The 144,179-nt window shown below is 40.0% G+C and overlaps 1 pseudogene across 1 annotated transcript; it reads left to right on the top strand.

Moving 5' to 3' along the window:
* Positions 1–79,127: 79,127 nt before the first annotated feature.
* Positions 79,128–80,460, top strand: LOC309857788 (heterogeneous nuclear ribonucleoprotein A1 pseudogene; annotated as a pseudogene). The gene has a single exon. The product of its transcript is annotated as a heterogeneous nuclear ribonucleoprotein A1 pseudogene (transcript).
* The last annotated feature ends 63,719 nt before the right edge of the window (positions 80,461–144,179 follow it).

Genomic DNA, 144,179 nt, shown 5'->3' with positions numbered 1-144,179 from the left:
AACCAGCTTTTCCTTCAGTGGGAATGTAAATAGAACCTTATGATTAGCCTGAAATTTATTTTTAAATATTTTTAAGATAAGCGTTTTTGTTAGAAAACCAAATATTTTATATAGCTAAGATAATAACAGGCACAGTTTTATTAACTTCTAAAAAGTCTACTTATTTTTATTTATTTATTAACTCATCTCTTTATGAAGTAGAAAATGATCACACCTATTGTATCTACCCAAGTTTGTATGCTTTGGTTATTTTATGTTTGCTATTTCCTTGATTAATTTTTACAATATTTGATACATAATAGTACCTTTAAGTGCATCTACAGTTTCACAGAATTTGTTTGAACTTCATAAAAATGTACCATACTTTTTGCACTGTCCTTGTTTTACTTCTCTATTAACTTTCCAAGATTTATTGAAGTTAGAGGGTGTAGCTATCAGTTATTTTTATTCCTCCATAATGCTATGTTTACATATTTGTATTTATCTGTACTTTTAAAAATATCTTAATTATATACCATTTCTCATCTCGCGTAACACTCACCTTACTTCTACACTTATCAGATATTATGTAACTGAAAACCACAACTCAGCAACAAGATAGCTCCATTTTTCAAAATTAAATGGCTTACCAGAATTCTTTAATTCTATCCTTTATTTGTATTAGATGACCCTTTATTCTGGTATTTGGCATTGTTCATATGGAGGAAAGCTTATAAGTTGATATTCCATCAATAGAAGGATTTATTATGATTGATTAATTATTTTCATTTAGAATGCATAGAATATGGTTGATTTAATATTTCTTTCTTACTCTCTGCCTGGAACATAGCCACTAAAAAATTAAGTTAATTACCTAGACTTTAAACTGCATATTAATAGGATAACATACAGAACTCTTCTCAGATTGGAACACCTGGGTGGCTCAGTCAGTTAAACGCCTGAGCCTTTAGCTCAGGTCATGATCTTAGGGTCCTGGGACTCAGTTCTGCAACAGATTCCCTGCTTAGCCGGGAGTTTGCTTCTCCCTCACCCTGCTGCTCCCCCTGCTTGTGGTCTCTATCACTCTCTCTCTTACAAAAAAATAAAATTAAAAAAATAAATTCTTCTCAGATAGCTAATATAGAATATTGTCTTTGTATTCATCAAAGGGAAAGTGCCATATAATAATTAAATTCAGACTACTTCAAATTCATTTTTTAACCAGTAAGAAAGTACTGGAAACAAGCCAAAAATGTCTTTAATGAATTAAAGAAGTAGATTGATTTTCAATATCTTAATGTTTCTAAAATTAATTGCAAGGTTTTTATACTAGATATCAGTGTAAATATTCATTATACAAGGATATTCTAAAAATAACCCTAGAAAACTACTTAACATATATGATGACCAAAACGAGTTTGACAAAAGTCAGTTTGGGTAAAACTTACAACACCTACCACCTGAAACTCTTGTTCTATAATTTAATTATTTTAATTTACAAAAATACAAAAATAATATATCAGAGTAAGTATAATGATAGCTTTGAAGGTATGCTCTGGTTGTGCACTGTTTACTATTTAAAGGGGAATCAAATATGTGATGTTTATGGTGTGACTGTATTAAAATTCAACAAGTTCAGAAGCATACGAGGAATAGAATAAAGACAAAAGATGACCCTTACTTATCCTAAAGATAGACAATGGTATATAGGTGCTAGTTGGGGAGATAATCCAGTCCGTAGATGGAGGATGTGGTAGTGGAAAAAAAAAGACACAACGTTTTGGTTGAACGTTTAGCACTATATTTTACAAAGTGAAATTGTGTGTTAATAGCCTTCAATAAAATCCAAAAACTATTTTCAATTCATTGAAGATTATTTAGGAAAAACTTGAAAAATACAACTTGATAAGGATTCCAATAAAAGATTCATAAGCAATACAAGTTTCAGAATTTTTAGTATATTTTCCCTAAAAAGCCATTTGATTTAAATTAAAGAGAATTCTATTTACCTGCCACTTAAATAAGAGGAAATTATTTGGTTTTGTAATAAGTTAATAAAATAAATTAACATATCTTGAGAAAACAGATGTGCACACTAAGTTAAAAATAATAGTGCTTAAGCTGTTCAGCAAACATTTGTAAAATTCCTTGCCATCAGCTAGCTCTGGAGTTCTGCTAGGTGAGTAAGGCCATGTATGTTACTGCTCAGAGTACTGACGCAAAGCAATTGTCCCCTTCGCATCCATTTTTTGCCGTTGATATATCATGCTATGTTGTTTAGAGATACATAGATGGCCCTACATAAAGGCCTTTTTTTGTGTGTATATGGGTGACTGTGATTTAACTTTCAAATCAGATGGCTCCTGATTTACAATGATTCAACTTATGATATATTTGGCAATGATGTGAAAGTGAAAAGTGATTCAGTGAATCTGAACTTTGAACTTTGAATTTGGGTCTTTATAAAAAGGGCCAGTGTCATGTGGTATGGTGCTGTCTTGTGATGCTGGGCAGGGGCAGTGAGCCACAGCTCCCAGTCAGATAGAAGATTACCGGGGTGAACACCTGATATTCTTACAACCATTCTATATATAAACATTCTTCTTTTTTTTAGTGTAATATTTAATAAATTGCATGTGATATTTGATACTTTGTTATAAAATAGGCTTTGCTTAAGATGATTTTGCCCAAATGCAGGCAAATGTAAGTGTTCTGAGTATGTTTAAATAAGCTTAAGGTAAGCTATGATATTTGATAGTTTAGGGGTATTAAATGCATTTTCGGGGCGCCTGGGTGGCTCAGTGGGTTAGGCCGCTGCCTTCGGCTCAGGTCATGATCTCAGGGTCCTGGGATCGAGTCCCACGTCGGGTTCTCTGCTCAGCAGGGAGCCTGCTTCCTCCTCTCTCTCTCTGCCTGCCTCTCTGCCTACTTGTGATCTCTCTGTCAAATAAATAAATAAAATCTTAAAAAAAAAATAAATAAATGCATTTTCAATTTTTTATGGGTGTCTCTGTACATAGCCCCCTTGTAAGCTGAGGAACATCTCTATATGTATATGTAGCCTTGGTATGGCTTACATATTATTGGCATGAAACATCTAGAACAGTACGTGTGCCATATAATTGTCTACAACATCAAACAAGTTTCTTGAAAACTTGTGCCAAAGGGGTTATGTCTTTAAGGATTCTTATTTCAGAAGGGTTCTCTCTCTCAAACGTAAGATTTTTCAGAAGGTAAGTGAAAATCTGACCAAACTAAACATTTTTCCATTTTCCCTAGTGAGCAAAAATAGCTAAAATCTATCTGCCATTTTCAACACTGTACTCAACGACTGTAATTCTAATTTAAGAACAGATTATTTATATCAAAACCACATGTTGGCCTAATCTTACACAATATTCATAAATCTCACTCAGATCCTTGGACACTTTTATTTGTTGAGTCTATATGGTACTACGGACATTCATCTTTTTTGACCTCATAGCTTCATGTAAGTCTATACTTTTGAAAATACATGCATCATAGTTCCATTGTAAAATGTCTGGGTTATAAAATGTGCTATGCTATCAAAATGGTAATAAGAACATACAAATGTCCTGATGTAATGAACTGGACCAGATTGCCAGATATCACATTTCATACCAGAAAGATTCAGTGGTAAGTTTTAATATGGCCAGCTACACTTCGACTGAATTATAACTCATTTAACTTCTTTCTTTGTGTACAGTATTATACATTAGTCAGTATTAGAGTAAATAAGTACTTTGGACAGATGTAAATATGCTGTAATAAAAATGTATTTCTTCATTCTTTTAGTCCTTTTCACTTGTAAGACTAGCCACAAATACCATGCCTCCCCCAAACTAATTTGCAATCCAAATTTATCTCTAAATGAATTTATTGCACAGAAAAAATATATATATATATACACTTACAGTAGACATGTTCAAGAATAGTTACACAACAGCAGGGCCCTAAAGGTAAGCAGTATAGTTGTTTGTTTTGTTTTCTTTTTTCTTTAAAAAGAAAGAGGTTATGTGAAATATTGGAATTTTATTTCGAGGCCTAGTATTTCAAGACAGTTAAATACACTTACGGTGTCAACAGCCTCTTGTTGGCAGTATGATTTTATTGGCTCCATGGAATAACAGCAAGAATTTACTATTGCTTCTTTCTTTATGACACACACAGAAAAAAAAAATTGACACATTTGCTCAAGACCAACCAGAATCATTTTAACCTATCAAAATGGATGGGAGCCCTTCACTGCCAAAGTCACTGCTGGGTTTTCACAATTCATTGCAGACAATCTGCTACTCCCATTATGATAAAGGAGAGAAGAGTCATAATCAGGGAAGAAAGCTAGATTAATAATTGTAATTATCATTGAATTATTTAGCCTGCTATAGGATTATTATTATTAGTGTCATTTGATAATTCTCTCTCATTTTATTAAACACAACTGTGAGTAATTACCCTACCTAATATTTCTCTGTATTGGCTGACTAGCTAGCAAACATTCATGAAAATATCCATTAGCCACACGTATAAAATCCTGCATTATGATGCTGTTGAATCAGAACATACCACTACCTGATCCTGTAGCTCTTTGAGGATTTGCAAATCAATTAATTCTATGTTTATTGGATTTTTCCCCTACAAGTAGAAAATTTATAATAGAGGCCATGAACATTATTAGTTTTAGCATTTTAAACCAGCAATCACACTTTGATTTTTACAACAAATGCAGAAATATAAACACACACATTTGGATCAGTTTTCTGTTAGTCTGTCTGGACTTCAAAATCCTACTCGTCAAGACAATGCACACCAAAGTTCTGGAGTAAACAAGAAATTAGATGGCACCTGAACACTTGGTTTAATATTCTCCAAAGGACTATGCAACTTATTTCTTACATTATGACATTGTTTTACAAAGATCCACACTTTTATAATGTTAGTATTTTTAATAATCAATAAAGTCAATTAATCATGATTAAAAATCAAACTTAAAAATTTCTACTTTTTGCTTTTGCCCCTTCCATTTAGAACTTATTTATAGCCTGATAATTCAAAGGTCCCTATGTTTATGAAAATCTGGACAGAAATAGCTCTAAGATCCCATTCAGAACTTGATATTAATCTAAGTCTTTTGGCTCCATTTATCCTGAGAGCAAAGAGTAGGACAAAGGATTTGAGTACTGTTAGGTTATCTGGGAGATTATCCAAGGTAGAAAAGAATGGGAAAGTGATACAGTGAAGAAGCAACTTTGTCAAAGAGGTACATTGTTGATATAATTGCTGTGGATAGAAAATGAAGGCTTGCTTTTACTGAAAGGTCCTGAGAAACTTCTTTAAGCTGTCCTCATGAAGACCTGAAAACTGACAATTTTATCTGTGGTTCTTATTTCCACTTCACTGAGAGCTGTCCTCAGAGGACATTAACTCTCCTACAATTTTGGGTTGTGTTGGACACATTCTAAAATGAGAGATTGAGCATGAGATGCTATCAGTGTTAAGTAACTGCAATTTCCCATGGAACTATCCACCACAGGTTTGGCTATAATCAGGTGTTGGGCCTTGATATCAGCGGGATTTTGGGCAGTATCATTTTAGGTTAATCATTACATATGAAATTTCCAAAAGCTTCGACTGATGAAACTTTGATTATTAATCTATAAATATAACAATAAATCTACAGTATTCAAATTATTTTCATAGAAATACACAGACAGAGCATCAATTGATTAATATTTAAATGTTACAAAATACTGAACTGAAAGAATTTGGTCATATAACAACGTGTAACAAGTAGAACGTAGGTTTAGGTTAGAACTCAGGATGCATTTGAGACTCAGTTAAGAAATTGAATGGAGGGACGCCTGGGTGGCTCAGAGGGTTAAGCCACTGTCTTCGGCTCAGGTCATGATCCCAGGGTCCTGGGACCGAGCCCCAAATCAGGCTCTCTGCTCAGCAGGGAGCCTGCTTCCTCCTCTCTCTCTCTGCCTTCCTCTCTGCCTGCTTGTCATCTCTCTCTGTCAAATAAATAAATAAAATCTTAAAAAAAAGAAATTGAATGGATGTCTGACTATCTTATAGGTTTGCTAAAAATCAGTGACTTTGTGTTCACGTGTGGCTATGCAGGAATTTTTAACTTTCTCTAAGAAGTTATTAGATTTGATTATATAATGGCAGTAAAGGATGGGGAAAAGCAAAGTACAAACCCCATAAAGACAAAGACACTGAGTATGAGAAAAGAGTAATAGATAAGAAGAATCAATGCGTTTGAGGAAAGTGGGAATTGAAATACACAATGATTGTTGACTTTTTTAGATGGAGAAAACAAAACTAGCTTGCAAGAAGGAAATAACAGAAGACATGTTGTGATGTGAGGCAGAATCCTGGAAAAGGCAGTAACATGGAATAAAGGAGTAGGGAGAGCATATCAGGGAATTTGGATAGGAAGGAGTTAGGAGGTAATTGCTTGATAACTTTTATATGGCCCACTTAAATGCACAGATTTCTCTTCTTTAATTTATATGGAGAACAGGGTGTCCTTTCTCTTCCCTTTCAGAGCACCAGATGTGTACTCTTTCAGACTGAAAACCTGAAAAGCTCAGGACTCAGTTGCTTAAGCACAGCTGAGAGAACATATTTCAATTACGATTTACATTTTGCTGTATGTAGTAGACTGTCAAAAGTGGTTTTTTGGCCATATTTTTTCATTTAACAAAAGACTACAGAGAGTGTTTTCTGGTGTTGGTTCAGAGTGTCCATCCCTCTGAACAGATTTTTCTCTCAATGTCCGGGGCAAGAAATCAATTGTTACATATGTATTCACTAAAAAAGCAGCTGGAAGATGCTGAGCACTGTGGCCCATGAGATCAAGGCACCAGCACACACTTGTGAGTGGTGAGCTCCCAAGGCTGGAGGAAAATTCTAGAATAAAGTGCTCATTAGAGAGCCATACCTTTTCTCCTGTTTCCTTACCTCTCTGCACTACCCTCTTGTATCCACAGCATTGGAAATGCTTTTAGCAACACACCACACTGAATCACCACCAATTATGTGATTCTCTTGGTGGAAAACCAAACACTGTGTAAAAACTGTGGTTTTCTAGTTCATGCTTCTGGATGGAAAATTATTCAGAATAAGCTGATAGGCGTAGCCAAGAGAGATTTAATCTTCTGTTTGGAAAAGGGCTTCTATATAAGTGAGTAGAGGAACCTTTAAGAATTATTCATGTTTAGGGGCACCTGGGTGGCTCAGCGGGTTAAGCTTCTGCCTTTAGCTCAGGTCATGATCTCAGGGTCCAGGGATCAAGCCCCACATCAGGTTCTCTGCTCAGCGGGGAACCTTTTTCCCCCTCCCTCTTTCTGCCTGTCTCTGCCTACTTGTGATCTCTGTCAAGTAAATAAATAAAGATTTTTTAAAAAAATACTTATTCATGTTTACATATATGCACCAGAATGCTATGTCCCTTGTCAAATAGGCTTCAAATCAACAAAAATGATAATATTTTACTTAATAAGTTTTTTAATTCCTCTGTTAACATTTTGGAATACATCATTTTAATGCCCATCTGCAAATTTGTAATCACTTCATGTGAGACAAGGAATGCTTAAAAAGGCAACCAGGGGCACCGGGGTGGCTCAGTGGGTTAAGCCTCTGCCTTTGGCTCAGGGTCCTGGGTTTCGGGTCAGCGTCAGGGTTACGTTTAGGGTTAGAGTTCGGGTCAGGCTCCCATTCAGTGTCAGGGATAGTGTTAGGGTCAGGGTCCGGGTCACTGTTAGGGTCAGGGTTAGGTTTATGGTCTTTATCTGGGTCAGGTTCAGGGTGAAGTCTAGGGCCAGTGTCAGGTTTACGGTCAGGTTCAGGTATTGGTTTAAAGTCCAGATTCGGGTTAGGGACAGGCTTATATAGTGGTCATTGTTAGGGTCATGGTTAGGTTTAGGGTCAGGGCCAGGGTCAGGTTTAGGGACACGGTCTGGTATAGGCAAAGTTCAGGGCCCGGTTTAGGGTCAGCGTCTGGTATAGGCAAAGTTCAGGGTTAGGGTTATGATCATAGTCATAGTATAGGGTTAGGGTTATTGTTAAAGTTTAGGGTTAGTGTTAGGGTTAGTGTTAGGTTGACGGTTAGGGTTAGAACTTGTTAGGGTCACAGTTCGTGGTAGGGTTAGGGGTAGTGTTAGGATTAGGTTCAGCGATAGGATTCGGGGGAGGGCCCGTGTTAGTGTAGGGTTAGGGTTACATTTAGGGTTAGAGTTACGGTCAGGCTCACAGTCAGGGTCAGATTTAGTGTTCAGGTCAGGGTCGAAGTCACTGTTAGGGTCAGGGTTAGGTTTATGGTCATGGTCTGGGTCAAGGTCAGGGTGAAGTTTAGCGCCAGTGTCAGGTTTAGTGTCATGTTCAGGTATTGGTTTAAAGTCCACATTTGGGTCAGGGACACGGTTATGTAGTGGTCAGTGTTAGTGTCATGGTTAGGATTAGGGTCAGGGTCAGGGTCAGGTGAAAGTCATGGCCAGGGTCAGGTTTAGGGTCAGGCTTTGGTTTAGGGTCAATGTTCGGTTCAGTGTCACATTAGGTTTTGGCGGTAGGTTTTGTGATTGGGGTTAGGTTTGGAGTTAGAATTAGGGTTATGGTTAGGGTAGGGTTAGACAGCGTAAGGTCAGGGTTAGGGTTTGGTTTAGGGTAGGGGTTATTGTTAGGGTCAGGGTCAGCGTTAGGTTTAGGTTCAGGGTCCTTATTAGGGTCATGGTTAGAGTTACCATTAGGTTTAGGGTTAGGGTCAGGATCACAGTCACGGTCAGGGTTAGGGTTAGGGTAGGGTTAGGTCAGCGTCAGGGTTAGGATTAGGGTCAGGGTCAGGGTCTTGTTTAGGTATGAGTCATGGTTACGGTAATGTCAGAGTTAGGTTTAGGTTCAGGGTCCACATCAGCGTCAGTGTCAGGCTTAGGTTTAGGTTTAGGGTTCAGGTCAGCATCACAGCCAGTGTCAGGGTCAGGGTCAGGGTTTGGGTTGGGGCAGGCTCACAGTCAGTGTAGGATCAGGGTTAGTGGTTACTGTTAGGGTTAGCCCCTCTTCTGGTTCATTGACCCATCCCTTCAGGGTCTCAGGATAAACCCTGGGCAGAAGGGTGTAGACCCTACACCTGATCCCACTTAACCAGCCTTAAACTGGGGTGTGAACATGACTTGCCCACCAGACATCTAACCCCTCATCAGCCTGATCCTGCTTGGGGCATCTCCACCCATGATGGCATGGCCAGGTCCTCTTTACACACAGACACACAGACACCAGAGGCACACACACACACACACAAACACACACCACACACACACAGAAAGAGATATGCGGAGGAGACCTAGGGCTACACTGGTAGTTCATAAGGTGTGGGCCTCTCTGACTCTGAGCCCCCTGGTGTGACCTTTTGATTTTATTAGCCAAAGGGCCTGAGGCGTTGGGGAAACCTGATATGACCTGCCAGGGAGGGGACCTGTCTGACGGGCCAGCTCTCTTCTCCCTGCATCCTCTTGGCTTCAGTACAGCAGAAGAACATGTTGCTTCCTTTAGGATGTGCCTAGAAATGAGCTGGGCAGGGGGGTTTTCTCTGTAATGGGGTGCCTGGATACGTGGGTTCCAATTCCGTTGGGCTCTATTGTCTGGGAAGTGAGGTCACCATTGCCTGGGGGCTCCTTACCAAACTTCCTGCTGCACCAGAGCTCCCTGAGCCGCCGGTCCCCAAGCTGCTCAGGGCTCACAATCCACTCAATGCAGTGCCCCTCCAATGACACACATACAGCCTCCCACCTGCCCCTAGGAGGCCTGGTTGCAGCTGTTATCCCCGCTAGAGGGAACAGAGCTGGGATTAGAATACGTTAGTGTTAGGGTTAGGGTTAAGAAATACTTAGGGTCAGGGTTAGGGTTAGGGTTAGGGTTAAGAAATACTTAGGGTCAGGGTTAGGGTTAGACGTCGTTGGCGTCAGGGTTAGCGAATGGCTTAGGGTATGGCTCAAGGTTCATGTCAGGGTCAGGGTTTGGTTTGGGACAGGTTTAGTGTCAGGGGTAGGGTCAGGATCTTGGTTAGGTTCATGATTATGGTAAGGTCAGCTTTTGTAGGTTCTGTTTTATGAGTAGGTTCAAAATCAGGGTTAGCTTTAGGGTTATGATTCTGTTCAGGCTCACGGATTGGGTCAGAGATAGGTTTACAGTCAGGGTTAGGGTCAGTGTTAAGGTCAAGTCCAGGGTCAGGTTTAAGTTTAGGGTCTGATATAGGCAAAGTTCAGAGTTCGGGTTATGATTAGGGTCACCGAGAGGGTCAGTATTTTGTTAAGTGGGGTTAGTGTTAGGGTTAGAGGTAGGTTGAAGGTTAGGGTTAGACCGGGTTAGGGTCAGTGTCAGGGATAATGTTAGTGGTTAGTGCCCGACTAATCTTCCAAAAACACACATTTTCATGTGCTGCTTTTCAAAACTAGCTTCCTGGCTTCCTGGTGCCTGAAAAAATTGTCTCAAATGCTTTTGTCTGGCATTCAGGGCTCTCTAGGATGGGCACTCTGGCCAACACATCACTGCTCGTTTGTTCCACCACACGCCAGTGGATCTCGGGCTAGTTATTCAGAGACCCACCTCCTCTCCGACCCAGCAAAGGTCTCGTGCATCTACTAAACTCACGGCTCACTCAGTGATGTTCTCAAAGGCCATTAGTGGGTGACATGCCACTGCTAGAGTCAGGAGCCAGTGTGAAGTTGCCGCTGCCTAAGTGCATGGACTGAAAGCGGGAACGTTGATTCTCCAGGAGAAAACTGGGGCATTGTAATGAGAAGGCAGATGGCAAAACTACCCAGGTCCCCTATGACTGCTTTAACACACTCTGGACAAAATTGAAGGAGACAAGTGAACGTATTAACTCCCACTTAGGCTGTAGAAGGCAAATGCGACGGAGGAAAGGCGTTATCTTCTTCTGGAACAAACCACTTAGCTCCAGCTACTTTTATAAATAGATCAGACCCTGTCCAGGAGCCCACTTAGCTGGGTTCATTTGTATACAATGTCCATACCCTCAGGAATATTAACACTTTATCTCAGATTGCATTAATTTAAATAAAACTTAACAAAAATGGTGTGAAATGAACAAAAACACCATATTCTGTGATGAATCAAATGAAATACATTTTCAGTTGCTGTTTTCCCCATTTAAAGATAAAATTTCTGATAACTGTCATTATTTGTGAAAAGACACAAGACCAACAGTTTGTGTGCATGTGTGTTTTGGTTTTTGGTTTTTGGTTTTTTTCTTCCCCTTAAGGCTATAGCCATATTGTCACTAATAAAGATCTCAAATTTGCCTGGAAGCTTTCATGGCAAATTGTCAGTCTGAGGGAAGTCACCATCCAGCCAAATGGCTTTATACATCATCAGTGCCTTTCTTCCACACACATTCTCTTCCTGGTTTAGACATTAGTTACCCTGGTTCTACACTGACACAGTATTTGCATCTCTCTCCTGTCCATAACTCCTAAAAGTTGGGGACCTCTCACTTTGGTTTCCCCAGAGCATGACATTTTATTTGGTGCTTGGGGGGCAATGGGCAGTTCAAGAAGTATGTTAATACTATCACTCAATGTCTTGATCCATGCTATGCACCAACAGTGTAGTAAATATCGTTCATTTCTTGTAACAAAGGCAGTAGGAACTTCTCCCAAGGGACGGAATTCCAAGGACAGAATGAAGGCAGAAAGGGAGCTGGTCTATTTGGACCTACTTTGTGAGAGACACTGGTTTGGGTATTTATATGTATACATTATACCACTGAACTGTCACAATCCTGCAAATTCTTACATGCTTGGGTTTCTATGTAGCAAGTTTAGCAAGCCACCCAAATTCACAGTGACAGGCCCGTGAGTCAAATCCAGCATGCTTGACTCCATGATTGTCAAGTCCACTAGCCCCATATATCATGAATCTGAGATTCATGAGTGTGTAGGTGCTATCAGGAAATGTCAAAAATGCCCATTTCAGAGACACATGGATGGCTCAGTTGGTTAATTGTCTACCTCCAGATCAGGTCATAATCCCAGCATCCTGGGATCGAGTCCCCCATCAGGCTTCTTGCTTACCAGGAGCCTGCTTCCCACTCTGCCTGCCTCTCCCTCTGCTTGTGCTATCTCTCTGACAAATGAATAAATTAAATCTTTTGTAAAAATCTTGTTAAAAAGGCCCATTTTAAAGAATGTTTTAAATCATTGTTTGGACAGCAATAGAAGTGAAAGCAGAAAGACATAATGTAACGAAAGATAGTTTATGTGGGAGCCCTTTGGGTACTCTGGTGGATGAATGTTTTTAAAATAGTTTTTCGTGGACATGGGGAGTTAGAGAGGAGAAGGAAGGTGGGAGAAATTGGAAGGGAAGCTGAACCATGAGAGACTATGGACTCTGAAAAACAATCTGAGGGTTTTGAAGGGGCGGGGGTTTGGGAGGTTGGGGTACCAGGTGGTGGGTATTATAGAGGGCACTGCTTGCATGGAGCACTGGGTGTGGTGCAAAAAGAATGAATACGGTTATGCTGAAAATCAATAAAAAATAAATTTAAAAAAATTAGTTTTTTGTAAACTGCAAAAAAAGAAAAGCACTCCCATTTATAGCGTACACTTTATGGTTCACAAAGCACGTGCCAACAATAAAAATAATGAGGGGTTACCGTTACAATTCATAGAAAAGGAGGTACAGGGAAATTGAATGAAAGGGAATAACAAAGTAGGTTCAGAAGTCCATCTTCCTTGTAAAAAAAATGAACCTGAAAGTGCGTTTCTGCCACCTCTCTCCTGTTTGATCTGATAAAGAATGACCACGATACAGGAATTATAGTCCGGGGTTTTGAAAAGCATAATAGCTTTATACCCACACTTGAGCTTTTATTTTTTTATTTACGTATTTATGGCTAACAAGATAGCTCGATTTGATATGCGGTTCGTGACAACCAACCTCAGAAGTAATTCCATCTTCATGAGAAGTCAGAAAGAACCACAAACCAAACCTCAAAATAGATTCAAAGAGAAAATAGTCTTAAAAAAATTTCCCTTCCTAAAGCCTCTCCGTTCGGCTCAGGTCATGATCCTAGGGTCCTGGGATTGAGCCCCATGTCTGGCTCTCAGCTCAGCGGGGAGCCTGCTTCCACTTCTCTCTGTGCCTGCTCTCTGCCTACTGGTGATCTATGTCTGTCAAATAAATAAGTAAAATCTAAAAAAAAAAATTTCCCTTCCTATCAGAAGCAGACCAAACCACTAACAAATTCCCCAGAAAGCTTCATCTAAAAGGTTGTACTTTCTTCAGACACCCAGCAGGACCTTCTTCTCTGGGCCTGGTATTTCTTCAATGGCCTATTCCAGAGAATAAGACACTAAATTACTGAGCGCCATGGGCCTCAGAACCACGAAAGAGATGATGAGAGGCACAAAGCAGGCCTCTGGTCACCAAGAGGGTATGTAAATGTTTGCTGCTTTTCTGCATTTTTCAAAGCTGAGTTTTTAGCTGGGGGCCGTTCCTTTATGATAAATTGCTGATACCGTATAGTAAAAGCCATTATATGATCTTTTACAAACCATTTCCTATCTTTGCATTCTCATGTGCCAAGACAGACACGGATTATTTAAATCCCTGAAGAGAGTGCTATTGCATTTAAATTGCCTGTAACCTTCGTGCAATAGATTTATGGTTGATGATAGATTTAGTTAAGAGATAACTGTTTTAAATATTTATTCTCAGTAAAGGATTTCAACCTATGCTCATTTAAGTAAGTTGGTGCATAATCCCTTTTCTATGAAACCATAGTGCAAGGACCAATGCCGCGCTTCCGCGAGAACCCCAAGCTCTTTTTCTGGAATGGCCATATGCCTATGTACCAGGCGTCCTCTTTTCACTCGCTTTGTGGAGCACCTACCATGGAGGTCATGTAATAACCAATGACCAAAAAACAAACAAAAAACCCAAACATCCAGGTTGAAGTTATTCGCGCCTGCCATCATGCAAAGGCAGACCCTGCCTGAGGGATTCTCTGTTTTTCCGCCCCCCCTCCCCCACCCTCCACTGGCTCTTCCACTCTCCGCATTCACATGCCTTCTGGCCTCGCTTTCCTCTCCTCATTGTCACTTTTATTAAATGGTTTTTTTCTGCATGTTGTCCCGCAGAGCGATTTCATGAATGAATATACAGGAAACTGAGTCGGAGCCCTCCTGTGGAGGCCTTTCATTAGAATGGTATCTGGTTCTAGCCTCAGTTCAGAATACTGCGTGTACCTGAGGACCGAGTCCAGATGTTTCTTTCATCTCTGACTTGAATTTGAAATCCTAATGTCACTATGACCTGGGAAGCCGAGGTCCACAGCATCTTCACCTGAAATTCCACTAGAGCTCCCATTTACCTAGTCCCCAGCCTGAGTCTGTTTTCCACTACTGTCAGGGTTCTAGAAGTTCATGCACTGCCCACCACTGACAGTAGGGGCATCTCTCTGTCCAGATTTTCCCTTTACATAAGGAGGTCAAATACAGGAGATTAGGGCCCAATCTACGGACCTCACTGTAATGTGATTGCATCTGTAAGGACTCTAGTTCCAAATAAGTTCACGTTCTGTGGTACCAGAGATAAGGACAGCAGCAAGGTTTCTGGGGGAAATGCAGGTCAGCTCTTAACAGTCCACTCTAGGCTCCCCAAATTCGTGTCCTTCCCGTGTGCAAAATACTTTCACCCAATGCCCTCCAAAGCACTAATCATCCCAGAATCAACTCAAAATCTGAAATCTCATCTGTCCTCCTCCACTGAAAGACCCTGATCTCACCCAGACCATGGGACCTGAGGACTGCATCCAGAAGCCACAGTCTCCTGGTAAAGCTGCCCATCAGGTACTCATATCACCCTCATTCGTCCCAGCAGCTGAGGGCCTACAGTTCCTAGAGACAGTTTCTCAGAGGAAGTTTGAAGACCACCTCAGAGGACGTTGTTTGGGAGTGGATGAAGCGGGAAGGGGGTCAGAGCCTCCTGCCATTCCCAGGGCACCCAGAACCCAGAGAGTGAGGCCTTGGGTGCATTCTAGTGACAGATTCAAGGCAATTTTTCGACTTTGGGACTTCAGAGCTAACTTAGTTTTCATTTGTGATTATTATTTTTGTGGGGGGGCCATAGCTTTTCTTTTGACCTATGGCTGTTTTCACTCCCGGTTTTGAAGTAGCCCCTAAATCCTAACCCTGTTGAGGACTCCGAAAGCTCTCAGAGCAGCAGTACTGGGGGACAGTGTGGACACATGGTTTGGTTTCTCCTCTGGCCTGATTCTGCGGCAGCCCCGCTCTGTCCTCCTCAGACTTCAGAGCAATAGCTGAATAAGTGGAGAAAGGACCAGGGGGTCAGGAAGGTGGCCACCAAAGAGTGACTTCTCTGGAGGGTGGCTGAGCTAGTGAGTGAGCGTGTTAGTCCAGCTCTGCCTGCAGTCTGGATGGAGCTGAACAGGGGCCAGCGAAGGGGAGGAGGAGCAGAGAGCGGGGACAAAGGGACCAAAGAGGAGATTCAGACGAAGGGAAGTAATTGTGAGGAGAGAAGAAACTCTAGAAGACAGACATGTAAGAAAGGAAAAGGGATGAATTGGGCATCAGGAAAGGGCACCACCAGGGATGGAGAGAGCGGAAGGAAAGAGGGAGGGAGGGAGGAAAGGGGAAAAGAAGAAGGGAGGAGTCAGCAGGCCAGGGCTCCCTCTGAATCTGAAGAAGAGGTGGCTGGTCCAGCTTGTCAAACAGGGTGCTCACTCTTGGTCCCAGTTTCTGCTCCCAGTGCTACTGGGCTTTGCAAGGAAGTAAGGCAGTCCCCTGGGACCCACTGGAGCCCACTGGAGCCCACTGGAGCCCACAGGAGGGTGCGAGAGGTAAGATGCCACCTGGTCCTGTCCTGAGCTCCTCCCAGCTGCTAGCCTCACCACATGGTGCAAGAGGTACCCCAGAACAAAGGACACAGGCCTGCATGTCTGCCGGTGGCCCTGGGCACTTAGCTCATCGCAGTGAACCACACAGCCTCCTCAACCCAGGCTTTCAAAGCCTGCTTCTTCGTTCCTGGCTTTCATGTCTGTATGAACATGAGCCAGATCTAACTCATCTCCGACAGACAATTCTGACTCACCCCGTGTCAGATTTTTATTAGTGGCTGTGATAGAGTAAGATAGCAATGCTCCAACAAACGGACTATTTCCTCCCACGTGACCTCATCAGTCTTATACATTTTCTTAGCGAAAAAATCTTGTCTCCTTCCATTAAGCTCATAATGTGGTCTAATAGTATACATGTGCCTTCGTTAGATGCGAAGCGATACAGAGGTCCTTTTTTTTTTTTTAATTTTACAAGGTAAAGTCAGTGAACACATCTAACTTGACGAATACGTCTCTAAAATGTCAATCCAGGCAAAGCTTTTTCTGCCTACAGTTTGGAGCCTACGTGGTGACATTTTAAAAACGCTTTCAGTCCCTCAGTGAGGCTTTAGAAGCTAGCCAGGGCTTACTACGTGCCAGACACTGTGTCAGGTGTTGGAGCTAAACGGACGGAGAGCTTGGAGGCAGGCTGGGGAGGGACATCCGTGACACAACCACAGCTAGAAACGGAGGCCAGTGCTAGAAAAGAGAGAGCAGGCTGCATCGAGAGTGTGTACCATGGGGCTTGTGAGCTCACGAATAAGTGGGAGTAACTGGAGTGGGGAGACGGGGGAGAGGAAGAGGGTCTTCCCATCAATGGGAATCACCTGTGCTTGGAGGCAGGCACCATGAGGGGTCTCCACAGGAAGAGGGAGGCAGCGTGGTTGAAGGGCAGAAAGACAGGGCAGAACAGGCATCAGTCAATTGGAAGGGTAAGAAGAGACGGATGGGAGGATTATGGATGCCTTTGGAGGACTGAGAATTTGTTAGAAGATCAGTGCAGTTTTCTATGGAGACAAATGCCAGGAACTGATAGGTCTTTGAAAGGTCACTCTGGCTGCCTTTTGGCAAAGGGGTTGGTAAAAGGCACGTGCAGGTGTGAACACACCAGGTGGGAGGTGAGTGCAGGAAATCAGGTGAGGGAGCATGGGAACTTGGTCCGGGGGTATATAAGGGAAAATAGCCTTTAATGAGTTCCACAAATTGGCACCAGCTGTAGCTTCATTACAGCCCTGGAAGGAGTAGGTGGGTGTGTCCTGGAGGTTACAGAAATTACATGAGAAATGGAAGTCTTTTTAGATCTTTTTTCCAACTAGAGGAACTCTCACCTTATTGATAGAATTCCAGAGTGGGAACGGATGGACATGAGGACATCTTTGAAATGTCTGAATATGTTCTTCGACATCTTTGCAAGTGACGAGGAGACCTTGACCTTAGGAGGCCTCGGCCTTCTTTGTAGCCAAGAAGATTTCACCTACAGATTTGGGTTCTCCCTTTTAAAGTCAAGAAGACAGTCCTTTCAAAGGACACCTCCTATCATTTTGGGCTCTCATCATACCACACTTGCTGGGATCTCCAAGACCCTCTGTTCCAGGTTGTGAGTATCCACTTTGGCCACGCTGGTCTTGCCAAGAACACCACCACAGGAAATCTAGAGCCTGTAGTGCTATTAATAACATCATCTAAGACTGTCTTTGCTGCCCTCATGGCCTCTTCCCACCATGACTCACTGAAGCTTTTTACACATTGTATCCATTAAGCTATAGTTCCCAAAGCTCATCTTCTCTAGTGCCATTAATTTTTAGGGGACCAGGCAAACCTTAAACTTGTCCCCCTTAATTAGATCCCTGTGCCCCCACAATCTCTTTAAATGCCTTTCACCATGATCCTTGAATGAGCTCTGAGACCACTGCTGGTACCTAACACTTCTTGGCACCTTGTCTGTTAGTTCTTGGAAGAGGAGGTGCCTATGGAGGTGAGTGGGCATGGGAGTGGGAGGATTTCTCCCTTCAAATCCTTTTTTGTTTTTTCAAATAATGGGTTTAGAGGGGGAGGGAAAGGTTAACCAATTTATTTTCCATCTCCCATTGATAAAATGTTTACCACTCCCCATTGAAAGAATTTAGATCTTTCTTTAGAATCTCCAGGAAAATCTCCCAAACCCAGCCCACCACCATGTGGATTCAGCCATCTTCTGATTCACCTCCAGATTGTCTCCTCCTAACTGCTCAAGCCACAGGTTAAGGGCGAAATGTTCAATGCCCAAGCAATTAAGTAGGGAACACGTTTATCTAAACAATTGCATGCAGCTCTGTATCTGCATACAGGGGGTCTCTCCCAAGCCTTTCCAACCTCAGCAAAACAAGAAAAAGCCCCAGCGACCTGGGGGTATATATCGTTCATTCATTCCTGTGTTCAACACTCATGGCGGATCCCCACCGAGACAGTGGGAGAGCAAGGACAGGAGCAATCCCGGAAGCTGAAGTCTGAGGAGGATTTCAAATTCAAGTCAGAGATGAAAGAAACATCTGGACTTGGTCCTCAGGTACAGGCAGTATTCTGAACTGAGGCTAGAACCAGAGACCATTCTAATGAAAGGCCTCCACAGGTGGGCTCTGACTCAGTTTCCTGTATGTATATTCATTCATGAAATCGCTCTGCGGGTCAACATGCAGAACAAAACCATTTAATAAAAGTGACAATGAGGAGAGGAAAGGGAGGCCAGAAGGCTTGTGAATGTGGAGAGAGGAAGAGCCAGGGGAGGAGGGGGGAGGGGGGGCGGAAAAACTGAGAATCCCTCCCTGTGCTCCTTGCTGCCAGGGAGGTCTGAGGGACTAGTTTCTACCTGGGATCCCAAGTCCAGTACAAAAGTGGCGGGGCCACAGCTCGGGATGAGGGAAGGGGGTCCTCGGCACACGCGCGTGGGGGTGCCAAACGAAGGGGGCTATTGCGCTCGCTGCGGGGGGCACCTCGCCTGGCTCCATCCCCGGCCCGACCCCTTGGGGACCCGGGTGCGGCGCGTCGTCTGGGGTGGTCCCGCTGTCCCGGGGGTCGCGGGAGGCTGGATCCCGACACCCCCGCGAGCTCGCGGCCCGCGCTTTCTGCTCCAGGTGAGGGCGCAGCGCGGTGTCACTTTACCTGCTCGCAGAGGGTCGTCCTGAGAAGCCATGGGGCAGGGCGGGGCAGCGGGCCGTGGGAGCGGGACAGCACGGCCTCGGGAGCTGGGCTGGAGCGCGGGAGTGCGGGTGTCCTGCAGTGCGGACTGGGCTGCAGCAGAGCACAGCGGAGCTGCGCCCCTCCTCCGCCAGCTCCTCCACCTCCTCTCAGACTCTCCGCTGCGTCCTCCTCCGCGAGCTCACTCCCGGATTCTGCAATTAGCAAAGCCCCTTCTCCGGACCGCCCACACCCTCGCCCACCTCCCCCTCCGTCCTGAGGCGCGGGCCAGGGGCACGGGCACCGGGAAAGCCCGGGGGGCTTGCGAGGGTGGCCAGCGCCAGCGCTGAGCGGCCTCCTAGCCTGGCTCCCCGAGCGGGTGTCCACCTGCTGCCTGGCTGCAAAAAGATCATCAGCCCTAAACCCCGGCTGCACTCTCGGGTCACTTCGCTGGCTTCCTGATTGTGCCCAAAGCCGGGAACCAGCTTCCCCAGCACAGGCCTGGGCTGAGATGCTTGCCCGCGATCTGTTTAAGCAGTCTCCTCCTCTCCAGGCAGGGTCCGCCATTGCATGATGGCACCCACGAATCACTTAGACCTGGATGTTTTGGTTTTTTGTTTCTTTTTTGGTTATTGGTTATTACATGACCTCCATGGTAGGGGATCCACAAAGGGAGTGAAGAGAAGGACGCCTGATGCATACGCATATGGCCATTCTAGAAAAAGAGCTTGGGGTTCTCTGGGAAGCGCGGCATTGGTCCTTGCCCTATGGTTTTGCTGCATCAAATAGTTCCTTCTTCTTCAAATATAAATATATAAATATATTGATCAAGTCACTCGCATGTCTTAGGAGAATGTCATACCTTTAGTAGCAAACTTGAAATCTTGGACATTGGTTTTGATTTTTGTTTTGGTTTGATTTGGTTTTGTTTTTGTAATTTTAAAAATCCCTCCAGCCCTTGGCTCTGTCTGACCTGAGTGCTTTCTGCTGTTTCTGCAACAAAACTGTCAGGGCAGCGAAAACTCTCATTGTTTACAGTGGCGCCCCCTTCTGAACACTTTGTTAATAAAAAGCTTTTTTTTTTTTTTTTTTTTTTGGCTATTGTAAATGTGAAACAAGGATGAGGTATTTCAAAGAGGTGAACCACAGATAAATTTCTCTAAGTGTGGGTGAGGATTACTCAAAAAGGAACTTGACAAGGCTTTTAAAGATACCGACAATCATTATAACATAACGTGACTGATTGTTACCGTGCTCTTAACTGGGCAAAGACTTGTTGGCTTCCAAGAAAGACAAACATAGTTGAGATGGTTCTAGCTGCCTTCTAGCACAGGGTCTCATGAGGCAGGGATTCTAGCCACTGGCTGTGCAAGGCATGAGGCCTGTTAGTGATTCTATTTTTTCTTCTGCAGAATGGGTCTTTCTGCATTCCAGGTCCTTTCTACCCCAATAAATAATGCGGCGATTCTCTCAGTGAGTTGTACTTTTGGTTTAAACAGCCAACTGTCTCTTAAAAAGGACTTTTGTTTAAAGTCCTTTAAAAAAAAAAAGTCCTTTCATAAAAAATTTTTTTTTTAATTTTTCTTTTTTAATCCCATATGTTTACTCTGATCCTGGAACTTTGTCATTTTGACCTTCTCTGCTGATAAAATATTCTTCATCATCAGCACCTACTGCTCTCCTCTCCTGGTGGTCTCTCCGGAAGGGGTCTTCTCTAGCTCTTCTAGCAGAGGATGGGCACTTCCCCTCTACCCCTGTTACCGGACCAACCTTACCTATCCTGCAGGGTCAGGTCAGCCTGGCCTTTTATCTGTTGTTCTCTTCTGAGTGGTTAGATTTCATAGACACCGTGGTTTGCTTTTGTCAGGATTTACCCTGGACTATCAAAACCCTTTTCTTGTGCCAGTGAAGCCTAAGAAACAGTCCTGATGAGAGAACCAGGAACTCGAACAGATCATATTTATCCTGAATGTTCCGTCCAAAATGAAGAATACATTTCTGAGGAGCCTCAAGATCTCTGAGAAGGGAAGTTTCACCAACTCTGTCATTTAGGGGCATCAATTCTGATTCTGTGTCAATTTTCATACTTTCCCAGCTAGTAATTCTCTACCTCAGAAAGCCCATTCTCAACCGTTTCCTCTCTCAAAGGCAGTTGCTCTTAGAGTCTGCACATGGCACTTGGGGCCTGCTGGTCGTTGGCTACTGCTCTCTGTACCTTGGGTCTACCAGCTGCGGGGCATCAAGATGAGAACGTCTCTTGTTCTAAGATTAATATAGTTTGGGGCACATGGTAAGCAATAATCACTTTTTTAGTTGATCCAAGTGTTCGACCTTTCTTAATTATTCTAGTACCACAGTTTACTTGTTCTAAGATTTGTCCTCCGCCCCCATTCTAATAACTCTTGCACTTGATGACATATCCTAGATTAACTGACAGCATTTCTCTTTCTTAGTCGAACATAAACTACAGTACATCTTACCCTTGATGAAAGCTAGGTTGCAATTACATACCCTATTATCGTTACGATTCTGATATTTGAAGTCCTCCAGTAGCACCCTGTGCCCACACAGTGTAGTACCTCACCTTCTCGGCATAGTATACAAACCAGCTCACCCCCAGTGTTAACCCCGGGGCTCAGCCTCCAACCCCAGGTGATGCTGCCAGATCAGCTGCCCGTTGTCCTGAACTTGCTGTAGATTCCCAAATGCACTGTGCTGCCTCCTGGCACTTTGAAACTTGACACACTCATCCCCATTCTTCGCTTTGCCCTTGTCTATCACCTCCCCTTAAAATCTGTTCCTAAGTGCCTTTTCCCAGCTCCAACCTACCCTTGGCAGTATTTTATCTCCCTGTGGTAAAACCTGTCACACTGCACCATGGACATGCCCGTTGTACCCCTGAGAAGAGAAAAGGGACACTGAGGGCCCCCCAACATTTGCAGCACTAGTGCAGAGCCCCATGCCTGGCTTGCAGGAAATGCCAGATCATGAAGACAAACGGAGATCATCCTCTGGCTAAAACCAGCTCTTCTTTGCCTAACGCAGGATCTGGTTCAATACAGAGCAGCCCGTTATTATTGCTGTTTTTCTAGGGATTTTTTACCCATATATTTCCCAGGTCTTGACTCTTTTTGTAGCACTTTAATTCAGGCTTCAACCACTTCCTAGTCAGATCAGCTGAAATCATTTTCCTTCCCATATCATCGGTGTATTTCACACCTAGTAAATCTTTTTTGAAAGATCTTATTTACCCATTGAACGATCACAAGTAGAAAGAGAGGCAGGAAGAGAGAGGGGTGGGGGAGCAGGCTCCCCGCTGAGCAGAGAGCCCGATGTGGGGCTCCATCCCAGGACCCTGAAATCATGACCTGAGCCGAAGGCAGAGGCCTAAACCACTGAGCCACCCAGGAGCCCCCATATCTCGTAATTTTTAATCAACGTGCAAAAAGTATTGTACATATTTATGAAGTTCAAACAAATACTGTGAAACCGTAGATGGACTTAAAAATACTATTATGTATCAAATATTGCAAAAATTAAGCAAGGAAATAGCAAACATAAAATAACCAAAGCATACAAACTTGGGTATATACAATAGGTGTGATCACGTTCTACTTCATAAAGAGATGAGTTAATAGATAAATAGAAGTAACTAGACTTTTTAGACGTTAATAAAACTTTGCCTGTTATTTCTTAGCTATATAAAATATATGGTTTTCTAACAAGAACACTTATCTTAAAAATATTTAAAAATAAATTTCAGGCTACTCATAAGGTTCTATTTACTTTTCCACTGAACGTAAAGCTGGTTGTTGTAGTTGTAGTTGTTTGTTTGTTTTAGTCTACTCCTCAGTGGGTTAAGCTTCTGCCTTTGGCTCAGGTCATGATCCCAGGGGCCTGTGATTGAGTCCTTTATTGGGCTCTCTGCTCAGCAAGGAGCCTGCTTCTCCTCATTTCTCTCTCTGTCTGTCTCTCTGTCTATTTGTGATCTCTCTCTCTGTCAAATAAATAAATAAAATCTTTAAAAAAAAGTATACCATAATGATAATTGGAAGCAAGAATTGTAATACCACAGAAAGACTAGATTAAAGGAACAGAATATATATTATCAATTATATTTTATATTTAATATAAAAGCAAAATCAATACAAGAGAGCAAAATACAATCTTTTAAACAAATGGTTCTGGAGTAATGGTGAAGCTAAATGTAAAAATATAAAATAAAAAGAAAATAAATAATAAAATAAAAAAAATCCAGGCAGATATCATACACTCTTCACAAAAATTAACTCAGATTGGATTATAAACCTAAACATGAAACATGTAGAAGGTAATATAGAAGAAAATTTAAATGACCTTGGTTTTGGAAATAACTTTAGCTACAAAAGCACAAGCACCGAATTTAAAAATGTCTACTCTGTGAAACAATGCCAAGAGAATGAAAAGGCAAAGCACAGACTGTGAGAAAAAATTTGCAAAATACACATCTGGCAAAGGACTGTTAATCAAAAAGACACAAAGACCCCTTAAAACTCAACAATCGTGGAAAAACCTGATTAAAAATGAGCCAAAGACCTTAGCAGATACCTCACAAAAGAAAATATTACAGATGGCAAATAAGCATATAAAAAGATGCTTCACATCATATGTCATCAGGAAAATGCAAATTAAAACAAAAAAGAGACACCAGTACATACCCAGAATCCAGAACACTGACAACAGAACACGAAATGTTGGTGAGGATGTGGAGCAACAGGTATGTTCTTCCATGTCTATTGAGAATAAAGAATGGAAAACAACTTGGCAGTTTCTAACAAAACTAAACATATTCTTGCCAGACGATTCAGCAGTAGCAGTTCTTGGTATTTATCCAAAGAAGATGAAACCTATACCCACAAAGATGTCTATAGTAGTTTTATTCATTACTGACAAAAGCTTGGAAGCAACCAAGATATCCTTTCATAGGTGAAAGTTCAAATAAAGTGTAGTACATGCAAACAATGGAATCTTATTTAATGCTAGAGAAATGAATTACCAAGCCATGAAAAGATATGGATATAAATATTTAATAAATATTTGATTTTAGGCTTCTACCAGTCTATCAATAGTATTAGTATATTTTAACAGTGAATGCTCAGCATTCACGAATTTACCTAAGAAAATATTTGGGGTTCAATATTTGAAATACTTCAACCTCTATGATTATATTCCTAATAATTTTGAATTGGGGTAAATAAACCTTAATTTTTTGTAACTTGTTTCTTATTGCAAAAGAGCTCAATGAAATTTTAGAAAATAAAAATTTACAAAAAAAAAGTTTAGTTTACTATTGCCAAATAATTTAAAACTTTACCTTATATTCAAATACATATATTTTTCTAAATTGATTTATAGGCTACTAAAACCAAAAACTTTTAGTTATACTAGATTTCATATCATGCAATCAATGCCAGAAAGCCATCTGGCGATGACTTGTCTTAAATAGAGTTAAGATGAGTGTTATTACAATGAAAGATGGAAACAAAGATAGTATAACAATTGAGTGTTACATAACTTTTCTGTTTTGAGCAAGTTACTAATCTACAAAAGGCTTTTATCGGTGACACACTTGGGAATTTAACAAAACTTTTAAACTAGCATGTGCGACTCATTCCTAGAAAACAACACAATCAATAACACTTTCTTTAGATGAAATCATGACTATTTCTCCATTTGAATAAAAAGGTAGCAACCCCAATAAGTTTATTGAACATGAAAAGTTGAAATGCTATAATGCTCCTAAGGAATTAAATGGTCCAGTCATGAATTACAAAAAAAGGATATAAATTACCAAAGTGTTTGTATAATTGGAATGTACAACTGCCCATTATCGTTCAATAGTGTAGGCTTGTACAAGAACTCTATAAAAGAACTCCACTTCTAAACCGTGGAAAATATGTTCCCTTTCCCCCTATATACATCTATTAAGCCATTAATTTAGCTTTTAAAATATCCACTTAATACAGGCTTTTTACTCATTTGCACAAAGACCCAGGAAGTGAAGGAGGGTGTTATACAAATATTAAAGGAAAAGATTGCTCTAGGCAGAGCAAGTAAGTATATAGACTTTGTGTGAACAGCTGGTCTGTTACTTTTGAGGAAAAGCAAGGAGGCCAATGAGGAGTTCATAGTGGTGGAGAGAGGAAGAACGTATTGATGTATGACCCTCTAGTACATTGAAACGCCTTCAGTTTTTATTTAGTATGAAAGGGGAAGATACCAAAAGACTTTCAACAGCAGAATAAAATCATCTGACTTGATTTTTAGGTTAAGATGCTGTACCAAAATAAATTTGCAGGGAGAAAGGAGTGCAGTATGTGTGGAAGTGGGGTTATCAATCAAGTCAATAATTCAGGAACATATGATGGTGTTTTTAGCATTCTGGGTGGTAATAGAAGTGGTGAGGTATGGTTTTTATTTTGTATCTATTTTGATGGTGAATATTCTGGTGAACAGGATGGGGTATGTGCAGGACAGACAATATCAACATTTATTTTACCTGCACAAACAGAAGGGTGGAGTCTTCATTCCCTGATATGGAGAGAACTCTGAGTTCAAATGTTCTTTCTGATTAAATGGCATAGTGATGATGAGGATTTAGTCAGACAGTGAAAGAGAGCAGTAAGCATAGTGTTAAGCGGTAAGACATTATAATACATTTGAACATCAAAAAACGTTGTGTTGGATCACCTGTTTATGTGAGTAAATAAATAAATAAAGCTTCCTGGGGTTCTGATAGAGGTAAAGAAGACTACTATATGATCCAAAGGGGCACGTGCACCAAATGTTTATAGCAGCAATATCCACAATAGCCAAACTATGGAAAGAACCTAGATGCCCATCAACAAATGAAATATATATATATATATATATATATATATATATATATATATATATATATATGATGGAATACTATGCAGCCATCAAAAGAAATGAAATCTTGCCATTTGCGATGACATGGATGGAACTAGAAGGTATTATGCTTAGCAAATAAGTCAACCAGAGAAAGAGACTATCATATGATTTCCCTGTTATGAGGAAATGGAGGTGCAATGTGGGGGGTTTGGGGGACAGGAAAAGAGTAAATGAAACAAGATGGGATCGAGAGGGAGACAAACCATAAGAGACTCTTAATCTCACAAAAAAAACTGAGAGTTGCCAGGGGGTTGGGGAGGGTAGGGAGAGGGTGGTGGGGTTTTGAACATTGGGGAGGGTATGTGCTTGGTGAGTGCTGTGAAGTGTGTAAACCTGGCGATTCACAGACCTGTACCCCTGGGGCTAATAACACATTATATGTTAATTAAAAAAGAAGAAGAAGAAGAAGACTACTATAAATCCAATCCTATGGTTTACAGCAAAGTGTGTGTAATCAGGCATATTTTATTAAAGTATCCAAGTAAAATGATGGTCGAATGTTGGAATAACAGAAAACATAAAAATCAGAGATTTTAAAAAGAGATATGGGACAGTGTAGAGAATATAGTCAATGATATTATAATAGTGTTATATGGTGACAGATGGTGGCTATATTTGTAGTGATCATAGAATAATGTATGGAGATATTGAAAACCTGAAACCAATGTAACACTGAATATCAACTATACTCAAATAAAAGAAGAGTAAAAATAAAACATTTAAATTTAAAAAGATAAAAAGAGGGACAAGAATTTGAAAAGTGAATTCAAAAAGAGTAAAGATGAGGCTAAGACAACTCTGAACCTTGAGGAAAACACCATTTCGAAAATTCTTCCCATTTTGAGAAAACTCAAATGAATCAATACCATAAAAGAACCCATTTTAACTGAGAGATGTAATGAATGCTCAAGAAATAATTTTATGACAGGATAATTCTTCCCTCTGAAACAGCATACAGAAACCAGGGGAAACACTTGGAAGCAAAATAAACTATACTGAAAATAAGAATCAGGAAAAAGATAGGTGATGAAAGATAAGAAAATTAGACCTACGACAGAGACCTAGTGAAGAGAATTTTTAGCTTGTGGTTTAATGTTTTTGAGGATAATCTAGAGTTCATAACTACCTTGAGACAGGCTGGTTTTAGGCAGTTTAGGCAGACCCCTAAGACAGGCCTACTTTGGGCAGGTGGTGTTGGAGGAGGCCATTGTGCTGGACAAAGACAAATCCAACCATTTGACTAAAGTGTCTGTGAAGATGTTGAAGTCAGATGCAACAGAGAAAGACCTGTCAAACCTAATATCAGAAATGGAGATGATGAAGATGATTGGACAGCACAAGGACACCATCAACCTGCTGGGTCCTGCACACAGGACGGTCCTTCGTACACTCTCACGCAATATGCTTCCAAAGACAACATACAGGAGTACATGCAGGCCCAGAGGCCTCCTGACCTGGAGTACTGTTACAATATCAGCCACAATGCAGCAGAGCAACTCTCTTCCAAGGACCTGGTATCCTGTGCCTATCAGGTAGCCTGAGGCATGGAGTACCTTGCCTCCAAGAAGTGCAAACACCAAGACCTGGCCACCAGGGAAGTGCTGGTGACAAAGGACAACATGATGAAGATCTCAGACTTCAGCCTTGCCAGAGATATCACCACATCAGTTACTATAAAAAGACAACCAACAGTGGACTGCCTGTGAAGTGGATGATCCCTAAGACCATGTTTGTCCAGATCTACATCCACGAGAGTGACTTCTGGTCTTTTGGGTGATCCTGTGCAAAATCTTCACTCTGGAAGCCTCCCATATCCTGGAGTGCCTGTGGAGGTGGTTTTCAAGCTGCTGAAGGAGTCATTTGATGGATAAGCCAATAAGTGCACCAGAGAGTTATACAATAATACAATACAATAATAATACAATAATTAGGAGAGGCTGGCATTTGGTACCTTCAAGCTGCTGGTAGAAGACCTGGATCATACTGTGGCCTTGACCTCCAACCAGGAGAACCCGGACCTGTCCTTGGCCCTGGAACAATACTGTCTATGCTTTCCCAACACCCAAAGCTCCACCTGCTCCTCAGAGAAGAATTCCACCTTTTCTCATGTGCCGTTGCCCAGGGAGGCCTATCTGCCCTAACACCCAGCCCAGCTTTCCAATGGTGGACTCAAATGACTAGTATCCCTATTACTCCTGTCCAGATTCCGTCATAACCTGTAACCATTACCCCCAACCCTCCCTGAAGGACTCACTGCCTTCTCCTTTGTCCCTTTCCTACTGGCAGGAGCCAGCTGCCTACCTGAGGCCTTCACCCCCTTGAAGTTCACCTCTCTTCCCCTTCCTCTTCCTCCTCCTTACAACCTACTCATGAAAGAAAGGCACAGAGAGGCAGGTACTTGCTCGTGGCTACTTCCTTCCCTCCCATATGTTGGACCAAGACCCCTCCCTGGCATCTGGTACTGCCTGGACGTCGAGGGAGTGGGAGATGAGGCATGCCAGTGAAAGCTGTTGGAGATTTCCTGTTTTGGTTTTGTCTGCTTAGCATAACATGTAAGACTGAGTTCTGGTGGCAGGGACCTAGTCCTTGGGGCTATAGCACTAGCTTCGGGAGGTCAACTGCTCTGGGCCTTGGCTAAGAGCAACCCCTGCTCCAGAGATATGGTGCCAAGGGCTTATTAATTATAATACTAATTTGCTTTGCTGACCAAATGCCTGGTATCAACAGATGGGAAGGCAAAGACTGGAAGCAGTGTTGTGACCATGGGGTCCAGCCCCAAACTATGAAGAAAACACAAAGTGTATAAATCTGAGTAAGTATATATTTACACACCTCTTTAAATAGGTTGTTATCAAAGATTTAATCAATGGGTAATATGCTCCTCATGGCTGGGAAGCATCAGTTGCCATATATTAAAAACAAAGGAAAGAGGTGTCTGGGTGGCTTCCTCCGTAAGTGTCCCTTCTTTTCATGTCATGATCCCAGGGTCCTGAGATGGAGCCCCAATTCAGGCTCTCTGCTCAGTAGGAAACCTGCTTCTCCTTTTCCCTCTGCCCTGCTTATAGTTCCTCTTCCTGTCTCTCTGTCTGTCAAATAAATAAAATATTAAAAAAAAAGAAACAAAATGTTTTTAAAAGTTTTTTTTTTTTTTTTATTTTCTAGGGGTGCCTGGATGACTCAGTTGTTTAAGCAGATATTTGCCTTTGGCTGAGGTCATGATTCCAGTGTACAGGGATCCAGCCCTGCATGGGACTACTTGCACCCCAAGGAGCTTGCTGCTTCCTCTCCCTTTGCACGTTATTCCTCCCTCTTGTGTGCTTCCTCTCTCTCTCTCTCTTGCTGTCAATAAACAAAATAAAATCTTTACTAAATAAATTAATAAATAAACCTACTTTCAGTTTAGGTCCCTTAACAAAAATGGCTACTGCTTCATTTAAAAAAAATAATAATAATTTAGAAAGATGCTTCCAGTGCTAAAAAGTTGGGGTTTTTTTTCAGGATTAAATATAGAAGTGCTTTATAAAGTAAAAGAAAAACTATGCTATATTAACACTAATAACACTATAACTTTGGTGGTTATATCAAGATAATGAAAAGTGATTTTAAAGCAAATTTCATTATCAGACATAAAGATCAAGTCAAAATTACAGAGGAGTCAAAGGATGAATTTATCAGGGAGTATAATAATTCTTGACTTTTAATACGTAATAACAGATTTGGGGATATATAGGGAAAAACTAAGAACAAAAATCATAACTTCTACCTTAGAAGAGAAATGGAAAAATGTTTCAACACCTTTATTTTGAGATTATATAGACAAATGGTCATCAAATTGGTAAGATATGTAAGACTTGAACAAAATTATCAACTAACTAGATATGTTTGATATTACAGAACACTCCCAAAAACCGCAGACTACATATATCTTAAGCCATGATTTTGTTTGCAAAGGTCAACATTGATAATGCTCTAGTCATACCTCCGTGTACCAGGAAAGAATTAGCATATTTCTTGAAAGACACAGCTATCAAAGCTCCATTGAGAAACCATAATGATGGAGAAGGGATTTGCAAATTTATATCTGATAATGGACATCTACTCTGTTTATTAAAAAATGAATAAAAATAAAATACCTTACTAATAACCAAACAGAGTATCCAATTTTGCATCTGAATAAAATTATTGAAGAGACATGTCACCAAAAGGATATGGATGGCTTATAAGCACATGACAAATTTATCAACATTTAGACATTAAAGAAATACAAATTAAAATCATAATGAGACATGCTTACATATCTATTAGAATGGCTAAAATTATAAAGGCTAATTTACTTCGTCTGAGCTAGATTGAGAAGCAACAAAAAATCTAAACTGTTGTTGGCATATATCATGATACCACCACTTTGGAAAATAGTTTGAAAATTTTTTTAAATGCAAAATACGTTGCAGTTACACCAATAGCCATTTTACTTCTACGCATTTAACCAAGAGAAACAAACGCTATGTTCGTACAAGGACTTGTATATGAATTTCATAGCAGCTTTATTTTTAAGAATTGAAAACAGTGGAAATGTTCATCAATGTCCATCAATAGAGCAAAGACAAATTATGATCTATTCATTAAAGAGATTACTATTCAACATCAAAATGAACTATTTACAATTGGAGATTCTCAAAGTAATGGTGCTGAGAAAAGAAAAGCCAGGCAATGAATAGAATATACTGTGTGATTCCATGACTATAAAAACAATCTAGAAAATACAAATTTATATAAAGTCACAGTCATCAAATATATTGGTGTGATTTTCGTGCCTTCTTCTGTGCTCCCATAGCTTCCTACACTTGGATCTCCAAGCATTTGTTGCACCATGTGAAAATATGAACTCTTTTTCTTTATTCTGTCTTACTAGAATAAGAATCCTTGAAATTTTATGGACATTTGAACTCTCAGTTATTAGTAGAAATTCTATCACACAGTAAGTTTTGAAATATAAAGCCACAGTTTTACAATGACTTCTAAGCTTTTACATGATCTAGCCACTCATTTAACCTCTGTGATCTCTTTCCCTGCTACTCTTCAGTCCCTCACAGTGGCCTTTTTGCTATTCCTCAGATATGCCAGGCATGATCCAACCTAATGGCCTTCAAGATAGCCAATTCCTTTGTCTGGAGTGACCTTATTGCTGATAGTTCTGGGCAAATTCATCACCTTTCCATATGTTTGTTCAATTGTCAGCTTCATTGTGACTAACCTGATCTTCCTATTGAAATTCATACCTCCCCATCCCCTGCCTAGCAACCTTGATTTTTCTCATCCTGATCTAATTTTTCTTTTTCCCCATTGCACTCATCATTTTTGAATGCACTATGCAATTTTTATTCAGGTTTATAGCTTTTAATTGTCTCATCCATTAAAATAAACGTTCTACAAAGCCAAGTATTTCATTTACCAGTGTAGTGTGAAGTAATATCTGCCATATAATAGACAGTAGACAATTGGTAAATTTCAGAATAAATTAATGTTGAGAATATACTGAATTTCATAAGTCATTTCAATATTTTTTTCAAAAAATAAACTATGTAAAACATACCTTAAATTTACTTTCAAAATATTATATAGCACATAATGAACAAAATAAGACAAAAGAAGACAAAAAAACGCAAAATAAGCAAAAGCCTCAAAGGAACAATCATATGAATAACCATTTCAAACCTACTTAAAAATTGCATAATACCACACTCCTAGATCCTCTCTGAATGCTCTAAAATAACCCTTCAAAAGAAATACATTTTTTTAAATTACAGATTTTTTGGCAAATAATTTAATAAAATAAAAATTTCATTCATCTATGTAGATCATAATAAATGTTTTTAATAAGCATAAAATTATAACTCTGAAGTGTGCTAAAATGAAACCACCTGCTAAGGGTGAGAGAACAAAAATAAACATCATTTTTCCAAATAAGAGGAATTTATTACCTTTGATTCAAAGCATGTGGATTTGTTCAAAGTGGCAATAAAGGAATATGGAAACACAATCCATAGAAAGTCATATTTTAGATTTCTAAAAGACTTCAAAGTGAAGAGTATACATTTTTTAAATGCTACATAATGCTACATAATGAGAAGATGACAGGTTGTGACAAATAGCATTTTAAAAGCTCTACTCATAATGGAATGGAAGGTGTCATTTCCCTATAATTTTATATATGTCATTAATTTACTATATTTGGATACAACACATTACCAAACAGATGTTCATCAAAGACTAAATCATTTTTAATGGAACATAATAATTTGAACCTACATCTATTAATCATTTTTTACGATCTAACATTTATAGTCTCGCTAAACAATTTTTCAGATATTGACAAATTTAAAAAAAAATATAGGATAAAAAGTCGTGTTTGGAAAAGTAGATTTTCTTTGAAATTTGCATTTAAATGAAAATATTGCTGATATTTTTAAGACTTTAAATGTAATTTTATATATATCTGACCTATCAGATGATATAAAATTTTTGGAGAAAATATGACATATTTTTTTGATCTTGCTGAAGATATTAATAAAGATCAACTGCTTGTATTATTTGTATTGTGATATCTGAGTTAATAAACATGAATAACTGGTATAAAATATGGTTTTTTAAATTTTATTTATTTACTTGACAGAGATCACAGGAAGGCAGAGGGGCAGGCAGAGAGAGAGGAATGGAAGCAGGCTCCCTGCTTAGCAGAGAGCCCACTGTGGGACTCAATCCCAGGAACCTGGAATCATAACAAAGAAATGATGATAAATTCCTTAAAAGACTCAAAGTTGTTCTTGACTGGTATGTTTCAAGCTCTATTCCTGGTTTGAGGACAGTTTTTAACAGGCTTGTCACTGTAGAAATCAGCTGGATGTTTAGAGGCTATCAGAACTGTGCAAAAACCTTGAAGGGGTAAAGATTGAAAATCCTTTAGAGAGATTAGCTCCCTAAGGCATTATTCATCCACACATTTTCCTACAAACAATTAAGGCTGATGGATGAGGGGCACCTGAGGGGCTCTCTCATCACGTGGGTGGTGGGTTAAGCCTCTGCCTTCATCTCAAGTCATGGTCTCTGGGTCCTGGGATCCAGCCCCACATCCGGCTCTGCTCAAAAGTAAGCCTGCTTCCCTCCCTGCTTGCCTGCCTCTCTGCTTACTTGTAATCTCTCTCTCTCTCTCTCTCTCTGTGTCCAATAAATAAATAAAATCTTAAAAAAAAGGCTTATGGATGCTAAATTATGAAAACTGCTCCCTCCAAATGATGCTTCTTCATAAGGTTTTAAGAATTTAAAATTGTAAGAATTTAAAATTGAAATTTGATCGTAGGATTTATCTTATACAATAACAACAAGTGATGGCAGTTATTATTAGTTCTGAAGTATTTGTGATTCTGAATTCTTGGCCTCATTAGTAAATTTATTTTTAATAAATTATTTAATATATAATAATATATATAATATATATTATATATAACATATATAATATATATAATAAATTCATTCATTCATTTTTTATTTATTTATTTATTATTATTATTTATTCATTTATTAACTCAAACACAAGAAAATGAATGACCTGATTGAAAAATTGGCAAGGACTGGAACAGACACCTCACTTAAGAAGATATTGAGATGGCAATAATGATATGAACAGATGCTGTGATGATCCACAGCATGTCTAATTAAGGAATTGTAAATTAAAAGAACATGAGGGGCGCCTGGACGGCTTAGTGTGTTAAGCCGCTGCCTTTGGATCAGGTCATGATCTCAGGGTCCTGGGATCGAGTTCCACGTTGGGCTCTCTGCTCAGGAGGAGCCTGCTTCCCTTTCTCTCTCTCTCTGACTGCCTCTCTGTCTTCTTGTAATCTCTCTCTGTCAAATAAATAAATAAAATTTTTAAAAAATAAATAAATAAATAAGACAATGATATATCACTACACATCTATTAGAATGGCTAAAATCCAAAATACTGACAACATAAAATGCTTTTGACGATGAGGAACAAGAGAAACTCTCATTCATTCTGGTGAGAACACCAAAATGGTGCTACCACTTTGGAAGACAGCTGGGCAGTTTCTTACAAAACTAAACATATTCTTACCATATGATCCAGCAATCGTGCTCCTTGGCACTCACCCAAAAGAGCGACAACTTTGTGTACACAGAATCCTACATATAAACCTGTGTTTGTAACAGCTTTACCCATAAGTGCCAAGAGTTGGAAGTAACCAAGATGTCCTTCAGGAGGAGAATGGATAGATAAACTGTGGTCCATTGAAACAATGGGATATGATTCAGCGATAAAGAGAAATGGCTATCAAGCAATGAAAAGACAAGGAACAAACTTAAAATCCGTCATAATAAGTGAAAGAAGTCAATTTGAAAAAGCTTCATATTGCAAGGTTCCAACTATATGACATTCTAGAAAAGGCAGAACTATGCAAATTGTATAAAACTCAGCGGTTTGTAGCAGTTAGGAGAGGAGGAGGATGAACAGGCAGAGCACAGAGGATTTTTAGGCCAGTTAAATGTTCTGTATGATATGCATGATATTTTAGATATATATCACTACACATTTGTCAAAATGCATAAGATACTATACCAAGAGTGAACTCTATGAGAAAAGGTTTTTTTAAGATTTTATTTATTTATTTGACAGGCATCAAAGCAGGCAGAGAGGCAGGCGGGGAAAGCAGGGGTTGGGGGAAAGCAGGCTCCCTGCCAAACAGAAAGTCTGGTCTGGGGCTTGATCCCAGGACTGTGAGATTATGACCGGAGCCGAAGTCAGAAGCCTTAACCCACTGAGCCACCCTGGTGCCCCACCAAGAGTGAACTCTAATGTAAACTGTGGAATTTGGGGTGATAATGATGTGTCAGTGTAGGGTCAGTGAGCGTGAAAAATTATTACCGTGGTACAGGATGTTGATAATGGGGAAGGCTGTGTGTATGTGGGGAAAAGGAATTTTACTTTGATCCCCAAACTACTCTAAAAAATGCAGTCTGTTAAAAAAAAGAAACTTTATAATGCAATATAATACAAAACAAGAATGCATATCAAGAGAGAAATAATGTTTAATGGGAACAAAGAACTTCAGTAATGTGTACAGCCAGTGGCTAGAATCCCTGCCTCTTGAGACCCTGTGCTAGAACGCCGCCAGAACCATATAGAACTATGTTAGTCTTTCTCGGAAGCCAACAAGTGTTTGCCCAGTTAAGAGCACAGTAACAATAAGTCACGGTATGTTATAATGATTATCAATATTTTTAAAGACTTGTCAAGTTCCTTTTTGAGTAACCCTCACCCCACACTTAGAGAAAATTATCTGAGGTTCACCACTTTGAAATTCCTAATTGTTGTCCACATTTACAATAGCCAAAAAAAAAAAAAAAAAAAAAAAGCTTTTTATTAACAAAGTGTTCAGAAGGGGGCGCCACTGAAAACAATGAGAGTTTTCGCTGCCAGGACAATTTTGTTGCAGAAACAGCTGAAAGCACTCAGGTCAGACAGAGCCAAAGGATGGAGAGATTTTTAAATTTACAAAAACCAAACCAAATCAAACCAAAACAAAAATCAAAACCAATGGCTAAGATTTCAAGTTTGCTACTAAAGGTATGACATTCTCCTAGGACATGCACGTGACTTGATCAATATATTTATATATTTATATTTGAAGAAGAAGGAACTATTTGATGCAGCAAATCCACGTTGATTAAAAATTACGAGATATGGGGCTCCAGGGTTACACAGTGGTTTAGGCCTCTGCCTTCGGCTCAGGTCATGATTTCAGGGTCCTGGGATGGAGCCCCACAAGCGGCTCTCTGCTCAGCGGGGAGCCTGCTTCCCCCCGCTTTCACTCTGCCTGCCTCTCTACCTACTTGTGATCTGTCAAATGGGTAAATAAGATCTTTAAAAAAAGAATTAATATGTGTGAAATACATCGAGGGTATGGGAAGGAAAATGATTTCACCTGATCAGACTAGGAAGTGCTTGAAGCCTGAATTAAAGTGCTACTAAAAGAGTAAAGACCAGGGAAATATATGGGGAAAAAATCCCTAGAAAAACAGCAATAATAACTGGCTGCTCTTTATTGATCCAGATCCTGCGGTAGGCAAAGAAGGGCTGGTTTTAGCCAGAGGATGATCTCCGTTTGTCTTCATGATCTGGCATTTCCTGCAAGCAAGGCATGGGGCTCTGCGCTAGAGCTGCAAATGCTGGGGAGCCCTCACTGTCCCTTTTGTCTTCTCAGGGGGCCAACGGGCATGTCCATGGTGCAGTGTGACAGGCTTTACCACAGGGAGATAAAAGACTGCCAAGGGTAGGTTGGAGCTGGGCAAAGCCACTTAGGAGCAGATTTTCAGGGGAGGGGATAGACATGGGCAAAGCGAAAAATGAGGATGAGTGTGTCAAGTTTCAAAGTGCCAGGAAGCAGCACAGTGCATTCGGGAAACTACAGCAAGTTCATTGACAACCGACAGCTGATCGGGCAGCATCACCTGGGGATGGAGTGGGGATGAGACGGTTTGTACACTATTCTAAAGAGGTGAGGCACGACACTGTGGGGGCACAGGGAGCTACCAGAGGATTTCAAATATCAGAATCATAACCATAATAGAGTATTTAATTGCATCCTAGCTTTCATCAAGGATAAGATGCACTTTAGTTTATGTTCGACTAAGAAAGAGAAATGCTTTTGTTTCCTTTGTCTTTGGAGACATGTCTTGAAAGAATTTGCTGTGGCCAGTGTCCAAGAGGTTACTGCCTATGTTCTCCTCTAGGATTTTGATAGAGTCCTGACTCACGTTGAGGTCGTTTGTCCATTTCGAATTTATTTTTATGTATGGTATAAGAGAATGGTTGAGTGTCATTCTTCCATACATAGCTGTCCAATTTTTCCAGCACCATTGATTGAAGAGGCTGTCTTTTTTCCACTGTATAATTTTCTCTGCTTTGTCAAAGATTTTTTGACCATAGATTTGATGGTCCATATCTGGGCACTCTACTCTAATCCACAGGTCTACATGTCTTTTTAACCCACTGAGCCACCCAGGTGCCCCTTTTAAGCTATTTTTTAAAAGTAAAGTCATTCTTTTTTCTTAAGATTTTATTTATTTATTTATTTGACAGAGAGAGATCACAAGTAGACGGAGGGCAGGCAGAAAGAGAGAGAGTGAGAGAGAGAGAGAAGCAGACTCCCTGCTGAGCAGAGAGCCTGATGCAGGATTTGATCCCAGGACCCTGAGATCATGACCTGAGCTGAAGGCAGTGGCTTAATCCACTGAGCCACCTAGGCGCCCCTAAACTATTTTTTAAATTCCTGTTCCAATAACACTTGGATTGCCATATAAAGTTAACCACATCATCTTTTTTAGGTAAGTAATTTTACTTTTTATGTGCATAGTTATTTTGGTCCATGAGTTCAGCTCCTCTTAGGATCATCAAATCTCTGTAAAGTCTGGGTATGCTAGGATTTTCTAAGCAACAATAAAATACATTGAAACCTGGTAGCTTAATTATAATAATGTTTTCTTTCTCAATCATTCACAATAGCATTACATTCTGAGTAGCTTCCTTCTATTTTGCAGCTATAGTGTTTGGAAAAACTTGAAATGTGATATCACTGTGATAATGTGAATTAGTCCGGGTTGTTCAGAGAATCAGGAAGAGAAAAAAAAAATGAAGATATTCTCCAGGGCCAACTCTAGAAGTGACTATTAAAACATCTGTCCAAATTCAATTGAACAAAACTCAGAAATGCCATCTCCAGTGAAATACAAAGAAGATTATATATAGTTCTGGGCACACACATCTCATTTGACCCAATGATTCTCCATGGGAGAATTTAAAAATAAATTTACTAATGAGGCCAAGAATTCAGAATCACAAATACTTCAGATCTAATAACTGCCTTCACTTGATGTTATTCTATAAGATAAATCCTACGATCAAGTTTTAATTTTAAATTCTTACAATTTTAAATTCTTAAATCCTTATGAAGAAGCATCATTTGGAGGGAGCAGTTTTCATAATTTAGCATCCATCAGCCTTTTTTTAAAGATTTTATTTATTTATTGGACACACACAGAGAGAGAGAGAGAGAGAGAGAGAGAGATTACAAGTAAGCAGAGAGGCAGGCAAGCAGGGAGGGAAGCAGCCTTCTTTTGAGCATAGCCGGATGTGGGGCTGGATCCCAGGACCCAGAGACCATGACTTGAGATGAAGGCAGAGGCTTAACCCACCACCCACGTGATGAGAGAGCCCCTCAGGTGCCCCTCATCCATCAGTCTTAATTTTTTGGAGGAAAATGTGTGGATGAATAATGCCTTAGGGAGCTAATCTCTCTAAAGAATTTTCAAGTCTTTACCCCTTCAAGGTTTTTGCACAGTTCTGATAGCCTCTAGACATCCAGCTGATTTCTACAGTGACAGGCCTGTTAAAAACTGTCCTCAAACCAGGAATAGAGCTAGAAACATACCAGTCAAGAGCAACTTTGAGTCTTTTAAGGAATTTATCATCATTTCTTTGTTTTTGGTTCATATCTGAAATAGTTCTATATTACACTTGCATAATTTTTAAAGAGCTGACTTTGAAGGAGGCATTCAGTTCCAGCTAGTTCCATATTTTGGCAAGAACTATAATTCTATATATAAAAAAATCATATTTTAGAGTGCCTGGGTGGCTCAGTGGGTTAAAATCCCTGCCTTCGGCTCAGGTTATGATTCCAGGTTCCTGGGATTGAGTCCCACAGTGGGCTCTCTTCTCAGCAGGGAGCCTGCTTCCATTCCTCTCTCTCTCTGCCTGCCTCTCTGCCTTCCTGTGATCTCTGTCAAGTAAATAAATAAAATTTTTAAAAAAACATATTTTATACCAGTTATTCATGTTTATTAACTAAGATATCACAATACAAATAATACAAGCAGTTGATCTTTATTAATACCTTCAGCAAGATCAAAAAAATATGTCATATTTTCTCCAAAAATTTTATATCATCTGATAGGTCATATATATATAAAATTACATATAAAGTTTTAAAAATATCAGCAAATATTTTCATTTAATTGCAAATTTCAAAGAAAATCTACTTTTCCAAACACGACTTTTTATCCTATTTTTTTTTAATTTTGTCGACAACTGATAAAATGTTTAGCGAGACTATAAATGTTAGATCGAAAAAATGATTAATAGATGTAGGATCAAAATATTATGTTCCATTAAAAATAATTTAGTCTTTGATGAACATCTGTTTTGTAATATGTTGTATCCAGATATTGTAAATTAATGACATATATAAAATTATAGGGAAATGACACCTTCCGTTCCATTATGAGTAGAGCTTTTAAAATGCTATTTGTCACAGCCTGTCATCTTCTCATTATGTAGCATTATGTAGCATTTAAAAAATATATACTCTTCACTTTGAAGTCTTTTAGACATCTAAAATATGACATTCTATGGATTGCGTATCCATATTCCTTTATTGCCAGTTTGAACAAATCCACATGCTTTGATTCAAAGGTAATAAATTCCTCTTATTTGGAAAAATAATGTTTATTTTTGTTCTCTCACCCTTAGCAGGTGGTTTCATTTTAGCACACTTCAGAGTTATAATTTCATGCCTATTAAAAACATTTATTATGATCTACATAGATGAATGAAACTTTTATTTTATTAAATTATTTGCCAAAAAATCTGTAATATTTATAATTGTATTTTCTTTGAAGGGTTATTTTAGAGCATTCAGAGAGGATCTACGAGTGTGGTATTATGCAATTTTTAAGTAGGTATGAAATCGTTATTTATATGATTGTTTCTTTAAGGCTTATGTATATTGTCCATTATATGCTATAAAATAATTTGAAAGTAAATTTAATGTATGTTTCACATAGTTTATTTTTTGGAAAAAAATATTGAAATGACTTATGAAATTCAGTATACTCTCAACATTAATTTTTTCTGACATTTACCAATTGTCTATTGAACCTATTTTATGGCAGATATTACTTCATACTACACTGGTAAATGAAATACTTGGCTTTGTAGAACGTTTATTTTAATGGGTGAGACAATTAAAAACTATAAACCTGAATAAAAATTGCATAGTGTATTCAAAAATGATGAGTACAATGGGGAAAAAGAAAAATTAGATCAGGGTGAGAAAAACCAAGGTTGCTAGGCAGGGGATGGGGAGGTAAGAATTTTAATAGGAAGATCAGGTTAGTTACAATGAAGCTGACAATTGAACAAATGTATGGAAAGGTGATGAATTTGCACAGAACTATCAGCAATAAGGTCACTCCAGACAAAGGAATTGGCTATCTTGAAGGCCATAAGGTTGGATCGTGCCTGGCATATCTGAGGAATAGCAAGGAGGCTACTGTGAGGGACTGAAGAGTATCAGGGAAAGAGGTCACAGAGGTCACATGAGTGGCTAGATCATGTAAAAGCTTAGAAGTCATTGTAAAACTCTGGCTTTTATATTTGGAAATTTACTGTGTGATAGAATTTCTGCTTATAACTGAGAGTACAAATTTCCATAAAATTTCAAGGATTCTTTTTCTTGTAAGACATAATAAAGAAAAAGAGTTCATATTTTCACATGGTGTAACAAATGCTCGGAGATCCAAGTGTAGGAAGCTATGGGAGCACAGAAGAAGGCACTAAAATCACACCAATAAATTTGAAGACTGTGACTATATATAAATTTGTATTTTCTAGATTTTTTTTATAGGCATGGAATCACACAGTATATTCTATTCATTGCCTGGCTTTTCTTTTCTCAGCATCATTACTTTGAGAATCTCCAATTGTAAATAGTTCATTTTGATGTTGAATAGTAATCTCTTTAATGAATAGATCATAATTTGTCTTTGCTCTATGGATGGACATTGATGAACATTTCCACTGTTTTCAATTCTTAAAAATAAAGCTGCTATGAAATTCATATACAAGTCCTTGTATGAACATAGGGTTTGTTTCTCTTGGTTAAATGCCTAGAAGTAAAATGGCTATTGGTGTAACTGCAACATATTTTGCATTTAAAAATATATTTCAAACTATTTTCCAAAGTGATGTTATCATGATATATGCCAACAACAGTTTAGATTTTTTGTTGCTTCTCAATCTAGCTCAGACGAAGTAAATAAGCCTTTATAATTTTAGCCATTCTAATAGATATGTAAGCATGTCTCATTATGATTTTAATTTGTATTTCTTTAATGTCTAAATGTTGAGAAATTTGTCATGTGCTTATAAGCCATCCATATCCTTTTGGTGACATGTCTCTTCAATAATTTTCTTCACATGTAAAATTGGATACTCTGTTTGTTTATTAGTAAGGTATTTTATTTTTATTCATTTTTTAATAAACAGAGTAGATGTCCATTATCAGATATATAATTTGCAAATCCCTTCTCCATCATTATGGTTTCTCAATGGAGCTTTGATAGCTGTGTCTTTCAAGAAATATGCTAATTCTTTCCTGGTACACGGAGGTATGACTAGAGCATTATCAATGTTGACCTTTGCAAACAAAATCATGGCTTAAGATATATGTAGTCTTCGGTTGTTGGGAGTGTTCTGTAATATCAAACATATCTAGTTAGTTGATAATTTTGTTCAAGTCTTACATATCTTACCAATTTGATGACCATTTGTCTATATAATCTCAAAATAAAGGTGTTGAAACATTTTTCCATTTCTCTTCTAAGGTAGAAGTTATGATTTTTGTTCTTAGTTTTTCCCTATATATCCCCAAATCTGTTATTACGTATTAAAAGTCAAGAATTATTATACTCCCTGATAAAATCATCATTTTACTCCTCTGTAATTTTGACTTGATCTTTATGTCTGATAATGAAATTTGCTTTAAAATCACTTTTCATTATCTTGATATGACCACCAAAGTTATAGTGTTATTAGTGTTAATATAGCATAGTTTTTCTTTTACTTTATAAAGCACTTCTATATTTAATCCTGAAAAAAAAAAACCCAACTTTTTAGCACTGGAAGCATCTTTCTAAATTATCTTTTTTTTTTTTTTTAATGAAGCAGTAGCAATTTTTGTTAAGGGACCTAAACTGAAAGTATGTTTATTTATTAATTTATTTAGTAAAAGATTTTATTTTGTTTATTGACAGCAAGAGATAGAGAGAGAGGAAGCACACAAGCGGGAGGAATAACGTGCAAAGGGAGAGAAAGAAGCAAGCTCCTTCGGGTGCAAGTAGTCAAATGCAGGGCTGGATCCCTGTACACCGGAATCATTACCTCAGCCAAAGGTAAACATCTGCTTAAACAACTGAGTCATCCAGGCACCCCTAGAAAATTAAAAAAAAAAAAAGAACTTTTAAAAACATTTTGTTTGTTTCTTTTTTTTTAATATTTTATTTATTGGATAGACAGAGAGACAGGAAGAGGAACTATAAGCAGGGCAGAGGGAAAAGGAGAAGCAGGTTTCCTACTGAGCAGAGAGCCTGAATTGGGGCTCCATCCCAGGACCCTGGGATCATGACCTGAAAAGAAGGGACACTTACGGAGGAAGCCACCCAGACACCTCTTTCCTTTGTTTTTAATATATGGCAACTGATGCTTCCCAGCCATGAGAAGCATATTACCCATTGATTAAATCTTTGATAACAACCTATTTAAAGAGGTGTGTAAATATATACTTACTCAGATTTATACACTTTGTGTTTTCTTCATAGTTTGGGGCTGGACCCCATGGTCACAACACTGCTTCCAGTCTTTGCCTTCCCATCTGTTGATACCAGGCATTTGGTCAGCAAAGCAAATTAGTATCATAATTTTTAAGCCCTTGGCACCATATCTCTGGAGCAGGGGTTGCTCTAGCCAAGAACCAGAGCAGTTGACCTCCCAAAGCTAGTGCTATAGCCCCAAGGACTAGGTCCCTGCCACCAGAACTCAGTCTTACATGTTATGCTAAGCAGACAAAACCAAAACCGGAGAGCTCCGACAGCTTTCACTGGCATGCCTCATCTCCCACTCCCTCGACGTCCAGTCAGTACCAGATGCCAGGGAGGGGTCTTGGTCCAACATATGGGAGGGAAGGAAGTAGCCACGAGCAAGTACCTGCCTCTCTGTGCCTTTCTTTCATGAGTAGGTTGTAAGGAGGAGGAAGAGGAAGGGGAAGAGAGGTGAACTTCAAGGGGGTGAAGGCCTCAGGTAGGCATCTGGCTCCTGCCAGTAGGAAAGGGACAAAGGAGAAGGCAGTGAGCCTTGCAGGGAGAGTGGGGGTAAGGGTTACAGGTTATGACGGAATCTGGACAGGAGTAATAGGGATACTAGTCATTTGAGTCCACCATTGGCAAGCTGGGCTGGGTGTCAGGGCAGATAGGCCTCCCTGGGCAACGGCACATAAGAGAAGGTGGAATTCTTCTCTGAGGAGCAGGTGGAGCTTTGGGTGTTGGGAAAGCATAGACAGTATTGTTCCAGGGCCAAGGACAGGTCCGGTTACTCCTGGTTGGAAGTCAAGGCCACAGTATGATCCAGGTCTTCTACCAGCAGCTTGAAGGTACCACATGCCAGCCTCTCCTGATTATTGTATTATTATTGTATTGTATTATTGTATAACTCTCTGGTGCACTTATTGGCTTATCCTTCAAATGACTCCTTCAGCAGCTTGAAAACCACCTCCACAGGCACTCCAGGATATGGGAGGCTTCCAGAGTGAAGATTTTGCACAGGATCACCCCAAAAGACCAGAAGTCACTCTCGTGGATGTAGATCTGGACAAACATGGTCTTAGGGATCATCCACTTCACAGGCAGTCCACTGTTGGTAGTCTTTTTATAGTAACTGATGTGGTGATATCTCTGGCAAGGCTGAAGTCTGAGATCTTCATCATGTTGTCCTTTGTCACCAGCACTTCCCTGGTGGCCAGGTCTTGGTGTTTGCACTTCTTGGAGGCAAGGTACTCCATGCCTCAGGCTACCTGATAGGCACAGGATACCAGGTCCTTGGAGGAGAGTTGCTCTGCTGCATTGTGGCTGATATTGTAACAGTACTCCAGGTCAGGAGGCCTCTGGGCCTGCAGGTACTCCTGTATGTTGTCTTTGGAGGCATATTGCGTGAGAGTGTACGAAGGACCGTCCTGTGTGCAGGACCCAGCAGGTTGATGGTGTCCTTGTGCTGTCCAATCATCTTCATCATCTCCATTTCTGAGATTAGGTTTGACAGGTCTTTCTCTGTTGCATCTGACTTCAACATCTTCACAGACACTTTAGTCAAATGGTTGGATTTGTCTTTGTCCAGCCCAATGGCCTCCTCCAACACCACCTGCCCAAAGTAGGCCTGTCTTAGGGGTCTGCCTAAACTGCCTACAATCAGCCTGTCTCAAGGCAGTTATGAACTCTAGATTATCCTCAAAAATATTAAACCACAAGCTAAAAATTCTCTTCACTAGGTCTCTGTCCCAGGTCTAATTTTCTTATCTTTCATCACTTATCTTTTTCCTGATTCTTATTTTCAGTATAGTTTATTTTGCTTCCCAGTGTTTCCCCTGGTTTCTCTATGCTGTTTCAGAGGGAAGAATTATCCTGTCATAAAATTATTTCTTGAGCATTCATTACATCTCTCAGTTAAAATGGGTTCTTTTATGGTATTGATTCATTTGAGTTTTCTCAAAATGGGAAGAATTTTCAAAATCGTGTTTTCCTCAAGGTTCAGAGTATGTCTTAGCCTCATCTTTACTCTTCTTGAATTCACTTTTCAAATTCTTGTCCCTCTTTTTATCTTTTTAAATTTAAATGTTTTATTTTTACTCTTCTTTTATTTGAGTATAGTTGATATTCAGTGTTACATTGGTTTCAGGTTTTCAATATCTCCATACATTATTCTATGATCACTACAAATATAGCCACCATCTGTCACCATATAACACTATTATAATATCATTGACTATATTCTCTACACTGTCCCATATCTCTTTTTAAAATCTCTGATTTTTATGTTTTCTGTTATTCCAACGTTCGACCATCATTTTACTTGGATACTTTAATAAAATATGCCTGATTACACACACTTTGCTGAAAACCATAGCATTGGATTAATAGTAGTCTTCTTCTTCTTCTTCTTTTTTAATTAACATATAATGTATTATTAGCCCCAGGGTTACAGGTCTGTGAATCGCCAGGTTTACACACTTCACAGCACTCACCAAGCACATACCCTCCCCAATGTTCAAAACCCCACCACCCTCTCCCTACCCTCCCCAACCCCCTGGCAACTCTCAGTTTGTTTTGTGAGATTAAGAGTCTCTTATGGTTTGTCTCCCTCTCGATCCCATCTTGTTTCATTTACTCTATTCCTGTCCCCCAAACCCCACACATTGCACCTCCATTTCCTCATATCAGGGAAATCATATGATAGTCTCTTTCTCTGGTTGACTTATTTTGCTAAGCATAATACCATCTAGTTCCATCCATGTCATCGCAAATGGCAAGATTTCATTTCTTTTGATGGCGGCATAGTATTCCATTATATATATATATGCCATTCATTTGTTGATGGGCATCTAGGTTCTTTCCATAGTTTGGCTATTGTGGATATTGCTGCTATAAACATTTGTTGCACGTGCCCCTTTGGATCAAATAGTAGTCTTCCTTACCTCTGTCAGAACCCCAGGAAGCTTTATTTATTTATTTATTCACATAAACAGGTGATCCAACACAACGTTTTTTGATGTTCCAATGTATTATAATGTCTTACCGCTTAACACTATGCTTACTGCTCTCTTTCACTGTCTGACTAAATCCTCATCATCACTATGCCATTTAATCAGAAAGAACATTTGAACTCAGAATTCTCTCCATATCAGGGAATGAAGACTCCACCCTTCTGTTTGTGCAGGTAAAATAAATGTTGATATTGTCTGTCCTGCACATACCCCATCCTGTTCACCAGAATATTCACCATCAAAATAGATACAAAATAAAAACCATACCTCACCACTTCTATTACCACCCAGTATGCTAAAAACACCATCATATGTTCCTGAATTATTGACTTGATGGATAACCCCACTTCCACACATACTGCACTCCTTTCTCCCTGCCAATTTATTTTGGTACAGCAACTTAACCTAAAAATCAAGTCAGATGATTTTATTCTGCTGTTGAAAGTCTTTTGGTATATTCCCCTTTCATATTAAATAAAAACTGAAGGCGTTTCAATGTACTAGAGGGTCATACATCAATACGTTCTTCCTCTCTCCACCACTATGAACTCCTCATTGGCCTCCTTGTTTTTCCTCAAAAGTAACAGACCAGCTGTTCACACAAAGTCTATATACTTACTTGCTCTGCCTAGAGCAATCTTTTCCTTTAATATTTGTATAACACCCTCCTTCACTTCCTGGGTATTTGTGCAAATGAGTAAAAAGCCTGTATTAAGTGGATATTTTAAAAGCTATATGAATGGCTTAATAGTTGTATATAGGGGGAAAGGGAACATATTTTCCACGGTTTAGAAGTGGAGTTCTTTTATAGAGTTCTTGTACAAGCCTACACTATTGAACGATAATGGGCAGTTGTACATTCCAATTATACAATCACTTTGGTAATTTATATCCTTTTTTTGTAATTCATGACTGGACCATTTAATTCCTTAGGAGCATTATAGCATTTCAACTTTTCATGTTCAATAAACTTATTGGGGTTGCTCCCTTTTTTATTCAAATGGAGAAATAGTCATGATTTCATCTAAAGAAAGTGTTATTGATTGTGTTGTTTTCTAGGAATGAGTCGCACATGCTAGTTTAAAAGTTTTGTTAAATTCCCAAGTGTGTCACCGATAAAAGCCTTTTGTAGATTAGTAACTTGATCAAAACAGAAAAGTTATGTAACACTCAATTGTTATACTATCTTTGTTTCCATCTTGCATTGTAATAACACCCATCTTAACTCTATTTAAGACAAGTCATTGCCAGATGGCTTTCTGGAATTGATTGCATGATATGAAATCTAGTATAACTAAAAGTTTTTGGTTTTAGTAGCCTATAAATCAATTTAGAAAAATATATGTATTTGAATATAAGGTAAAGTTTTAAATTATTTGGCAATAGTAAACTAAACTTTTTTTTGTAAATTTTTATTTTCTAAAATTTTATTGAGCTCTTTTGCAATAAGAAACAAGTTACAAAAAATTAAGGTTTATTTATCCCAATTCAAAATTATTAGGAATATAATCATAGAGGTTGAAGTATTTAAAATATTGAACCCAAAATATTTTATTAGGTAAATTCGTGAATGCTGAGCATTCACTGTTAAAGTATACTAATACTATTGATAGACTGGTAGAAGCCTAAAATCAAATATTTATTAAATATTTATTCCATATATTCATGGCTTGGTAATTCATTTCTCTAGCATTAAATAAGATTCCATTGTTTGCATGTACTACACTTTCTTTGAACTTTCACCTATGAAAGGATATCTTGGTTGCTTCTAAGCCTTTGTCAGTTATGAATAAAACTACTTAGACATCTTTGTGGGTATAGGTTTCATCTTCTTTGGATAAATACCAAGAACTGCTACTGCTGAATCATCTGGCAAGAATATGTTTAGTTTTGTAAGAAACTGCCAAGTTGTTTTCCATTCTTTATTCTCAATAGACATGGAAGAACATTCCTGTTGCTCCACATCCTCACCAACATTTCGTGTTCTGTTGTCAGTGTTCTGGATTCTGGGTATGTACTGGTGTCTCTTTATTGTTTTAATTTGCATTTTCCTGATGACATATGATGTGAAGCATCTTTTTATATGCTTATTTGCCATCTGTAATATTTTCTTTTGTGAGGTATCTGCTAAGGTTTTGGCTCATTTTTAATCAGGTTTTTCCACCATTGTTGAGTTTTAAGGGGTCTGTGTGTCTTTTTGATTAACAGTCCTTTGCCAGATGTGTATTTTGCAAATTTTTTCTCACAGTCTGTGCTTTGCCTTTTCATTCTCTTGGCCTTGTTTCACAGAGTAGACATTTTTAAATTCAGTGCTTGTGCTTTTGTAGCTAAAGTTATTTCCAAAACCAAGGTCATTTAAATTTTCTTCTATATTACCTTCTACATGTTTCATGTTTAGGTTTATAATTTAATCTGAGTTAATTTTTGTGAAGAGTGTATGATATCTGCCTGGATTTATTTTATTTTATTATTTATTTTCTTTTTATTTTATATTTTTACATTTAGCTTCACCATTACTCCAGAACCATTTGTTTAAAAGATTGTATTTTGCTCTCTTGTATTGATTTGCTTTTATATTAAATATAAAATATAATTGATAATATATATTCTGTTCCTTTAATCTAGTCTTTCTGTGGTATTACAATATCTTGCTTCCAATTATCGTTATGGTATACTTTTTTTAAAGATTTTATTTATTTATTTGACAGAGAGAGAGATCACAAATAGGCAGAGAGACAGACAGAGAGAGAAATGAGGAGAAGCAGGCTCCCTGCTGAGCAGAGAGCCCAATACGGGACTTGATCCCAGGCCCCTGGGATCATGACCTGAGCCAAAGGCAGAAGCTTAACCCACTGAGCCAACCAGGCGCCCCATCATTATGGTAAACTTTGAAGTCAGTCCTCAGTCTTTGTTCTCCTTCAACACTATGTTGACTATTGTGAGTCTTTGCCTCTCTATATAAACTTTAAAATAAGTTTGTTAATATTGGGGCACCTGGTGGCTCAGTGGGTTAAGCCTCTGCCTTCAGCTCAGGTCATGATCTCAGGGTCCTGGGGTCGAGCCCCACGTCAGGCTCTCTGCACAGTGGGGAGCTTGCTTCCCCCTCTCTCTCTGCCTGCCTCTCTGCCTACTTGTGACCTCTCTCTCTTTGTAAAATAAATAAATGAAATTAAAAAAAATAAAAAATAAATAAAATAAAATAAGTTTGTTAATATTTTAAAAAAAAGAAATTGATGGAGTGCATTAATTGTATAGATAAACTTGGAAACCAGTGACCTCTTGAGCTTAGCAGGAGATAGACCATGGACATCAGTTGTCACAGTGGTGCCTCTGGCAGAACCTATTGCAAATCCCTAGGCAAAATGAGACCTCAAGGATCTGAGAGATGTCTAAGAAGTACTTGATACATCCCTTGGGTATTGTTTATTAAGTGTCCACCTGTCTGAAAGCTGGGGAATCTAGATAAGGGAGGGAAAATTAGTTATGATAAAACATATCAACAAACATGAATAAATGTTGTAAAACTAATTGTCATGGCTCATGTACAATATGCCCAACAGAGGGACCATCAAAAGGAAAGCATCAGTTATGTTTATTGTGAAATGTTTTATTCAAAATAAAGCAATGAGAGGGGAAGACACAATGAGAAAATTAACATTTTTTAAATGGTAACCTTCTTACAAAATGGAATAGGGTTTATATTCTAAGTAGTATATTGAAAAGTAAAACATTGGGGTGCCTGGGTGGCTCAGTGGTTTGGGCTGCTGCCTTCGGCTCGGGTCATGATCTCAGGGTCCTGGAATTGAGCCCTGCATCGGGCTCTCTGCTCCGCAGGAAGCCTGCTTCTCTCTCTCTCTCTCTCTGCCTGTCTCTCTGCCTACTTGTGATCTCTGTCTGTCAAATAAATAAATAAAATCTTTTTAAAAAAAAGAAAAGAAAGGTAAAACATTAACAAATAAAATTTAAATTTAAAAAAATTATGTAATTTTTAAAAAATGTTAAAAAGAGCAGAACCATTTTTCTTATAACTGGAAAATACATTCTATATATATCTATCAAAAATAACTTGTCGGGTTCCTGGGTGGCTTGTGGGTTAAGCTGCTGCCTTCAGCTCAGGTCATGATCTCAGGATCCTGGGATGGAACCCCACATTGGGCTCTCTGCTCAACGGGGAGCCTGCTACCTCCTCTCTCTCTTTGCCTGCCTCTCTGCCTACTTGTAATCTCTCTCTCTGTCAAATAAATAAATAAAATCTTTAAAAAAAAATTACTTGTCATGGGGGCACCTGGGTGGCTCAGTGGGTTAAAGCCTCTGCCTTCGGCTCAGGTCATGATCCCAGAATCCTTGGATCGAGTCCCACATCGGGCTCTCAGCTCAGCAGGGAGCCTGCTTCCCCCCTCTCACTCTGCCTGACCCTGCCTACTTGTGATCTCTGTCAAAGAAATAAATAAAATCTTTTATAAAAAAATTTAAAAAAATAACTTGTCATGTCTGGAATCAGGAGCATATGGAAAAAAATAATATCTGAGGACAATACTTCTGCTATGAGTTGTGCCTTGTTAATATTTTTAAAAAGTCAGGCAACTTTTAGCTTTATTGAAATACCTACTAAGACCAGCAGTGCCTTTTGGAGACCTATGACTATAAAAATTAATTGCAAATATTCAAAATGTTTACTATGGTGTCACTATTTAGGGCCACCACCAAGCATGTTTCAGAAGTAAGCATAACTGTTACTCTTCTGTAAGGCAAAAGGGCATGTTTTCAGGAGTTCCATCTGCTGTACCAGGAAGTGAATCAAGTAATGAATTTTGTCTATAAAATAATTCACTTTTCAATCTAACATTCCTCATTCCACATTATAATAATAAAAACTAGGAGGAGACTAAAACAAACAAACAACTACAACTACAACTACAACAACCAGCTTTTCCTTCAGTGGAAAAGTAAATAGAACCTTATGAGTAGCCTGAAATTTATTTTTAAATATTTTTAAGATAAGCGTTTTTGTTAGAAAACCATATATTTTATATAGCTAAGAAATAACAGGCAAAGTTTTATTAACGTCTAAAAAGTCTAGTTACTTCTATTTATCTATTAACTCATCTCTTTATGAAGTAGAACATGATCACACCTATTGTATCTACCCAAGTTTGTATGCTTTGGTTATTTTATGTTTGCTATTTCCTTGCTTAATTTTTACAATATTTGATACATAATAGTATCTTTAAGTCCATCTACGGTTTCACAGAATTTGTTTGAACTTCATAAATATGTACAATACTTTTTGCACGTTGATTAAAAATTACGAGATATGGGGGCTCCTGGATGGCTCAGTGGTTTAGGCCTCTGCCTTCGGCTCAGGTCATGATTTCAGGGTCCTGGGATGGAGCCCCACATCGGGCTCTCTGCTCAGCGGGGAGCCTGCTCCCCCACCCCTCTCTCTGCCTGCCTCTCTACCTACTTTTGATCTGTCAAATGGGTAAATAAGATCTTTCAAAAAAGATTTACTAGTTGTGAAATACACCGAGGCTATGGGAAGGAAAATGATTTCACCTGATCTGACTAGGAAGTGGTTGAAGCCTGAATTAAAGTGCTATAAAAAGAGTCAAGACCTGGGAAATATATGGGTAAAAAATCCCTAGAATAACAGCAATAATAACGGGCTGCTCTGTATTGATCCAGATCCTGCGGTAGGCAAAGAAGAGCTGGTTTTAGCCAGAGGATGATCTCCGTTTGTCTTCATGATCTGGCATTTCCTGCAAGCCAGGCATGGGGCTCTGCACTAGAGCTGCAAATGCTGGCGGGCCCTCACTGTCCCTTTTCTCTTCTCAGGGGGACAACGGGCATGTCCATGGTGCAGTGTGACAGGTTTTACCACAGGGAGATAAAAGACTGCCAAGGGTAGGATGGAGCTGGGAAAAGGCAATTAGGAACAGATTTTGAGGGGATGTAATAGACAAGGGCAAAGCGAAGAATGGGGATGAGTGTGTCACTTTCAAAGTGCCAGGAGGCAGCACAGTGCATTCGGGAATCTACAGCAAGTTCAGGACAACGGGCAGCTGATCTGGCAGCATCACCTTGGGATGGAGGCTGAGCCCCGGGGTTAACACTGGGGGTGAGCTGGTTTGTATACTATGCCAAGAAGGTGAGGTACTACACTGTGGGGCCACAGGGTGCTACCGGAGGATTTCAAATATCAGAATCGTAACCATATTAGAGTATTTAATTGCAACCTAGCTTTCATCAAGGGTAAGATGCACTATAGTTTATGTTCGACTAAGAAAGAGAAATGCTGTCAGTTAAACTCGGATATGTCATCAAGTGCAAGAGTTATTAGAATGGGGCGGGGACAAATCTTAGAACAAGTAAACTGTGGTACTAGAATAATTAAGAAAGGTCGAACACTTGGATCAACTAAAAAATTGATTATTGCTTACCATGTGCCCCAAACTATATTAAGTCTTAGAACAAGAGGCGATTTCATCTTGATGCCCCGAAGCGGTTAGACCCAAGGTACAGAGGACAGTAGCCAACGACCAGCAGACCCCAAGTTCCATGTGCAGACTCTAAGAGCAACTGCCTTTGAGAGAGGAAACGGTTGAGAGTGGGCTTTCTGAGGAAGAGAATTACTAGCTGGGAAAGTAGGAAAATTGACAAAGAATCAGAATTGATGCCCCTACGTGACAGAGATGGTGAAACTTCCCTTCTCAGACATCTTGAGGCTCCTCAGAAATGTATTCTTCATTTTGGACGGAACATTCAGGATAAATATGATCTGTTCGAGTTCCTGGTTCTCTCATCAGGTCTGTTTCTTCTGATTCACTGGCACAAGATAAGGGTTTTGATAGTCCAGGGTAAATCCTGACAAAAGCAAACCACGGTGTCTATGAAATCTAACCACTCAGAAGAGAACAACAGATAAAAGCCAGGCCGACCCTACCCTGCAGGATAGGTAAGGTTGGTCTGGCAACAGGGGTAGAGGGGAGTGCCCATTCTCTGCTAGAAGAGCTAGGAAGACCCCTTCCGGAGAGACCACCAGGAGAGGAGAGCAGTAGGTGCTGATGATGAAGAATATTTTAATCAGCAGAGAAGGTCAAAATGACAAAGTTCCAGGATCAGAGTAAACATATGCGATTTAAAAATAAAAAATAAAAAAAACAAATTTTTTGAAAGGAATTTTTTTAAAGGACTTTAAACAAAAGTCCTTTTTAAGAGACAGTTGGCTGTTTAAACCAAAAGTACAACTCACTGAGAGAATCGTCACATTATTTATTGGGGTAGAAAGGACCTGGAATGCAGAAAGACCCATTCTGCAGAAGAAAAAATAGAATCACTAACAGGCCTCATGCCTTGCACAGCCAGTGGCTAGAATCCCTGCCTCATGAGACCCTGTGCTAGAAGGCCGCTAGAACCATCTCAACTATGTTCGTCTTTCTTGGAAGCCAACAAGTGTTTGCCAGGATAAGAGCACGGTAACAATCAGTCACGTTATGTTATAATGATTGTCGGTATCTTTAAAAGCCTTGTCAAGTTCCTTTTTGAGTAATCCTCACCCACACTTAGAGAAATTTACCTGTGGTTCACCTCTTTGAAATACCTCATTGTTGTTTCACATTTACAATAGCCAAAAAAAAAAAAAAAAAAGCTTTCTATTAACAAAGTGTTCAGAAGGGGGCGCCACTGTAAACAATGAGACTTTTCGCTGCCCTGACAGTTTTGTTGCAGAAACAGCAGAAAGCACTCAGGTCAGACACAGCAAGGGCTGGAGGGATTTTTAAAATTACAAAAACAAAACCAAATCAAACCAAAACAAAAATCAAAACCAATGTCCAAGATTTCAAGTTTGCTACTAAAGGTATGACATTCTCCTAAGACATGCGAGTGACTTGATCAATATATTTATATATTTATATTTGAAGAAGAAGGAACTATTTGATGCAGCAAATCCACGTTGATTAAAAATTACCAGGATGGGGGCTCCTGGGTGGCTCAGTGCTTTAGGCCTCTGCCTTCGGCTCAGGTCATGATTTCAGGGTCTTGAATGGAGCCCCACATCGGGCTCTCTGCTCAGCGGGGAGCCTGCTCCCCCACCCCTCTCTCTGCCTGCCTCTCTACCTACTTGTGATCGTTCAATGGGTAAATAAGATCTTTCAAAAAAGATTCACTAGGTGTGAAATACACCGAGGCTATGGGAAGGAAAATGATTTCACCTGATCAGACTAAGAAGTGGTTGAAGCCTGAATTAAAGTGCTATAAAAAGAGTCAAGACCTGGGAAATATATGGGTAAAAAATCCCTAGAAAAACAGCAGTAATAACTGGCTGCTCTTTATTGATCCAATCCTGGGGTAGGCAAAGAAGAGCTCGTTTTAGCCAGAGGATGATCTCCGTTTGTCTTCGTGATCTGGCATTTCCTGCAAGCCAGGCATGGGGCTCTGCACTAGAGCTGCAAATGCTGGGGGGCCCTCACTGTCCCTTTTCTCTTCTCAGGGGTACAACGGGCATGTCCATGGTGCAGTGTGACAGGTTTTACCACAGGGAGATAAAAGACTGCCAAGGGTAGGTTGGAGCTGGGAAAAGGTACTTAGGAACAGATTTTCAGGGGAGGTGATAGACAAGGGCAAAGCAAAGAATGAGGATGAGTGTGTGAAGTTTCAAAGTGCCAGGAGGCAGCACAGTACATTCGGGAAACTACAGCAAGTTCATGACAATGGACAGCTGATCTGACAGCATCACCTGGGGATGGAGACTGGGCCCCGGGGTTAACTCTGGGGGTGAGATGGTTTGTATACTATGCCGAGGAGGTGAGGAACTACACTGTGGGGGCACAGGGAGCTACCGGAGGATTTCAAATATCAGAATCGTAACCATAATAGGGTATTTAATTGCAACCTAGCTTTCATCAAGGGTAAGATGCACTATAGTTTATGTTCGACTAAGAAAGAAATGCTGTCAGTTAAACTAGGATATGTCATCAAGTGCAAGAGTTATTAGAATGGGGGGGGGAGGACAAATCTTAGAACAAGTAAACTGTGGTACTAGAATAATTAGGAAAGGTCGAACGCTTTGATCAACTAAAAAATTGATTATTGCTTACCATGTGCCCCAAACTATATTAAGTCTTAGAACAAGAGACGATTTCATCTTGATGCCCCGAAGCTGTTAGACCCAAGGTACAGAGGACAGTAGCCAACGACAAGCAGGCCCCAAGTGCCATGTGCAGACTCTAAGAGCAACTGCCTTTGAGAGAGGAAACGGTTGAGAGTGGGCTTTCTGAGGAAGAGAAAGTAGGAAAATTGGGAAAGTAGGAAAATTGACACAGTATCAGAATTGATGCTCCTACGTGACAGAGTTGTTGAAACTTCCCTTCTAAGACATTGAGGCTCCTCAGAAATGTATTCTCATTTTGGACGGAACATTCAGGATAAATATGATCTGTTCGAGTTCCTGGTTCTCTCATCAGGTCTGTTTCTTAGGATTCACTGGCAAAAGATAAGGGTTTTGATAGTCCAGGGTAAATCCTGACAAAAGCAAAGCACGGTATCTATGAAAAACTAACCACTCAGAAGAGAACAACAGATAAAAGGCCAGGCCGACCTGACCGTGCAGGATAGGTAAGGTTGGTCTGGCAACAGGGGTAGAAGGGAAGTGCCCATCCTCTGCTAGAAGAGCTAGAGAAGACCCCTTCCGGAGAGACCACCAGGAGAGGAGAGCAGTAGGTGCTGATGATGAAGAATATTTTAATCAGCAAAGAAGGTCAAAATGACAAAGTTTCAGGATCAGAGTAAACATATGCGATTTAAAATTAAAAATTAAAAAAAATTTTTTTGGAAGGACTTTAAACAAAGGTCCTTTTTAAGAGACAGTTGGCTGTTTAAACCAAAAGTACAACTCACTGAGAGAATCGCCGCATTATTTATTGGGGTAGAAAGGACCTGGGATGTAGAAAGACCCATTCTGAGAGGAAAAAATAGAATCACTAGCAGTCCTCATCCCTTGCACAGCCAGTGGCTAGAATCCCTGCCTCATGAGACCCTGTGCTAGAAGGCCGCTAGAACCATCTCAACTATGTTCGTCTTTCTTGGAAGCCAACAAGTCTTTGCCCAGTTAAGAGCACGGTAACAATCAGTCACGTTATGTTATAATAATTGTCGGTATTTTTAAAAGCCTTGTCAAGTTCCTTTTTGAGTAACCCTCACCCCACCCTTAGAGAAAGGGTGTGGTTCACCTCTTTGAAATACCTCATTGTTGTTTCACATTTACAATAGCCAAAAAAAAAAAAAAAAAAAAAGCTTTTTATTAACAAAGTGTTCAGAAGGGGGCGCCACTGTAAACAATGAGAGTTTTCGCTGCCCTGACAGTTTTGTTGCAGAAACAGCAGAAAGCACTCAGGTCAGACACAGCCAAGGGCTGGAGGGATTTTTAAAATTACAAAAACCGAACCAAATCAAACCAAAACAAAAATCAAAACCAATGTCCAAGATTTCAAGTTTGCTACTAAAGGTATGACATTCTCCTAAGACATGCGAGTGACTTGATCAATATATTTATATATTTATATTTGAAGAAGAAGGAACTATTTGATGCAGCAAAACCATAGTGCAAGGTCCAATGCCGCGCTTCCCAGAGAACCCCAAGCTCTTTTTCTAGAATGGCCATATGCGTATGCATCAGGCGTCCTCTTTTCACTCCCTTTGTGGATCCCCTACCATGGAGGTCATGTAATAACCAATAACCAAAAAAGACACAAAAAACCAAAACATCCAGGTCTAAGTGATTCGTGGGTGCCATCATGCAATGGCGGACCCTGCCTGGAGAGGAGGAGACTGCTTAAACAGATCGCGGGCAAGCATCTCAGCCCAGGCCTGTGCTGGGGAAGCTGGTTCCCGGCTTTGGGCACAATCAGGAAGCCAGCGAAGTGACCCGAGAGTGCAGCCGGGGTTTAGGGCTGATGATCTTTTTGCAGCCAGGCAGCAGGTGGACACCCGCTCGGGGAGCCAGGCTAGGAGGCCGCTCAGCGCTGGCGCTGGCCACCCTCGCAAGCCCCCTGGGCTTTCCCGGTGCCCGAGCCCCGGGCCCGGGCCTCAGGACGGAGGGGGAGGTGGGCGAGGGCGTGGGCGGTCCGGAGAAGGGGCTTTGCTAATTGCAGATACCGGGAGTGAGCTCAGGAGGTGGAGGACCTGGCGGAGGAGGGGCGCGCAGCTCCGCTGTGCTCTGCTGCAGCCCTGTCCGCACTGCAGGACACCCGCACTCCCGCGCTCCAGCCCAGCTCCTGAGGCCGCGCTGTCCCGCTCCCACGGCCCGCTGCCCCGCCCTGCCCCATGGCTTCTCAGGACGACCCTCTGCGAGCAGGTAAAGTGACACCGCGCTGCGCCCTCACCTGGAGCAGAAAGTGCGGGCCGCGAGCTCGCGGGGGTGTCGGGATCCAGCCTCCCGCGACCCCCGGGACAGCGGGACCACCCCAGACGACGCGCCGCACCCGGGTCCCCAAGGGGTCGGGCCGGGGATGGAGCCAGGAGAGGTGCCCCCCACAGCGAGCGCAATAGCCCCCTTCTTTTGGCACCCCCACGCGCGTGTGCCGAGGACCCCCTTCCCTCATCCCGAGCTGTGGCCCCTCCACTTTTGTACTGGACTTGGGATCCCACATAGAAACTAGTCCCTCAGACCTCCCTGGCAGCTAGGACCACAGGGAGGGATTCTCAGTTTTTCCGCCCCCCCTCCCCCCTCCTCCCCTGGCTCTTCCTCTCTCCACATTCACAAGCCTTCTGGCCTCCCTTTCCTCTCCTCATTGTCACTTTTATTAAATGGTTTTGTTCTGCATGTTGACCCGCAGAGCGATTTCATGAATGAATATACATACAGGAAACTGAGTCGGAGCCCACCTGTGGAGGCCTTTCATTAGAATGGTCTCTGGTTCTAGCCTCAGTTCAGAATGCTGCCTGTACCTGAGGACCGAGTCCAGATGTTTCTTTCATCTCTGACTTGAATTTGAAATCCTAATGTCACTATGACCTGGGAAGCCGAGGTCCACAGCATCTTCACCTGAAATGCCACTAGAGCTCCCATTTACCTAGTCCCCAGCCTGAGTCTGTTTTCCACTACTGTCAGGGTTCTAGAAGTTCATGCAATGCCCACCACTGACAGTAGGGGCATCTCTCTGTCCAGATTTTCCCTTTACATAAGGAGGTCAAATACAGGAGATTAGGGCCCACTCTAAGGACCTCACTGTAATGTGATTGCATCTGTAAGGACTCTAGTTCCAAATAAGTTCACGTTCTGTGGTACCAGAGATAAGGACAGCAGCAGGTTTCTGGGGGAAATGCAGGTCAGCTCTTAACAGTCCACTCTAGGTCTCCTCCGCATATCTCTTTCTGTGTGTGTGTGTGTGTTTGTGTGTTTGTGTGTGTGTGTGTGTGTGTGTGTGCCTCTGGGTGTCTGAGTGTCTGTGTGTAAAGAGGACCTGGCCATGCCATCATGGGTGGAGATGCCCCAAGCAGGATCAGGCTGATGAGGGGTTAGATGTCTGGTGGGCAAGTCATGTTCACACCCCAGTTTAAGGCTGGTTAAGTGGGATCAGGTGTAGGGTCTACACCCTTCTGCCCAGGGTTTATCCTGAGACCCTGAAGGGATGGGTCCATGACCCAGAAGAGGGGCTAACCCTAACAGTAACCACTAACCCTGATCCTGACACTGACTGTCAGCCTGCCCCAAACCCAAACCCTGACCCTGACCCTGACACTGGCTGTGATGCTGACCTGAACCCTAAACCTAAACCTAAGCCTGACACTGACCCTGATGTGGACCCTGAACCTAAACCTAACTCTGACATTACCGTAACCATAACTCATACCTAAACATGACCCTGACCCTGACCCTAATCCTAACCCTGACGCTGACCTAACCCTCACCCTAACCCTAACCCTGACCGTGACTGTGATCCTGACCCTAACCCTAAACCTAATGGTAACTCTAACCATGACCCTAATAAGGACCCTGAACCTAAACCTAACGCTAACCCTGACCCTAACAATAACCCCTACCTTAAACCAAACCCTAACCCTGACCTTACGCTGTCTAACCCTACCCTAACCATAACCCTAATTCTAACTCCAAACCTAACCCCAATCACAAAACCTACCGCCAAAACCTAATGTGACACTGAACCGAATATTGACCCTAAACCAAAGCCTGACCCTAAACCTGACCCTGGCCATGACTTTCACCTGACCCTGACCCTGACCCTAATCCTAACCATGACACTAACACTGACCACTACATAACCGTGTCCCTGACCCAAATGTGGACTTTAAACCAATACCTGAACATGACACTAAACCTGACACTGGCGCTAAACTTCACCCTGACCTTGACCCAGACCATGACCATAAACCTAACCCTGACCCTAACAGTGACTTCGACCCTGACCTGAACACTAAATCTGACCCTGACTGTGAGCCTGACCGTAACTCTAACCCTAAATGTAACCCTAACCCTACACTAACACGGGCCCTCCACCGAATTCTATCGCTGAACCTAATCCTAACACTACCCCTAACCCTACCACGAACTGTGACCCTAACAAGTTCTAACCCTAACCATCAACCTAACACTAACCCTAACACTAACCCTAAACTTTAACAATAACCCTGACCCTATACCTGACTATGATCATAACCCTAACCCTGAACTTTGCCTATACCAGACGCTGACCCTAAACCGGGCCCTGAACTTTGCCTATACCAGACCGTGACCCTAAACCTGACCCTGGCCCTGACCCTAAACCTAACCATGACCCTAACAATGACCACTATATAAGCCTGTCCCTAACCCGAATCTGGACTTTAAACCAATACCTGAACCTGACCGTAAACCTGACACTGGCCCTAGACTTCACCCTGAACCTGACCCAGATAAAGACCATAAACCTAACCCTGACCCTAACAGTGACCCGGACCCTGACCCTAACACTATCCCTGACACTGAATGGGAGCCTGACCCGAACTCTAACCCTAAACGTAACCCTGACGCTGACCCGAAACCCAGGACCCTGAGCCAAAGGCAGAGGCTTAACCCACTGAGCCACCCCGGTGCCCCTGGTTGCCTTTTTAAGCATTCCTTGTCTCACATGAAGTGATTACAAATTTGCAGATGGGCATTAAAATGATGTATTCCAAAATGTTAACAGAGGAATTAAAAAACTTATTAAGTAAAATATTATCATTTTTGTTGATTTGAAGCCTATTTGACAAGGGACATAGCATTCTGGTGCATATATGTAAACATGAATAAGTATTTTTTTAAAAAATCTTTATTTATTTACTTGACAGAGATCACAAGTAGGCAGAGACAGGCAGAAAGAGGGAGGGGGAAAAAGGTTCCCCGCTGAGCAGAGAACCTGATGTGGGGCTTGATCCCTGGACCCTGAGATCATGACCTGAGCTAAAGGCAGAAGCTTAACCCGCTGAGCCACCCAGGTGCCCCTAAACATGAATAATTCTTAAAGGTTCCTCTACTCACTTATATAGAAGCCCTTTTCCAAACAGAAGATTAAATCTCTCTTGGCTACGCCTATCAGCTTATTCTGAATAATTTTCCATCCAGAAGCATGAACTAGAAAACCACAGTTTTTACACAGTGTTTGGTTTTCCACCAAGAGAATCACATAATTGGTGGTGATTCAGTGTGGTGTGTTGCTAAAAGCATTTCCAATGCTGTGGATAAAAGAGGGTAGTGCAGAGAGGTAAGGAAACAGGAGAAAAGGTATGGCTCTATAATGAGCACTTTATTCTAGAATTTTCCTCCAGCCTTGGGAGCTCACCACTCACAAGTGTGTTCTGGTGCCTTGATCTCATGGGCCACAGTGCTCAGCATCATCCAGCTGCTTTTTTAGTGAATACATATGTAACAATTGATTTCTTGCCCCGGACATTGAGAGAAAAATCTGTTCAGAGGGATGGACACTCTGAACCAACACCAGAAAACACTCTCTGTAGTCTTTTGTTAAATGAAAAAATATGGCCAAAAAACCACTTTTGACAGTCTACTACATACAGCAAAATGTAAATCTTAATTGAAATATGTTCTCTCAGCTGTGCTTAAGCAACTGAGTCCTGAGCTTTTCAGGTTTTCAGTCTGAAAGAGTACACCTCTGGTGCTCTGAAAGGGAAGAGAAAGGACACCCTGTTCTCCATATAAATTAAAGAAGAGAAATCTGTGCATTTAAGTGGGCCATATAAAAGTTATCAAGCAATTACCTCCTAACTCCTTCCTATCCAAATTCCCTGATATGCTCTCCCTACTCCTTTATTCCACGTTACTGCCTTTTCCAGGATTCTGCCTCACATCACAACATGTCTTCTGTTATTTCCTTCTTGCAAGCTAGTTTTGTTTTCTCCATCTAAAAAAGTCAACAATCATTGTGTATCTCAATTCCCACTTTCCTCAAACGCATTGATTCTTTTTATCTATTACTCTTTCCTCATACACAGTGTCTTTGTCTTTATGGGGTTTGTATTTTGCTTTTCCCCATCCTTTACTGCCATTATATAATCAAATCTAATAACTTCTTAGAGAAAGTTAAAAATTCCTGCATAGTCACACGTGAACACAAAGTCACTGATTTTTAGCAAACCTATAAGATAGTCAGACATCCATTCAATTTCTTTTTATTAAGATTTTATTTATTTATTTGACAGAGAGAGATGACAAGCAGGCAGAGAGGAAGGCAGAGAGAGAGAGGAGGAAGCAGGCTCCCTGCTGAGCAGAGAGCCTGATTTGGGGCTCGGTCCCAGGACCCTGGGATCATGACCTGAGCCGAAGACAGTGGCTTAACCCTCTGAGCCACCCAGGCGTCCCTCCATTCAATTTCTTAACTGAGTCTCAAATGCATCCTGAGTTCTAACCTAAACCTACGTTCTACTTGTTACACGTTGTTATATGACCCAATTCTTTCAGTTCAGTATTTTGTAACATTTAAATATTAATCAATTGATGCTTTGTCTGTGTATTTTTATGAAAATAATTTGAATACTGTAGATTTATTGTTATATTTATAGATTAATAATCAAAGTTTCATCAGTTGAAGTTTTTGGAAATTTCATATGTAATGATTAACCTAAAATGATACTGCCCAAAATCCCGCTGATATCAAGGCCCAACACCTGATTATAGCCAAACCTGTGGTGGATAGTTCCATGGGAAATTGCAGTTACTTAACACTGATAGCATCTCATGCTCAATCTCTCATTTTAGAATGTGTCCAACACAACCCAAAATTGTAGGAGAGTTAATGTCCTCTGAGGACAGCTCTCAGTGAAGTGGAAATAAGAACCACAGATAAAATTGTCAGTTTTCAGGTCTTCATGAGGACAGCTTAAAGAAGTTTCTCAGGACCTTTCAGTAAAAGCAAGCCTTCATTTTCTATCCACAACAATTATATCAACAATGTACCTCTTTGACAAAGTTGCTTCTTCACTGTATCACTTTCCCATTCTTTTCTACCTTGGATAATCTCCCAGATAACCTAACAGTACTCAAATCCTTTGTCCTACTCTTTGCTCTCAGGATAAATGGAGCCAAAAGACTTAGATTAATATCAAGTTCTGAATGGGATCTTAGAGCTATTTCTGTCCAGATTTTCATAAACATAGGGACCTTTGAATTATCAGGCTATAAATAAGTTCTAAATGGAGGGGGCAAAAGCAAAAAGTAGAAATTTTTAAGTTTGATTTTTAATCATGATTAATTGACTTTATTGATTATTAAAAATACTAACATTATAAAAGTGTGGATCTTTGTAAAACAATGTCATAATGTAAGAAATAAGTTGCATAGTCCTTTGGAGAATATTAAACCAAGTGTTCAGGTGCCATCTAATTTCTTGTTTACTCCAGAACTTTGGTGTGCATTGTCTTGACGAGTAGGATTTTGAAGTCCATACAGACTAACAGAAAACTGATCCAAATGTGTGTGTTTATATTTCTGCTTTTGTTGTAAAAATCAAAGTGTGATTGCTGGTTTAAAATGGTAAAACTAATAATGTTCATGGCCTCTATTATAAATTTTCTAATTGTAGGGGAAAAATCCAATAAACATAGAATTAATGGATTTGCAAATCCTCAAAGAGCTACAGGATCAGGTAGTGGTATGTTCTGATTCAACAGCATCATAATGCAGGATTTTATATGTGTGGCTAATGGATATTTTCATGAATGTTTGCTAGCTAGTCAGCCAATACAGAGAAATATTACGTAGGGTAATTACTCACAGTTGTGTTTAATAAAATGAGAGAAAATTATCAAATGACATTAATAATAATAATCCTATAGCAGGCTAAATAATTCAATGATAATTACAAGTATTAATCTAGCTTTCTTCCCTGATTATGACTCTTCTCTCCTTTATCATAATGGGAGTAGCAGATTGTCTGCAATGAATTGTGAAAACCCAGTAGTGACTTTGGCAGTGAAGGCCTCCCATCCATTTTGATAGGTTAAAATGATTCTGGTTGGTCTTGAGCAAATGTGTCAATTTTTTTTTTCTGTGTGTGTCATAAAGAAAGAAGCAATAGTAAATTCTTGCTGTTATTCCATGGAGCCAATAAAATCATACTGCCAACAAGAGGCTGTTGACACCGTAAGTGTATTTAACTGTCTTGAAATACTAGGCCTCGAAATAAAATTCCAATATTTCACATAACCTCTTTCTTTTTAAAGAAAAAAGAAAACAAAACAAACAACTATACTGCTTACCTTTAGGGCCCTGCTGTTGTGTAACTATTCTTGAACATGTCTACTGTAAGTGTATATATATATATTTTTTCTGTGCAATAAATTCATTTAGAGATAAATTTGGATTGCAAATTATTTTGGGGGAGGCATGGTATTTGTGGCTAGTCTTACAAGTGAAAAGGACTAAAAGAATGAAGAAATACATTTTTATTACAGCATATTTACATCTGTCCAAAGTACTTATTTGCTCTAATACTGACTAATGTATAATACTGTACACAAAGAAAGAAGTTAAATGAGTTATAATTCAGTCGAAGTGTAGCTGGCCATTTTAAAACTTACCACTGAATCTTTCTGGTATGAAATGTGATATCTGGCAATCTGGTCCAGTTCATTACATCAGGTCATTTGCATGTTCTTATTACCATTTTGATAGCATAGCACATTTTATAACCCAGACATTTTACAATGGAACTATGATGCATGTATTTTCAAAAGTATAGTCATACATGAAGCTATGAGGTCAAAAAAGATGAATGTCTGTAGTACCATATAGACTCAACAAATAAAAGTGTCCAAGGATCTGAGTGAGATTTATGAATATTGTGTAAGATTAGGCCAACATGTGGTTTTGATATAAATAATCTGTTCTTAAATTAGAATTACAGTCGTTGAGTACAGTGTTGAAAATGGCAGATAGATTTTAGCTATCTTTGCTCACTAGGGAAAATGGAAAAATGTTTAGTTTGGTCAGATTTTCACTTACCTTCTGAAAAATCTTACGTTTGAGAGAGAGAACCCTTCTGAAATAAGAATCCTTAAAGACATAACCCCTTTGGCACAAGTTTTCAAGAAACTTGTTTGATGTTGTAGACAATTATATGGCACACGTACTGTTCTAGATGTTTCATGCCAATATGTAAGCCATACCAAGGCTACATATACATATAGAGATGTTCCTCATCTTACAAGGGGGCTATGTACAGAGACACCCATAAAAAATTGAAAATGCATTTAATACCCCTAAACTATCAAATATCATAGTTTACCTTAAGCTTATTTAAACATACTCAGAACACTTACATTTGCCTGCATTTGGGCAAAAACATATTAAGCAAAGCCTATTTTATAACAAAGTATCAAATATCAAATGCAATTTATTAAATATTACACTAAAAAAAAGAAGAATGTTTATATATAGAATGGTTGTAAGAATATCAGGTGTTCACCCCTGTAATCTTCTAGCTGACTGGGAGCTGTGGCTCACTGCCCCTGCCCAGCATCACAAGACAGCACCATACCACATGACACTGGCCGTTTTTATAAAGACCCAAATTCAAAGTTCAAAGTTCAGATTCACTGAATCACTTTCACTTTCACATCATTGTCAAATATATCATAAGTTGAATCATTGTAAATCAGGAGCCATCTGATTTGAAAGTTAAATCACAGTCACCCATATACTCACAAAAAAAGGCCTTCATGTAGGGCCATCTATGTATCTCTAAACAACATAGCATGACATATCAAGGGCAAAAAATGGATGCGAAGGGGACGATTGCTTTGCATCAGTACTCTGATCAGTAACATAATGGCCTTACTCACCGAGCAGAACTCCAGAGCTAGCTGATGGCAAGAAATTTTACAAATGTTTGCTGAACAGCTTAAGCACTATTATTTTTAACTTAGTGTGCATATCTGTCTTCACAAGATATGTTAATTTATTTTATTAACTTATTACAAAACCAAATAATTTCCTCTTATTTAAGTGGCAAGTAAATAGAATTCTCTTTAATTTAAATCAAATGGCTCTTTAGGGAAAATATACTAAAAATTCTGAAACTTGTATTGCTTATGAATCTTTTATTGGAATCCTTATCAAGTTGTATTTTTCAAGTTTTTCCTAAATAATCTTCAATGAATTGAAAATAGTTTTTGGATTTTATTCAAGGCTATTAACACACAATTTCACTTTGTTAAATATAGTGCTAAACGTTCAACCAAAACGTTGTGTCTTTTTTTTTCCACTACCACATCCTCCATCTACGGACTGGATTCTCTCCCCAACTAGCACATATATACCATTGTCTATCTTTAGGATAAGTAAGGGTCATCTTTTGTCTTTATTCTATTCCTCGTATGCTTCTGAACTTGTTGAATTTTAATACAGTCACACCATAAGCATCACATATTTGATTCCCCTTTAAATAGTAAACAGTGCACAACCAGAGCATACCTTCAAAGCTATCAATATACTTACTCTGATATATTATTTTTGTATTTTTGTAAATTAAAATAATTAAATTATAGAACAAGAGTTTCAGGTGGTAGGTGTTGTAAGTTTTTCCCAAACTGACTTTTGTCAAACTCGTTTTCGTCATCATATATGTTAAGTAGTTTTCTAGGGTTATTTTTAGAATATCCTTGTATAATGAATATTTACACTGATATCTAGTATAAAAATCTTGCAATTAATTTTAGAAACATTAAGATATTGAAAATCAATCTACTTCTTTAATTCATTAAAAACATTTTTGGCTTGTTTCCAGTACTTTCTTACTGGTTAAAAAATGAATTTGAAGTCGTCTGAATTTCATTATTATATGGCACTTTCCCTTAGATGAATACAAAGACAATATTCTATATTAGCTATCTGAGAAGAATTTATTTTTTTAATTTTATTTTTTTGTAAGAGAGAGTGATAGAGACCACAAGCAGGGGGAGCAGCAGGGTGAGGGAGAAGCAAACTCCCGGCTAAGCAGGGAATCTGTTGCAGAACTGAGTCCCAGGACCCTAAGATCATGACCTGAGCTAAAGGCTGAGGCGTTTAACTGACTGAGCCACCCAGGTGTTCCAATCTGAGAAGAGTTCTGTATGTTATCCTATTAATATGCAGTTTAAAGTCTAGGTAATTAACTTAATTTTTTAGTGGCTATGTTCCAGGCAGAGAGTAAGAAAGAAATATTAAATCAACCATATTCTATGCATTCTAAATGAAAATAATTAATCAATCATAATAAATCCTTCTATTGATGGAATATCAACTTATAAGCTTTCCTCCATATGAACAATGCCAAATACCAGAATAAAGGGTCATCTAATACAAATAAAGGATAGAATTAAAGAATTCTGGTAAGCCATTTAATTTTGAAAAATGGAGCTATCTTGTTGCTGAGTTGTGGTTTTCAGTTACATAATATCTGATAAGTGTAGAAGTAAGGTGAGTGTTACGCGAGATGAGAAATGGTATATAATTAAGATATTTTTAAAGTACAGATAAATACAAATTTGTAAACATAGCATTATGGAGGAATAAAAATAAATGATAGCTACACCCTCTAACGTCAATAAATCTTGCAAAGTTAATAGAGAAGTAAAACAAGGACAGTGCAAAAAGTATGGTACATTTTTATGAAGTTCAAACAAATTCTGTGAAACCGTAGATGCACGTAAAGATACTATTATGTATCAAATATTGTAAAAATTAAGCAAGGAAATAGCAAACATAAAATAACCAAAGCATACAAACTTGGGTAGATACAATAGGTGTGATCGTTTTCTACTTCACAAAGAGATGAGTTAATAAATAAATAAAAATAAGTAGACTTTTTAGAAGTTAATAAAACTGTGCCTGTTATTATCTTAGCTATATAAAATATATGGTTTTCTAACAAAAACGCTTATCTTAAAAATATTTAAAAATAAATTTCAGGCTAATCATAAGGTTCTATTTACTTTCCCACTGAAGGAAAAGCTGGTTGTTATAGTTGTAGTTGTTTGTTTGTTTTAGTCTACTCCTAGTTTTTATTATTATAATGTGGAATGAGGAATGTTAGATTGAAAAGTGAATTATTTTATAGACAAAAATCATTACTTGATTCACTTCCTGGTACAGCAGATGGAACTCCTGAAAACATGCCCTTTTGCCTTATGGAAGAGTAACAGTTATGCTTACTTCTGAAACATACTTGGTGGTGGCCCTAAATAGTGACACATAGTAAACATTTTGAATATTTGCAAGTAATTTTTATACTCATAGGGCTCCAAAAGGCACTGCTGGTATCTTAGCAGGTATTTCAATAAAGCTAAAAGTTGCCTGACTGTTTAGAAATATTAACAAGGCACAAAACATGGCAGAAGTATTGTCCTCAGATATTATTTTTTTCCATATGCTCCTGATTCCAGACATGAAAGTGATTGTTTTAAATTTTTTTATAAAAGATTTTATTTATTTCTTTGACAGAGATCACAAGTAGGCAGGGTCAGGCAGAGAGAGAGGAGGAAGCAGGCTCCCTGTTGAGGTGAGAGCCCGATGTGGGACTTGATCCAAGGATTCTGGGATCATGACCTAAGCCGAAGGCAGAGGCTTTAACCCCCTGAGCCACCCAGGCGCCCAACAAGTATTTTTGATAGATATATATATATATATACAATGTATTTTCCAGTTATAAGAAAAATGGTTCTGCTATTTTTAACCTTTTTTAAAAAGTACATAATTTTTTTAAAATAAAATTTTATTTTTTAATGTTTTACTTTTCTTTACTTTTTTTAATATTTTATTTATTTATTTGACAGACAGAGATCACAAGTAGGCAGAAAGGCAGGCAGAGAGAGAGAGAGAGAGAGGGAAGCAGGCTTCCTTTGGAGCAGGGAGCCCGATTCAGGGCTCGATCCCAGGACCCTGAGATCATGACCTGAGCCAAAGGCAGCAGCCCAAACCACTGAGCCACCCAGGCACCCCAATGTTATACTTTTCAATATACTACTTTGAATATAAAACCTATTCTATTTGGTAAGAAGTTTACCGATTAAAAAATGGTAATTTTCTCATTGTGTCTTCCCCTCTCATTGCTTTATTTTGATTAAAAAATTTCACAATAAACATAACTGATGCTTTCCTTTTGATAGTCCCTCTGTTGGTCATATTGTATATGAGCCATGACAATTAGTTTTACAACATTTATTCATGTTTGTTGATATGTTTTATCATAACTAATTTTCCCTCCCTTATCTAGATTCCCCAGCTTTCAGACAGGTGGACACTTCAATAAACCATACCAAAGGGATGTATCAAGTACTTCTTAGACATTCTCTCTGATCCTTGAGGTCTCATTTTGCTTAATATTAACAAACTTATTTTAAAGTTTATATGGAGAGGCAAAGACTCAAAATAGTCAACATAGTGTTGAAGGAGAACAAAGACTGAGGACTGACTTCAAAGTTTACCATAACGACGGGGCACCTGTGTGGCTCAGTGGGTTAAGCCTATAACTTTGGCTCAGGTCATGATCCCAGGGGCCTGGGATCGAGTCCCCTATTGGGCTCTCTGCTCAGCAGGGAGCCTGCTTCTCCTCATCTCTCTCTCTGTCTGTCTCTCTGCCAATTTTTGATCTCTCTCTGTCAAATAAAATCTTTTTTCAAAAGTTTACCATAATGATAATTGTATGCAAGATATTGTAATACTACAGAAAGACTAGATTAAGGGAACTGAATATATATTATCAATTATATTTTATATTTAATATAAAAGCAAAAGCAATACAAGAGAGCAAAATACAATTTTTTAAACAAATGGTTCTGGAGTAATGGTGAAGCTAAATGTAAATATATAAAATAAAAATAAAATAAAATAATAAAATAAAATAAATCCAGGCAGATATCATACACTCTTCACAAAAATTAACTCATATTGGATTATAAACCTAAACATGAAACATGTAGAAGGTAATATAGAAGAAAATTTAAATGACCTTGGTTTTGGAAATAACTTTAGCTACAAAAGCACAAGCACTGAATTTAAAAATGTCTACTCTGTGAAACAATGCCAAGAGAATGAAAAGGCAAAGCACAGACTATGAGAAAAAATTTGCAAAATACACATCTGGCAAAGGACTGTTAATCAAAAAGACACAAAGACCCCTTAAAACTCAACAATGGGGGAAGAACCTAATTAAAAATGAGCCAAAGACCTTAGCAGATACCTCACAAAAGAAAATATTACAGATGGCAAATAAGCATATAAAAAGATGCTTCACATCATATGTCATCAGGAAAATGCAAATTAAAACAAAAAAGAGACACCAGTACATACCCAGAATCCAGAACACTGACAACAGAACACGAAATGTTTGTGAGGATGTGGAGCAACAGGAATGTTCTTCCATGTCTATTGAGAATAAAGAATAGAAAGCAACTTGGCAGTTTCTTACAAAACTAAACATATTCTTGCCAGATGATTCAGCAGTAGCAGTTCTTGGTATTTATCCAAAGAAGATGAAATCTATACCCACAAAGATGTCTATAGTAGTTTTATTCATTACTGACAAAAGCTTGGAAGCAACCAAGATATCCTTCCATAGGTAAAAGGTCAAATAAAGTGTAGTACATGCAAACAATGGAATCTTATTTAATGCTAGAGAAATGAATTACCACGCCATGAAAAGATATGGATATAAATATTTAATAAATATTTGATTTTAGGCTTCTACCAGTCTATCAATAGTATTAGTATATTTTAACAGTGAATGCTCAGCATTCACGAATTTACCTAATAAAATATTTGGGGTTCAATATTTGAAATACTTCAACCTCTATGATTATATTCCTAATAATTTTGAATTGGGGTAAATAAACCTTAATTTTTTGTAACTTGTTTCTTATTGCAAAAGAGCTCAATGAAATTTTAGAAAATAAAAATTTACCAAAAAAAAAGTTTAGTTTACTATTGCCAAATAATTTAAAACTTTACCTTATATTCAAATACATATATTTTTCTAAATGGATTTATAGGCTACTAAAACCAAAAACTTTTAGTTATACTAGATTTCATATCATACACTCAATGCCAGAAAGCCATCTGGCGATGACTTGTCTTAAATAGAGTTAAGATGAGTGTTATTACACTGAAAGATGGAAACAAAGATAGTATAACAATTGAGTGTTACATAACTTTTCTGTTTTGATCAAGTTACTCATCTACAAAAGGCTTTTATCGGTGACACACTTGGGAATTTAACAAAACTTTTAAACTAGCATGTGCGACTCATTTCTAGAAAACAACACAGTCAATAACACTTTCTTTAGATGAAATCATGACTATTTCTCCATTTGAATAAAAAGGTAGCAACCCCAATAAGTTTATTGAACATGAAAAGTTGAAATGCTATAATGCTCCTAAGGAATTAAATGATCCAGTCATGAATTACAAAAAAAGGATATAAATTACCAACGTTTTTGTATAATTGTAATGTACAACTGCCCGTTATTGTTCAATAGTGTAGGCTAGTACAAGAACTCTATAAAAGAACTCCACTTCTAAACCGTGGAAAATATGTTCCCTTTCCCCCTATATACAACTATTAAGCCATTCATTTAGCTTTTAAAATATCCACTTAATACAGGCTTTTTACTCATTTGAACAGGCAGCAGGGCTCTATTCTTATTGCTTACATCTGAAGGATAGACTTCTAGCGTAAGAGGTAAAGCCCGTAAAGGAGCCAAATAATAACAACAAAGTACAGTTTAATGATCCCTTACAATCTGCCAGCTACCTTTCTGAGAATACTTCAGAAATGCTGAGACAAAATGTCTCTGAGAGCTATCAGAGTACTCTACAGGGTTAGGATTTAGGGGCTTCTTCAGAACCGGGAGTGAAAACAGCCATAGGTCAAAAGAAATGCTATGGCCCCCACTCAAATATAATAATCACAAATGAAAACTAAATTAACTCTGAAGTCCCAAAGTCAAAGAATTGCCTTGTCACTAGAAAGCACCCAAGGCCTCACTCTCTGGGTTCTGGGTGCCCTGGGAATGGCAGGAGGCTCTGACCCCCTTCTCTCTTCATCCACTCCCAAGGAACGTTCTCTGAGGTGGTCTTAAAACTTCCTCTGAGAAACTGTCTCTGGGAACTGTAGGCCCTCGGCTGCTGGGACGAATGAGGGTGATGTCAGGACCTGATGGGCAGCTTTACCAGGAGACTGTGGCTTCTGGATGCAGTCCTCAGGTCCCAGGGTCTGGGTGAGATCAGGGTCTTTCAGTGGAGGAGGACAGATGAGATTTCAGATTTTGAGTTGATTCTGGGATGATTAGTGCTTTGGACGGCATTGGGTGAAAGTATTTTGCACACGGGAAGGACACGACTTTGGGGAGCCTAGAGTGGACTGTTAAGAGCTGACCTGCATTACCCCCAGAAACCTTGCTGCTGTCCTTATCTCTGGTACCACAGAACGTGACCTTATTTGGAACTAGAGTCCTTACAGATGCAATCACATTACAGTGAGGTGGTTAGAGTGGGCCCTAATCTCCTGTAACTGACCTCCTTATGTAAAAAATCTGGACAGAGAGATTCCCCTACTGTTAGTGGTGGGCAGTGCATGAACTTCTAGAACCTTGACAGTAGTGGAAAACAGACTCAGGCTGGCACTAGGTAAATGGGAGCTCTAGTGGAATTTCAGATGAAGATGCAGTGGACCTCGGCTTCCCAGGTCATAGTGACATTAGGATTTCAAATTCAAGTCAGAGATGAAAGAAACATCTGGACTCGGTCCTCAGGTACACGCAGCATTCTGAACTGATGCGAGAACCAGAGACCATTCTAATGAAAGGCCTCCACAGGTGGGCTCTCACAGGTGGGCTCCAACTCAGTTTCCTGTATATTCATTGATGAAATCGCTCTGCAGGTGAACATGCAGAACAAAACCATTTAATAAAAGTGACAACGAGGAGAGGAAAGGGAGGCCAGAAGGCATGTGAATGTGGAGAGAAGAAGAGCAGGGCGGGGCGGGGGGGGGGGGGGCGGACTGGACGACTGAGAATCCCTCCTTGTGCTCCTTGCTGCCAGGGAGGTTTGAGGGACTAGTTTCCACCTGGGATCCCAGGTCCAGAACAAAAGTGGCGGGGCCACAGCTCGGGATGAGGGAAGGGGGTCCTTGGCACCCGCACGTGGGGGTGCCAAACAATGGGGGCTATTGCGCTCGCTGAGGGGGGCACCTCCCCTGGCTCTGTTCCAGGCCCGACCCCGTGGGGACCCGGGTGCGGCGCGTCGTCCGGGGTGGTCCCGCTACCCCGGGGGTCGCGGGAGGCTGGGTCCCGACACCCCCGCGAGCTCGGGGACCGCGCTTTCTGCTCCTGGTGAGGGCGGAGCGCGGTGTCACTTTACCTGCTCGCAGAGGGTCGTCCGGGAAGCCTTGGGGCGGGGCGGGGCAGCGGGCCACGGGAGCGGGACAGTGCGGCCTCAGGGGCTGGGCTGCAGCACGGGAGGGCGGGGCTCCTGCAGTGCCGACTGGGCCGCAGCAGAGCACCTCAGCGCTGTGCGCCCCTCCTCCGCCAGCCCCTCCACCTCCTCTCAGACTCTCCACCGCTTCCTCCGCGAGCTCACTTCCCGCTTCGGTAATTAGCAAAGCCCCTTCTCCGGGCCGCCCCCGCCCCCCGCCCACCTCCCCGTCCATCCTGAGGTGCGGGCCTGGGGCAATGGCGCCGGCGAAGCCCCGGGGGCATGCGAGTCTGGCCAGCGCCAGCACTGGGCGGCCTACTAGCCTGGCTCCCCAAGCAGGTGTCCGCCTGCTGCCTGGCTGCAAAAAGATCATCTGCCCTAAACCCTGGCTGCACTCTCGGTTCACTTCGCTGACTTCCTGATTGTGCCCAAAGCCGGGAACCAGCTTCCCCAGCACAGGCCTGGGCTGAGATGCTTGCCCGCGATCTGTTTAAGCAGTCTCCTAGTCTCCAGGCAAGGTCTGCCATTGCCTCATGGCACACGCGAATCACTTCGACCTGGATGTTTCGGTTTTTTGTTTGTTTTTTGATTATTGGTTATTACATGACCTCCATGGTAGGTGCTCCACAAAGGGAGTGAAAAGAGGATGCCTGATACATACGTATATGGCCATTCTAGAAAAAGAGCTTGGGGTTCTCTGGGAAGCGGGGCATTGGTCCTTGCACTATGTTTTAATAGAAATGGTATTATGTACCAACTTACTTAAATGAGCATAGTTTGAAATCGTTTACTGAGAATAAATATTTAAAACAGTTATATTTTAGTTATATTTAGTTATATTTTAACTAAATCATCAATCATAAATCTATTGCACGAAGGTTACAGGCAACTTAAATGCAATAGCACTCTCTTCAGGGTTTTAAATAATCCGTGTCTGTCTTGGCACATGAGATTGCAAAGATAGGAAATGGTTTGTAAAAGATCATATAATAGCTTTTACTTTACGGTATCAGCAATTTATCCTAAAGGAGCGGCCACCAGCTAAAAACTCAGCTTTGAAAAATGCAGAAAAGCAGCAAACGTTTACATACCCTCTTGGTGACCAGAGGCATACATTGTGCACCTCATCATCTCTTTCGTGGTTCTGAGGCCCTTGGCGCTCAGTAGTTTAGTGTCTTATTCTCTGGAATAGGCCATTGAAGAAATACCAGGCCCAGAGAAGAAGGTCCTGCTGGGTGTCTGAAGAAAGTACAACCTTTTAGATGAAGCTTTCTGGGGAATTTGTTAGTGGTTTGGTCTGCTTCTGATAGGAAGGGAAATTTTAGTTTTAAAGATTTTATTTATTTATTTGATAGAGATCACAAGTAGGAAGAGAGGCAGGCAGAGAGAGAGGAAGAAACAGGCTTCCTGCTGAGGAGTGAGCCTGATGTGGGGCTCGATCCCAGGACCCTGGAATCATGACCTGAGCCAAAGGCAGAGGCTTTAACTCACTCTGCCACCCAGGTGCCCAAAAAAATTTTTTTTTAAGATTTTATTTATTTATTTGACAGACAGAGATCACAAGTAGGCAGAGAGAGAAGTGGAAGCAGGCTCTCTGCTGAGCAGAGAGCTAGACATGGGGCTCAATCCCAGGACCCTAGGATCATGACCTGAATCGAACGCAAAGGCCCAATGAGCCAAACTCACTGAGCCACTCGGGTGCCCCAGGAAGGGAAATTTTTTAAGAGTATTTTCTCTTTGAATCCATTTTGAGGTTTGGTTTGTGGTTCTTTCTGACTTCTCATGAAGATGGAATCTCTTCTGAGGTTGGTTGTCAGGAACCGCATATCCAATCGACCTATCTTGTTAGCAATAAATAAATAAATAAATAAATAAATAAAAGCAAGCTCAAGAGTTGGTATAAAGCTATTATGCTTTTCAAAATCCCGAACTATAATTCATGTATCATGGTCATTCTTTAGCAGATCAAACAGGAGAGAGGTGGCAGAAATGCTCTTTCAGGTTAATGTTTTTACAAGGAAGATTGACTTATGAACCTATTTGTTATTCCCTTCCATTCAATTTCCCTGTACCTCCTTTTCTATGAATTGTAACGGTAAACCATCATTATTTTTATTGTTGGCACGTGAGAATTAGAGATCAATGCCCAAGTGAAAGCAGAAGGCAGGTTTATTAAAGCAACAGCACACTATCTAAGGGAGAGCAGGTGGTATTCCATGAGGTGGAGCTGGCCCTTACTTTGTTTTGGGATTGGATATTTCTTGGTCTTTTTGAAGTGGGAGGACCTTCAACATGCAGTGGATTGATCTCTAATGGAGGCTGCTTCCAATCATTTGGGGGACTCCTACCACATGTTGGGAAAAGGAGTTGTTGTCATTTTTATTTTATTTTTTTCAGGGTTCCAAAATTCACTGTTTATGCACCACACCCAGTGCTCCATGCAAAATGTGCCCTCCATAACTCCCATTAACAGGCTTACCCAACCCTCTGCCCCCTCCCCTCAAAACTCTCAGTTTGTTTCTCAGAGTCTCTCATGGTCTGTCTCCCCCTCCAATTTCCCCCCACTCACTTCTCCTCTTGATCACCCAGTGTCTTCTGTGTTATTCTTTATGCTCCACAATTAAGTGAAACCATATGAAAATTGACAATCTCTGCTTGAATTATTCCACTCAGGAAAATCTCCTCCAGTCCCGTCCATGTTGTTACAAAAGTTGGGTATCCTTCCTTTCAGAAGGAAGCATAATACTCCATTGTAAAAATGGATCATATCTTCTTTATTCGTTCATCCATTGAAGGTCATCTTGGTTCTTTCCAAAGTTTAATGACTGTGGCCATTGCTGCTATAGGTACAGATGTCCCTTCTTTTCACTGCATCTGTATCTTAGGGGTAAATACTCAGTAGTGCAATTGCAGCGTCATAGGGTAGCTCTAATTTTAATTTCTTAAGGAGTCTCCACACTGTATCCCAAAGTAGCTGCACCAACTGGCATTCTCACCCATAGTGTAAGAGGGTTCCCCATTCTCCACATCCTCTCCAACACTTGTTGTTTATTGCCTTGTTAATTTTGGCCATTCTAACTGTGTAAGGTGGTATCCCAATGTGCTTTTGATTTGAATCTCCCTGATGGCTAATGATGATGACCATTTTCTCATGCATCTGTTTGCCATTTGTATGTCTTCTTTGGAGAAGTGTCTGTTCATGTCTTCTGCCCATTTTTTGACATGATTATCTGTTTTTTGTGTGTTGAGTTTGAGGAGTTCTTTATAGATCTTGGATATCAGCCCTTTATCTGTAATGTCATTTGTGAAAATCTTCTCCCTTTCCGTGGGTTGTCTCTTCATTTTGTTGACTGTTTCCTTTACTGTGCAGAAACTTTTGATCTTGATGAAGTCCCAAAAGTTCATTTTTGCTTTTGTTTCCTTTGTCTTTGGAGACATGTCTTGAAAGAATTTGCTGTGGCCAGTGTCCAAGAGGTTACTGCCTATGTTCTCCTCTAGGATTTTGATAGAGTACTGACTCACGTTGAGGTCGTTTGTCCATTTCGAATTTATTTTTATGTATGGTATAAGAGAATGGTTGAGTGTCATTCTTCCATACATAGCTGTCCAATTTTTCCAGCACCATTGATTGAAGAGGCTGTCTTTTTTCCACTGTATAATTTTCTCTGCTTTGTCAAAGATTTTTTGACCATAGAGTTGATGGTCCATATCTGGACACTCTACTCTAATCCACAGGTCTACATGTCTTTTTAACCCACTGAGCCACCCAGGTGCCCCTTTTAAGCTATTTTTTAAAACTACAGTCATTCTTTTTTCTCAAGATTTTATTTATTTATTTATTTATTTATTTGACAGAGAGAGATCACAAGTAGACGGAGGGCAGGCAGAAAGAGAGAGAGTGAGAGAGAGAGAGAGAGAGAAGCTGACTCCCTGCTGATTAGAGAGCCTGATGCAGGATTTGATCCCAGGACCCTGAGATCATGACCTGAGCTGAAGGCAGTGGCTTAATCCACTGAGCCACCTAGGCGCCCCTAAGCTATTTTTTAAATTCCTGTTCCAATAACACTTTGATTGCCATATAAAGTTAACCACATCATCTTTTTTAGGTAAGTAATTGTACTTTTTATGTGCATAGTTATTTTGGTCCATGAGTTCAGCTCCTCTTAGGATCATCAAATCTCTGTAAAGTCTGGGTATGCTAGGATTTTCTAAGCAACAATAAAATACATTGAAACCTGGTAGCTTAAATATATTAATGTTTTCTTTCTCAATCATTCACAATAGCATTACATTCTGAGTAGCTTCCTTCTATTTTGCAGCTATAGTGTTTGGAAAAACTTGAATTGTGATATCACTGTGATAATGTGAATTAGTGCGGGTTTTTCAGAGAATCAGGAAGAGAAAAAAAAAAAGGAAGATATTCTCCAGGGCCAACTCTAGAAGTGACTATTAAAACATCTGTCCAAATTCAATTGAACAAAACTCAGAAATGCCATCTCCAGTGAAATACAAAGAAGATTATATATAGATCTGGGCACACACATCTCATTTGACCCAATGATGTACATCAGTGAAAGACTGAAGGCCAATCACCACTCCATGGGAGAATTTAAAAATAAATTTACTAATGAGGCCAAGAATTCAGAATCACAAATACTTCAGATCTAATAATAACTGCCTTCACTTGATGTTATTCTGTAACATAAATCCTACAATCAAGTTTCAATTTTAAATTCTTACAATTTTAAATTCTTAAATCTTTATGAAGAAGCATCATTTGGAGGGAGCAGTTTTCATAATTTAGCATCCATCAGCCTTTTTTTAAGATTTTATTTATTTATTGGACAGAGAGAGAGAGAGAGAGAGAGATATTACAAGTAAGCAGAGAGGCAGGCAAGCAGGGAGGGAAGCAGGCTTCCTTTTGAGCAGAGCCCGATGTGGGGCTGGATTCCAGGACCCAGAGACCATGACTTGAGATGAAGGCAGAGGCTTAACCCACCACCCAGGTGATGATAGAGCCCCTCAGGTGCCCCTCATCCATCAGCCTTAATGGTTTGGAGGAAAATGTGTGGATGAATAATGCCTTAGGGAGCTAATCTCTCTAAAGAATTTTCAAGTCTTTACCCCTTCAAGGTTTTTGCACAGTTCTGATAGCCTCTAGACATCCAGCTGATTTCTACAGTGACAGGCCTGTTAAAAACTGTCCTCAAACCAGGAATAGAGCTAGAAACATACCAGTCAAGAGCAACTTTGAGTCTTTTAAGGAATTTATCATCATTTCTTTGTTTTTGGTTCATATCTGAAATAGTTCTATATTACACTTGCATAATTTTTAAAGAGCTGACTTTGAAGGAGGCATTCAGTTCCAGCTAGTTCCATATTTTGGCAAGAACTATAATTCTATATATTAAAAAATCATATTTTAGAGTGCCTGGGTGGCTCAGTGGGTTAAATTCCCTGCCTTCGGCTCAGGTTATGATTCCAGGTTCCTGGGATTGAGTCCCACAGTGGGCTCTCTTCTCAGCAGGGAGCCTGCTTCCATTCCTCTCTCTCTCTGCCTGCCTCTCTGCCTTCCTGTGATCTCTGTCAAGTAAATAAATAAAATTTTTAAAAAAACATATTTTATACCAGTTATTCATGTTTATTAACTAAGATATCACAATGCAAATAATACAAGCAGTTGATCTTTATTAATACCTTCAACCAAGATCAAAAAAATATGTCATATTTTCTCCAAAAATTTTATATCATCTGATAGGTCAGATATATATAAAATTACATTTAAAGTTTCAAAAATATCAGCAATATTTTCATTTAGTTGCAAATTTCAAAGAAAATCTACTTTTCCAAACACGACTTTTTATCCTATTTTTTTTTAATTTTGTCGACAACTGATAAATTGTTTAGCGAGACTATAAATGTTAGATCGAAAAAATGATTAATAGATGTAGGTTCAAAATATTATGTTCCTTTAAAAATAATTTAGTCTTTGATGAACATCTGTTTGGTAATATGTTGTATCCAGATATTGTAAATTAATGACATATATAAAATTATAGGGAAATGAGACTTTCAGTTCCATTATGAGTAGAGCTTTTAAAATGCTATTTGTCACACCCTGTCATCTTGTCATTATGTAGCATTATGTAGCATTTAAAAAATATATACTCTTCACTTTGAAGTCTTTTAGAAATCTAAAATATGACATTCTATGTTTTGTGTTTCCATATTCCTTTATTGCCAGTTTGAACAAATCTATATGCTTTGATTCAAAGGTAATAAATTCCTCTTATTTGGAAAAATGATGTTTATTTTTGTTCTCTCACCCTTAGCAGGTGGTTTCATTTTAGCACACTTCAGAGTTATAATTTCATGCTTATTAAAAACATTTATTATCCTTTCTGCCTGTGGACGCCACCGAGTAAGCATCGTTAAAGTCTCCCCTCCCACCGCCGTCATGTCTAAGTCAGAGTCTCCCAAAGAGCCTGAACAGCTTCGGAAGCTCTTCATCGGAGGTCTGAGCTTTGAAACAACCGATGAGAGTCTGAGGAGCCATTTTGAGCAATGGGGAACACTTACGGACTGTGTGGTAATGAGAGATCCGAACACCAAGCACTCCAGAGGCTTTGGGTTTGTCACCTATGCCACTGTGGAGGAGGTGGATGCAGCCATGAATGCAAGGCCACACAAGGTGGATGGAAGAGTTGTGGAACCAAAGAGGGCTGTCTCAAGAGAAGATTCTCAAAGACCTGGTGCCCACTTAACTGTGAAAAAGATTTTTGTTGGTGGCATTAAAGAAGACACTGAAGAACATCATCTAAGAGATTATTTCGAACAGTATGGGAAAATCGAAGTGATTGAGATCATGACTGACCGAGGCAGTGGCAAAAAGAGGGGTTTTGCTTTTGTAACATTTGATGACCATGATTCTGTAGACAAGATTGTCATTCAAAAATACCATACTGTGAATGGCCACAACTGTGAAGTAAGGAAAGCGCTCTCTAAGCAAGAGATGGCTAGTGCTTCATCCAGCCAAAGAGGTCGAAGTGGTTCTGGAAACTTGGTGGTGGTCGTGGAGGTGGTTTTGGTGGGAATGACAACTTTGGTCGCGGAGGAAACTTCAGTGGTCGAGGTGGCTTTGGTGGCAGTCGAGGTGGTGGTGGATATGGTGGCAGTGGGGATGGCTATAACGGATTTGGTAATGATGGAAGCAACTTTGGAGGTGGTGGAAGCTATAATGATTTTGGCAATTACAACAATCAATCCTCAAATTTTGGACCCATGAAAGGAGGCAATTTTGGAGGCAGAAGCTCTGGCCCTTATGGTGGTGGAGGCCAATACTTCGCCAAACCACGAAACCAAGGTGGCTATGGTGGTTCCAGCAGCAGCAGCAGCTATGGCAGTGGCAGAAGGTTTTAATTACTGCCAGGAAACAAAGCTTAGCAGGAGAGGAGAGCCAGAGAAGTGACAGGGAAGCTACAGGTTACAACAGATTTGTGAACTCAGCCAAGCACAGTGGTGGCAGGGCCTAGCTGCTACAAAGAAGACATGTTTTAGACAATACTCATGTGTATGGGCAAAAAAACTCGAGGACTGTATTTGTGACTAATTGTATAACAGGTTATTTTAGTTTCTGTTCTGTGGAAAGTGTAAAGCATTCCAACAAAGGGTTTTAATGTAGATTTTTTTTTTTTGCACCCATGCTGTTGATTGCTAAATGTAATAGTCTGATCATGACGCTGAATAAATGTGTCTTTAAAAAAAAAAAAAAAAAACATTTATTATGATCTACATAGATGAATGAAACTTTTATTTTATTAAATTATTTGCCAAAAAATCTGTAATTTTTAAAAATGTATTTCTTTTGAAGGGTTATTTTAGAGCATTCAGAGAGGATCTAGGAGTCTGGTATTATGCAGTTTTTAAGTAGGTATGAAATCGTTATTTATATGATTGTTTCTTTAAGGCTTATGTATATTGTCCATTATATGCTATAAAATATTTTGAAAGTAAATTTAAGGTATGTTTCACATAGTTTATTTTTTGGAAAAAAATATTGAAATGACTTATGAAATTCAGTATACTCTCAACATTCGTTTTTTCTGAAATTTACCAATTGTCTATTGAACCTATTTTATGGCAGATATTACTTCATACTACACTGGTAAATGAAATACTTGGATTTGTAGAACGTTTATTTGAATGGGTGAGAAAATTAAAAGGTATAAACCTAAATAAAAATTGCATAGTGTATTCAAAAATGATGAGTACAATGGGGAAAAAGAAAAATTAGATCAGGGTGAGAAAAATCAAGGTTACTAGGCAGGGAATGGGGAGGTAATAATTTTAATAGGAAGATCAGGGTAGTTAAAATGAAGCTGACAATTGAACAAACGTATGGAAAGGTGATGAATTTGACCAGAACTATCAGCAATAAGGTCACTCCAGACAAAGGAATTGGCTATCTTGAAGGCCATAAGGTTGGATCGTGCCTGGCATATCTGAGGAATAGCAAGGAGGCCACTGTGAGGGACTGAAGAGTAGCAGGGAAAGAGGTCACAGAGGTCACATGAGTGGCTAGATCAGTTAAAAGCTTAGAAGTCATTGTAAAACTCTGGCTTTTATATTTGGAAATTTACTGTATGATAGAATTTCTGCTTATAACTGAGAGTTCAAATGTCCATAAAATTTCAAGGATTCTTTTTCTTGTAAGACATAATAAAGAAAAAGAGTTCATATTTTCACATGGTGTAACAAATGCTCGGAGATCCAAGTGTAGGAAGCTATGGGAGCACAGAAGAAGGCACGAAAATCACACCAATATATTTGATGACTGTGACTATATATAAATTTGTATTTTCTAGATTTTTTTATAGTCATGGAATCAAACAGTATATTCTATTCATTGCCTGGCTTTTCTTTTCTCAGCATCATTACTTTGAGAATCTCCAATTGTAAATAGTTCATTTTGATGTTGAATAGTAATCTCTTTAATGAATAGATCATAATTTGTCTTTGCTCTATTGATGGACATTGATGAACATTTCCACTGTTTTCAATTCTTAAAAATAAAGCTGCTATGAAATTCATATACAAGTCCTTGTATGAACATAGGGTTTGTTTCTCTTGGTTAAATGCCTAGAAGTAAAATGGCTATTTGTGTAACTGCAACATATTTTGCATTTAAAAAAATATTTCAAACTATTTTCCAAAGTGGTGGTATCATGATATATGCCAACAACAGTTTAGATTTTTTGTTGCTTCTCAATCTAGCTCAGACGAAGTAAATTAGCCTTTATAATTTTAGCCATTCTAATAGATATGTAAGCATGTCTCATTATGATTTTAATTTGTATTTCTTTAATGTCTAAATGTTGATAAATTTGTCATGTGCTTAAAAGCCATCCATATCCTTTTGGTGACATGTCTCTTCAATAATTTTCTTCACATGTAAAATTGGATACTCTGTTTGTTTATTAGTAAGGTATTTTATTTTTATTCATTTTTTAATAAACAGAGTAGAGGTCCATTATCAGATATATAATTTGCAAATCCCTTCTCCATCATTACGGTTTCTCAATGGAGCTTTGATAGCTGTGTCTTTCAAGAAACATGCTACTTCTTTTCTGGTACACGGAGGTATGACTAGAACATTATCAATGTTGACCTTTGCAAAGAAAATCATGGCTTAAGATATATGTAGTCTGCGGTTGTTGGGAGTATTCTGTAATATCAAGCATATCTAGTTAGTTGATAATTTTGTTCAAGCCTTACATATCTTACCAATTTGATGACCATTTGTCTATATAATCTCAAAATAAAGGTGTTGAAACTTTTTTCCATTTCTCTTCTAAGGTAGAAGTTATGATTTTTGTTCTTAGTTTTCCCCTATATATCCCCAAATCTGTTATTAAGTATTAAAAGTCAAGAATTATTATACTCCCTGATGAATTCATCCTTTTACTCTTCTGTAATTTTGCCTTGATCTTTATGTCTGATAATGAAATTTGCTTTAAAATCACTTTTCATTATCTTGATATAACCACCAAAGTTATAGTGTGATTAGTGTTAATATAGCATATTTTTTCTTTTACTTTATAAAGCACTTCTATATTTAATCCAAAAAAAAAAAACAGCTTTTTAGCTCTGGAAGCATCTTTCTAAATTATCTTTTTTTTTTTTTAAATGAAGCAGTAGCAATTTTTGTTAAGGGACCTAAGCTGGAAGTAGGTTTATTTATTAATTTATTTAGTAAAGATTTTATTTTGTTTATTGACAGCAAGAGAGAGAGAGAGAGGAAGCGCACAAGCGGGAGGAATAACGTGCAAAGGGAGAGGAAGAAGCAAGCTCCTTGGGGTGCAAGTAGTCCCATGCAGGGCTGGATCCCTGTACACTGGAATCATGACCTCAGCCAAAGGCAAACATCTGCTTAAACAACTGAGTCATCCAGGCACCCCTAGAAAATTAAAAAAAAAAAAGACCTTTTAAAAACATTTTGTTTGTTTCTTTTTTTTTTTAATATTTTATTTATTTGACAGACAGAGAGACAGGAAGAGGAACTATAAGCAGGGCAGAGGGAAAAGGAGAAGCAGGTTTCCCACTGAGCAGAGAGCCTGATGTGGGGCTCCATCCCAGGACCCTGGGATCATGACCTGAAAAGAAGGGACACTTACGGAGGAAGCCACCCAGACACCTCTTTCCTTTGTTTTTAATATATGGCAACTGATGCTTCCCAGCCATGAGAAGCATATTACCCATTGATTAAATCTTTGATAACAACCTATTTAAAGAGGTGTGTAAATATATACTTACTCAGATTTATAACTTTGTGTTTTCTTCATAGTTTGGGGCTGGACCCCATGGTCACAACACTGCTTCCAGTCTTTGCCTTCCCATCTGTTGATACCAGGCATTTGGTCAGCAAAGCAAATTAGTATCATAATTAATAAGCCCTTGGCACCATATCTCTGGAGCAGGGGTTGCACTTAGCCAAGGCCCAGAGCAGTTGACCTCCTGAAGCTAGTGCTATAGCCCCAAGGACTAGGTCCCTGCCACCAGAACTCAGTCTTACATGTTATGCTAAGAAGACAAAACCAAAACAGAAAAGCTCCGACAGCTTTCACTGGCATGCCTCATCTCCCACTCCCTCGACGTCCAGGCAGTACCAGATGCCAGGAGGGGTTTTGGTCCAACATATGGGAGGGAAGGAAGTAGCCACGAGCAAGTACCTGCCTCGCTCTGCCTTTCTTTCATGAGCAGGTTGTAAGGAGGAGGAAGAGGAAGGGGAAGTGAGGTGAACTTCAAAGGGTGAAGGCCTCAGGTAGGCAGCTGGCTCCTGCCAGTAGGAAAGGGACAAAGGAGAAGGCAGTGAGTCTTGCAGGGAGGGTGGGGGGTAAGGGTTACAGCTTATGATGAAATCTGGACAGGAGTAATAGGGATACTAGTCATTTGAGTCCACCATTGGCAAGCTGGGCTGGGTGTCAGGGCAGATAGGCCTCCCTGGGCAACGGCACATGAGAGAAGGTGGAATTCTTCCCTGAGGAGCAGGTGGAGCTTTGGGTGTTGGGAAAGCATAGACAGTATTGTTCCAGGGCCAAGGACAGGTCCGGGTACTCCTGGTTGGACGTCAAGGCCACAGAATGATCGAGGTCTTCTACCAGCAGCTTGAAGGTACCACATGCCAGCCACCCCTCATTATTGTGTATAACTCTCTGGTGCACTCATTGGCTTATCCATCAAATGACTCCTTCAGCAGCTTGGAAACCACCTCCACAGGCACTCCAGGTTATGGGAGGCTTCCAGAGTGAAGATTTTGCACAGGATCACCCCAAAAGACCAGAAGTCACTCTCGTGGATGTAGATCTGGCCAAACATGGTCTTAGGGATCATCCACTTCACAGGCAGTCCACTGTTAGTTGTCTTTTTATAGTAACTGATGTGGTGATATCTCTGTCAAGGCTGAAGTCTGAGATCTTCATCATGTTGTCCTTTGTCACCAGCACTTCCCTGGTGGCCAGGACTTGGTGTATGCACTTCTTGGAGGCAAGGTACTCCATGCCTCAGGCTACCTGGTAGGCACAGGATACCAGGTCCTTGGAGGAGAGTTGCTCTGCTGCATTTTGGCTGATATTGTAACAGTACTCCAGGTCAGGAGGCCTCTGGGCCTGCAGGTAATCCTGTATGTTGTCTTTGGAGGCATATTCTGTGAGAGTGTACGAAGGACCGTCCTGTGTGCAGGACCCAGCAGGTTTATGGTGTCCTTGTGCTGTCCAATCATCTTTATCATCTCCATTTCTGAGATTAGGTTTGACAGGTCTTCCTCTGTTGCATCTGACTTCAACATCTTCACAGACACTTTAGTCAAATGGTTGGATTTGTCTTTGTCCAGCACAATGGCCTCCTCCAACACCACCTGCCCAAAGTAGGCCTGTCTTAGGGGTCTGCCTAAACTGCCTACACCCAGCCTGTCTCAAGGCAGTTATGAACTCTAGATTATCCTCAAAAACATTAAACCACAAGCTAAAAATTCTCTTCACTAGATCTCTGTCGCAGGTATAATTTTCTTATCTTTCATCATTTATCATTTTCCTAATTCTTATTTTCAGTATAGTTTATTTTGCTTCCAATTGTTTCCCCTGGTTTCTGTATGCTGTTTCAGAGGGAAGATTTATCCTGTTAAAATTATATCTTGAGCATTCATTACATCTCTCAGTTAAAATGGGTTCTTTTATGGTATTGATTCATTTGAGTTTTCTCAAAATGGGAAGAATTTTCAAAATGGTGTTTTCCTCAAGGTTCAAAGTATGTCTTAGCCTCATCTTTACTCATTTTGAATTCACTTTTCAAATTCTTGTCCCTCTTTTTATCTTTTTCAATTTAAATATTTTATTTTTACTCTTCTTTTATTTGAGTATAGTTGATATTCAGTGTTACATTGGTTTCAGGTTTTCAATATCTCCATATATTATTCGATGATCACTACAAATATAGCCACCATCTGTCACCATATAACACTATTATAATATCATTGACTATATTCTCTACACTGTCCCATATCTCTTTTTAAAATCTCTTATTTTTATGTTTTCTGTTATTCCAATGTTCGACCATCATTTTAATTGGATACTTTAATAAAATATGCCTGATTACACACTCTTTGCTGAAAACCATAGCATTGGATTAATAGTAGTCTTCTTCTTCTTCTTCTTTTTAAATTAACATATAATGTATTATTAGCCCCAGGGTTACAGGTCTGTGAATCGCCAGGTTTACACACTTCACAGCACTCACCAAGCACATACCCTCCCCAATGTTCATAACCCCACCACCCTCTCCCTACCCTCCCCACCGCCCTGGCAACTCTCCGTTTGTTTTGTGAGATTAAGAGTCTCTTATGGTTTGTCTCCCTCTCGATCCCATCTTGTTTCATTTACTCTTTGCCTGTCCCCCAAACCCACCACATTGCACCTCCATTTCCTCATATCAGGGAAATCATATGATAGTCTCTTTCTCTGGTTGACTTATTTTGATAAGCATAATACCCTCTAGTTCCATCCATGTCATCGAAAATGGCAAGATTTCATTTCTTTTGATGGCTGCATAGTATTCCATCATATATATATATATATATATATATAAAATTCATTTGTTGATGGACATCAAGGTTCTTTCCATAGTTTGGCCCTTGTGGATATTGCTGCTATCAACATTTGGTGCACGTGCCCCTTTGGATCATATAGTAGTCTTCTTTACCTCTATCAGAACCCCAGGAAGCTTTTTTTATTTATTTACTCACATAAACAGATGATCCAACACAACGTTTTTTGATGTTCAAATGTATTATAATGTCTTACCGCTTAACATTATGCTTACTGCTCTCTTTCACTGTCTTACTAAATACACATCATCACTATGCCATTTAATCAGAAAGAACATTTGAACTCAGAATTCTCTCCATATCAGGGAATGAAGACTCCTCCCTTCTGTTTGTGCAGGTAAAATAAATGTTGATATTGTCTGTCCTGCACATACCCCATCCTGTTCACCAGAATATTCACCATCAAAATAGATACAAAATAAAAACCATACCTCACCACTTCTATTACCACTCAGCATGCTAAAAACACCATCATATGTTCCTGAATTATTGACTTGATTGATAATCCCACTTCCACACATACTGCACTCCTTTCTCCCTGCAAATTTATTTTGGTACAGCAACTTAACCTAAAAATCAAGTCAGATGATTTTATTCTGCTGTTGAAAGTCTTTTGGTATCTTCCCCTTTCATATTAAATAAAAACTGAAGGTGTTTCAATGTACTAGAGCGTCATAAATCAATACGTTCTTCCTCTCTCCACCACTATGAACTCCTCATTGGCCTCCTTGCATTTCCTCAAAAGTAACAGACCAGCTGTTCACACAAAGTCTATATACTTACTTGCTCTGCCTAGAGCAATCCTTTCCTTCAATATTTGTATAACACCCTCCTTCACTTCCTGGGTCTTTGTGCAAATAACATCTCACAAATGAGATATAACCACCCAACACAAAATACAATTAACTTTCATCCCAGCATTCTCCAATGGCTTTTACCTTTCTTGTATTTCTTTGTAACACTTATCACCATCAACCATCAATGATTATTCTATTATTGGTTTATTTTCCTATTGGAGACAGAGAGAGAGAGAATTGGGAGGGGGCACAGAGGAAGAAGAAAACACCCCACTGCCTAGAAAGCCTGCTGGGGAGTTACATCCCAGGACCCTGAGATCATGACCCAAGCCAAAGGCAGTCACTCAATGGACTGAGCCACCGAGGTGCCCCTCTAATATTGGTTTATTTTACTATTATATTTCAAAAGAATGCAAGCTCTTTGTGGTCAGGTATTTTATATGTTTTATTAATTGAAGTATTCTCAGAAAGGTAGCTGGAAGATTGTAAGGGCTCACTAAACTCTATTTTCTTGTTATTATTGGGCTCCTTTATGGGCTTTACCTCTTACGCTAGACGTCTATCCTTCAGATGTAAGCAATAAGAATAGAGCCCTGCTGCCTGTTCAAATGAGTAAAAAGCCTGTATTAAGTGGATATTTTAAAAGCTAAATGAATGGCTTAATAGTTGTATATAGGGGGAAAGGGAACATATTTTCCACGGTTTAGAAGTGGAGTTCTTTTATAGAGTTCTTGTACAAGCCTACACTATTGAACGATAATGGGCAGTTGTACATTCCAATTATACAAACACTTTGGTAATTTATATACTTTTTTTGTAATTCATGACTGGACCATTTAATTCCTTAGGTGCATTATAGCATTTCAACTTTTCATGTTCAATAAACTTATTGGGGTTGCTACCTTTTTTATTCAAATGGAGAAATAGTCATGATTTCATCTAAAGAAAGTGTTATTGATTGTGTTGTTTTCTAGGATTGAGTCGCACATGCTAGTTTACAAGTTTTGTTAAATTCCCAAGTGTGTCACCGATAAAAGCCTTTTCTAGATTAGTAACTTGATCAAAACAGAAAAGTTATGTAACACTCAATTGTTATACTATCTTTGTTTCCATCTTGCATTGTAATAACACCCATCTTAGCTCTATTTAAGACAAGTCATCGCCAGATGGCTTTCTGGCATTGATTGCATGATATGATATCTACTATAACTAAAAGTTTTTGGTTTCAGTAGCCTATAAATCAATTTAGAAAAATATATGTATTTGAATATAAGGTAAAGTTTTAAATTACTTGGCAATAGTAAACTAAACTTTTTTTTTTGTAAATTTTTATTTTCTAAAATTTCATTGAGCTCTTTTGCAATAAGAAACAAGTTACAAAAAATTAAGGTTTATTTACTCCAATTCAAAATTATTAGGAATATAATCATAGAGGTTGAAGTATTTAAAATATTGAACCCCAAATATTTTATTAGGTAAATTCTTGAATGCTGAGCATTCACTGTTAAAATATACTAATACTATTGATAGACTGGTAGAAGCCTAAAATCAAATATTTATTAAATATTTATATCCATATCTTTTCATGGCTTGGTAATTCATTTCTCTAGCATTAAATAAGATTCCATTGTTTGCTTGAACTACACTTTATTTGAACTTTCACCTATGAAAGGATATCTTGGTTGCTTCCAAGCTTTTGTCAGTAATGAATAAAACTACTATAGACATCTTTGTGGGTATAGGTTTCATCTTCTTTGGATAAATACCAAGAACTGCTACTGCTGAATCATCTGGCAAGAATATGTTTAGTTTTGTAAGAAACTGCCAAGTTATTTTCCATTCTTTATTCTCAATAGACATGGAAGAATATTCCTGTTGCTCCACATCCTCACCAACATTTCGTGTTCTGTTGTCAGTGTTCTTGATTCTGGCTATGTACTGGTGTCTCTTTTTTGTTTTAATTTGCATTTTCCTGATGACATATGATGTGAAGCATCTTTTTATATGCTTATTTGCCATCTGTAATATTTTCTTTTATGAGGTATCTGCTAAGGTCTTTGGCTCATTTTTAATCAGGTTTTTCCACCATTGTTGAGTTTTAAGGGGTCTTTGTGTCTTTTTGATTAAAAGTCCTTTGCCAGATGTGTATTTTGCAAATTTTTTCTCATAGTCTGTGCTTTGCCTTTTCATTCTCTTGGCATTGTTTCACAGAGTAGACATTTTTAAATTCAGTGCTTGTGCTTTTGTAGCTAAAGTTATTTCCAAAACCAAGGTCATTTAAATTTTCTTCTATATTACCTTCTACATGTTTCATGCTTAGGTTTATAATCCAATCTGAGTTAATTTTTGTGAAGAGTGTATGATATCTGCCTGGATTTATTTTATTTTATTATTTTATTTTATTTTTAATTTATATTTTTACATTTAGCTTCACCATTACTCCAGAACCATTTGTTTAAAAGATTGTATTTTGCTCTCTTGTATTGCTTTTGCTTTTATATTAAATATGAAATATAATTAATAATATATATTCTGTTCCTTTAATCTAGTCTTTCTGTGGTATTACAATATCTTGCTTCCAATTATCATTATGGTATACTTTTTTAAGATTTCATTTATTTATTTGACAGAGAGAGAGAACACAAATAGGCAGAGAGACAGACAGAGAGAGAAATGAGGAGAAGCAGGCTCCCTGCTGAGCAGAGAGCCCAATAGGGGACTCGATCCCAGGCCCCTGGGATCATGACCTGAGCCAAAGGCAGATGCTTAACCCACTGAGCCACCCAGGTGCCCCATCGTTATGGTAAACTTTGAAGTCAGTCCTCAGTTTTTGTTCTCGTTCAACACTATGTTGACTATTGTGAGTCTTTGCCTCTCCATATAAACTTTAAAATAAGTTTGTTAATATTAAAAAAAAAAGAACTTGATGGAGTGCATTAATTGTATAGGTAAACTTGGAAACCAGTGACCTCTTGAGTTTAGCAGGAGATAGACCATGGACATCAGTTGTCACAGTGGTGCCTCTGGCAGAACCTATTGCAAATCCTAGGCAAAATTAGACCTCAAGGATCTGAGAGAATGTCTAAGAAGTACTTGATACATCCCTTGGGTATGGTTTATTGAAGTGTCCACCTGTCTGAAAGCTGGGGAATCTAGATAAGGGAGGGAAAATTAGTTATGATAAAACATATCAACAAACATGAATAAATGTTGTAAAACTAATTGTCATGGCTCATATACAATATGACCAACAGAGGGACAATCAAAAGGAAAACATCAGTTATGTTTATTGTGAAATGTTTTATTCAAAATAAAGCAATGAGAGGGGAAGACACAATGAGAAAATTACCATTTTTTAAATGGTAACCTTCTTACAAAATGGGATAGGGTTTATATTCTAAGTAGTATATTGAAAAGTAAAACATTGGGGTGCGTGGGTGGCTCAGTGGTTTGGGCTGCTGCCTTCGGCTCGGGTCATGATCTTAGGGTCCTGGGGTTGAGCCCTGCATCTGGCTCTCTGCTCTGCAGGAAGCCTGCTTCTCTCTCTCTCTCCCTCTTTCTCTCTCTCTCTCTCTGCCTGCCTCTCTGCCTACTTGTGATCTCTGTCTGTCAAATAAATAAATAAAATCTTTAAAAAAAAAGAAAAGAAAGGTAAAACATTAACAAATAAAATTTAAATTTTAAAAAATTATGTAATTTTTTAAAAAGGTTAAAAATAGCAGAACCATTTTTCTTATAACTGGAAAATACATTCTATATATATCTATCAAAAATAACTTGTGGGTTCCTGGGTGGCTTGTGGGTTAAGCCGCTGCCTTCAGCTCAGGTCATGATCTCAGGGTCCTGGGATGGAGCCCCACATTGGGCTCTCTGCTCAACGGGGAGCCTGATACCTCCTCTCTCTCTTTGCCTGCCACTCTGCCTACTTGTAATCTCTCTCTCTCAAATAAATAAATAAAATCTTTAAAAAAAATAACTTGTCATGGGGACACCTGGGTGGCTCAGTGGGTTAAAGCCTCTGCCTTTGGTTCAGGTCATGATCCCAGAATCCTTGGATCGAGTCCCACATCGGGCTCTCACCTCAACAGGGAGCCTGCTTCCCCCCCTCACTCTGCCTGACCCTGCCTACTTGTGATCTCTGTCAAAGAAATAAATAAAATCTTTTATAAATAAATTAAAAAAATAACTCGTCATGTTTGGATCAGGAGCATATGGAAAAAAATAATATCTGAGGACAATATTTCTGCCATATTTTGTGCCTTGTTAATATTTTTAAACAGTCAGGCAACTTTTAGCTTTATTGAAATACCTGCTAAGAGACCAGCAGTGCCTTTTGGAGCCCTATGACTATAAAAATTACTTGCAAATATTCAAAATGTTTACTATGGTGTCACTATTTAGGGCCACCACCAAGCATGTGTCAGAAGTAAGCATAACTGTTACTCTTCCAATAAGGCAAAAGGGCATGTTTTCAGGAGTTCCATCTGCTGTACCAGGAGGTTAATCAAGTAATGAATTTTGTCTATAAAATAATTCACTTTTCAATTTAACATTCCTCATTCCACATTATAATAATAAAAACTAGGAGGAGACTAAAACAAACAAACAACTACAACTACAACTACAACAACCAGCTTTTCCTTCAGTGGAAAAGTAAATAGAACCTTAGGAGTAGCCTGAAATTTATTTTTAAATATTTTTAAGATAAGCGTTTTTGTTAGAAAACCATATATTTTATATAGCTAAGAAATAACAGGCAAAGTTTTATTAACGTCTAAAAAGTCTAGTTACTTCTATTTATCTATTAACTCATCTCTTTATGAAGTAGAACATGATCACACCTATTGTATCTACCCAAGTTTGTATGCTTTGGTTATTTTATGTTTGCTATTTCCTTGCTTAATTTTTGCAATTTTTGATACATAATAGTGTCTTTAAGTCCATCTACGGTTTCACAGAATTTGCTTGAACTTCATAAAAATGTACCATACTTTTTGCACTGTCCTTGTTTTACTTCTCTATTAACTTTCCAAGATTTATTCACTTAGAGTGTGTAGCTATCATTTATTTTTATTCCTCCATAATGCTATGTTTACAAATTTGTATTTATCTGTACTTTTAAAATATCTTTATTATATACCATTTCTCATCTCACTTAACACTCATGTTACTTCTACACTTATCAGATATTATGTAACTGAAAACCACAACTCAGCAACAATATAGCACCATTTTTCAAAATTAAATGGCTTACCAGAATTCTTTAATTCTATCCTTTATTTGTATTAGATGACCCTTTATTCTGGTATTTGGCATTGTTCATATGGAGGAAAGCTTATAAGTTGATATTCCATCAATAGAAGGGTTTATTATGATTGATTAATGATTTTCATTTAGAATGCATAGAATATGGTTGATTTAATATTTCTTTCTTACTCTCTGAGTGGAACATAGTGCTATCTATGTAATAGCCACTAAAATATTAAGTTAATTACCAGATTTTAAACTTCATATGAATAGGAATAACATACAGAACTCTTCTCAGATTGGGACACCTGGGTGGCTCAGTCAGTTAAACGCCTGAGCCTTTAGCTCAGGTCATGATCTTAGGGTCCTGGGACTCAGTTCTGCAACAGATTTCCTGCTTAGCCGGGAGTTTGCTTCTCCTTCACCCTGCTGCTCCCCCTGCTTGTGCTCTCTCTCACTCACAAATAAATAAAATTTAAAAAATAAATTCTTCTCAGATAGCTAATATAGAATATCATCTTTGTATTCATCAAAGGGAAAGTGCCATATAATAATGAAATTCAGACTACTTCAAATTCATTTTTTAACCAGTAAGAAAGTACTGGAAACAAGCCACAATTGACTTTAATGAATTAAAGAAATAGATTGATTTTCAATATCTTAATGTTTCTAAAATAAATTGCAAGATTTTTATACTAGATATCAGTGTAAATATTCATTACACAAGGCTATTCTAAAAATAAACCTGAGAAAACTACTTGACATATATGATGACAAAAACAAGTTTGACAAAAGTCAGTTTGGGTAAACTTACAACACCTACCACCTGAAACTCTTGTTCTATTATTTTAATTATTTTAATTTACAAAAATACAAAAATAATATATCAGAGTAAGTATATTGATAGCTTTGAAGGTATGCTCTGGTTGTGCACTGTTTACTATTTAAAGGGAAATCAAATATGTGATACTTATGGTGTGACTATTAAAATTCAACAAGTTCAGAAGCATACAAGAAATAGAATAAAGACAAAAGATGACCCTTACTTATCCTAAAGATAGACAATGGTATATATGTGCTAGTTGGGGAGAGAATCCAGTCCGTAGATGGAGGATGTGGTAGTGGAAAAAAAAAGACACAACGTTTTGGTTGAACGTTTAGCACTAATATTTAACAAAGTGAAATTGTGTGTTAATAGCCTTGAATAAAATCCAAAAACTATTTTCAATTTGTTGAAGATTATTTAGGAAAAACTTGAAAAATACAACTTGATAAGGATTCCAATAAAAGATTCATAAGCAATACAAGTTTCAGAATTTTTAGTATATTTTCCCTAAAAAGCCATTTGATTTAAATTAAAAAGAATTCTATTTATCTGCCACTTAAATAAGAGGAAATTATTTGGTTTTGTAATAAGTCAATAAAATAAATTAACATATCTTGAGAAGACAGATATGCACACTAAGTTAAAAATAATAGTGCTTAAGCTGTTCAGCAAACATTTGTAAAATTCCTTGCCATCAGCTAGCTCTGGAGTTCTGCTAGGTGAGTAAGGCCATGTATGTTACTGCTCAGAGTACTGATGCAAAGCAATTGTCCCCTTCGCATCCATTTTTTGCCGTTGATATGTCATGCTATGTTGTTTAGAGATACATAGATGGCCCTACATGAAGGCCTTTTTTGTGTGTGTATATGGGTGACTGTGATTTAACTTTCAAATCAGATGGCTCCTGATTTACAATGATTCAACTTATGATATATTTGGCAATGATGTGAAAGTGAAAGTGATTCAGTAGAAACTGTACTTTGAATTTTGAATTTGGGTCTTTATAAATAGGGCCAGTGACATGTGGTATGGTGCCGTCTTGTGATGCTGGGCAGGGGCAGTTAGCCACAGCTCCCAGTCAGCTAGAAGATTACAGGGGTGAACACCTGATATTCTTACAACCATTCTATATATAAACATTCTTCTTTTTTTTAGTGTAATATTTAATAAATTGCATGTGATATTTGATACTTTGTTATAAAATAGGCTTTGCTTAAGATGATTTTGCCCAAATGCAGGCAAATGTAAGTGTTCTGAGTATGTTTAAATAAGCCTAAGGTAAGCTATGATTTTTGATAGTTTAGGGGTATTAAATGCATTTTCAATTTTTTATGTGTGTCTCTGTACATAGCCCCCTTGTAAGCTGAGGAACATCTCTATATGTATATGTAGCCTTGGTATGGCTTACATATTATTGGCATGAAACATCTAGAACAGTACGTGTGCCATATAATTGTCTACAACATCAAACAAGTTTCTTGAAAACTTGTGCCAAAGGGGTTATGTCTTTAAGGATTCTTATTTCAGAAGGGTTCTCTCTCTCAAACGTAAGATTTTTCAGAAGGTAAGTGAAAATCTGACCAAACTAAACATTTTTCCATTTTCCCTAGTGAGCAAAGATAGCTAAAATCTATCTGCCATTTTCAACACTGTACTCAACGACTGTAATTCTAATTTAAGAACAGATTATTTTTATCAAAACCACATGTTGGCCTAATCTTACACAATATTCATAAATCTCACTCAGAGCCTTGGACACTTTTATTTGTTGAGTCTATATGGTACTACGGACATTCATCTTTTTTGACCTCATAGCTTCATGTATGTCTATACTTTTGAAAATACATGCATCATAGTTCCATTGTAAAATGTCTGGGTTATAAAATGTGCTATGCTATCAAAATGGTAATAAGAACATACAAATGACCTGATGTAATGAACTGGACCAGATTGCCAGATATCACATTTCATACCAGAAAGATTCAGTGGTAAGTTTTAAAATGGCCAGCTATACTTCGACTGAATTATAACTCATTTAACTTCTTTCTTTGTGTACAGTATTATACATTAGTCAGTACTATAGTAAATAAGTACTTTGGACAGATGTAAATATGCTGTAATAAAAATATTTTCCTTCTTTCTTTTAGTCCTTTTTACTTGTAAGACTAGCCACAAATACCATGCCTCCCCCAAAATAATTTGCAATCCAAATTTATCTCTAAATGAATTTATTGCACAGAAAAAAAATATATATATATACACTTACAGTAGATTTGTTCAAGAATAGTTACACAACAGCAGGCCCCTAAATGTAAGCAGTATAGTTGTTTTGTTTTGTTTTGTTTTTTTTCTTTAAAAAAAAAAGAGGTTATGTGAAATATTGGAATTTTATTTCGAGGCCTAGTATTTCAAGACAGTTAACTACACTTACAGTGTCAACAGCCTCTTGTTGGCAGTATGATTTATTGGCTCCATGGAATAACAGCAAGAATTTACTATTGCTCCTTTCTTTTATGACACACACAGAAAAAACAAATTGACACATTTGCTCAAGACCAACCAGAATCATTTTAACCTATCAAAATGGATGGGAGGCCTTCACTGCCAAAGTCACTGCTGGGTTTTCACAATTCATTGCAGAAAATCTACTACTCCCATTATGATAAAGGAGAGAAGAGTCATAATCAGGGAAGAAAGCTAGATTAATACTTGTAATTATCATTGAATTATTTAGCCTGCTATAGGATTATTATTAGTGTCATTTGATTATTTTCTCTCATTTTATTAAACACAACTGTGAGTAATTACCCTACCTAATATTTCTCTATATTGGCTGACTAGCTAGCAAACATTCATGAAAATATCCATTAGCCACACATATAAAATGCGGCATTATGATGCTGTTGAATCAGAACATACCACTACCTGACCTGTAGTTCTTTGAGGATTTGCAAATCCATTAATTCTATGTTTATTGGATTCTTCCCATACAATTAGAAAATTTATAATAGAGTCCATGAACATTATTAGTTTTACCATTTTAAACCAGCAATCACACTTTGATTTTTACAACAAAAGCAGAAATATAAACACACACATTTGAATCAGGTTTCTGTTAGTGTCTGGACTTCAAAATCCTATTCCTCAAGATAATGCACACCAAAGTTCTGGATTAAACAAGAAATTAGATGGCACCTGAACACTTGGTTTAATATTCTCCAAAGGACTATGCAACTTATTTCTTACATTATGACATTGTTTTACAAAGATCCACACTTTTATAATGTTAGTATTTTTAATAATCAATAAAGTCAATTAATCATGATTAAAAATCAAACTTAAAAATTTCTACTTTTTGCTTTTGCCCCCTCCATTTAGAACTTATTTATAGCCTGATAATTCAAAGGTCCCTATGTTTATGAAAATCTGGACAGAAATAGCTCTAAGATCCCATTCAGAACTTGATATTAATCTAAGTCTTTTGGCTCCATTTATCCTGAGAGCAAAGAGTAGGACAAAGGATTTGAGTACTGTTAGGTTATCTGGGAGATTATCCAAGGTAGAAAAGAATGGGAAAGTGATACAGTGAAGAAGCAACTTTGTCAAAGAGGTACATTGTTGATATAATTGCTGTGGATAGAAAATGAAGGCTTGCTTTTACTGAAAGGTCCTGAGAAACTTCTTTAAGCTGTCCTCATGAAGACCTGAAAACTGACAATTTTATCTGTGGTTCTTATTTCCACTTCACTGAGAGCTGTCCTCAGAGGACATTAACTCTCCTACACTTTTGGGTTGTGTTGGACACATTCTAAAATGAGAGATAGAACATGAGATGCTATCAGTGTTAAGTAACTGCAATTTCCCATGGAACTATCCACCACAGGTTTGGCTATAATCAGTTGTTGGGCCTTGATATCAGAGGGATTTGAGGCAGTATCATTTTAGGTTAATCATTACATATGAAATTTCCAAAAACTTCAACTGATGAAACTTTGATTATAAATCTATAAATATAACAATAAATCTACAGTATTCAAATTATTTTCATAGAAATACACAGACAAAGTATCAATTGATTAATATTTTAATGTTACAAAATACTGAACTGAAAGAATTTGGTCATATAACAACGTGTAAGAAGTAGAACTTAGGTTTACGTTAGAACTCAGGATGCATTTGAGACTCAGTTAAGAAATTGAATGGAGGGATGCCTGGGTGGCTCAGTGGGTTAAGCCACTGTCTTCGGCTCAGGTCATGATCCCAGGGTCCTGGGACCGAGCCCCAAATCGGGCTCTCTGCTCAGCAGGGAGCCTGCTTCCTCCTCTCTCTCTGCCTGCCTCTCTGCCTGCTTGTCATCTCTCTCTGTCAAATAAATAAATAAAATCTTAAAAAAAAGAAATTGAATGGATGTCTGACTATCTTATAGGTTTGCTAAAAATCAGTGACTTTGTGTTCACGTGTGGCTATGCAGGAATTTTTAACTTTCTCTAAGAAGTTATTAGATTTGATTATATAATGGCAGTAAGGGATGGGGAAAAGCAAAGTACAAACCCCATAAAGACAAAGACACTGAGTATGAGAAAAGAGTAATAGATAAGAAGAATCAATGCGTTTGAGGAAAGTGGGAATTGAAATACACAATGATTGTTGACTTTTTTAGATGGAGAAAACAAAACTAGCTTGCAAGAAGGAAATAACAGAAGACATGCTGTGATGTGAGGCAGAATCCTGGAAAAGGCAGTAACGTGGAATAAAGGAGTAGGGAGAGCATATCAGGGAATTTGGATAGGAAGGAGTTAGGAGGTAATTGCTTGATAACTTTTATATGGCCCACTTAAATGCACAGATTTCTCTTCTTTAATTTATATGGAGAACAGGGTGTCCTTTCTCTTCCCTTTCAGAGCACCAGAGGTGTACTCTTTCAGACTGAAACCTGAAAAGCTCAGGACTCAGTTGCTTAAGCACAGCTGAGAGGACATCTTTCAATTAAGATTTACATTTTGCTGTATGTAGTAGACTGTCAAAAGTGGTTTAGCCATATTTTTTCATTTAACAAGAGCCTACAGAGAGTGTTTTCTGGTGTTGGTTCAGAGTCTTAAGAAAGTCAAGTGAACTATCTTAGAGGTTTTCATGGCTTTTTATTCACAGTTGCAAAAATTGCTGTTGGAGTTTTCACTATTAAGCCCACATTCCTGGCAGAAAGATAGAGGTAAAAGAGCATGATGGCTTGTACAACTGATACTTTGTCATATGGTTACAATATAACTAGAAAAGAGACAATAAAATATTTGATGTTGTTTTAAGTTTCCTTGTTATCAATCCCTCAGTGCTTTCTGATATTAAAGGAAAAAGTAGATGGATATTGACCTGGCAACTATCAACACCTGTCCATCTCTCTTGGATAACCAATATCTCTATAATCTCTTCTTCCCAGTAAAAAAAAAAATAAAATATATTCATAACCCACACTGTGCCATCTCAAGTTACTGCACCAAGATAAAATTACAATGATTTTCAGTTGTTCCAAATGGACAGAATACCCTTCCTTATGCTATCATGTCTTATAAGATAGATAATTGGCTTGCTACCAATATACCCAGATGTGACAGTGGAAGAGACAGGAAAAATATAATAATATTTATTTATTCCTTGGGTTGAACCTGTTTACACAGATGCATTACTATTAGAAAAGGTTGGTTTGGGACATTGGAATGAATTTACTTAATGGGTCTGTATGTAATTGGATTGGAGGAAATTTTTAATTTCTACAAAAATTATTAGAATTCTATCTTATCCTCTTTTGTTAATTTTCACATGTTAACAAAGCCAACGTTTTTGTCTAGCAGACAAGATCTTAAATCCTAACAAAACTGAATTTTTTCCTTTTTTTTTTTTTAAGTTTGAGATCCTCATGTTCTCTCACGCTGCTTTAAATAAAACTCAAAAAACAAAAAGGAGCTAAATGGGGCAGTAAGACCAGACTTTTTATTTTATTTTATTTATCTTATTTTTAATTAAAAAATTAAAGATTGTATTTATTTATTTGAGAGAGAAAGCATGAGTGGGGCAGGGGGAGGTAGCTGCAGAGAGAGACTGAGAAGTATACTCCCTAATGAGCAGGAAGCCCGATATGGAGCTCGATCCCAGGATCCTGACTGAGATCATGACCAGAGACAAAGGCAGAGACATGTGAAAAATCCCTATTTTTTTCTGGGAAACAATACTTTACAAGAGATGTTTGAAAAAGTACTGGGGAATCAACTTTAATAGGAGACACAAAAATTTAATTGACTTTTGTAAAGCTACAGGGATCCAAATGATGGGAATCCCAGCCCGTTTAGGTTGTGGACCACAGAGTATTCTTCTCTATAATATTTTATTTTCTTCCATGTCTACTAACTCCAGTCCAAGTTCACTGATCTCTTTTTAGATAGTGCAAAACATGGCAAAGAATACCAAAGAATGCCCAGTATTCTACATTTATTACATCATTTCTAACATATAGAAGTGTGTTATCAAGGCTGGTTCTGTGAAAGAACATAGTTATGCTAAAGTGTGTTTGTTCTCCAAGAAATTAAATGCACGATTATCACACAATTATAAAATACTTGTGTCAAGAATTTTTATTCAAAAAGTAATAAGAGAAGCAGATATTAAAACTAGTTCACATGGTTATTTGGGATATAAGCAGAGTTGTGCAGCAGAAGTGCTCTGGGCCCATAATTTGGGATATAGAATTTATGTTGTCTAATGAAAAATCACTAACTTGCATAATTGTTAACAAGAATCTTGTGCATTACCATCAGTTTTCTACATTATAACCTCTTGCTCTACAGTTTGTAAATAACTTTGTCAATAGCAAGCTAATAAACGGGGTGGCTCCAATGGATTGAGATAATCTCCAGAGTTTCTGCTACCTAATGCCCAGGACTCCATTGAAAGGACACCTAAGAATTTATTTTGCCCAAAAATTTGATCATTTTTTTCACTGTCCTTACCTATTTTCCAAACCTAGTCCTTTTGTTTCACCTTTCAGTCTACAGACAACCCTGTATCTGACTGACTTGTTAATTCTGGGAATGTCTTGCAGATTAATTTGCTTGCCAGAGGTGGTTCCTCTAATTGATGTCTAAGAACCCTAATTAGTTAAGAAAACTTTTTTTAACATTTTCAATGCTATTTATTATTATTATTATTGTTGCTAATAGCTCTATTATAAATAATTCACAAGGGCATCTTTCTGACAAAAGACAAAGAGCTGGCTACTAGTAGAAAAAGTACATTTGACTCTGTCAGTGAAAGTAGTAAAGGGATTTGAGAAAATAAGGCAAAGCACTGGATTTATGTGTTAAATCTTTAAATATTATAGACACATTTACTTAATTTCTAATACTATTGTTGCTTATAATTAAATAAGATGTTTTCCATGAACCACGCATTACAGCAAATATATTGTTTATACAGATCAAATTTTCATCAAAAGGGACGCCTGGGTGGCTCAGTTGGTTAAGCAGCTGCCTTTGGCTCAGGTCATGATCCCAGCGTCCTGGGATCGAATCCCGCATCGGGCTCCTTGCTCGGTCGGGAGCCTGCTTCTCCCTCTGCCTCTGCCTGCCATTCTGTCTGCCTGTGCTTGCTCTCTCGCCCACTCTCTCTGATAAATAAATAAAATCTTAAAATAAATAAATAAATTTTCATCAAAAAATTGTAAGTGTATTTTATTGTAGGATCATGATCAGCATTTTGCAGATGAGAAAAGTGAAATTTAGAAAAGTATGTCTCTTCAAATCCCTCATACAATATCTGGCCTAGATAGAAGGATATACTATCACAATTGAGGAAGATAATTGAGATTACTTAAAATGATAAACGTTACTGTATAGGGTTTTTTTTTTTGCTTTTTTTTTTTTACTTTTACTTTTTTATTTTTTATAAACATATATTTTTATCCCCAGGGGTACAGGTCTGTGAATCACCAGGTTTACACACTTTACAGCACTCACCAAAGCACATACCCTCCCCATGTCCATAATCCCACCCCCTTCTCCCAAACCCCCTCCCCCCTGCAACCCTCAGTTTGCTCTGTGAGATTAAGAGTCACTTATGGTTTGTCTCCCTCACAATCCCATCTTGTTTCATTTATTCTTCTCCTACCCACTTAAGCCCCCATGTTGCATCACCACTTCCTCATATCAGGGAGATCACATGATAGTTGTCTTTCTCTGCTTGACTTATTTCACTAAGCATGATACGCTCTAGTTCCATCCATGTTGTCGCAAATGGCAAGATTTCATTTCTTTTGATGGCTGCATAGTATTCCATTGGGTGTATATATACCACATCTTCTTGATCCATTCATCTGTTGATGGACATCTAGGTTCTTTCCATAGTTTGGCTATTGTGGACATTGCTGCTATCAACATTCGGGTGCACGTGCCCCTTTGGATCACTACGTGTGTATCTTTAGGGTAAATACCCAATAGTGCAATTGCTGGGTCATAGGGCAGTTCTATTTTCAACATTTTGAGGAACCTCCATGCTGTTTTCCAGAGTGGCTGCACCAGCTTGCATTCCCACCAACAGTGTAGGAGGGTTCCCCTTTCTCCGCATCCTCGCCAGCATCTGTCATTTCCTGACTTGTTGATTTTAGCCATTCTGACTGGTGTGAGGTGATATCGCATTGTGGTTTTGATTTGTATTTCCCTGATGCCGAGTGATATGGAGCACTTTTTCATGTGTCTGTTGGCCATCTGGATGTCTTCTTTGCAGAAATGTCTGTTCATGTCCTCTGCCCATTTCTTGATTGGATTATTTGTTCTTTGGGTGTTGAGTTTGCTAAGTTCTTTATAGATTCTGGACACTAGTCCTTTATCTGATATGTCGTTTGCAAATATCTTCTCCCATTCTGTCAGTTGTCTTTTGATTTTGTTAACTGTTTCCTTTGCTGTGCAAAAGCTTTTGATCTTGATGAAATCCCAATAGTTCATTTTTGCCCTTGCTTCCCTTGCCTTTGGCGTTGTTCCTAGGAAGATGTTGCTGCGGCTGAGGTCGAAGAGGTTGCTGCCTGTGTTCTCCTCAAGGATTTTGATGGATTCCTTTCGCACATTGAGGTCCTTCATCCATTTTGAGTCTATTTTTGTGTGTGGTGTAAGGAAATGGTCCAATTTCATTTTTCTGCATGTGGCTGTCCAATTTTCCCAGCACCATTTATTGAAGAGGCTGTCTTTTTTCCATTGGACATTCTTTCCTGCTTTGTCGAAGATTAGTTGACCATAGAGTTGAGCGTCTATTTCTGGGCTCTCTATTCTGTTCCATTGATCTGTGTGTCTGTTTTTGTGCCAGTACCATGCTGTCTTGATGATGACAGCTTTGTAATAGAGCTTGAAGTCCGGAATTGTGATGCCACCAACGTTGGCTTTCTTTTTCAATATCCCTTTGGCTATTCCCCTCACTGAAATGGACAGATCATCCAAGCAAAAGATCACCAAGGAAATAAAGGCCTTAAACGACACACTGGACCAGATGAACATCACAGATATATCAGAACATTTCATTCCAAAGCAACAGAATACACATTCTTCTCTAGTGCACATGGGACATTCTCCAGAATAGATCACATCCTCGGTCCTAAATCAGGACTCAACCGGTATCAAAAGATTGGGATCATTCCCTGCATATTTTCAGACCACAATGCTCTAAAGTTAGAACTCAACCACAAAAGGAAGTTTGAAAAGAATCCAAACACATGGAGACTAAACAGCATCCTTCTAAAGAATGAATGGGTCAACCGGGACATTAAAGAAGAATTGAAAAAAATCATGGAAACAAATGATAATGAAAATACAACGGTTCAAAATCTGTGGGACACAACAAAGGCAGTCCTGAGAGGAAAATATATAGCGGTACAAGCCTTTCTCAAGAAACAAGAAAGGTCTCAGGTACACAACCTAACCCTACACCTAAAGGAGCTGGAGAAAGAACAAGAAAGAAACCCTAAGCCCAGCAGGAGAAGAGAAATCATAAAGATCAGAGCAGAAATCAATGAAATAGAAACCAAAAAAACAATAGAACAAATCAACGAAACTAGGAGCTGGTTCTTTGAAAGAATTAATAAAATTGATAAACCCCTGGCCCGACTTATCAAAAAGAAAAGAGAAAGGACCCAAATAAATAAAATCATGAATGAAAGAGGAGAGATCACAACTAACACCAAAGAAATACAAACTATTACAAGAACATACTATGAGCAACTCTACGCCAATAAATTTGACAATCTGGAAGAAATGGATGCATTCCTAGAAACATATATACTACCACAACTGAGCCAGGAAGAAATAGAAAGCCTGAACAGACCCATAACCAGTAAGGAGATTGAAACAGTCATTAAAAATCTCCAAACAAACAAAAGCCCAGGGCCAGACGGCTTCCCGGGGGAATTCTACCAAACATTTAAAGAAGAACTAATTCCTATTCTCCTGCCTGAAACTGTTCCAAAAAATAGAAATGGAAGGAAAACTTCCAAACTCATTTTATGAGGCAGCATCACCTTGATCCCAAAACCAGACAAGGATCCCACCAAAAAAGAGAGCTATAGACCAATATCCTTGATGAACACAGATGCGAAAATTCTCACCAAAATACTAGCCAATAGGATTCAACAGTACATTAAAAAGATTATTCACCATGACCAGGTGGGATTTATTCCAGGGCTGCAAGGTTGGTTCAACATCCGCAAATCAGTCAATGTGATACAACACATCAATAAAAGAAAGAACAAGAACCATATGATACTCTCCATAGATGCTGAAAAAGCATTTGACAAAGTACAGCATCCCTTCCTGATCAAAACTCTTCAAAGTGTAGGGATAGAGGGACATACCTCAATATCATCAAAGCCATCTATGAAAAACCCACCGCAAATATCATTCTCAATGGAGAAAAACTGAAAGCTTTTCCACTAAGGTCAGGAACACGGCAGGGATGTCCATTATCACCACTGCTATTCAACATAGTACTAGAGGTCCTAGCCTCAGCAATCAGACAACAAAAGGAAATTAAAGGCATCCAAATCGGCAAAGAAGAAGTCAAATTATCACTCTTCGCAGATGATATGATACTATATGTGGAAAACCCAAAAGACTCCACTCCAAAACTGCTAGAACTTATACAGGAATTCAGTAAAGGGTCAGGATATAAAATCAATGCACAGAAATCAGTTGCATTTCTCTACACCAACAGCAAGACAGAAGAAAGAGAAATTAAGGAGTCAATTCCATTTACAATTGCACCCAAAGCCATAAGATACCTAGGAATAAACCTAACCAAAGAGACACAGAATCTATACTCAGAGAACTATAAAGTACTCATGAAAGAAATTGAGGAAGACACAAAGAAATGGAAAAATGTTCCATGCTCCTGGTTTGGAAGAATAAATATTGTGAAAATGTCTATGCTACCTAAAGCAATCTACACATTTAATGCAATTCCTATCAAAGTACCATCCATCTTTTTCAAAGAAATGGAACAAATAATTCTAAAATTTATATGGAACCAGAAAAGACCTTGTATAGGGTTTTTTTTTAAAGTTTGCCACAGATTCAGATTCTTTTAAAATATATATCTATTTTGTGCAAAGAGAATGCACTGAGAAGTAAAAAGAAAGTGATATATCAGTGCTACCAACTAATGGCTATAATATCATCACCTTATTTATGAACAATGAAACAGTGTGTACTATTTAAATAAATTTAAATAAATTCCTATTTATTTTATATATTTATAAATTTAAATAAATTCCTATTTATTTATTATTAAAGAAACTCCTCTAACAAACAGTATGTTTTGAAGGTGGCTAGCAGGAAAGTGTTGTACTACATGGAAGTAATCAGAAAATATGATCTAAAATTCTGTTTTCAAGGGCGCCTGGGTGGCTCAGTGGGTTAAAATTGTGCTTTCAAGAAGCTATCACAGTAAGTACTGAGCATTAGCTATTATATGCTATGGATGAATAACCGAAATCTACATTTGAAACTAATGGTACACTATATGTTAACTAATTGAATTTTAAAAAGTTAATAAAAAAAACCCCACTATTTTATAAAACAATATTCCCAACAGGCTTTTTTGCTTTAAAATACTCACTTTGTAATGAGAGTCATTACTTTTGTCTAGCCAATTCTTACATCACTGTTTATCCCTTCCCTGCTTTATCCCTTCCCAGTATCAATAAAGGCACACTTGGGTTACCTAGAAGCCATGAGAAAGCTTGTAATAGATCTGGCTGGTTTTCACCAGCAATTTGACCACCATGTGCACAGTGAAGTCTATTGATAAAGGCTTTATTGCAATAAACTGCAAATACATGGATGATTTTGAATTCTCTTTCTTGAGGTCTTGTTTCATGATAATAAATTTAGGGTGGCTTATTGGAATGGATGTTATTAACATATTTTCATAGTTCTAAGTACATGGAATTGTAAAATATATTAACGAATGTGGCATTACTGACAACTGTCCTCATTTTGAAATCAAATTACAGTGTACTAAGACGAGGAAACAAAGCAGATTTGGGATTATGAGTGAAATAATTTTAAAAAGTCTTAGGGGTATGATCAGACTATTGGGTAGGTAATTCAGTAGAAAAATGTCAACTGATTGAGATTCTGTGTTCCCTGATTTCAGAGAGAAGTTAAGATAAATAAGTAACACGAGGAGACTAGGAAGCCAAACATAAGTGATAATTTTGTGCCAGGGTGTGTATACATCTGTTTATCTTCTTGTTTTACCAGTAAGGTTGCTCCTAGAGGAGAGTTTAAATATGTGTTGGAGCTAATCTCTGTGGATTACACAAGAAACCACATCCTACAGCTCTCCCTGAAACACCCCTTATGATTTCAATGTAATTTAGTTTTTGCATTTTTAGAAATAACAACAAAATACTTTGAAAACTCATCTACTTTATTACCACCACAAGTGAGTCAGCTGACTCCACATTTTAACACAGTGACAGTCACAGAGGAATGGAGGAATGAGTAGAGTCATCAATCTATGTGCTTTTAAGAAGTATGACAGGGTAGCAGCTATTTCCAGGAACCAAAACATGGGTCAGCAGCTGTGCAGGAAAAGTGATGGAATAAATGACTCATTTCAGAGGAGTTCTATAACATATTAGTTCTATAATGTATCTTCAGCACCCAATAACCCGCTTTGATCTAAAGATAAGGATTTACAGTTAAGGTCCCATTTGTGATTTGACTGGTAGGGTCTGAATCATGTTTACTATTGTTTTGACTATTACTTGAAACCTATAGTAGTACTTGGGATATGTGTTGTGTATTCTGTGAACATGTGCTATTTTTAGATTAGATAATTCCTGTCTCGAACCCCTGTTAATTTGTTTGTTTTTGTTTATTTGATAGTGGTTTCAGTAAATGGGTATATCTGAAAAATTGCAAAGCCACTATTAAAATAAGTTATTATTATATATAGCATGGAATTGCCCATTCCTCCTTTGAATCCGACAGAGCTTCACCATATCCTTAACAATTTGGGAAAAACACGCTATTATTTTTCTTTATAAAATTTCTCCTGTCAGGCTGTGATGGTGGTCATCAGCAGTAACTCCTCTGAAGGCTTTGTCAAAAGAGTTGAAAAAATTGGAAAGGTGTGAATGAAGCTGTTTGCTGAATATAAAGAAAAGAGCATTGAAGTACAATTCACACTCTTACTTCTCCTTCTATGCTTTCAGATGTTTGACATTTGAAAATTTTGCTTCTAGAAGAGATGCCCTATATAATTCTTACTTTAAGGAGCAAGTTGCTTTTATAATTTTTTTTTATTATTCTACCATTCAAGTATTTCCATTTAAATTAAATTCAATACCATTTAAAAAAAATCAAAAGTGCAGCCAGTATTCAAGTCTTGGGCTAAATAATTTTAGAAAGCTTTGTGTTATTGAACCTATGGGGTTTTCCTGTAGTTTTAACTCTTTCTTTCTGTGATTTTTCCCATTAGTCACGTAAGTGACTGCAATATAACAGACATTGAGGATAAAGAAGGACTGAATAAAACAATCCTTGGCCTCATGAAGTTGAGAATCTAGCAAGGGAGTCAAACAATTCAATCATTCAGAGACAATTTATTGAGTGCCTGGCCTAAGATGAGCACACAAAACCCCAGCCCAGAGGAATCATTTTAATGGGAGAGATAGATAATAGGTAAGCCAACTTTAAAAAGAAAAAAATCGTACTGGTTTTTCTTCAATAGTGATGCATATTTGAAATAAATAAGCACATTTTAAAAAGAGAAGTGATTGAGAAGAGGTTGTGTAACTGAGTGGTCCAAAAGGGCCTCCCTGAAAAAGTCTGTTTTGAACAGATTTCTGAATAATATCAGCTAGGAAGCTGCGTAAAAACCTCAGGGATGGGTGATTTTTCCAGTCAAAAAACTGTAAAGGCTCCAAAGTCACAACACAGCTGTAAGTTTCTCTAATAAAGTAGCTTCTGACAAAGAATGAGAAGAAATAACTAACCCAGGTTTGAAAGAAAAGGGACAGACTTTCTATGGAATTCATATTTAATTAAAGCTCTAAAGGACAAATATACAATAGAGCAAAATTCTGGAGACGCTGATATACCTAATGAAAGTTCATAAACAAGGTGTGGGTAGCAAAGAGTGTGTGGGAATGTTGGTAAGAACAGTGGGGAAGAGTCATCCCTGAACATGTTCTTAAATGAAGCAATTCTTGTGTTGTTTTAAAGGGTAAACTGGAGTTTGCCTAAGTGATTAGAGAAGGATGCCTCGGCTTATGGAAGTTCAAAGCCATAAAGATGTGATAAACTACTGCAGATATTTTCATGTATATTTGTTGTTGCTTCTAGTAATGGTGATTTAAAAACTGCTACTTTAGACAACTTAAAAATCCCGACAAAATAGCTTTTAAAGTTAAAAATATCAGAATGATTATAAAAATAAGTGAGGGATTACTGGGCCAAAATACGAAACACAATGAGAGTCTAGAGATATATGCCTGAAGCCATTTTAGCTATGAGAGCATTTGAAACTGCTAAAACACACTGAGCTGTGTTTTTAATAGACACTTGATACTAGAGAAACAAAATTCAAAATCCAGCAGCAATCAAATTTGAAAACTTTGGTACAACCCAAATTTAAGTTGAGATCCCCAAAGCACAAGGAGAAGCAGAAATAAGACTATAGCCTACCTTGCCTTCTGTGGAAACTGAGAAAGTCAATCACTGAATTTGGAATATGATTGTCTTGTAGAGTCACAGATATAAGAGAAAATCCAGCCAAGGGGGACCATACCATTATTATAGCTCTTAATTATCCCTACTCAATAAGAGTTTCAAATATAATGTCTTGAACATAGCAAAATGTAACAAAGCACACAAAGAAAAACCATTAACAAGATTTGATAGACAAAATGGGATTAAGTATGATGTTAAAATGATCAATAAAGATTGTAAAATGGCTTGATTACTCTGCTCAAAGAAATGAGAGGGGAAGCAAATTGAACAAAAAACTGAAACTAAAAATGATATTGAGAAAGATTTTATAAATGAATTAAATGGATACTCTAGAACTTTAAAGATATGACAGCTAATTTAAGATACCACAGGGGTGCCTGGGTGGCTCACTTAATTAAACCTCCAATTCTTTTTCTTTTTTTTTTACACCTTAATTTTATTTTATTTCTTTCATTTTGGCCCAGGTCATGATGTCAGGGTTGTGAAATAGAGCACAGAGTTGGGCTCTGTGCTGAGCCTGGAGCCTGCTTAAGATTCTTTTCCCTTCTTTTTCTATCCCTCCCTGCACTCTCACTTGCTCACTCTCTCTTGCTTGTAAATAGATAGATAGATAGATAGATAGATAATAGACAAAGCAAAATAAAAGCAGATTATAAAAATAAATATAAAGATTTTGAAATGAAAACAAGTTCAAAATAAAATAGAGAAGACCGGGGCGCCTGGGTGGCTCAGTGGGTTAAGCCACTGCCTTCGGCTCAGGTCATGATCTCGGGGTCCTGGGATCGAGTCCCACGTCGGGCTCTCTGCTCAGCGGGGAGCCTGCTTCCCTCTCTCTCTCTCTCTCTGCCTGCCTCTCTGTCTACTTGTGATTTCTCTCTGTCAAATAAATAAATAAAATCTTAAAAAAAAAATAGAGAAGACCTACACAGCTAAAAGTTCATTCAGAAAATCTACTATTAAAGAAGTCAGTATGACACAATGTTAAGATATCAAAAGATTTGAGCATGTACTTTACAGAAAGGGTAATCCAAATGGCCACTCATATACAAAAACTGTTTATCTTTATTATGAATCTGGAATTAAATTAAATTAAATTAAAAATAAATTAAAACCTAGAATGACATACTATTACACACTTACCATATTGGGCAACAGTGAAAATCTCTTGCAAGAATGTGAAGGAATGACAGTGCACATAATAAAAACATATGAGGTAAGTTGGACAATATTTAGAAAACTTAAAAATTAAAAAAAAAATTTGGTCCATTCCTAGAAATACAACATGGAACTAAATGAATATTTTCACCAGGATATGCAAACAGATGATTATAGTTATTTCATTCATAATGACAGATCAGTAGTGGTATATTTACACAATGTTACATTAAATAAGAGAGAATATTAACAAACTGGGAAGATAGGCAGGGTTGTTATCATAAACAGATCTTCTATGGTGCTAATTATGTTCTATTTCTCAAAATCTTTAAGTTGAAAACGTTTTCAAATTTATATCTAGATAGATAGATAGATAGATAGGTAGATGATAGATAGACAGATATCCCAGAAGCTGCAATGCTAGGCTAAGACCAGTCTTTAAAGGGCTTTTCTATGCTCTACTAAATACTTTAAACCATTCATTATATCATAGCTCAGTGTTCAAATCTCCATTTGTTTCCTCAGTTTCCTAATATTTATCTTAAGGTGACCTGATCCAGACTTTTGATCACCTTTGTCTAAATATTTCTATTTTAACAAAGTCCTTTTGAACACTCAGAGACTAAAACTTAGAAAAATACTCTGATTGTTATCTCACTAGAGTGTAAAATATATAGTTACCCATTAACTAATGATATCCATGTCTACATTAGATCCATGACATTTTTAATTCTTGGGAGCTTTTGGTTAAATGAATTTTTTAAGCTTCCTTTAAATGAAGCTTTAAGCCATCACCACATGAATAAAATTAAAGAACTAAATGAAAACAAGCCAAGTATTTACAGAGTAATAGAATGTGCAGTGGAAAGAGTACAATTCTGAAATCATAAAGCCTAAATTAGTGTGATGCATCTTTACTAGCCATGTAATCATAAACCAGTTATCTAAATGTGTTAGCCTCAGTTTTTTCACCAATGAAATGGTGATGATAATACTATATTATGATGATAACACTATATTATGCAGAGTTGTTGTGTGGATGTAATGAAGCATGGAGCCTGAGAGTCTCATATTCCATGCTAAAATGATAGCTATTTTTATACTTATAATAATTCTAATAATAGTAATTAAATTGTTCACAATGATAATATTCATTTATATTGAGGCATTGTATTGACTATTCATAGACACATTTACCAAAATAAATTTCATTTTACTTTACCCCCTCTGAGGATATATATTCCCTAATTCAATATGAATCTCATTATGAATAATAATTATCATAATAAATATGCTGATTTTTCTTCTTTTTAGGGAAGTATCCTTTACTGTTGAACACAAAGAAACTTAAGCAAGTCTGTCTTATTCAAGATTTGCATGCTGCTTTCTTATGAAACTAGATTATAGAGTTGTATGAAATAAATTCATGCAGTTAAGACATTTATGTTTGGAAAAATGGGTGGTCAGTTGAGTATTTCAAAAGAAGATTTTAAATTTAAACCTTAAAACTGAGCTCTTTCAGCCTTATTTATAGACCATCCTTCATGCTTCCTAAGTACTCCTTCATTGTAAACTAAGTAATAGTTTTTGTCACAGTGTATATAACTAAAATGGATTTTATATTCTATTATTTCAGAGTTAGTTGCAGTTTCTACTTCCTTACTTCGTTTTTTGAAAAATAGATTAATTCTACAAAAAGTTTTTTCCAGCTTTATTGAAAAATAATCGACATATTATAATTTGTAAATATAAGAAATGATTATAACATTGCAAACTTTTAACATTGTGTAAATTTTGTACAATTTGATAAATGGGCATACATCTGTATTGCAATATAATCTACACAAAAATGTTAATACATCTACTATCTCATATAGTTGCCACTGTTTTTTATGCATGTATGGTAAGGAATTTTAAGATTTACTCTCTTAGCAACTTTTATGTATATAGTACAGTAGAGATAAACTTCAGAGGTCTTGTGGGTTTTGTTCCAGACCGCCTCAGTAAAGTGATTATCTCAATAAACTAAGTCAAATTATGATTATTATTTTTGGTTTCCCAGTGCAAATAAAAAATTATGTTTCCCAGTGCATATAAAAAATAAACACTATACTGTACTGTTCAAAAGCATTATGTCTTTAAGGAAAAACAATGTATATACCTTAAGTAAACTAGTTCTGAGTTTTCAGTGGGTCATAGTTACTGATCACTGATCACCATAACAAATACAATAATAATGAAAAAACTTGAAATATTGCAAGAATTACCAACATGTGACAGAGAGACACAAAATGAACAAATGTTGTTAGAAAAATGGTGGCAGCAGACCTATTTTATACAAGATTGCTATAAACTTTCAACTTGTAAGAATGTGATATATGCAAAGTTTAATAAAGGGAAGCACAATAAAAATGTATGTATATATTATTAACTATGATCATCCTGTAGTACATTAGATCCCCAGAACTTTTTCATATTATAGTTGCAAGTTTGTACCCTTTGACCACCTTATTCCACCCCAGGTTCACCTCTTGTCAACTCAACTCTAAGTTTCCATTAGTTTGCTTTTTCTTCAGATTCTGTATGTAAGGGATATCATAATACATAAATTAAAAAAATATATATAAAATCTTTGAAATATTTCACTTAGTATAATACCTTCAAGATCCATCCATGCTGTTGTAAATGGCAGTATTTCTTAATTTTTCATGGTTAAGTAGTATTCCATAGTATATATTTACCATACTTATTTTATTCATTCATCCATTAATGGATACTGAAGTTATTTCCATCTCTTGCTTAGAGTTAATAATTTTATAATGAACATAAGAGTGCAGATATGTCTTCGAATAGTGACTTTGTTTCCTTTAGATATATACCTAGAGGTGGGATTACTGAATCATATGGTAATTTTACTTTTAATAATATGAATAATCTCCATACTGTTTTCCATACAAATTTATATCCCTATCACAGTGCAAAGGTTCCCCATTTTCCCCAATATTTACCAAAATTTGTTAGTTTTAATTTTTTGGTAGTATATATTCTAATAGGTAGTCATATCTTGTTGTGTTTTTCAGAGGTAAACAACAACAACAACATAATGACTTTGCCCTGAGTTTTTACGTTGAGCACTTTTTAATGCTCCTGTTGGTCATTTATATAACTTTTTTGAAAAAAAAAGTCTATTGAGATCCTTTTGCTATTTTTTAAATTATATATATTTTTCTATTTGTATCTGTTGGTTATTAACCTCTTTTCAGATATAAGATTTGTAAGTATTTTCTTCCATTCTGTGGATTGTGTTTTCATTCCCTTTTTTTTTTTTTTTGGCAATGCAGGAACTTTAGTTTGATGTAATACCATTTATTTATTTTTGCTTCTTTTGCTTGTGTTTTTGGCCTGGTATCCAAAAAACTATTGGCAAGACCAATGTCAAGGAGAATTTTTCCTTCCTATGTTTTCCTTTAGGAAATTTAGCTTCATGCATCACATTTAAGTCTTTAATCTATTTCAAGTTAAGATTTATGAGTGATATAAGGTTCCAGTTTCATGCTGGTTTATGTGACTATTCAGTTTTAAATATCATTTATTGAACAGACTATTTTTACACATTATATATGTTGGCCCCTGTCAAATATTAGGTGACTGTATGAAAGGATTTATTTCTGGACTCTCAATTCTGTTCTACTTGTTTATTGGTCTATTTTTATGCCAGTATACTTTATTGTTTTGGGCATGAGGGCTTTGTAGTATAGTTTCAAATCACGAAGTGTAATTTCGCTTCTTCATTATTTCTCAAAACTGCTTTAATTATTAGTTGTCTTTTATGGTCTCCTATAAATTTTAGGATTCTTTACTTACTTCTGTAAAAAAAAAAATTGGATTTTTTTAAAAGATTATTTATTTATTTATTTGACAGAGAGAGATGACAAGCAGGCAGAGAGGCAGGCAGAGAGAGAAGAGGTAGCAGCTTCCTGCTGAGCTGAGAGCCTGATGCAGGGCTCGATCCCAGGACCCTGGGATCATGACCTGAGCTGAAGGCAGTGGCTTAACCCACTGAGCCACCCAGGCGCCCCTAACATTGGATTTTTGATAGGAATTGAATTTACAGATGGTTTTCGGTAGTATGGACATTTTAACAATGTTAATTCTTACCATTCATAAATGAGCTACCTTTCCATTTATGTCTCCTTCAATTTCTTTATCAATGTCATAGTTTATGGGGTACAGATCTTTCATCTTCTTTAACTAATACTTTTCCTAAGTATTTTATTATTTTTGATGCTATTGTGAATTAGATTGTTCTCTTTATTTTTTCAGATAGTTCATCATCAGAGTGTTAAAATGCTCCTGTCTTGTGCTTACTTTGGCAGCACATATACTAAAATTGGAATGATGCAGAGAAGATTAGCGTGATCACTGAGCAAGGATGACATGAAAAACTATTTAAAAAAAACGAAACAAAACAAAATTCTTGTCTTTTATATATTGATCTTGTATTTGGCAGCTTTATTACATTTGTTTATTCAAAATTTTTTGTGAAGTTTTTAGGATTTTTTTACTTGTAAGTTCATGTTATCCAAAAAAAGAAAATTTTACTTCTTCCTTTTTTTTTTTTTTTTTTGGAGTCTTTTATTTCTTTGTGATCCTTGTTTCTCTGGCTAGGACATCCAGTACTATGACAAATGAGAGTAGTGAAAGTGGACACACTTGTCTTTTTTCTGATCTTTAAGGGGAAAACTTTCAAACTTTTTTGATTGAATATGAGATTAGCTCTGGGCTTGCAATATGTGTTTTTTCTTTAATGGATTTTTTAAATTATTTTTTAAAATTTTTTATAAACATATAATATGTTTTTATCCCTAGGGGTACAGGTCTGTGAATCACCAGGTTTACACATTTCACAGCACTCACCATTACTCACCATAGCACCTGCCCTCCCCAATGTCCATACCCCCACCATCCTCTCCCAACACACCTCCCCCCAGCAACCCTCAGTCTGTTTTGTGAGATTCAGTCTTTTATGGTTTGTCTCCGTCCCAATCCCATCTTCTTTTATTTTTCTTTTCGTATGCCCGAAATCGCCTATGTTGCATCTCCAATTCAACATATCAGGGAGATCATATGATAGTTGTCTTTCTCAGATTGATTTATTAGGCCAAGCATAATACCCTCTAGTTCCATCCATGTCATCACAAATAGCAGGATTTCATTTCTTTTGATGGCTGCACAGTATCCCATTGTACATATATACCACATCTTATTTATTGATTGATCTGTTGAAGGACATTTAGGTTCTTTCCATAGTTTAACTATTGTGGACATTGCTGCTATAAACATTTGGGTGCATGTGCCCCTTCAGAATGCCACGTTTGTATCTTTAGGGTATATATCCAGTACTACAATCACTGGGTCATAGGGTAGTTCTATTTTCAGCTTTTTGAGGCACCTCCATGCTGTTTTCCAGAGTGGTTGCACCAGCTTGCATTCCCATGTACAGTGAGTGTAGGAGGGTTGCCCTTTCTCCACATCCTCCCCAGCATCTGTCATTGACTGACCTGTTCATTTTAGCCATTCTGAAAGGTGTGAGGTGGTATCTCATTCTGGTTTTGATTTGTATTTCCCTGATGCCGAGTGATGTGGAGCATTTTTTCATGTGTCTGTTGGCCATTTGGATGTATTCTTTGCAGAAATGTCTGTTAATGTCCTCTGCCCATTTTTTCATTCGATTATTTGTTCTTAGGGTGTTGAGTTTGATAAGCTCTTTATAGATTTTGGATAGATACTGGCCCTTTATCTGGTATGTCATTTGCAAATATCTTCTCCCAGATAACTTCTGACAGTCATCTTTTGGCTTTGTTAACTGTTTCCTTTGCTGTGCAAAAGCTTTTTGATCTGATGAAATCCCAGTAGTTCATTCTTGCCCTTGCTTCCCTTGCCTTTGGCGATGTTCCTAGATAGAAGTTGCTGCTGCTGAGGTCAAAGATGTTGCTACCTGTTCTCTCCTCAAGGATTTTGATGGATTCCTTTCTCACATTATGCTTCTTTATCCATTTCCAGCCTATTTTCATGTGTGGTGTAAGGAAATGGTCCAATTTCATTTTTCTGCATGTGGCTGTTCAATTTTCCCAACACCATTTGTTGAAGAGGCTGTCTTTTTTCCATAGGACATTCCTTCCTGCTTTGTTGAAGATTAGTTGACCATAGAGTTGAGGGTGTATTCTGGGCTCTCTATTCTGTTCCATTGATCTATGTCTGTTTTGGGGACAGTTCCCTACTATCTTGATGATGACAACTTTGTAATAGAGCTTGAAGTCTGGAATTGTGATGCCAACAACTTTGGCTTTCTTTTTCAATATTCCTCTGGCTATTCGAGGTATTTTCTGGTTCCATATATATTTTAGGATGATTTGTCCCATTTCTTTGAAAAAAAAATGGATGGGATTTTGATAGGGATTGCATTAAATGTGTAGATTGCTTTAGGTAGCATAGACATTTTCACAATATTTGTTCTTCCAATACAGGAGCATGGAACATTTTTCCATTTCTTTGTGTCTTCTTCAATTTCTTTCATGAGTACTTTAGAGTTTTCTGAGTATAGATTCTTTGTTAGGTTTATTCCTAGGTATCTTAGGGTTTTGGGTGCAATTGTAAATGGGATTCACTCCTTAATTTCTATTTCTTCAGTCTTGTTGGTATATAAAAAAAATGCAACCAATTTCTGTTCATTAATTTATATCCTGACACTTTACAGAATTTCTATACAAGTTATAGCAGATTTGGAGTGGAGTCCTTTAAGTTTTCCACATACAGTATTATATCATCTGCAAACAGGGATAGTTTGACTTCTCTTCTGCCACTTTGGAAAAATTTGGATGCCTTTAATTTCTTTTTGTTGTCTGATTGCTGAGGCTAGGACTTCTAGTACGATGTTGAATAGCAGTGGTGATAACGGACATCCCTGCCGTGTTCCTGACCTCAGCGGAAAAGTATTCTGTTTTTCTCCATTGAGAATGATATTTGCAGTGGGTTTTTCATAGATGGCTTTGATAATACTGATAATATGTGCCCTCTATCCCTACACTTTGAAGAGTTGTTTTTTTTTAAAGATTTTATTTATTTATTTGACAGAGAGAGAGATCACAAATAGGCAGAGAGACAGACAGAAAGAGAGATGAGGAGAAGCAGGCTCCCTCCTGCGCAGAAAGCCCAATGCAGGACTCGATCCCAGGGCCCTGGGATCATGACCTGAGCCGAAGGTAGAGGCTTAACCCACTGAGCCACCCAGGTGACCCCACTTTGAAGAGTTTTAATCAGGAAGGGATACTGCACTTTGCCAAATGCTTTTTCAGCATCTATGGAGAGTATCATATGGTTCTTGTTCTTTCTTTTATTGATGTGTTTTATCACACTGATTGATTTGCAGATGTAGCCCTGGAATAAATCCCAGTTGGTCGTGGTGAATAATCCTTTTAATGTACTGTTGAATCTTATTGGCTAGTATTTTGGTGAGAATTTTCGCATCTGTGTTCATCAAGGATATTAGTCTGTAGTTCTCTTTTTTGATGGGATCCTTGTCTGGTTTTGGGATCAAGGTGATGCTGGCCTCAGAAAAAAAAAAGAGTTTGGGAGTTTTCCTTCCATTTCTATTTTTTTTTGGAACAGTATCATGAGAATAGGAATTAATTCTTCTTTAAATGTTTGGTAGAATTCCCCTGGGAAGCCATCTGGCCTGGGTCTTTTGTTTGTTTGGAGATTTTTAATGACTGTTTCAATCTCCGTACTGGTTATGGGTCTGTTCAGGTTTTCTATTTGTTCCTGGCTCAGTTGTGGCAGTTTATATGTCTCTAGGAATGTATCCATTTCTTCCAGATTGTTGAATTTGTTGGCGTAGAGTTGTTTATAGTATGTTCTTATAATTGTTTGTATTTCTTTGGTGTTGGTTGTGATCTCTCCTCTTTCACTCATGATTTTACTTATTTGGGTTCTTTCTCTTTTCTTTTTGATAAGTCTGGAAAGGGGTTTATCAATCTTATTAATTCTTTCAAAGAACCAGCTCCTAGTTTTGTTGATTGGTTCTATTGGTTTTTTTTGTTGTTGTTGGTTTTTTGTGGTTTTTGTTTGTTTGTTTCTATTTCATTGATTTCTGCTCTGATCTTTATTATTCCTCTTCTCCTGCTGGGTTTAGGCTTTCCTTGTTGTTCTTTCTCCAAATACTTTAGGTGTAGGGTTATGTTGTGTATTTGAGATCTGAGAAAGAAGCGTGGTTGCACACGTCTGTCACTGCACTCCCCAGGAGCAAGTCTGGGGAAGGCGCAGCACGCCACCCCCAGAGAAGAGAAGGAGCTGTTGGCCTTGTGGTCGGGAAAAGGACGGGAAGCAGGGTAGCCTGCCATGGCAGGAAGAGCAGGCCGGTGGCAAGACAAGTGTCACCTGCCCTCTGTGCGGAGAGACAAAGCCTGGTTCCTAAGGAGACGTGAGGGGACGACTAGGGCAGGGATGCATGCTCCACTCTGAGGAAGGAGTCAGGGCAGAAGGCAGGCCTGTCATGTGCCTCTGGTCCCAAGGGGACAGGATCTCCTTGACCACCTGTCCATAGGGCAGACTTGGGCTAGCTACTAGGCGCCATACCCGGAACTCACAGAAACAGCTCCCTCGAGAAACGGGCAGTCAGATGCCATCTTCCTCTAGCGTTTCGGTGACAGCGTTTTCGGTGGCAGGGGGTTTGCCGGGGAAGGAGTGGGGATAGTCCCCCAAAGCTCCCCATTCCAGTGATCGGGCGGTGTTCAGGGATCCTGTTGCCTCTCCTCTCCTGTGGGGAAGGCACTGGCCTTGTCCGCGAATCCGCCTGAGGTGCAGTGCCAAAGGCCAAGCATTGCCTACACAGGGAGATGATAGTGGGCATAGAGTGCCATCTTAGGCCACGCACGCTGTGGCAGGGTTTTGTCTGTGTCTGATTAGTTCACCCTGGCAGGGTGAACCGAGGGCTCCAACATGGAGCCCGGGAAAGCAAGGCCCAAGAGACACCAGCTCTCCCGCGACTCTTCTTACCTGATGCGACAGAGCAAACACCCAAAGTCTCTCTGAGGAAGAAGCAGCGAAGTTCGGTTCGTGCCAAGCTGAAAACCTCTGTGAAAGCATAACAGTCGCTGGGAAATCAGAGTCAGTTCGGAGGGCTGCTGTTGCTGCTTGCCTTAGCCTAGTATTCACAGCACGACGGGAGAAACCAGCATAGAGCATAAACCTCTTTGCCCTGGTATCCACTCTGGGAAAGCACAGCATTCTTTGGGAAATCAGAGTCCGGTCTGAGGGATGCTCCTGTTTGCCTGAGCTGGTCTCCTCAGCACGGTGTAATAAACCCGCATGGACCAAAATACTCTATGCCTGGGCATTCCCTCTGCCTGAGAGAGAGGCGCAGTTGCGCCTCTGGAAAAAGCCTAAAGGAAAGGGACAAGTTTTTCACTGCGGTCCCCAGAAGCATGTCTGTGGAAGGTACAGCACGATGCCCGGGGAGAAGAGCAGGAGCCGTTGGCCTTCTGGTCTGGAAACGGTTGCGAAGCATGAGAGCCGGACCTGGCAGGCACAGCAGCCAGTGGAAATACAAGTGTCACCCGCTCCCAAAGCAAAGAGAAAGAAGCCTGGCTGCTAAGGAGGCAGGACGGGATGAGTAGGACAGGGCGCGTGCTCCACTCTTAGGAAGGAGTCTGGGCAGAAAGCATGCCTGTCCTGAGCCTCTGGGCCCAAGGAGACAGCAGCTTTTTGGCCACCTGTCCTTGGGGCAGACATGCGCTAGCCACCAGGCGCCCTCGCTGAACTCGCAGAAACAGCTCCCTGAAATAACAGGGAGTCAGATGCCGTCTTCCTCCAGGATGTGGAAGCTTGGATGAGGAACGGGGTTTAAGGGGAAGGAGTGGGCACAGTCCCCCAAAGCTCTATAATCTGTGCACAGGACGTGTGCTGGGATCCTGTCGCCTCCTCTCTCCTGAGGTGAAGGCAATGGCCTAGACCCCGAGTCTGCCTGAGAGCCGGAGCAAAAGGCAAAGCCTAAGCTACCCCAGGATAAGGTAATAGGCATAGAGTGCCATGCTAGGCCAAGCACGCTGCTGCAGGGTTGTGACTGTGTCTGCTTAGCTCGGCATAGCAAGGTGAATTCTGGGAGTAAACTCAGAGCCCGGGAAAGCAAGTCCCAAGAGGCACCAGCTCTCCCGCGGCTCTTCTTCCCTGCCGCGCAGAGTGAACACCCAAAGACTCTCTGAGAAGCAGCAGCGAAGTGCTGTTCGCTCCAAGACAAAGACTCTGAGAAAGCACTGCATTCGCTGACAAATGTTCTGCGGGCTGCTGCTGCTTGCCTGAGCCCAGTCTCGCGGTGGGAGAAACCCGTATACAGCGAAAGCCGCTTTGCCTGGCCATCTCCCCTGGGAAAGCACAGCGTGCCTTGGGAAATCAGCGTTGGGTTTGGGGATGCTGCTGCTGCTTGCCTGAGCTAGTCTCCGCAGCTCGGTGGAAGATATCTGCATGGAGCGAAATGCTCTTTGTCCTAGCATCCCCTCTGCCTGAGAGAGAAGCCAAGTGTGGGGAAGGCGCAGCACACCGCCCCCAGAGAAGAGAAGGATTCCTTGGCCTTGGGTTCGGGAAATTCTCGGGAAGCCACTAGCCTACCGTGGCAGGAACATCAGGCCGGTGGCAAGACAAGTGTCACCTGCTTCCTGTGTGGAGAGATGGAAGCCTGGCTGCTAAGGAGACATGAGGGGACGACTAAGGCAGAGGCGCGTGCTCCACACTGAGGAAGGAGTCTCGGCAGAAAGCATGTCTGTCCTGAACCTGTGGACCCAAGGTTACAGCATCTCCTTGGCCACCTGTCCCAAGGGCAGACTTGGGCTTGCCACCAGGTGCCATACCCGGAACTCGCAGAAACAACCCCATGGAGAAACGGGCAGTCAGATGCCGTCTTCCACCAAGATGTGGCAGCATTGTGGGTGGCAGGGGGTGTGCCGGGGAAAGAGTGGAGACAGTCTCCCACAGTTCCCCATCCCAGTGCACGGGCCGTGTGCAGTGATCCTGTTGCCTCCTCTCTCCTGTGGTGAAGGCACTGGCCTAGACCCCGAGTCTGCCTGAGCGCCAGAGCAAAAGGCAAAGCCTTACCTACCCCAGGAGATGGTAAAAGGCATAGAGTACCATGCTAGGCCACGCACGCTGCTGCAAGGTTGTGACTCTGTCTGCTTAGTTCGGCATAGCAAGGTGAACACCGGGCGTAAACTCGGAGCCCGGGAAAGCAAGTCCCAAGAGGCACGAGCTCTCCCGCCGCTCTTCTTCCCTGCCGAGCAGAGTGAACACCCAAAGCCTTTCTGAGGAAGCAGCAGCGAAGTGCGGTTCATTCCAAGCTGAAAACCTCTCAGAAAGCATCGCAGTCGCTAGTAAATCAGAGTATGATCTGTTGGCTGCTGTTGCTACTTGCCCCTGCCTAGTATTCGCAGCACGATGGGAGAAACTCGCATAGAGCGAAAGCCTCGTTGTCCTGGCCTCTCCTCTGGGAAAGCACAGCATTCTTTGGGAAATCAGAGTTCCGTCTGAGGGATGCTCCTGTTGCCTGAGCTGATCTCCGCAGCACTGTGTGATAAACCCGCATGGAGCGAAATCCTCTATCCCGGGCATCCCCTCTGCCTGAGAGAAAAGCGCGGTTGAGCCTATGGAAAGAGGCTTAAGGAAAGGGACGTTTTTCACTGCGCTCCCCAGGAGCATATCTGTGAAAGTTGCAGCACGCTGCCCGGGGAGAAGAGCAGGAGCCATTGTCCTTCTGGTCCGGAAACGGTTGCGAAGCAGGAGAGCCGGCAATACAAGTATCACCCGCTCGCAGTGCAGAGAGACAGAAGCCTGGCTGCAAAGGAGACAGGAGGGGATGAGTAGGGCAGGGCGCGTGCTCCACTCTTAGGAAGGAGTCTGGCAGAAAGCATGCCTGTCCTGAGCCTCTGGGCCCAAGGAGACAGCAACTCCTTGGCCACCTGTCCCTGGGGCAGACATGCGCTAGCCACCAGGTGCCTACGCTCAACTAGCAGAAACAGCTCCCTGAAATAACGGAGAGCCAGATGCTGTCTTCCTCCAGGATGTGGAAGCTTGGAGGAGGCACGGCGTTTAAGAGGAAGGAGTGGGCACAGTCCCCCAAAGCTCCCTTATCTGTGCACGGGCCGTGTGCAAGTATCGTGTCGCCACCTCTGTCCTGTGGTGAGGGCAGTCAGATGCCACCTTCCACCAGATGTGGGAGCAAAGTGGGTGGCAGGGGGTGTGCCGGGGAAAGAGTGGAGACAGTCCCCAACAGTTCCCCATCCCAGTGCACAGGCCGTGTAACGTGATCCTGTAGCTTCCTCTCTCCTGTGGTGAAGGCACTGGCCTAGAACCCGAATCTGCCTGAGAGCCGGAGCAAAAGGCAAAGCCTGACCTACCCCAGGAGAGGGTAATAGGCATAGAGAGCCATGCTAGGCCAGGCACGCTGCTGCAGGGTTGTGACTGTGTCTGCTTAGTTCGGCATAGCAAGGAGAATCCCGATCGTAAACTCGGAGCCCGGGAAATGAAGTCCCAAGAGGCACCAGCTCTCCCGAGGCTCTTCTTCCCTGCCGCGAGGAGTGAACACCCAAGGTCTTTCTGAGGAAGCAGCAGAGAAGTGCAGATCGTGCCAAGCTGAGAACCTCTGCGAAAGCATAGCAGTCGCTGGGAAATGAGAGTCGGTTCTGAGGGCTGCTGTTGCTGCTTGCCTTTGCCTAGTATTCACAGCACGATGGGAGAAACCCGCATAGAGCGAAAGCCTCTTTGCCCTGGCATCCCCTCTGGGAAAGCACAGCATTCTTTGGGAAATCAGAGTCCGGTCTGAGGGATGCTCCTGTTTGTCTGAGCTAGTCTCCTCAGCACGGTGTAATAAACCCGCATGGAGCGAAATCCTCTATGCCTGGGCATCCCATCTGCCTGAGAGAGAAGCGCGGTTGAGGCACTCTGGAAAGAGCCTAAAGGAAAGGGACACGTTTTTCACTGCGTTCCCCAGGAGCATGTCTGTGGAAAGTACAGAACGCTGCCCGGGGAGAAGAGCAGGAGCCGTTGGCCTTCTGGTCTGGAAACGGTTGCGAAACAGGAGAGCCGGCCCTGGCAGGCACAGCAGCCAGTGGAAATACAAGTGTCACCCGCTCCCAGTGCAGAGAGAGAGAAGCCTGGCTGCTAAGGAGGCAGGAGGGGATGAGTAGGGCAGGGCGCATATTCCACTTTTAGGAAGGAGTCTAGGCAGAAAGCATGCCTGTCCTGAGCCTCTGGGCCCAAGGAGACAGCAGCTCCTTGGCCACCTGCCCTTGGGGGAGACATGCGCTAGCCACCAGGCGCCCTCGCTGAACTCGCAGAAACAGCTCCCTGAAATAACGGGGAGTCAGATGCCGTCTTCCTCCAGGATGTGGAAGCTTGGATGAGGAACGGGGTTAAAGGGGTAGCAGTGGGCACAGTCCCTCAAAGCTCCCTAATCTGTGCACAGGCCGTGTGCAGGGATCCTGTCGCCTCCTCTCTCCTGTGGTGAAGGCACTGGCCTAGACCCCGAGTCTGCCTGAGAGCCGGAGCAAAAGGCAAAGCCTAAGCTACCCCAGGATAAGGTAATAGGCATAGAGTGCCATGCTAGGCCAAGCACGCTGCTGCAGGGTTGTGACTGTGTCTGCTTACCTCGGCATAGCAAGGTGAATTCTGGGCGTAAACTCAGAGCCCGGGAAAGCAAGTCCCAAGAGGCACCAGCTCTCCCGCGGCTCTTCTTCCCTGCCGCGCAGAGTGAACACCCAAAGACTCTCTGAGAAGCAGCAGCGAAGTGCTGTTCGCTCCAAGACAAAGACTCTGAGAAAGCACTGCATTCGCTGACAAATGTTCTGCGGGCTGCTGCTGCTTGCCTGAGCCCAGTCTCGCGGTGGGAGAAACCCGTATACAGCGAAAGCCGCTTTGCCTGGCTTTCTCCCCTGGGAAAACACAGAGTTCCTTGGAAAATCAGCATTGGGTTTGGGGATGCTGCTGCTGCTTGCCTGAGCTAGTCTCCGCAGTGCGGTGGAAGAAACCCGCATGGAGCGAAATGCTCTTTGTCCTAGCATCCCCTCTGCCTGAGAGAGAAGCCAAGTGTTGGGAAGGTGCAGCACGCCGCCCCCAGAGAAGAGAAGGATCCATTGGCCTTGGGGTCGGGAAACACTCAGGAAGCAGAATAGCCTGCCGTCGCACGAACATCAGGCTGTTGGCAAGACAAGTGTCACCCGCTCCCTGTGTGGAGAGATGGAAACCTGGCTGCTTAGGAGAAATGAGGGGACGGCAAGGGCAGAGGCGCGTGCTCCACTCTGAGGAAGGAGTCTGGGCAGAAGCAGGTCTGTCCTGTGCCTCTGGTCCCAAGCGGACAGCATCTTCTTGGCCACCTGTCCCAAGGGCAAACTTGGGCTTGCCACCAGGTGCCATACCCGGAACTCGCAGAAACAACCCAATGGAGGAACGGGCAGCCAGATGCCGTCTTCCACCAAGATATGGTAGCGATGTGGGTGGCAGAGGGTTTGCTGGTTAAAGAGTGGAGACATTCTCCCACAGTTCCCCATCCCATTGCACGGGCCGTGTGCAGTAATCCTGTCGCCTCCTCTCTCCTGCGGTGAAAGTACTGGCCTAGACCCCGAGTATGACTGAGCGCCAGAGCAAAAGGCAAAGCCTTACCTATCACAGGAGATGGTAATAGGCTTAGAGTGCCATGTTAGGACACGCACGCTGCTGCAGGGTTGTGACTCTCTGCTTAGTACGGCATAGCAATGTGAACGCCGGGCGTGAACTTGGAGCCCGGGAAAGCAAGTCCCGAGAGGCACCAGCTAACCCGCGGCTCTTCTTCCCTGCAGCGACAGAGCGAACACCCTGCATTAGCGTGCATAGCCTAGGATGGCACTCTATGCACACTACCATCGCCCAGTGTAGGCATCGCTAGGCATTTTACTCTGGCGCACAGGCGGAGTCTCGGACTAGGCCAGTGCTTTCCCCACAAGAAAGGAGAGGTTACAGGATTCCGGCACACTGTCCATGCACTGTATAGGGAGCTTTGGGAGACTGTCCCCACTCCTTCCCCTTAAACCCGGTGCCTCCTCCAAGCTTCCACATCCAGGAGGAAGACGGCATCTGACTCCCCGTTATTTCAGGGAGCTCTTTCTGTGAGTTCAGTGAAGGAGCCTGGTGGCTAGCGCTTTTCTGCCCCAGGCACAGGTGGCCAAGGAGTTGCTGTCTCCTTGGGCCCAGAGGTTCAGGACAGGCATGCTTTCTGCCCAGACTCCTTCCTAAGAGTGGAGCACGAGCCCTGTTCTACTCATCCCCCCCTGTCTCCTTAGCAGCCAGGCTTCTGTCTCTCTGCACTGGGAGCGGGAGACACTTGTATTTCCACCGGCCGCTGTGCCTGCAGGGCCGGTTCTCCTGCTTCGCAACCGTTTCCAGACCAGAAGGCCAACGGCTCCTGCTCTTCTCCAAGAGCAGCGTGATGCACCTTCCACAGACATGCTCCTGGGGAGCGCAGTGAGAAACCTGTCCCTTTCCTTTAGGCTCTTTCCACAGGCGCAACCGCGCTTTTCTCTCAGGCAGAGGGGATGCCCAGGCATAGAGGATTTCGCTCCATGCGGGTTTATTACACCGTGCTGAAGAGACCAGCTGTGCCATACAAGAGCATCTCTCAGACCGGACTCTGATTTCCCAAAGAATGCTCTGCTTTCCCTGAGGAGATGCCCGGGCAAAGAAGCTTTCGCTCTATGTGGGTTTCTCCCATCGTGCTGCGAATACTAGGCAAAGGCAAGCAGCAACAGCAGCCCACAGAACGGACTCTGATTTCCCAGCGACTGCTATGCTTTTGCAGAGGTTTTCAGCTTGGCACGATCCGAACTTCACGGCTGCTTTCTCTTAGAGGCTTTCGTTGTTCGCTTTGTCACGGCGGTGAAGAAGAGCCGCGGGAGAGCTGGTGCCTTTTGGGACTTGCTTTCCCGGGCTCCAAGTTCACGCCCATGTTTCACCTTGCTATGCCGAACTAAGCAGTCACAACCCTGCAGCAGCGTGCGTGTCCTAGCATGGCAGTCTATGACTATTACCATCTCCTGGAGTAGGTAAAGCTTTGCCTATTGCTCTGGCGCTCAGGCAGACTCGGGGTCTAGGCCAGTGCCTTCACTACAGGAGAGAGGAGGCGACAGGATCACGGCACATGGCCTGTGCACTGGGATGGGGAATTGTGAGGGATTATCTCCACTCTTTCCCTGGCACATCCCCTGCCACCCACATCGCTGCCACATCTGGTATAAGACGGCATCTGACTGCCCGTTTCTCCATGTGGTTGTTTCTGCGAGTTCCGCGTATGACACCTGGTGGCAAGCCCATGTCTGCCCTTGGGACAGGTGACCAATGAGATGAGATGTCCGCTTGGACCAGCGGCACAGGACAATCTTGACTTCTGCCAAGACTCCTTCCTCAGAGTGGAGCAAGCGCCTCTGCCCTAGTTGTGCCCTCATGTCTCATTAGCACCCAGGCTTCCATCTCTTCGCACAGTGAGCGGGTGACACTTGTCTTGCCACCGGCCTGTTGTTCGTGCCACGGCCTGCTATCCTGCTTCCCGAGCGTTTCCCGACCCCAAGGCCAAGGGATCCTTCTCTTCTCCGGGCGCGGCATTCTGCGCCTTCCCACACTTGGCTTCTCTCTCAGGCAAAGGGGATGTTAGGGCAAAAAGGATTTCGCTCGATGCGGGTATCTTCCACCGAGCAGCAGAGACTAACTCAGACAAGCAGCAGCAGTATCCCCAAACCAAACTCTGATTTCCCAAGGAACGCTGTGCTTTCCGAGGGGAGATGCCAGGGCAAAGCGGCTTTCGCTGTATACGGGTTTCTCCCACCGCGAGACTGGGCTCAGGCAAGCAGCAGCAGCCCGCAGAACATTTCTCAGCGAATGCTGTGCTTTCGCAGAGACTTTGGCTTGGAGCGAACAGCACTTCGCTGCTGCTCTCAGAAAGGCTTTTGGTGTTCACTCTGCGCGGCAGGGAAGAAGAGCCTCGGGAGAGCTGGTGCCTCTTGGGACTTGCTTTCCCGGGCTCCGAGTTTACGCCCGGGATTCACCTTGCTATGCCGAACTAAGCAGACACAGTCACAACCCTGCAGCAGCGTGCTTGGCTTAGCATGGCACTCTATGCCTATTACCTTCTCCTCGGGTAGGTTAGGCTTTGCCTTTTGCTCCGGCTCTCCGGCATACAACGGTCTCCAGGCCTGTGCCTTCACCACAAGAGAGTGGAGGCGACAGGATCCCTGCACAGGGCCCATGCACAGATAAGGGAGCTCTTTGGGCCTTTGCCCACTCCTTCCCCTTAAACGCCATGCCTCATCCAAACTTTCACATCCTGGAGGTAGACGGCATCTGACTCCCCGTTATTTCAGGGAGCTTTTTCTGCGAGTTCAGCTTAGGAGGTGGTGGCTAGTGCATGTCTGCCCCAGGCACAGGTGGCCAAGGAGTTGCTGTCTCCTTGGGCCCAGAGGTTCAGGACAGGCATGCTTTCTGGCCAGACTCCTTCCTAAGAGTGGAGGTCGCCTGCCCTGCCCTTCTCATCTTATTTATTTGGGTTTTTTCTCTTTTCTTTTTGATAAGTCTGGAAAGGGGTTTATTAATCTTATTAATTCTTTAAAAAAAACCAGCTCCTAGTTTTGTTGATTTGCTCTATTGTTTTTTTGTTGTTGGTGGTGGTTTTTTGTGGTTGTTGTTTGTTTGTTTCTATTTTATTGATTTCTGCTCTGATCTTTATTATTCCTCTTCTCCTGCTGGATTTAGGCTTTCTTCTGAGGGCTGCTATTGCTGCTTACCGTAGCCAAGTATTTGCAGCACGATGGGAGAATCCCGCATAGAGCGAAAGCCCCTTTGGCCGGGCATCTCCTCTGGGAAAGCCCAGCATTCTTTGGAAATCACAGTTCGGTCTGAGGATGCTCCTGTTTACCTGAGCTGGTCTCCTCAGCACGGTGTAATAAACCCGCATAGAGCGAAATCCTCTATGCCTGGCCATCCCCTCTGCCTGAGAGAGAAGCGCAGTTGCGCCTGTGGAAAGAGCCTTAAGGTAAGGAACATGTTTTTCACTGCGGTCCCGAGGTGCATGTCTGTGGAATGTGCATCACGCTGCCCGGGGAGAAGAGCAGGAGCCGTTGGCCTTCTGGTCTGGAAACGGTTACGAAGCAGGAGAGCCGGCCCTGGCAGGCATAGCGGCCAGTGGAAATACAAGTGTCACCCGCTCCCAGTGCAGAGAGACAGAAGCTTGGCTGAAAAGGAGACAGAAGGGGATTAGTAGGGCAGGGCGCATTCTTACCTTTTAGGAAAGAGTCTTGGCAGAAAGCATGCCTTTCTTGAGCCTCTGGGCCCAAGGAGACAGCAGCTCCTTGGCCACCAGCCCTTGGGGCAGACATGCACTAGCCAACAGACGCCAATGCTGAACTCGCAGAAACAGCTCCCTGAAATAATGGGGAGTCAGATGCCGTCTTCCTCCAGGATGTGGAAGCTTGTACGAGGAACGGGGTTTAAGGGGAAGGATTGGGCACAGTCCCCCAAAGCTCCCTAATCTGTGCACGGGCCCTGTGCAGGGATCTTGTCGCCTCATCTCTCCTGTCGTGCAGGCACTGACCTAGATCCCGTGTCTGCCTGATAGACGGAACAAAAGGCAAAGCCTTACCTACCCCAGGATATGGTAATAGGCATAGAGTGCCATGCTAGGCCAAGCAAGATGCTGCAGGATTGTGACTGTGTCTGCTTAGTTCGGTATAGCAAGGTGAATCCCGGGCGTAAACTCGGAGCCCGGGAATGCAAGTCCCAAGAGGCACCAGCTCTCCCGCGGCTTTTCTTCCCTGCCAAGCAGATTGTACACCCAAAGCCTTTCTGAGGAAGCAGCAGCAAAGTGCGGTTCATGAAACCTCTCAGCATAGCAGTCGCTAGGAAATCAGAGTGGGTTCTGTGGGCTGCTGTTGCTGCTTGCCCCTGCCTAGTATTCGCAGCACGATGTGGGAAAGCCGCATAGAGCAAAAGCCTCTTTGCCCTGGCATCCGCTCTGGGAAAGCACAGCATTCTTTGGGAAATCAGAGTTCCGTCTGAGGGATGGTTCAGTTGCCTGAGCTGGTCTCCGCAGAACTGTGTGATAAACCCGCATGGAGCGAAATCCTCTATCCCGGGCATCCCCTCTGCCTGAGAGAAAAGCGCGGTTGAGCCTATGGAAAGAGGCTTAAGGAAAGGGACACGTTTTTCACTGCGCTCCCCAGGAGCATATCTGTGAAAGTTGCAGCACGCTGCCCAGGGAGAAGAGCAGGAACCATTGTCCTTCTGGTCCGGAAATGGTTGCGAAGCAGGAGAGCCGGCAATACAAGTATCACCCGCTCGCAGTGCAGAGAGTCAGAAGCCTGTGTGCTAAGGAGACAGGAGGGGATGAGTAAGAGAGGGCGCTTGCTCCACTCTTAGGAAGGAGTCTGGGCAGAAAGCATGCCTGTCCTGAACCTCAGGGCCCAAGGAGACAGCAGCTCCAGTCTCGCATTGAGGAAACCCGTATACAGCGAAAGCCGCTTTGCCTGGGCATCTCCCATGGGAAAGCACAGCGTTCCTTGGGAAATCAGAGTTGGGTTTGGCGATGCTGCTGCTGCTTGTCTGAGCTAGTCTCCGCAGCTCGGTGGAAGAAACCTGCATGGTGCGAAATACTCTTTGCCCTAGCATCCCCTTTGCCTGAGAGAGGAGCCAAGTGTGGGGAAGGCGCATCATGCCACCCCAGGAGAAGAGGAGGAGCCGTTGGCCTTGGGGTCGGGAAATGCTCGGGAAGCAGAATAGCCTGCCGTGGCAGGAACAGCTGGCCCGTGGCAAGACAAGTGTCACCCGCTCCCTGTGCGGAGAGTTGGAAGCCTGGCTGCAAAGGAGACAGGAGGGGATGAGTAGGGCAGGGCGATCGCTCCACTCTTAGGAAGGAGTCTGGGCAGAAAGCATGCCTGTCCTGAGCCTCTGGGCCCAAGGACACAGCAACTCCTTGGCCACCTGTCCCTGGAGCAGACATGCACTAGCCACCAGGCGCCTAGGCTGAACTCGCAGAAACAGCTCCCTGAAATAACGGGGAGTCATATGCCGTCTTCCTCCAGAATGTGGAAGCTTGGAGGAAGCACGGAATTAAGGGGAAGGAGTGGGGACAGTCACCCAAAGCTCCCTATTCAGTGCACGGGCGGTGTGTACGGATTCTGTCACCTCTCCTTTCCTGTGGGGAAAGCACTGGCCTAGTCCGCTCTTCCGCCTGAGCGCCAGAGTAAAAGGCCAAGCGTTGCCTACACTGGGAGATGGTCGTGTGCATAGAGTGCCATCCTAGGCTACGCACGCTACTGCAGGGTGTTTGCTCTGTCGCTGCAGGGAAGAAGAGCCGCGGGAGAGCTGGTGCCTCTCGGGACTTGCTTTCCCGGGCTCCAAGTTCACGCCCGGCGTTCACATTGCTATGCCGTACTAATCAGTCACAGTCACAACCCTGCAGCAGCGTGCGTGTCCTAGCATGGCACTCTATGCCTATTACCATCTCCTGGGGTAGGTAAGGCTTTGCCTATTGCTCTGGCGCTCAGGCAGACTCGTGGTCTAGGCCATGCCTTCACCACAAGAGAGAGGAGGCGACAGGATCTCGGCACACGGCCCGTTCACTGGGATGGGGAACTGTGGGGGACTGTCTCCACTCTTTCCCTGGCACACCCCCTGCCACCCACATCGCTGCCACATCTGGTGGAAGGCGGCATCTGACTGCCCGTTTCTCCATGGGGTTTTTTCTGCGAGTTCCGGGTATGACACCGGGTGGCAAGCCCAGTCTGCCCTTGGGACAGGTGGTCATGAGGTGCTGTCCACTTGGGACCAGTGGCACAGGACAATCTTGACTTCTGCCCAGACTCCTTTTTCAGAGTGGAGCACGCGCCTCTGCCCTACTAGTACCCTCATGTTTTTTTAGCAGCCAGGCTTCATCTCTCCGCACAGGTAGCGGGTTACACTTGTCTTGCACCGTCCTGCTGTTCGTGCCACGGCCTGCTATCCTGCTTTCTGAGCATTTCCCGACCCCAAGGCCAACGGCTCCTTCTCTTCTCCGGGGGCGGTGTGCTGCGCCTTCCTCCCACTTGGCTTCTCTCTCAGGCAAAGGGGATGTTAGGGCAAAGAGGATTTCGCTCGATGTGGGTATCTTCCACCAACCTGGAGAGACTAGCTCAGACAAGCAGCAGCAGCATCGCCAAACCAAACTCTGATTTCCCAAGAAACGCTGGGCTTTCCGAGGGGTGATGCCAAGGCAAAGCGTCTTTCGCTGTATACGGGTTTCTCGCACCACGAGACGGCTCAGGCAAGCAGCAGCAGCCCGCAGAACATTTCTCAGTGAATGCTGTGCTTTCGCAGAGTCTTTGGCTTGGAGTGAACAGCACTTCGCTGCTGCTCTCAGAAAGGCTTTGGGTGTTCACTCTGCGCGGCAGGGAAGAAGAGCCGCGGGAGAGCTGGTGCCTCTTGGGACTTGCTTTACAAGGCTCTGAGTTTACACCCGGGATTCACCTTGCTATGCCGAGCTAGCAGACACAGTCACAACCCTGCAGCAGCGTGCTTGGCCTAGCATGGCACTCTATGCCTTTTACCATTTCCTGGGGTAGCTTAGGCTTTGCCTTTTGCTCCGGCTCTCAGGCAGACTCGGGCTCTAGACCAGTGCCTTCACCACAGGAGAGAGGAGGCGACAGGATCCCTGCACAGGGCCCGTGCACAGATAAGGGAGCTTTGGGGGACTGTGCGCACTTTTTCCCCTTAAACGCAGTGCCTCATCCAAGCTTCAACATCCTGGAGGAAGACGGCATCTGACTCTCCGTTATTTCAGGGAGCTGTTTCGGCGAGTTCAGCGTAGGCGTCTGGTGGCTAGCGCATGTCTGGCCCAGGGACAGGTGGCCAAGGAGTGGCTGTCTCCTTGGGCAGAGAGGCTCAGGACAGGCATGCTTCCTGCCCAGACTCCTTCCTAAGAGTGGAGCACGCGCCCTGCCCTACTCATCCCCTCCTGTCTCCTTAGCAGCCAGGCTTCTCTCTCTCTGCTTTGGGAGCGGGTGACACTTGTATTTCTACTGGCTGCTGTGCCTGCCAGGGCCGGCTCTCCTGCTTCGCAACCATATCCAGACCAGAAGGCCAACGGCTCCTGCTCTTCTCCCCGGGCAGCGTGCTGCACCTTCCACAGACATGCTCCTGGGGACCTCAGTGAAAAACGTGTCCCTTTCCTTAAGGCTCTTTCCACAGGCGCAACCGAAATTCTCTCTCAGGCAGAGGGAATCCCCAGGCATAGAGGATTTCGCCCCATGCGGGTTTATTATACCGTGCTGAGGAGACTAGCTCAAACAGGAGCATCCCTCAGACCGGACTCTGATTTCCCAAAGAATGCTGTGCTTTCCCAGAGCTGATGCCAGGGCAAAGAGGCTTTCGCTCTATGCGGCTTTCTCCAATCATGCTGTGAATACTAGCAGCCCTCAGAACGGACTCTGATTTTCCAGCGATTGCTATGCTTTCGCAGAGCTTTTCAGCTTGGCCCGAACAGCACTTCGCTGCTGCTTCCTCAGAAAGGCTTTGGGTGTTCACTCTAAGCGGCAGGGAAGAAGAGCCGAGGGAGTTCTGGTGCCTCTTGGGACTTGTTTTTGCGGGCTCCGAGTTTACGCCAGGGATTCACCTTGCTATACCGAACTAAGCAGTCACAACCCTGCATCAGCGTGCTTGGCCTAGGATGGCACTCTATGCCTATTACCATCTCCTGGAGTAGATTAGGATTTGTTTTTCTCCGGCTTTCAGGCAGACTCAGGCCCTAGGCCAGTGCCTAAACCACAGGAGAGAGGAGGCGACAGGATCCCTGCACACGGCCTGTGCACAGATTAGGGAACTTTGGGGGACTGTGCCCACTCCTTCCCCTTAAACCCCGTTCCTCATCCAAGCTTCCACCTCCTGGAGGAAGACGGCATCTGACTCCCCGTTATTTCAGGGAGCTGTATCTGCGAGTTCAGCGTAGGCGCCTGGTGGCTAGCTCATGTCTGCCCCAAGGACAGGTGGCCAAGGAGCTGCTGTGTCCTTGGGCCCAGAAGCTCAGGACAGGCATGATTTCTGCCCAGACTCCTTCCTAAGAGTGGAGTGAGCGCCCTGCCCTACTCATCCCCTCCTGTCTCCTTAGCAGCCAGGCTTCTGTCTCTCTGCACTGGGGGCGGGTGACACTTGTATTTCCACGGGCAGCTGTGCCTGCCAGGGCTGGCTCTCTTGCTTCGCAACCGTTTCCAGACCAGAAGGCCAATGGCTCCTGCTCTTCTCCCCGGGCAGCGTGCTGTACATTCCACAGACATGCTCCTGGCGACCTCAGTGACGAACGTGTCCCTTTCCTTAAGGCTCTTTCCACAGGCGCAACTGCGCTTATCTCTCAGGCAGAGGGGATGCCCAGGCATAGAGGATTTTGGTCCATGCGGGTTTATCACACCGTGCTGAGGAGACCAGCTCAGGAAAACAGGAGCATCCCTCAGACCGGACTCTGATTTCCCAAAGAATGCTGTGCTCTCCCAGAGGGTATGCCAGGGCAAAGAGGCTTATGCTCCATGCTGGTTTCTCCCATCGTGCTGTGAAAACTAGGCAAAGGCAAGCAGCAACAGCAGCCCACAGAACCGACTCTGATTTCCCAGCGACCGCTATGCTTTCACAGAGTTTTTCAGCTTGGCACGAACCGAACTTCGCTGCTTCTTCCTCAGAAAGGCTTTGGGTGTTTGCTCTGTCGCATCAGGTAAGAAGAGTCGCGGGAGAGCTGGTGTCTCTTGTGCCTTGCTTTCCCGGGCTCCATGTTGGAGCCCTCGGTTCACCCTGCCAGGGTGAACTAATCAGACACAGACACAACCCTGCCACAGCGTGCGTGGCCTAAGATGGCACTCTATGCACACTACCATCTCCCTGTGTAGGCAATGCTTGGCCTTTGGCACTGCACCTCAGGCGGATTTGCGGACAAGGCCAGTGCCTTCCCCACAGGAGGGGAGAGGCAACAGGATTCCTGAACACCGCCCGATCACTGGAATGGGGAGCTTTGGGGGATTATCCCCACTCCTTCCCCGGCAAACCCCCTGCCACTGAAAACGCTGTCACATGTTGGAGGAAGATGGCATCTGACTGCCCGTTTCTCGAGGGAGCTGTTTCTGTGAGTTCCGGGTATGGCGCCTAGTAGCTAGCCCAAGTCTGCCCTATGGACAGGTGGTCAAGGAGATGCTGTCCCCTTGGGACCAGAGGCACATGACAGGCCTGCCTTCTGCCCAGACTCCTTCCTCAGAGTGGAGCACGCGTCCCTGCCCTAGTCGTCCCCTCACGTCTCCTTAGGAACCAGGCTTTGTCTCTCCGCACAGAGGGCAGGTGACACTTGTCTTGCCACCGGCCTGCTCTTCCTGCCATGGCAGGCTACCCTGCTTCCCGTCCTTTTCCCGACCAAAAGGCCAACAGCTCCTTCTCGTCTCTGGGGGCGGCGTGCTGCGCCTTCCCCAGACTTGCTCCTGGGGAGTGCAGTGACAGACGTGTGCAACCACGCTTCTTTCTCAGATCTCAAATACACAACATAAACCTACACCTAAAGGATTTGGAGAAAGAACAACAAGGAAAGCCTAAACCCAGCAGGAGAAGAGGAATAATAAAGATCAGAGCAGAAATCAATGAAATAGAAACAAACAAACAAAAACCACAAAAAACCAACAACAACAACAAAAAAACAATAGAACCAATCAACAAAACTAGGAGCTGGTTCTTTGAAAGAATTAATAAGATTGATAAACCCCTTTCCAGACTTATCAAAAAGAAAAGTGAAAGAACCCAAATAAATAAAATCATGAATGAAAGAGGAGAGATCACAACCAACACCAAAGAAATACAAACAATTATAGGAACATACTATGAGCAACTCTACGCCAACAAATTCAACATTCTGGAAGAAATGGATACATTCCTAGAGACATATAAACTGCCACAACTGAGCCAGGAAGAAATAGAAAACCTGAACAGATCCATAAACAGTACGGAGATTGAAACAGTCATCAAAAATCTCCAAACAAAAGACCCAGGCCAGATGGCTTCCCAGGGGAATTCTACCAAACATTTAAAGAAGAATTAATTCCTATTCTCATGATACTGTTCCAAAAAAAATAGAAATGGAAGGAAAACTCCCAAACTCTTTTTTTTTTCTGAGGCCAGCATCACCTTGATCCCAAAACCAGACAAGGATCTCATCAAAAAAGAGAACTACAGACCAATATCCTTGATGAACACAGATGCGAAAATTCTCACCAAAATACTAGCCAATAAGATTCAACAGTACATTAAAAGGATTATTCACCACGACCAACTGGGATTTATTCCAGGGCTACAAGGTTGGTTCAACATCTGCAAATCAATCAGTGTGATACAACACATCAATAAAAGAAAGAACAAGAACCATATGATACTCCCCATAGATGCTGAAAAAGCATTTGGCAAAGTGCAGTATCCCTTCCTGATTAAAACTCTTCAAAGTGGGGTCGCCTGGGGGGCTCAGTGGGTTAAGCCTCTACCTTCGGCTCAGGTCATGATCCCAGGGGCCTGGGATCGAGTCCTGCATTGGGCTTTCTGCGCAGCAGGGAGCCTGCTTCTCCTCATCTCTCTCTCTGTCTGTCTCTCTGCCTATTTGTGATCTCTCTCTCTGTCAAATAAATAAATAAAATCTTTAAAAAACAACTCTTCAAAGTGTAGGGATAGAGGGCACATATTATCAATATTATCAAAGCCATCTATGAAAAACCCACTGCAAATATCATTCTCAATGGAGAAAAACTGAATACTTTTCCGCTGAGGTCAGGAACACGGCAGGGATGTCCGTTATCACCACTGCTATTCAACATCGTACTAGAAGTCCTAGCCTCAGCAATCAGACAACAAAAAGAAATTAAAGGCATCCAAATGTTGCCAAATTGGCAGAAGAGAAGTCAAACTATCCCTGTTTGCAGATGATATGATACTGTATGTGGAAAACTTAAAGGACTCCACTCCAAATCTGCTATAACTTGTATAGAAATTCTGTAAAGTGTCAGGATATAAATCAATGAACAGAAATTGGTTGCAATTTTTTTATACCAACAAGACTGAAGAAATAGAAATTAAGGAGTGAATCCCATTTACAATTGCACCCAAAACCCTAAGATACCTAGAAATAAACCTAACAAAGAATCTATACTCAGAAAACTCTAAAGTACTCATGAAAGAAATTGAAGAAGACACAAAGAAATGGAAAAATGTTCCATGCTCCTGTATTGGAAGAACAAATATTGTTCTTCATACAAATGTCTATGCTACTTAAAGCAATCTACACATTTAATGCAATCCCTATCAAAATCCCATCCATTTTTTTTCAAAGAAATGGGACAAATCATCCTAAAATATATATGGAACCAGAAAATACCTCGAATAGCCAGAGGAATATTGAAAAAGAAAGCCAAAGTTGTTGGCATCACAATTCCAGACTTCAAGCTCTATTACAAAGTTGTCATCATCAAGATAGTAGGGAACTGTCCCCAAAACAGACATAGATCAATGGAACAGAATAGAGAGCCCAGAAATACACCCTCAACTCTATGGTCAACTAATCTTCAACAAAGCAGGAAGGAATGTCCTATGGAAAAAAGACAGCCTCTTCAACAAATGGTGTTGGGAAAATTGAACAGCCACATGCAGAAAAATGAAATTGGACCATTTCCTTACACCACACATGAAAATAGGCTGGAAATGGATAAAGAAGCATAATGTGAGAAAGGAATCCATCAAAATCCTTGAGGAGAGAACAGGTAGCAACCTCTTTGACCTCAGCAGCAGCAACTTCTTCCTAGGAACATCGCCAAAGGCAAGGGAAGCAAGGGCAAGAATGAACTACTGGGATTTCATCAGATCAAAAAGCTTTTGCACAGCAAAGGAAACAGTTAACAAAGCCAAAAGATGACTGTCAGAAGTTATCTGGGAGAAGATATTTGCAAATGACATACCAGATAAAGGGCCAGTATCTATCCAAAATCTATAAAGAGCTTATCAAACTCAACACCCTAAGAACAAATAATCGAATGAAAAATGGGCAGAGGACATTAACAGACATTTCTGCAAAGAATACATCCAAATGGCCAACAGACACATGAAAAAATGCTCCACATCACTCGGCATCAGGGAAATACAAATCAAAACCAGAATGAGATACCACCTCACACCTTTCAGAATGGCTAAAATGAACAAGTCAGTCAATGACAGATGCTAGCGAGGATGTGGAGAAAGGGCAACCCTCCTCCCACTGTACGTGGGAATGCAAGCTGGTGCAACCACTCTGGAAAACAGCGTGGAGGTGCCTTAAAAAGCTGAAAATAGAACTACCCTATGACCCAGTGATTGTAGTACTGGATATATACCCTAAAGATACAAACGTGGCATTCTGAAGGGGCACATGCACCCAAATGTTTATAGCAGCAATGTCCACAATAGTTAAACTATGGAAAGAACCTAAATGTCCTTCAAAAGATCAATCAATAAATAAGATGTGGTATATATGTACAATGGGATACTGTGCAGCCATGAAAAGAAATGAAATCCTGCTATTTGTGATGACATGGATGGAACTAGAGGGTATTATGCTTGGCGAAATAAATCAGTGGTTGCAAGCTGGTGCAACCACTCTGGAAAACAGCGTGGAGGTGCCTTAAAAAGCTGAAAATAGAACTACCCTATGACCCAGTGATTGTAGTACTGGATATATACCCTAAAGATACAAACGTGGCATTCTGAAGGGGCACATGCACCCAAATGTTTATAGCAGCAATGTCCACAATAGTTAAACTATGGAAAGAACCTAAATGTCCTTCAACAGATCAATCAATAAATAAGATGTGGTATATATGTACAATGGGATACTGTGCAGCCATCAAAAGAAATGAAATCCTGCTATTTGTGATGACATGGATGGAACTAGAGGGTATTATGCTTGGCGAAATAAATCAATCTGAGAAAGACAACTATCATATGATCTCCCTGATACGATGAAGTGGAGATGCAACATAGGCGGTTTCGGGCATACGAAAAGAAAAATAAAAGAAGATGGGATTGGGACGGAGACAAACCATAAAAGACTGAATCTCACAAAACAGACTGAGGGTTGCTGGGGGGAGGTGTGTTGGGAGAGGATGGTGGGGGTATGGACATTGGGGAGGGCAGGTGCTATGGTGAGTAATGGTGAGTGCTGTGAAATGTGTAAACCTGGTGATTCACAGACCTGTACCCCTAGGGATAAAAACATATTATATGTTTATAAAAAATTTTAAAAAATAATTTAAAAAATCCATTAAAGAAAAAACACATATTGCAAGCCCAGAGCTAATCTCATATTCAATCAAAAAAGTTTGAAAGTTTTCCCCTTAAAGATCAGAAAAAAGACAAGTGTGTCCACTTTCACTACTCTCATTTGTCATAGTACTGGATGTCCTAGCCAGAGAAACAAGGATCACAAAGAAATAAAAGACTCCAAAAAAAAAAAAAAAAAAAAAGGAAGAAGTAAAATTTTCTTTTTTTGGATAACATGAACTTACAAGTAAAAAAATCCTAAAAACTTCACAAAAAATTTTGAATAAACAAATGTAATAAAGCTGCCAAATACAAGATCAATATATAAAAGACAAGAATTTTGTTTTGTTTCGTTTTTTTTAAATAGTTTTTCATGTCATCCTTGCTCAGTGATCACGCTAATCTTCTCTGCATCATTCCAATTTTAGTATATGTGCTGCCAAAGTAAGCACAAGACAGGAGCATTTTAACACTCTGATGATGAACTATCTGAAAAAATAAAGAGAACAATCTAATTCACAATAGCATCAAAAATAATAAAATACTTAGGAAAAGTATTAGTTAAAGAAGATGAAAGATCTGTACCCCATAAACTATGACATTGATAAAGAAATTGAAGGAGACATAAATGGAAAGGTAGCTCATTTATGAATGGTAAGAATTAACATTGTTAAAATGTCCATACTACCGAAAACCATCTGTAAATTCAATTCCTATCAAAAATCCAATGTTAGGGGCGCCTGGGTGGCTCAGTGGGTTAAGCCACTGCCTTCAGCTCAGGTCATGATCCCAGGGTCCTGGGATCGAGCCCTGCATCAGGCTCTCAGCTCAGCAGGAAGCTGCTACCTCTTCTCTCTCTGCCTGCCTCTCTGCCTGCTTGTCATCTCTCTCTGTCAAATAAATAAATAAATAATCTTTTAAAAAAATCCAATTTTTTTTTTTACAGAAGTAAGTAAAGAATCCTAAAATTTATAGGAGACCATAAAAGACAACTAATAATTAAAGCAGTTTTGAGAAATAATGAAGAAGCGAAATTACACTTCGTGATTTGAAACTATACTACAAAGCCCTCTTGCCCAAAACAATAAAGTATACTGGCATAAAAATAGACCAATAAACAAGTAGAACAGAATTGAGAGTCCAGAAATAAATCCTTTCATACAGTCACCTAATATTTGACAGGGGCCAACATATATAATGTGTAAAAATAGTCTGTTCAATAAATGATATTTAAAACTGAATAGTCACATAAACCAGCATGAAACTGGAACCTTATATCACTCATAAATCTTAACTTGAAATAGATTAAAGACTTAAATGTGATGCATGAAGCTAAATTTCCTAAAGGAAAACATAGGAAGGAAAAATTCTCCTTGACATTGGTCTTGCCAATAGTTTTTTGGATACCAGGCCAAAAACACAAGCAAAAGAAGCAAAAATAAATAAATGGTATTACATCAAACTAAAGTTCCTGCATTGCCAAAAAAAAAAAGGGAATGAAAACACAATCCACAGAATGGAAGAAAATACTTACAAATCTTATATCTGAAAAGAGGTTAATAACCAACAGATACAAATAGAAAAATATATATAATTTAAAAAATAGCAAAAGGATCTCAATAGACTTTTTTTTTCAAAAAAGTTATATAAATGACCAACAGGAGCATTAAAAAGTGCTCAACGTAAAAACTCAGGGCAAAGTCATTATGTTGTTGTTGTTGTTTACCTCTGAAAAACACAACAAGATATGACTACCTATTAGAATATATACTACCAAAAAATTAAAACTAACAAATTTTGGTAAATATTGGGGAAAATGGGGAACCTTTGCACTGTGATAGGGATATAAATTTGTATGGAAAACAGTATGGAGATTATTCATATTATTAAAAGTAAAATTACCATATGATTCAGTAATCCCACCTCTAGGTATATATCTAAAGGAAACAAAGTCACTATTCGAAGACATATCTGCACTCTTATGTTCATTATAAAATTATTAACTCTAAGCAAGAGATGGAAATAACTTCAGTATCCATTAATGGATGAATGAATAAAATAAGTATGGTAAATATATACTATGGAATACTACTTAACCATGAAAAATTAAGAAATACTGCCATTTACAACAGCATGGATGGATCTTGAAGGTATTATACTAAGTGAAATATTTCAAAGATTTTATATATTTTTTTTTAATTTATGTATTATGATATCCCTTACATACAGAATCTGAAGAAAAAGCAAACTAATGGAAACTTAGAGTTGAGTTGACAAGAGGTGAACCTGGGGTGGAATAAGGTGGTCAAAGGGTACAAACTTGCAACTATAATATGAAAAAGTTCTGGGGATCTAATGTACTACAGGATGATCATAGTTAATAATATATACATACATTTTTATTGTGCTTCCCTTTATTAAACTTTGCATATATCACATTCTCACAAGTTGAAAGTTTATAGCAATCTTGTATAAAATAGGTCTGCTGCCACCATTTTTCTAACAACATTTGTTCATTTTGTGTCTCTCTGTCACATGTTGGTAATTCTTGCAATATTTCAAGTTTTTTCATTATTATTGTATTTGTTATGGTGATCAGTGATCAGTAACTATGACCCACTGAAAACTCAGAACTAGTTTACTTAAGGTATATACATTGTTTTTCCTTAAAGACATAATGCTTTTGAACAGTACAGTATAGTGTTTATTTTTTATATGCACTGGGAAACATAATTTTTTATTTGCACTGGGAAACCAAAAATAATAATCATAATTTGACTTAGTTTATTGAGATAATCACTTTACTGAGGCGGTCTGGAACAAAACCCACAAGACCTCTGAAGTTTATCTCTACTGTACTATATACATAAAAGTTGCTAAGAGAGTAAATCTTAAAATTCCTTACCATACATGCATAAAAAACAGTGGCAACTATATGAGATAGTAGATGTATTAACATTTTTGTGTAGATTATATTGCAATACAGATGTATGCCCATTTATCAAATTGTACAAAATTTACACAATGTTAAAAGTTTGCAATGTTATAATCATTTCTTATATTTACAAATTATAATATGTCGATTATTTTTCAATAAAGCTGGAAAAAACTTTTTGTAGAATTAATCTATTTTTCAAAAAACGAAGTAAGGAAGTAGAAACTGCAACTAACTCTGAAATAATAGAATATAAAATCCATTTTAGTTATATACACTGTGACAAAAACTATTACTTAGTTTACAATGAAGGAGTACTTAGGAAGCATGAAGGATGGTCTATAAATAAGGCTGAAAGAGCTCAGTTTTAAGGTTTAAATTTAAAATCTTCTTTTGAAATACTCAACTGACCACCCATTTTTCCAAACATAAATGTCTTAACTGCATGAATTTATTTCATACAACTCTATAATCTAGTTTCATAAGAAAGCAGCATGCAAATCTTGAATAAGACAGACTTGCTTAAGTTTCTTTGTGTTCAACAGTAAAGGATACTTCCCTAAAAAGAAGAAAAATCAGCATATTTATTATGATAATTATTATTCATAATGAGATTCATATTGAATTAGGGAATATATATCCTCAGAGGGGGTAAAGTAAAATGAAATTTATTTTGGTAAATGTGTCTATGAATAGTCAATACAATGCCTCAATATAAATGAATATTATCATTGTGAACAATTTAATTACTATTATTAGAATTATTATAAGTATAAAAATAGCTATCATTTTAGCATGGAATATGAGACTCTCAGGCTCCATGCTTCATTACATCCACACAACAACTCTGCATAATAAGTATTATCATCACCATTTCATGGGTGAAAAAACTGAGGCTAACACATTTAGATAACTGGTTTATGATTACATGGCTAGTAAAGATGCATCACACTAATTTAGGCTTTATGATTTCAGAATTGTACTCTTTCCACTGCACATTCTATTACTCTGTAAATACTTGGCTTGTTTTCATTTAGTTCTTTAATTTTATTCATGTGGTGATGGCTTAAAGCTTCATTTAAAGGAAGCTTAAAAAATTCATTTAACCAAAAGCTCCCAAGAATTAAAAATGTCATGGATCTAATGTAGACATGGATATCATTAGTTAATGGGTAACTATATATTTTCCACTCTAGTGAGATAACAATCAGAGTATTTTTCTAAGTTTTAGTCTCTGAGTGTTCAAAAGGACTTTGTTAAAATAGAAATATTTAGACAAAGGTGATCAAAAGTCTGGATCAGGTCACCTTAAGATAAATATTAGGAAACTGAGGAAACAAATGGAGATTTGAACACTGAGCTATGATATAATGAATGGTTTAAAGTATTTAGTAGAGCATAGAAAAGCCCTTTAAAGCCTGGTCTTAGCCTAGCATTGCAGCTTCTGGGATATCTGTCTATCTATCATCTACCTATCTATCTATCTATCTAGATATAAATTTGAAAACGTTTTCAACTTAAAGATTTTGAGAAATAGAACATAATTAGCACCATAGAAGATCTGTTTATGATAACAACCCTGCCTATCCTCCCAGTTTGTTAATATTCTCTCTTATTTAATGTAACATTGTGTAAATATACCACTACTGATCTGCCGTTATGAATGAAATAACTATAATCATCTGTTTGCATATCCTGGTGAAAATATTCATTTAGTTCCATGTTGTATTTCTAGGAATGGACCAAATTTTTTTTTTAATTTTTAAGTTTTCTAAATATTGTCCAACTTACCTCATATGTTTTTATTATGTGCACTGTCATTCCTTCACATTCTTGCAAGAGATTTTCACTGTTGCCCAATATGGTAAGTGTGTAATAGTATGTCATTCTAGGTTTTAATTTATTTTTAATTTAATTTAATTTAATTTAATTCCAGATTCATAATAAAGATAAACAGTTTTTGTATATGAGTGGCCATTTGGATTACCCTTTCTGTAAAGTACATGCTCAAATCTTTTGATATCTTAACATTGTGTCATACTGACTTCTTTAATAGTAGATTTTCTGAATGAACTTTTAGCTGTGTAGGTCTTCTCTATTTTATTTTGAACTTGTTTTCATTTCAAAATCTTTATATTTATTTTCATAATCTGCTTTTATTTTGCTTTGTCTATTATCTATCTATCTATCTATCTATCTATTTATTTACAAGCAAGAGAGAGTGAGCAAGTGAGAGTGCAGGGAGGGATAGAAAAAGAAGGGAAAAGAATCTTAAGCAGGCTCCAGGCTCAGCACAGAGCCCAACTCTGGGCTCTATTTCACAACCCTGACATCATGACCTGAGCCAAAATGAAAGAAATAAAATAAAATTAAGGTCTTAAAAAAAAAAAGAAAAAGAATTGGAGGTTTAATTAAGTGAGCCACCCAGGCACCCCTGTGGTATCTTAAATTAGCTGTCATATCTTTAAAGTTCTAGAGTATCCATTTAATTCATTTATAAAATCTTTCTCAATATCATTTTTAGTTTCAGCTTTTTGTTCAATTTGCTTCCCCTCTCATTTCTTTGAGCAGAGTAATCAAGCCATTTTACAATCTTTATTGATCATTTTAACATCATACTTAATCCCATTTTGTCTATCAAATCTTGTTAATGGTTTTTCTTTGTGTGCTTTGTTACATTTTGCTATGTTCAAGACATTATATTTGAAACTCTTATTGAGTAGGGATAATTAAGAGCTATAATAATGGTATGGTCCCCCTTGGCTGGATTTTCTCTTATATCTGTGACTCTACAAGACAATCATATTCCAAATTCAGTGATTGACTTTCTCAGTTTCCACAGAAGGCAAGGTAGGCTATAGTCTTATTTCTGCTTCTCCTTGTGCTTTGGGGATCTCAACTTAAATTTGGGTTGTACCAAAGTTTTCAAATTTGATTGCTGCTGGATTTTGAATTTTGTTTCTCTAGTATCAAGTGTCTATTAAAAACACAGCTCAGTGTGTTTTAGCAGTTTCAAATGCTCTCATAGCTAAAATGGCTTCAGGCATATATCTCTAGACTCTCATTGTGTTTCGTATTTTGGCCCAGTAATCCCTCACTTATTTTTATAATCATTCTGATATTTTTAACTTTAAAAGCTATTTTGTCGGAATTTTTAAGTTGTCTAAAGTAGCAGTTTTTAGATCACCATTACTAGAAGCAACAACAAATATACATGAAAATATC

This window comes from Mustela nivalis (assembly GCF_964662115.1).
Source record: "Mustela nivalis genome assembly, contig: HAP1_SCAFFOLD_1269, whole genome shotgun sequence".
Lineage (NCBI taxonomy): Eukaryota > Metazoa > Chordata > Mammalia > Carnivora > Mustelidae > Mustela > Mustela nivalis.
This window is presented reverse-complemented; position numbering and strand designations above follow the sequence as displayed.